A 144179-nucleotide genomic window follows, 5' to 3' on the forward strand; every position below is an offset into this window, starting at 1 on the left:
TATAGTTGATATGATTAGCATAGAGATGCTTACCACTGAAGCTATACTCAACTCACGTGATGATCGGACTTGAGTTAGTGGATTTGGATCATGTACCACTCAAATGACTAGAGAGATGTACTTTTGAGTGGGAGTTTATGAAGTAATTTGATTAGTTAAACTCTAATTATCATGAACATAGTCAAAAGGTCTTTGCGAATTATGATGTAGCTTCTGCTATAGCTCTACTGTTTTTTATATGTTCCTAGAGAAAATTTAGTTGAAACATGATAGTAGCAACTTTGCGGACCGAGTTTGTAAAACTGAGGATTGTCCTCATTGCTGCGCAGAAGGCTTATGTCCTTAATGCACCACTCGGTGTGCTGCACCTCGAGCGTCGTCTGTGGATGTTGCAAACATATGGCATACACGTTTTTGATGACTACGTGATAGTTCAGTGCGTGATACTTAATGTCTTAGAAGCAAGGCGCCAAAGATGTTTTGAAACGTCACAGAACATAAGAGATGTTCTAAGAGATGAAATTGAGATTTCATGCTAGTGCCCTTGTCAAGAGGTATGAGACCTCCGACAAAATTCTTTGTCTACAAAGTAAAAGAGAAAAGCTCAATCGTTGAGCATGTTCTCAGATTGTCTAAGTACAACAATCGCTTGAATCAAGTGGGAGTTGATCTTCCAGACGAGATAGTGATGGTTCTCCAAAGTCACTGCCACTAAGCTACTAGAGCTTCGTGATGAACTATAACATATCAAGGATAGATATGATGATCCTTGAGCGATTTGCAATGTTTGACACTGCAAAAGTAGAAATCAAGAAGGAGCATCAATTGTTGATGGTTAGTAAAACCACTAGTTTCATGAAGGGAAAGGGCTAGAAGGGATACTTCATGAAACGACAAACCTGTTGCTGCTCTAATGAAGACACCTAAGATTGAACCCAAACATGAGACTAAGTGCTTCTAGTATGAGGGGAACGGTCACTGAGGCGGAGCTACCCTAGATACTTGGTAGATGAGAAGGCTGGCTAAATCAACAGAAGTATATTTTATATACATGATATTGATTTGTACTTTTCTAGTACTCCTAGTAGCACGATGGTTTTAGATACCAGTTCGATTGCTAAATGATTAGTAACTCGAAATAAAAGCTACAAAATAAACGGAGACTAGCAAAAGGCGAGGTGACGATAAGTGTTGGAAGTGTTTCCAAGGTTGATGTGATCAAACATCGCACGCTCCCTCTACCATCGGGATTTGTGTTAAACCTAAATAATTGTTATTTGGTGTTTGCGTTGAGCATGAACATGATTGGATCGTGTTTATTGCAATACGATTATTCATTTAAAGAGAATAATGGTTATTCTATTTGCTTGAATAATTACCTTCAATGGTTTATTGAATCTCGATCGTAGTGTTACACATGTTCATAATATTGGTGCCAAAAGATACAAAGTAATAATGTAGTACCACTTACTTGTGGCACTTCCGCTTGAGTCATGTTGGTGTAAAATGCATGAAGAAGCTCCATGATGATGGATCTTTGTACTCACTCATTTTGGAAACATTTGAGACATGCAAACCATTCCTATTGGTATAAACGCATGAAGAAACTCCATGCAGATGGATCGTTTGGACTCACTTGATTTTGAACCACTTGAGACATGCAAAATCATATGACGTGGAACAAGAAAGTAACTTGTTGGATACAATACATTTTTCATGTGTGCATTCCAATGAGTGCTGAGGCACGCAGTGGATATCGTTATGTTCTTACTTCACTGACGACTTGAGTAGATACAGGTGTATTTACTTGATCAATCACAAGACTGAAATATTGAAATATTCAAAGCTATTTCAGAATGTAGATCGTCGTGACAAGAGGATAAACTGTCTACGATATGATCATAGAGAAGAATATATGAGTTGCGAGTTTTGGTACACAGTTGAGACAATGTGGAAATTGTTTCGCAATTCATGCCACGTGGAACACCATAGTGTGATGGTGTGTCCGAACGTCATAACCACACCCTATTTGATATGGTGCATACTATGATGTCTCTTATCGAATTACCACTATCGTTTATGGGTTATGCATTAGAGACAACCGCATTCACTTTAAATAGGGCACCGCATATTTCCGTTGAGATGACACCGTATAAACTATGGTTGGGAGAAACCTAAGCTGTCGTTTCTTGAAAGTTTGGGGCTGCGATGCTTATGTGAAAAAGTTTCAGTCTGATAAGAAAGAACCCAAAGTGGATAAATGCATCTTCATAGGATATCCAAAACAGTTGGGTACATCTCCTATCTCAGATCCAGAAGCAAAGTGTTTGTTTCTAGAAACGGGTCCTTTCTCGAGGAAAGGTTTCTCTCGAAAGAGTTGAGTTGGAGGGTGGTGGAACTTGATGAGGTTAATGAACCGTCACTTCAACCAATGTGTAGCAGGGCGCAGGAAGTTGTTCCTGTGGCGCCTACACCAATTGAAGTGGAAACTGATGATGGTGATCATTGAGCTTCGGATCAATCTACTACAAACCTCGTAGTTCGTCAAGGTCGCGTACTACTACACAGTGATACCGTAACCTTGTCTTGGAGGTCATGTTGTTGAACAACAATGAATCTACGAGCTATGGAGAAGCGATGGTGGGCCTAAGTTCCGACAAATTGCAGGAGGCCATGAAATCCGAGAGAGGATTCATGTATGAAAAAGTGTAGACTTTGAAAGAACTACTTGGTGGTCGTAGGACTATTAAGTAAAGATGGATCATTAAAGGGAAGACAGACGATGATAGTGAAAAGTCACCATTAAGAAAAGCTCGACTTATCGCAAAGATGTTTCCGACAAGTTCAAAGAGTTGACTATGATGAGACTTTCTTAGTCATAGCGATGCTAAAAGTCTGTTGGAATTATGTTGGCAGTTGCTGCATCTTGCAGATGGATGTCAAAACCTTGTTTCCTCGACGGTTTCCTTGAGGAAAGGTTGTATGTGATACAACCAGAAGGTTTTGTCAATCATAAGGATGCTAACAAGTATGCAAGCTCCAGCAATCCTTCTATGGACTGGTGCAAGCATCTCGGAGTTGGAATATATGCTTTGATGAGATGATCAAATCTTTTGGGTTTGTACAAGGTTTATGTGAAACTTGTATTTCCAAAGAAGTGAGTGGGAGCACTATAGAATTTCTGATAAGTATATGTGGTTGACATATTGTAGATCGGAAGTAATGTCGAATTTCTGTGAAGCATAAAGGGTTGTTTGAAAGGAGTTTTTCAAATGAAAACCTGGATAGAGCTACTTGAACATTGAGCATCAAGATCTATAGAGATAGATCAAAACGCTTAATAGAACTTTCAATGAAATGCATGCCTTGACAAGTTTTTGAAGGAGTTCAAAATAGATCAGCAAAGAAGGACTTCTTGGCTGTGTTGTAAGGTATGGATTTGAGTAAGACTCAAAAGCCCGACCACGACAGAAGAAGGAGAAAGGACGAAGGTCGTCCCCTATGCCTTAGCCATAGGCTCTAAAGTATGCCAAGCTGTGTACCGCACCTAATGTGTGCCTTGCCATGAGTCTGTCAAGGGGTACCAAAAGGTGATCCAGGATTGAATCACTAAAGCAGTGGTGAAAGTTATCCTTAGTAACTAGAGGACTAAGGAATTTTTGTCGATTATGGAGGTGATTAAAGAGTTCGTCGTAAAGGGTTTTGTCGATGCAAGCTTTGACACTAATCCGAATAACTCTGAGTAGTAAAACGGATTCGTAAAGTAGAGTAGATATTTGGAGTATTTCCAAATAGCATCTAGTAGTAGCATCTATAAGATGGCATAAAGATTTGTAAAGCACACACAGATCTGAAAGATTCAGAACCGTTGACTAAAACCTCTCTCACGAGCAAGACGTGATCAAACCCCAGAACTGTATGGGTGTTGCATTCGTTAAAATCACATGGTGATGTAAACTAGATTATTGACTCTAGGGCAAGTGGGAGACTGTTGGAAATATGCCCTAGAGGCAATAATAAATTAGTTATTATTATATTTCTTTGTTCATGGTAATAGTTTAGTATCCATGCTATAATTGTATTGATTGGAAACGTAGATACATGTGTGGATACATAGACAAAACACTGTCCCTAGTAAGCCTCTAGTTGACTAGCTCGTTGATCAAAGATGGTCAAGGTTTCCTGACCATAGACAAGTGTTGTCGCTCGATAACGGGATCACATCATTAGTAGAAGCATGTGATCGACTAGACCCAAATATGTACGTAGCATATTGATTGTGTAATTTTATTGCTATTGTTTTCTGCCTGTCAAGTATTTATTCCTATGACCATGACATCATATAACTCACTGGCACCGGAGCAATACCTTGTGTGTATCAAACGTCAGAACATAACTGGGTGACTATAAAGGTGCTCTACGGGTATCTCCAAGGTGTCTGTTGAGTTAGTATGGGTCAAGACTGGGATTTGTCACTCCGTGTGATGGAGAGGTATCTCGGGGCCCACTCGGTAATACAACATCACACACAAGCCTTGCAAGCAATGTGACTAAGTGTAAGTCACGGGTTCTTGTATTACCGAATGAGTAAAGATACTTGCCGGTAACGAGATTGAAATAGGTATGCGGATACCGACGATCGAATCTCGGGCAAGTAACATACTGAAGTACAAAGGGAATGACATACGGGATTATATGAATCATTGACACTGAGGTTCAACCGATAAGATCTTCGGAGAATATGTAGGATCCAATATGGGAATCCAGGTCCCTCTATTGTATATTGACCGAGGATTGCCTAGGGGCATGTCTACATAGTTCTCGAACCCGCAGGATGTGCACACTTAAGGTTCGATGATGTTTTAGTATAGTTGACTTATATGTGTGGTTACCGAATGTTGTTCGGAGTCCCGGATGAGATCACGGACGTAGTGAGAGTTTCTGGAATGGTCCGGAAGCGAAGATTGATATATAGGATGGTTTCATTTGGTCACCGGAAAGTTTCACGCAATTCCGGCAGTGTACCGGGAGTGACGAATGGGTTCCGGGAGTTCACCGGGAGGGGCCCACCCACCCGGGAGTGAGCTCAAGGCACTAGGGTGGCGCCACAAGTCCTTAGTGGGTTGGTGGAGTCAGCCCAAGGGGCCCATGGCACCACATAATAAAATACCAAAAGAAAATAAAAGAAAAGGGGAAAGAGGGAGGTTGGAAGGAAGAGGAGGACTCCTCCTTCCCAAACCAAATTGGAGGAGGAGTCCTCCTCCTCCCTTGGCCGGCGCACCCTTGAGGCCTTGTGACTCAAGGCTAGCCCTCCCCCTCCCTCCTATATATATTGGTGGTTTAGGGCTGATTTGAGACACAACTTTGCCACGTGCAACTCAAACCTACACCCCGTCATTCTTCCTCTAGATTAGATTTCTGCGGAGCTCGGGCGGAGCCGTGTAGGAGTAGATCATCACCAACACCGGAGCACCGTCACGTTCTTGGAGAGCTCATCTACTTCTCCGTATTGCTTGCTGGATCAAGAAGGCCGAGATCATCATCGAGCTGTACGTGTGCTGAACGCAGAGGTGTCGTCTGTTCGGTGCTAGATCGGAACGGTTCGTGGGACGGATCGCGAGACGGTTGGTGGGACAGATCGTGGGATGGTGCAAGGGATGTGAAGACGTTCCACTACATCAGCCGCGTTTCTTAACGCTTCCCGCTGAGCGATATACAAGGGTATTTAGATCTAATCTCCACTCTTAGATGGACATCACCATGATAGGTCTTCGTGTGCAACACTAACCCCAAAAACGAACGACCATTTTCATCATAAAGGTCGTAACTTCCTTACTGAAAATGGTCGTAAAGAGGATAGCCTTGGTTTGCTGCCTAATTTGTAGCTGATTACGACCAATATAGATGGTCATAGCTATGACTAGGTGCCACATCATCAGTTTTGCCTACGTGTCATGTCCATGTGTTATTTTTTGCCTAGTTTGTGAAGCAACCTACTATTCTGTCATTCCAAAAATTCTTGAAAAATTCACATAAATACTTTGTATCATATATTCCTCAAATATGTGAAAACCCTTCCTTCCATAGTTCGAAAAAATTCAGCAATATTCATTTTCCTATTCTGTTCAGACTAGCACTTTGTGAAGGAAGTGCTATTTCTATTTCTTTGATGACCCTCAAATTTTTTGGGCACTCTTTCCTATCCAAATCATTGCCTGATGAAAACTTTCGAAACCATTTGCCTAGTAAATCTTTATCAGCAAATTTCCAAAGTTTGTGTTCAGCTAACAGCTTTGTGAAGGAAGTACTAGATAGGAATATCCTGATGAGTTGAATTTTTTCCACATCTTCTATGTGCCCAAAACATAGCTCTCCACAAAATTTTAGACACATCTAACAATCCATGTGAGCTCATCATCCAATCTTTTTTTCTGGTAATATTTTCAGTTTGTGAAGCAACTACATTTTATATTGCTTTATAGTTGATGAAAAATTACCATGCAATAAAACTAACCATATAACCTCACTCAACCTAATTTTAGCTCATTTAATTCATTCAGTTTCCCTCAATATTTTTCCCAATATTCTGTTGAGTAGAGAGCATTGTGAAGAAAGTACAATTTTTGTTTACCCAAATTTTATGAAATTTTTATAGTGCCTTAATGTGCCCAAATTATCATCCTCCTCCCAATTTCAGCTCAATCCAATCATCTATGTGTGTCTAGTTTCAATTACCATTTTTTGTCCAGATTGACACATTGTGAAGGAAGTGTCACTTTGGCATGTACAAATGGTATAATTTTTTTACAGTGCCTTCATATGCCCAAATTAACATCATACACCAAATCTCAGCTCAATCCATTGATGCATTTGATCTCAGCTTCAACATCCATATTTATGCATAGTGTGGTACTCTGTAAAGCAAGTGTCACCTAGGTTCATCCATTTGAGATAAAAAATTGGCAAGATAATCTCCTTAGTAGATGATGATCCTCAGCCAAAATTTAGGCCCATTGTCTATGTGCATTACCCGCACCGCTAATCAAACACTTCGCTGCTAATTCATGTTTGAGCTTAGTTCGGTCTCATCGTGAGATTCTTCTATTGTATTCTTCTTCCTGACACCTACCGAGGGAGTGTCCAACCCACTAGACATGCCTAATCCACCCAGAATGCGTGGCAACACAACGGTAACCCGGTGACCACGCGGCTGGCATGAAAGTTCACGCGCTCTGGAGTTGGGGCCCTCGACCACCATCCAAACCTCGGCGTCAAGCCCCACACCATATAATTCTTATTAAATGATACTGATGTACCTATAAATGATTTTTGAGAAAAATAAAGAGCAAGGTATAATGCAGCTGCAGTCAAATTTGACCCGCTTCCTAGTGAATCGGCGACAATTTGTCTTTTTCAATAGAGGTGGATAAAAGCTTTTAACACCCAACCATTTTGTCAATTGTACATTAAATATGGCCTAGTATTTTAGAAAAATGATTTGGTACAATTTTGAAACAAATATATGGTAGTTCCTTCAGAAAAAAACTCATTTTGGGCACTTGAAAAATGGAAAATGAATTTTTCATACAAGGAAAATGAAAAACTTCCTTAATCAATATTGTTTGTCATTCCAATATGCACCCTTGTGCATAATATTAGATCGTTTCAACAAACTATGCCATGAATGTGGCCATAAGATTGATCATTTGTCTTGAAAGCCATTAATCTTCACACATGATAGCTCATTTCTAAGAACACTTTTTTTAAATAATCACCGTATTACAAGTTTATTATTTTTCCTGGTAACTTGGTCACATATTATGACACAACGCGAAGGTTTTGCATTTTTTGATGTTTTTAATTTGTTATGCCCCTTTCAAAATGCGGTCGAAACGGCGGGCATGACCGTTCATAGCTAGGGGTTGAATCTTGCAAAAAATTTGTTGGATCTCTGATCAAATAGATACTTATTTACCTAAAAATGATTTTTGTAAAAAATCATGAGAAAACTATGAGGCACCTCTAGTTCAAATTTGACCCGCTTCCTACTAAATTGGCGGCAATTTGTCTTTTTCACTAGAGGTGGATAAAAGCTTTTAACACCCAACCATTTTGTCAATTGTGCATTAAATATGGCCTAGTATTTTAGAAAAATGATTTGGTACAATTTTGAAAAAAATATATGGTAGGTCCTTCACCAAAAAACTCATTTTGGACACTTGAATAATGGAAAATGAGTTTTACATAAAAGGAAAATGAAAACTTGCTTAATCAACATTGTTTGACATTCCAATATGCACCCTTATGCACAATATTAGATCGTTTCAACAAACTATGTCATGAATCTGGCCATAAAATTGATCATTTGGCTTGAAAGCCATGAATCTTCACACATGATGGCCCATTTCTAAGACCACTTTTTAAAACTAATTGTCGTATTACAAGATTATTATTTTTCTTGGTAACTTTGTCACATATAATGACACAATGGAAATGTTTTCCTTTTTATTGATTTTTTAAAAAAAATTCATGGCCATTTCAAAATGCGGTCAAAACAGCGGGCATGACTGTTCCTACCTAGTGGTTGAATCTTGAAAAACTTTTGGTGTTTCTCTGATTAAATAGATACTTGTGTACCTAGAAATGATTTTTGGGAAAAATAAAGAGCAAACTATAATGTAGCTCTAGTTCCTTTGACCCGCTTACAACCGATTCAACGAAAATTTGTCTTTTTCACGAGAGGTCGATAAGAGCCTTTAACCCCCAACCATTTGATCAATTATACATTAATAAAATATGTCCTAGTATGTTAGAAAAATGATTTGGTACAATTTTGCAACAAATATATGGTAGGTCCTTCACAAAAAAAACTCATTTTGGGCACTCGAAAAATGGAAATTGAATTTTTCACAGAAGGAAAATGAAAATTTCCTTAATCAACATTGTTTGTCATTCCAACATGCACCCTTCTGCAAATTATGAGATCATTTGAACAAACTATGCCATGAATGTTGTCATAAGATTGATCACTTGGCTTGAAACCCATGAATCTTCACACGAGATAGCCCATTTCTGAGAATATTTTTTAAAAATAATTGCCGTATTACAAGGTTGTAATTTTTTCTGGTAAATTTTTCACATATAATGACACAATGCAAAGTTTTTCCATTTTTTTCCATTTTTTTATTTTTTCATGGCCATTTCAAAATGCGGTCAAAATGGCGGATATGACCGTTCCTAGCTAGTGGTTGAATCTTGGAAACCTTTTGGTGTTTGTATGATGAAATAGATACTTGTGTACCTATAAATGATTTTTGGGAAAAATAAAGAGCACACTATAATGCAGCTGCAGTTCAAATTTGACCCGCTTCGAGCTGATTCGATGAAAATTTGTCTTTTTCACGAGAGCTGGATCAAAGCTTTTGACACCCAACCATTTTGTGAATTGTACATTAAATGTGGCCTAGTATGTTAGAAAATATATGGTCCAATTTTGCAACAAATATATGGTAGATCCTTCACAAAAAAACTCATTTCGGGCACTCGAAAAATGGAAAATGATGTTTCCGTCCAAAGAAAATGAAAACTTGTGTTAGTACAATTCAAATCATGTAGTGGTGCACTGCTCAACTATGAGATAACACATTGATTGACCATGGCTCAATCTAGACATAGAATCTTTAGTACTTAGCGGTTGACCATGGATCAATCCAGACATCAAAATTCTAATTTTTTTAATCGATTACGACTAATTTTAACAGGTCATAACGTCGTACATGCATACTGCGTTTTGATTGGACCATAGCCATGTCACGCGGATCATGCATCGTATACTGTTGGATGTTGGCGGATCCAACGATTGCCCTCACCCCGTTCTGATCCATCCTGATCCCCCCTCCCCACCCCAAAAACCATAGCCTCCGCCCTCTCCCCTCGTCCTCCCATCACGCCGCCACCCACCCCGTCGCACCCATCTCCTCGACAGACTTGATTCTCTCCCCCCACGAACCCCTCTCCCTCGCCGCCGCCACCACCCACGCCGACCTATTTCGGCGAGCTCTGTCGACGGGAAGTTCTTCCCCGAGCTCCCAAGCTCCACGCCTTCTTCCCCTCTATCCAGAATCCACGCTCCCGCCGTCCATCGTCCCTCGTGGCTAGCTACGGTTTCGGTAGCCACTTCATCTCCAGCGACGACGAGTCGAGCGGCCAGATCGAGCCAACGAGGTCAGTCCACGACTAGATCTTACATGGCCACAGCGGGCCTTCCGGATCAGCGTCATCGTTGAGCTATATCGGCGCCTCGTCGTGCGGCCTCGTCTGCCTCAACTACGTCGCTAACCCACTTACCTTCCGCTGTGAGCTGCAGAATGACATCGACCTGCTGAACCCGCCGGTCGAGCTTGAGAAGCTCAAGCACAAGAAGAAGCGCCTCGGTTAGTCCCCCAACTCCTTCTTCATGGTAAATAATCCCACCTTACAATCTTCTCTCCGTCATGCTAAATAATCCCACCTTATCATTTTGTTCCTTCGCTTGTTCTGTTGTTCCGCGGTGCCGGAATACAGCAGCGAGATGTGTAGACATTTGCATTCTACGATAGGCACTGAAACTCACAAAAGGTGCAGAAAATTGCTCTCTGTGACCGGTCCTCTTTGTCACTGATGCAGCTTTGTCGCATGATTCCGGAGTCCGCGCGTCTTTTCTAATCCCAAAAAATGCATTACCTGCTTGTTTTGTCCAATGTCTCAATGTAAACTACTTATAAGTGTTATGGTTTTCATGCTGATGCAGACATTTTGTTGTGTGGAGTGTGTTTTAGTGGTCTTGTACTCATTTTGCATGTCATCTATGCATGTTGATATGTGTATCTCATCATGCTTTTAGTTCTAAGCTTGCTTTCTTGTTCAACTTTGTAGGCATCATATTTATATCTATTTGTTTATGGTTATTAATCAATAGCATCATTGGTCCCATGTTTGCTAGAGGTGGTGCCACTTGTTTCCTTCTTCATCAATTCTAACTTCTAAGGAGATAAATTAAAACATATGTTAAACTTTTACCTGAACTTTATGTCATTTCCGTGCAAATTACTTTGATCATAATCTTTACTCAGTTTGCCCTATTGTTTTTAAATGTGCCTGCAGAAGGATTTGGTACCTAGGCTTCCTCAGGAGACTAGATTGCTTACTATGGTTTTCTTCGGGTAGGAGGCTGTAGGTGTAGCTGGCTAATGGTGCACGTCACCATGGGTTTGTAGTAGAGTACGCGACCGATCCTGATTTTCTTCGATTAGTCTTGAATCATACCTTAGTTCTATCAAATTTATATCCCCTTGCATATATGTAAACCCGTGTTGCCACATGTTTTTGGTACCCAAAAATCTCTATGCCAGTGCACATATTTGAGTGCACACTGCATTGTTGTTCTCTTCTGAGTTGTTTATGTTATCTCTGGAAACATATCTCCTACTGAACATCCCGTGTAACTTAGCGCCACGTTCCTTTTATCAGCCAAGCTGGTGATTATCTTGTCAAATCATGTCACTAATGGTTAAAATGTGGCTGCAATTTGTTCGGTGCATTTGATGTGCTTAAGTTCAGCATTTTTGTTTTCTGTTTGCATTATTTGCTACTGATTAGCTGGAGATGTTGATTTGGTCACAAGGCATAGTCGTGCTTTGAAAACGTTCCTGCTATTCTTGCAAGTAAACTTGTAAACTGAGTGAGCTGCCAAGTGCAAGTACAGAGTTTATTCTACTGCTTCGTGTTTTTGTAATTTTGTACTGCTTTTTGTCACAACATATGCTCTCTAGGTTAATATAAAAAGGTTCATTGATGCATTTTTTCAAGCATAATTTTGTGAGTTTTGGTAGACCAGCCTTGTAACGGCTATTTCAAACACAATCCTTGTAAACCACTGTGATTAATTGTTCCACAACTGTATCTTGAATCAATAGTCTGCCATGTGATGCATGACCCCGATCTGGCATGACCACACCCGTGACGAGCCTGAGCTCGTGCTCGAGCAACCTCCGCAACAACGCCTTGCAGTTGTTCAGAGTAGGTTTCGCTCAAGTAGCGCAAGGCCTGGGAGAGGGTAGTAACCGTATGTGTAGCGCAGTCACTAGAGCTCTTGCCTGTTTCCCCCGCGGCAGGGATCAATTGCCGAGGGTGCATATTTTTTTTCTTTTCCTGCATATGTCGCTCCAGAGGCGGCTGTCATTTTGAGTCGATCTCCTGTGGTTCCTAAGTTTCTAGAGCCCCAACATAGTGTCAAGTAGACCGTAGTTCGATCCCCTCTAGGCCATATTTTTTTCTATTACTTTTGTTTTGTTGCATCATAGGAGCCAGCTCCACTACAATTCTGCTAAGTCCCCTCTAGTGTTTGTTTTACAACATCTAGCATATTTTAGATTGGCATCTCTTTTATTCAAAGCATCATATAGGTATGTTGTCTGTACTAATTTTGTGCTACATCGTGTGGGATATTTGTTGGTGTCATTTACAACCATGTGAAATTTTTCATCATGTTTGTATTGTTGTTTGAAAAGTGCATCATGATGTAGATGCTCATAACCTATTAAAACATTGCACTTTGCTTATGTATAGTTGCTGTTACAAGCCTCCTTTGCAAATGCTTCATTTATGAAACTTGGCTAAAATATGGTGTAGATTCATAATATGGCAGCATCTCACATCACGGTGAAAGACAATCTCCTAGCAGCGCTCTAATTTTTTTGCTTTCAAACCAGGTACTTGACGCGAGTCCCTCCAGGGTGCCAGAGGGTCGCTTGTGGGCGTGCCGTGCCGCGGGGCTTGGACGGGAGGGCGTCCTTGGTAGCTACGGCAATCGCCAGAACAAGACCCACACGTTGTGCATCCGCTACGTCTGCCGCGTCTTCCACATGCAGAAGAGCACCTGCTCCTTGTGTGGCCACCCCACTGCCCGCTTCCGCAAGTGTTAGTCCCACCGCTAGATCCCCTTCCCCTCTTGTCGCTTGCGATTCCGGTCCTTCAACCTAGCTGGCTTGGCTAGAGGTGGTGCTTTCTTCTGGTATGTGGTGCATGTGCAAGACTATGATTGCTTAGGTTTTCGATGCTGTTGTGGTAGCCCGATCGCTGTTGTATTGATTCACATGCTAGCGCTGCTGTGCCCGTGACTTGATGTACCATGATGTTTATTTGTGTAGGTTTTGTTTGATGGTATGTTTATATTATAATCATAATCCTGGTGGTTTGATGATACTATCTATGTACATTTCATTTGCTGTCAATTCTTGCTTATAAGTTATTGGATCCCTCATTGGCCACAGTTTGATGTTCTTTACACATTCTTATTCTTATATGTTCATTCATATTTTTTGCACAGGTGAAGTGTGAATCCATGTCCGAAGGTGTGAAGCATATCAGCAAAGAGTAGCATATTATGTGTTGTAATTGTAGGCAGTAGTAGGCTTTTCTGGGTTGTAGTATATTGTAACGATTGTAATAGACTAATGTAGTCTTGTTTTGGACGAATTTCATTTGCTCTCTCGATTGTTTGAAATAATGATTGTGTATGTGATTTGAATACCCGTGAAAGGGAAACTTGACAATGTTGTCTAAGTTATAATGGTTGTTTGACAAATTTCTAAATTTTTGATGTGTGGGACCAATTTGAGATAAGCATGACAAGTGGGACCAATTTGATTGGTGGGATGAGCTGCAAAAAATGGCTGAAAATAAAAAATCAGTAGACTTAAAAGGCCAAATCTTAGAAAATAAGAGGCTGAATTGCAGGGCCAGGCCCATGTATCTAACCAAAATCAATTGAAAAAATATATATTAAAAAGGCTGAATTAATGGGCTCGGCCCATCTAGAACGCCGAACTGGACTGGGCTGATTCGAATCTACGACCAATTCATTTGGTCAAAATTTTGCCACGTCAGCTTGCCACGTAGGATCCGATGTGGCTTGGGCAGACAAGTAACAACCAAAATAATTTCAATGCTTTCGTTTGGTCGTAAAATTCTACGACGATTCCAGCAGAAAGGTCGTTATAGTTCTTTAGAGACACTCAGCTTTTGACCTTCTGTTTTTGGTCATAAAAAGGTCGCAAATGGAAACCAACGACCATTCGGTGACAAATATTGAAGGTCGTAAGTTAGCATATTTCTTGTAATGGTAGCTCACGGTCAATCTGTAGGGACGGTAATAGCACTCGAGGATGGCTTGATGGCGGAAAATCGGCAATGGCGATCTTGGACACCCAATGTTGAAGACGAGGGTGTGAGGGCGTTGCGGTGGTCCCGGTGAAGCATGGCTCGGTGAGGTGGTCTGGGGCATCGTGGCAGAGCTCTCGGACAAACTCAGAGGTCGAGAGAGAGGCATTGGCCACGTGAATGGCAGCCACAAGCTTGCAGTGGCGTTGGCTGATGTCTACTATGCAACATTATTCTTGTTGACGTTGTTGGGCCCCAAGTGCAGAGTTTTGCAGGACAACAATAAATTTCCCTGAAGTGGATGACCTAAGGTTTATCAATCTGTGGGAGGTGTAGGATGAAGATGGTCTCTCTAAAAAACTATTCAACCAAATACAACAAATCTCTTGTGTCCCCAACACACCCAATACAATGGAAAATTGTGTGGATGCACTAATTCGACGAAGAGATGGTGATACAAGTGCACTATGGGTAGTAGATATATGTTTTTGTAATCTGAAAAATATAAAAATAGCAAGGTATCAAGTGGAAAGCAGCAGGAAAAATGGTATATTAATGCTTGGAAATAAGGCATGGGATTCATACTTTTACTAGTGCAATATCTCAACAGTGCTAACATAGTAGAATCATATGATCATCCCTCAATGTGCAACAAAGAATCACTCGAATGTTCATTTGTAGTGGAGAACATAAGATGAAATTGGCGTAGGTAGTAGAACCACCTCAAAGCTATTCTTTTCGACCAATCTTTTGAGCTATTCCTATAAGTGTCACAAACAGCTCTAGTGTTTGTACTAGAATAACACCAATGATGCATAGCAATCAACCCCAATGTCACCTAGATACTGCAATGTCACCTCATGTATCCGTGGGTAAATTATGCGACACGCATCAAACAATTTCAGATCTATCATATTCAATCCAACAGAAAGAACTTCAAGGAGTACCCCAAGATTTCTATCGGAGAATGTAATATGAAAATGTGCAATCAACCCCTATGCATAGGTCCCCAAGGTCATCGAAATCCGCAAGTTGATGCCATAACATATATGAAGTGAATCAATAGAACATCCCATTGCCACCACGGGTATTGATACTTGTGATCTGCGTTGGGTTTTATATGGAGAGGAACTTGTTATCGCAGCACACAGTGGGTAAGTATTTCCCTCAGTTATGAAACCAAGGTTTATCGAACCAATAGGTGTTGGGTAACGTAGTAATAATACAAAATATTCCTACATGTCACCAAGATCAATCTAGGAGATACTAGCAACGAGAGAGCGAGAGAGAGGGAGTGCATCTTCATACCCTTGAAGATCGCTAAGCGAAAGCCACTACTGGAATCCAGTTCTTTGCTGTCAGCCAGGTCTTTGCCGTCTGCTGGCTGATGGCAAAGAACCTCTTTGCCGTAAGTTGACACAAGGCAGATGGAAAAGGGCTGACTGATGGCAAAAATACTATTTGCCATGTGTCGGCCCTTTGCCGTGTGCCATCGGACGACAAAGAGATCCAGGTCAGACGAAAAAGATGACGGGTGGGTCCCATGTCTGCCGTGTTCGACCGAAGGCTAACTATGCCATCAGGGGGCCTTTGTCGTCCGCCATGGGGCCCTTTGTCGTCAGGGGGCGGACGACAAAGGGGCCGACCTTTGTAACGGCCGTCTACTCCCCCTCGTGCTCACTGTCTCTCTCCCCCCACACTGTCTCTCTCTCCCCCTCACCTCACTCGCCCCCGCCGCCGCCCCGCCTCCCTCCAGCACCACCGGCGACACCCTCCCCGCGGCCATCCCCTCCCCGGGGCCACCCCCTCCCCATGGCCACTCCCTCCCCACGGCGACCCCCTCCCCGCGGACACCCCCTCCCCGCGGCCACCCCGTCCCCGCGTCCCTCCTCCCCCTCCCCGCGGTGACCCCCTCCCCGCGGCCCTTCTCCCTCACCACCACACCTCCTCCCTCTGTCATTGTTGAGTTCATTTTCTTTCATTTTTTTCTTTTTTTCATTTCATTGCATCTGTTAGTTTAGGTTACTGTCAGTGTTAATTCGGTTAATGTTAGTTTAGGTTAATTAGGTTACTATTAGTCTAGTGTTAATTAGGTTATTGTTAGTTTAGGTTAATTAGGTTACTATTAAGCTATCTATGCCCGACCTAAAGACTACAAATTGTTCTGTCTTTGCGATCGGCGAAGGAGGCACCGAGTATTATGGAAGAGTTGAAGCAATTTATGAACTTCTATTCTATGGTGAAAACCCACCGACCGTCATAGTCTTCAAATGTTATTGGTTTGAGCCGAGGGAGACTAGAAGGACTCATGAACATATAGGACTAGTCGAAATCAACCAAAACACCCACTTAGATGTTCCTGATCTCTATATTACGGCTCAACAGGCGACACAAGTTTTCTATCTATCGTGGGCCTGCCAAACTGATCCAAATCTCAAAGGTTGGGATCTCGTTTATGAAGTGCCACCACATTTTAGACCACCTACCCTCTATGAAGAGGATTACGAACCTCACATTAACCCAGACACATATGAAGGAGAATTTTTCCAAGAAACACGTATGTCCAAGAAACGTTTCAAGAACCGCTCTACTTCACCCCAGAACATTGAAATAGACAGCGACAGTGAATCCATCTTAACCCCTGAGCCCGAACTGGAAGAGCTGGAAGAAGAAGATGTTACTGCTGCGGATGACCTGTCACTTCTTGACCGATTACATAATGGTGGCCTTCCACATGTTCTTCCTGATAGTGATGATGATGATGCATTTATTGATGATAGTGATGATCATGATGCATTTATTGACCCCGAAGCATATATAGACGAGCACGATTGTTATTAGTTAATGTCAGGTATTCAACTATTATACTATATATAAATTTTGAGTTCATGTTAGGTATTCATTTTTTATTAGTCATGTTGGTATTTGTGACGATGATACACTTAAATTATATACATTTTATTACCCATTTTTGTATTTCTGTTGTACTAATTTAATTTACTCTTTGTCATGACAGGTGTTGAAAGATGGTGGGAAAGGGTCGAAAGCACTCTGCGGCTCCTTCTTCGTCGACGGGTGGTGGGATGGGTACTTCCATTCATGCCTCGCCTCTTCGGAGAGCGCTGCTCTCTACTCCGCAAGGAGCGCCCCCCGTGAGAGGAGGTCGACCCCCCGCGAAGCCGAGAGGTACTAAAGGTACACGTTGTATTCATGTTGGTACTTATGTTGTACTCATGTTGTATGCATATTGGTTTTTATATACATTTTATTACTCATGTTGGTATTTATGTTGTACTAAAGGTACACGTGGCCGCGGGAGAGGTAGGGCGGTGGCTAGCACGCCTTCTGAGGTCGAGGCTACACGGTCTTCGCCACCACCCCAAGCTTATTCACCTCAGCACAAGACTTCTAGGGTGGATTTGTCTGAGGTGGAGGCTACATGGTCTCCGGTTCACGAGCCTCGGGTCGACGAGCCTTCGACCCACGAGACTCGTGTCCTAGAGGCTTCGTTCCAGGCGACTCCGGAGCAAAGCAGGGATGAGGGTACGTCCCCAGAGACCCAGTGGGGTACCTGGGCTGAGCCATGTGGCCATGCTGGTAGAGACGAGGAGCTGGGTGAGGGGGCTACCGTCTACCAGCGTGGTAGTTCGGGGCTCCCGTTCGTGTCGGCGCCCCCTGAGCAGAGGTGGTCGATTAGGCCAAATGAGCACAAGTAAGTTAATTTACTCTTATTTAACATTTTTCTTTCATGTTTTCTCATATATCTAATGTTTTGGCTTTAATTTGTCATACCGTAGGGGTTGGATTGTTGCCAAGGGTGTCCGCAATCCCAACAGCGTCCTTGGTGTGCTTTGCCGTAAAAACTTCCCAGGGTTTGTTACGTTGCCCGGTTGGGAGCGAGAGGTAGGAATGACCTGGGAACACTACTTGGGTGCCCCGCCCCGCCGGAGGTGGAGATCGACGGTGTTTTGTGCCACACGAGGGCCGACATGGTGATTCGACAGTTCTGGGTAATTTCTCCTTCACACAATTATAAATCAACCACAGCTAGTTATTGTACTAATCGGTGTTGTCTCGTTTGCAGACCTACTACCACTACTGAAATTCAGGAACCACGGACGGCAAAGGCTTTGCCGTCGGTGAGCAAACGGCAAAGTAGATGGCAAATTGAATGGGACGGCACATACACCAACGGTCCCGTTAAGTGTTAACGACAGGCCTCCTCTCTTTGCCATCTGCCCTCCCCCTTTGCCATGAGGGGGCTGACGGCAAAGGGGGGGAACTAAGCCCCTCTCTCTCCCCTCTTTGCCGTTTGCCATCCCCCCTTTGCCATGAGGGGGCAGACGACAAAGGGGGGAACCAAGCCCCTCTCTCTCCCCTCTTTGTCGTCTGCCATCCCCCCTTTGCCATGTGGGGGCAGACGACAAAGGGGGGAACCAAGCCCCTCTCTCTCCCCTCTTTGTCGTCTGCCATCCCCCCTTTGCCATGTGGGGGAAGACGGCAAAGGGGGGAACCAAGCCACTCTCTCTCCCCTCTTTGTCGTCTGCCATCCCGCCTTTGCCATGTGGGGGCAGACGGCAAAGGGGGGAACCAGCCCCTTTTTATTTTATTTCTTATTATATCCAGCATTTTTCACAATTATCAGGATATATATATATATATTACAAAAATAAATTTGTTTCCATACTCATAACCATATTAAAATAACTTTCATCCATAGTACATACATATTATGCAAGTTCCATCCGTACCAAACCATATATTACACAAGTTTCATCCACATGCATACAAAGTTTCATATATATCCATATACTACAATAGTTTCAATACAAGCTTCCGTGAAGCCATGGTACAAGAAATCATCTTCAAGCATTCCATCAATATAATCGAAGCTTCCCGTGAAGTGAATGTAATCTAAAAAATGACAAATAAGAAAGTTAGAAGAATAATACTAGATGAAGAAGTATATAGGTTATTTCGGAGAGAAATTAGCTAAGTATAGGCCATTTAATAGCTGTGTTAGGTGGAATAGGTCATCTTGTAGCAACATAGCCTTATTATGTCATTTAGGAGAGAACTTAGCTAAGTATAGGTCATTCTAGAGCTAACTTGGATAAAATATGTCATTTTGTAGCCAACTATGATTATTAATTCATTTTGACCTTATTATGTCGTTTTGGAGCTAAATTAGTCATTTTAATGAGCTAACCAAGGTTCTTATGATGTTTATACCTAACTATGCTAATTATGTCATTTTGGAGGATAATCAGCTAAGTATGTCTTTGTTGGGGAAAATAACCTATGTAGAAGAAGAAAGAGAAGAAGCAAGAAGAGAAGAAGCAAGAAGAGAAGAAGAAGGAGAAGAAAAAGAAGAAGAAGAAGAAGAAGAAGAAGGAAGAGGAGAAGGAGAAGGAAGAGGAGAAGAAGAAGAAAAGAAGAAGGAGAAGGAGAATGAGGAAGAAGGAGGAAGAAGAAGGAGAAGGCTCCTTCTCCTTCTTCTGATCCTTCTTCTTCTCTTCTTCTTCTTCTCTTCTTCTTCTTGTCTTCTTCTTCTTCTTCTTTCCTTTCATTTCTCCTCTTTCTTCTCCTCTTGTCCCCTTCTTCGGGCTAAATTAGCTAAGAATGCGTTTTTGGAACTAATTATGTCATTTCGAGGATAATTAGCTAAGTATAGGTTATGTTTTATTAAATAGACCATTTTGGAGAAACTAAGCTAATTATGTCATTTATGTGGAAGCCTAGCTAACTATAGGTCATTTCGGAGCTAACTTGGGTAAAATGTGTCATTCATGAGCAAACTATGATTATTAAGCCATTTTGGATCTAGCTAAGCTAAGTATAGGCCATTTAATACCTAAGTTAGGGGGAATAAGTCATCTTGCAGCTACGCAAGCCTTATTATGTCATTTAGGAGAGAACTTAGCTAACTATAGGTCATTTTTTATTAAATAGGTCATTTTGGAGCTAACTAAGCTAATTAGGTCATTTAGGTGGAAGCCTAGCTAACTATAGGTCATTTCAGAGCTCACTTGGGTTAAATATGTCATTTTGGAACTAACTATGCTTATTAAGCCATATTTGAGCTAAATTGGCTAATTATATCATTTAGGTGGAAGCCAAGCTAAGTATATAATATTCATGAGCTAACCAAGGTTCTTATGCCATTTTGCGCTTATTATTACATTTTTTAGCTAAATTGGTCATTTTAATGAGCTAACCAAGGTTCTTATGATGTTTTCACCTAACAAAGCTAATTATGTCATTTTGTAGGATAATTAGCCAATTTAGTCTTTCTTGGATGAGTCTAAGCTACGTAGAAGAAGAGAAAGACAAGAAGTAAGAAGAGAAGAAGAAGTAAAAGAAGAAGGAGGACGAGGAGTAGGAGGCGGAGGAGAAGGAGAAGGAAGAGGAGAAGAAGAAGAAAAGAAGAAGGAGAAGGAGAAGGAGGAAGAAGAAGGAGAAGGGGAGCTCCTTCTCCTTCTTCTCCTTCTTCCTATACTTCTTCTTCTCTTCTTCTTCTCTTCTTCTTCTTCTTCCTTCCTTTCATTTTTCTTCTTTCTTCTCCTCTTGTCCCCTTCTTCGTGCTAAATTAGCTAACAATGCCTTTTTGGAGCTAATTATGTCATTTCGAGGCTAATTAACTAAGTATATGGCATGTTTTATTAAATAGACCATTTTTGAGCTAAGTAAGCTAATTATGTCATTTAGGTGGAAGCCTAGCTAACTATAGGTCATTTCGGATCTAACTAGGGTAAAATGTGTCATTCATGAGCAAACTATGCTTATTAAGCCATTTTGGATCGAGCTAAGCTAATTATAGGCCATTTAATACCTAAGTTAGGGGGAATAGGTCATCTTGCAGCTACGTAAGCCTTATTATGTCATTTAGGAGAGGACTTAGCTAACTATAGGTCATTTATTATTAAATAGGTCATTTTGGAGCTAACTAAGCTAATTATGTCATTTAGGTGGAAGCCTAGCTAACTATAGGTCATCTCGGAGCTCACTTGGGTTAAATATGTCATTTTGGAACTAACTATGCTTATTAAGCCATATTGGAGCTAAATTGGCTAATTATATCATTTAGGTGGAAGCCAAGGTAAGTTTATAATATTCATGAGCTAACCAAGGTTCTTATGCCATTTTGAGCTTATTACTTCATTTTTAGCTAAATTGGTCATTTCAATGAGCTAACCAAGGTTCTTATGATGTTTTCACCTAACTAATCTAATTATGTCATTTTGTAGGATAATTAGCCAATTTAGTCTTTCTTGGATGAGTCTAAGCTACATAGAAGAAGAGAAAGAGAAGAAGAAAGAAGAGAAGAAGAAGTAAAAGAAGAAGGAGGAGGAGGAGGAGGAGAAGGAGAAGGAAGAGCTGAAGAAGAAGAAAAGAAGAAGGAGAAGGAGAAGGAGGAAGAAGGAGGAAGAAGAAGGAGAAGGAGGAGCTCCTTCTCCTTCTTCTCCTTCTTCTCCTCCTTCTCCTTCTTCTTATCCTTCTTCTTCTTCTCTTCTTCTTCTTCTCTTCTTCTTCTTCTTCCTTCCTTTCATTTTTCCTCTTTCTTCTCCTCTTGTCCCCTTCTTCGGGCTAAATTAGCTAAGAATGCCTTCTTGGAGCTAATTATGTTATTTCGAGGATAATTAGCTAAATATAGGTCATGTTTTATTAAATTGACGATTTTGGAGCTAACTAAGCTAATTATGTCATTTAGGTGGAAGCCTAGCTAACTATAGGTCATTTCGGAGCTAACTTGGGTAAAATGTGTCATTCATGAGCAAACTATGCTTATTAAGCCATTTTGGATCTAGCTAAGCTAATTATAGGCCATTTAATACCTAAGTTAGGGGGAATAGGTCATCTTGCAGCTACGTAAGCCTTATTATGTCATTTAGGAGAGAACTTAGCTAACTATAGGTCATTTTGTATTAAATAGGTCATTTTGGAGCTAACTAATCTAATTATGTCATTTAGGTGGAAGCCTAGTTAACTATAGATCGTTTCGGAGCCCACTTGGATTAAGTATGTCATTTTGGAGCTAACTATGCTTATTAAACCATATTGGAGCTAAATTGGCTAATTATATCATTTAGGTGGAAGCCAAGCTAAGTATATAATATTCATGAGCTAACAAAGGTTCTTATGCCATTTTGAGCTTATTATTTCATTTTTAGCTAAATTGGTTATTTTAATGAGCTAACCAAGGTTCTTATGATGTTTTCACCTCACTAAGCTAATTATGTCTTTTGTAGGATAATTAGCCAATTTAGTCTTTGTTGGATGATTCTAAGCTACGTAGAAGAAGAGAAAGAGAAGAAGAAGGAGGAGGTGAGGAGGAGGAGGAGAAGGAGAAGGACGAGGAGAAGAAGAAGAAAAGAAGAAGGAGAAGGAGAAGGAGGAAGAAGAAGGAGAAGGAGGAGCTCCTTCTCCTTCTTCTCCTTCTTCTTATCCTTCTTCTTCTCTTCTTCTTCTCCACCTCTTCTTCTTCTTCCTTCCTTTCATTTTTCCTCTTTCTTCTCCTCTTGTCCCCTTCTTCGGGCTAAATTACCTGAGAATGCGCTTTTGGAGATAATTATGTCATTTTGAGGATAATTAGCTAAGTATAGGTCATGTTATATTAAATAGACCATTTTGGAGCTAACTAAGCTAATTATGTCATTTAGGTGGAATCCTAACTAACTATAGGTCATTTCGGAGCTAACTTGGGTAAATTGTGTCATTCATGAGCAAACTATGCTTATTAAGCCATTTTGATCTAGCTAAGCTAATTATAGGCCATTTAATACCTATAGGGGGAATAGGTCATCTTGCACCTACATAAGCCTTATTATGTCATTTAGGAGAGAACTTAGCAAACTATAGGTCATTTTTTATTAAATGGGTCATTTTGGAGCTAACTAAGGTAATTATGTCATTTAGGTGGAAGCCTAGCTAACTATAGGTCGTTTCGGAGCTCACTTGGGTTAAATATGTCATTTTGGAGCTAACTATACTTATTAAGCCATACTGGAGCTAAATTGGCTAATTATATCATTTAGGTGGAAGCCAAGCTAAGTATATAATATTCATGAGCTAACCAAGGTTCTTATGTCATTTTGAGCTTGTTATTTCCATTTTTAGCTAAATTGGTCATTTTAGAGAGCTAACCAAGGTTCTTATGATGTTTTCACCTAAATAAGCTAATTATGTCATTTTGTAGGATAATTAGCCAATTTAGCCTTTCTTGGGTGAGTCTAAGCTACGCAGAAGAAGAGAAAGAGAAGAAGCAAGAAGAGAAGAAGAAGTAAAAGAAGGAGGAGGAGGAGGAGGACGAGGAGGAGGAGAAGGAGCAGGAAGAGGAGAAGAAGAAGGACAAGGAGAAGGAGGAAGAAGGAGGAAGAAGAAGGAGAAGGAGGAGCTCCTTCTCCTTCTTCTCCTTCTCCTTCTTCTTATCCCTCTTCTTCTCTTCTTCTTCTTCCATTCTTCTTCTTCTTCCTTCCTTTCTGTCGGGACCCCAATCCTAAGCCATAGGAATCCATCCTGTAACACATCGCATCTCTTTGCGATCTCACGCACGGTTATCCCCACGGCTGTAGCCTTACCTTAGCCGAGACAGTTTGCGCCTTTTGACTTGCGTATGCAATTGTGTCACTAGCAATCCAATGACAAAGAACCCGGATCGACATGTCTAGTCATAAACCAAAGCGGCAGTTCCGCACAGGGACAGGCATACATGACCCAGCAAGGCAGGTGTCAGTCACCAGCGAATGTAGACGAGTCGTAGCAAGCTACAAGGACTACATTACGTCGCATGACATTTCTCCAACGGGGACAATCACAGTAGCTAAGAAGGACACATGCTGGTCAACCAATGTGTCCGAAGCAGTAGCGAACTACCATGGCTCGTTGGATCACAAAGGGGCATTTCCCTGTAAGGAATGCTACTAAAGCCTATGGCTAGGTAATCGAACCCCATACATATCAAGTACAACACACGTACGCATGGCATACCGATATGTATAGATACATCGATGGCATCACAACATAACCATAAACATACAAACTTTATTTAAAAGGCTCGGAAGAGCCACACACATAATATTACAAAGTAGGGGTCTCACGACCCATCATCACAAGTCATACACATAATTCTTACAAACCAGCGGAAGGGTAGAGCTGTCTGAGTACAGACAGATGGAGAGATAAAGGCACATGGCCTGACTATCTACAGACCCACCCTAGGGCCAGACCGTAGCTGGGATACCAGCTACTCATCGTCGTCGATGTCTAGATACAACCCTCCATTAGGGTCATTAACAACCTCTGCAACAAATTATTAAGCAAACGTGAGTACAGAGGTACTCAGCAAGACTTTAGGATAACTATCTACTCATGCAATGTATCAATAAGGAGTTGTGGGGTTTCATGCGGACAACCAGCATTTGACTCGTGGCTAGACAACTTGCATTTTTAAATAATTTTGACGACATTGATTTCTCGCACACGAGTCCACTAACACCACAACAATACTTCATCGTGGGATCATTCCGTCTCCATACGGAAATGCCATCCACAACAATGTGCTTATCTTGACAATTTTATGTGTAGCCATTAAAGTTATTTATGAACAACATATGTCTCCAAGTAGTCCATATCCGCGGACGTAGCTATTCGAATAGATCATAACCCTGCAGGGGTGTACTTCTTCACACACGCTCTCGCCACTTATCGCATGTGCACGTCATGCACCTCGGCAACCTTCAAGCGGAAGCCCAGCGAGGGAGTCGGCCACGACCGTTAACCACGCTAATACTTAGTCCAGGTCTATCACCTATTTGAGGGTAACCCACACGGAAGTCCGGCCGAGGTTTCCGCCATGGCCCCAAACGATGTGCGCAGGGTTCCCAAGCCCACCATTCGGGTGCCACTTGGTACACCGTGCCACTGCCTACCGCATCACAACCCACCTCTCAGGTCAGCGCTATGCACGGCCTCCAGCATGACTATAAACACCAGAAACTACTTGCAACTCCTGGACTGAGTACTAAGCGGTTAATAAGTCGAGACGGTCAATTAAGTATCCCAACGTGTCGTAGCATCCAGTCTTGGATTACATACACGGAACTCAGTTCCTAAGGACGGTTCCAATGAAACAACCCGGCATGTACTCCTACATAGCCTTTCACCGGTACCTTTACCAAATTAGGTTCAACACACAACCTTTACTTACTGAACACATTCTCACAACTCTGTTCATCATGCAGATGACAGACCATACACAACTCTAAGCATAACATGCATAGCAGAATAAGGCACATCATGGCTCAAGCATCTACCAGGTATGCTAGGTTGCAAGGTTCAGCTATTTACTGTGACGAAGACAGGTCATGCAAAGGAAGTGGGTTCAACTAACGTGGCAAAAGCATTTGAAGCATTAGATCCTAATGCAATAAGTAAGTGCAGGAGCGAGAACATGGGATTTATCGGGATGATCAAAGTGGTTGCTTGCCTTGTTGCTCAGCAGAGGGACAATATCCGTCAGTCGGATATTCGGTGGAATCCGGAGGAGCGGAGCCTACCGATAGAAATGACATCAATAAATATCAATCATATGCAACAAGATGATGCATGAGCATGGCATGAAGATGAAGGGTGATTGGCTAATGTAGCTATCATTTATTAAGTTTGAAGCTGATTTGAATCAAGATTCAAATATCACTTCAAACAAGGTATTTTTAGGTTCCCTTTTAATTGATTCGACCTGATGCTCAGGTAATCTTGTAATAGCATGCATGATGATGGTATTTTGAGGTGCTGATTGTTCTTGATCATTGTTTGGTCATAGTATTTGAAATGGAATTCAAATGGATTTCAAATTCCAAATCTATATCACTTAATATGGTTATCTTACTCATTATATAATCTGTTTGGTGATGTTAACATTTTCAAACTTGTTTGAAAATATCAAAATCAGATTCCTTCGATTTTTTTTGATACTTTTTCATATATATATTATTTCCATTGGAGTTACAGATTATTTTCTATGATTTTTAGAAGTTTTGGGTATTTTCTGGAATTCTTCTATAACAAAAAAAGCTATTTATTGCGTCAGGCCCACGTCAGCATGGCGTCAGCCGTCGGCCAACCTGGTTAGGTTAAACCTGACAGGTGGGACCCACTGGTCAGCCTCACAGTGTTAATCCCGTGCTGACCATCCCCTGATTGTGTTTAAGTTGTGTCTGGGGCCACTGTCAGCGACTGCTTAATGTTTAAAACGATGGATTAGCGAGGCCAGGTCAGATCCTGCCGGAAACTGAACGACGGCGACCAGATCCGCGGCGGATCTTTGCCGCAGAGTCGCGGGAGATGGCTGTGGTGCTCGGGAACGAGGGCCGAGAGCACTAGGAGGATCCCCAGGCTCGGCCTCATCCAATACGGGCCTCAGGGAGGACTTGGGAGGACCGGAGGTCACCGGCGACGAGCTGAGGCGACGGCCGGAGCTCGGGCTCGTCGGTCTAGTGGCTAGGCTGCACGAAACTGAGGGGAAGAAGAGGGAAAACGAGCGCAAGCTCATGGTGAAGGCAGTGGAAAGCTCGAACGGCTCGAGGAGGCGCTGTGGGCGACGAATCCAACGAAGCTTGCCGGCGGCCGGAGGTTCAAGCCGATGGCAATATGGCGCAGCAGGGCTCGGGGAGGTCAGAAGCTTCGGCATACGCGGCTAGCTTCACAAGGCGGAGTGGTTGGAGCGCTCGGAAGAAAGAACCTGTGGCTAGACGGCTCGGGCAGCTCGAGCTTGCGCTCTGTCCATGCAGGCAGAGGAAGAAGAAGAAGAAACAGAGAGGAGGGATAGGAATGGAGCGTGCGGGGGTCTCATTCCCAGCGTGACGCTGGCTTGGGGGGCATGAGAGCATGCCACGGCAAAGCAGGAGGTGGAGGAGGCCGCCGTGGCGCTCAATCCTCTGCGAGAAGGCAGGAGGAAGAAGACGCCACTGCCCCTCATGGGCTGGGCTTCCTTAGGGCGACAGGTAAGCTTTTCTTCATTTTTTCCTGTTTTGTTTTCTGGTTTATCCACTGATTTGAACTCCTATTTGTTTTGGCTCAAATATTGATTCAAAAATCATTTTGAACACACTGAAATATTAGTTGGAATATTTCCAACTATTCCTGAGGTTTTCAACATTTTTGAAATCTTAAAAGTTTTGGAATTCAAATTTAAACTTGAATTCAGTGGCCTTTTGAATTTAAATAAAATTCCAAATCTGTTTTAAAAATAGTTTTCTTCCCTGATTATTTATTTTCATGAATTATCAGAAAAGTTGAACTTTTCTTGAGGCCATTTTGGGTTCACTGCTTTTAACAAGTTTTTGAATTTCCTTGAATTAGAAGTGGCTAGGGTTTTTGGGTTTTGCTTCACCACTTGCTTTGATCTTGTTGAAAATTTCTTGGATGCAATGCAAAGAAGATATGAGCACAATGCTAAACTTTGGTTAGGGTTCCAGGGATGTGACAACTCACCCCCACTCAAAAGAATCTCGTCCCGAGATTTAGAAGTCATCGGGAATAACGCGGTATACTCAAGTCGGAGACGATCCTCTGTTTCCCATGTTGCCTCCTTTTCAGAATGATTTGACCATTGAACTTTAAGAAACTTGAGGTTTTGACGTCGAGTGGTACGCTCAGCTTGATCAAGAATACGCATAGGGTATTCTCAGTATGAAAGGTTATCTTGGAGATCAAGCGTTTCGTGGTCCACTTCACGGATAGGATCCGAAAAGCAACGCCTGAGTTGCGAGACGTGGAAGACATCATGAACCTTGGAAAGATGCGAAGGAAGTTCCAACTGGTAGGCAACTTCTCCTCGTTTGGCAAGAATACGAAAAGGACCAATGTAACGAGGAGCCAACTTGCCCTTGATACCGAATCGATGGGTACCCTTCAAAGGTGTAACCCGAAGGTAAGCCTTCTCGTCAACTTCAAAGGTCACAGCATTATGATGACGATCATATTGGCTCTTTTGACGAGACTGGGCTGTTTTCAACTTTTCAGGAATAATGCGAACCTGCTCTTCTGCATCCTGGATCATATCCGGGCCAAAGGGTTGCCTCTCTCCAGTTTCTGACCAATTAAGAGGTGTTCGACATCTTCGTCCATAGAGAACTTGAAAAGGGGCTTTGCCCAAGCTTGATTGATAACTATTGTTATAAGCAAATTCAGCGAATGGAAGGCACTTCTCCCAATTCATACCGAACGATATAACACACGCTCGGAGCATATCTTCTAGGAATTGATTCACGCTTTCTACTTGACCACTTGATTGAGGATGGAAAGCAGTGCTAAAAGATAAGTGAGTCCCCATTGCATTCCGAAAACTTTCCCAGAAACGAGAAGTACAGATACTTCCATGTTCTGAGTTAATCTCCAGGGGAGCACCATGAAGAGACACTATTCGAGAGATATATAGCTCTTCTAGCTGGCTAGCTGTTATACTCTCACGAACTGGAAGAAAATGGGCTACTTTGGAGAGACGGTCAATGACCACAGAGATAGCATTATTTCCTTTCTTGGTCTTGGGAAATCCGGTAATGAAATCCATATTGACTTTATCCCATTTCCATTCAGGAATAGCTAAAGGTTGAAGGATGCCAGTAGGCCTTTGATGTTCTGCCTTAACTCGACGACAAACGTCGCAGTTAGCAACGAACTCAGCAATTTCTCTCTTCATCCTAGTCCACCAAAACCTCTAGCGTAGGTCCTGATACATCTTAGTACTACCAGGATGAATGGTGAGAGGAGAATCATGAGCATCCTTAAGGTTCAATTGCCGCAGACGTTGGCTCTTAGGAACCACTAAACGGTTCTGAAAGAACACAACACCTTTCTCATTGATGGAGAAATCCCTAGCGTTTCCGCTAGCAATATTCTCCTTGATCCTGGATATACCCTTATCATAAGCCTGCACGGCTATGATTTGATCCCTAAGAGTAGGCTTCGCCACCAGGGTAGAAAGGAATCCTTGAGGAACAATGTGGAGATTTAACTTCCGAAATTCCTTATAGAGATGTGGTTGACCTCGTTGTAGCATCAAATTGTTACAATAAGACTTACAACTTAGTGCATCAGCCATAACATTGGCCTTCCCCGGGGTGTAAGTTATCCCTAAGTCGTAATCCATGATCAACTCAACCCACCGTCTTTGCCTGAGATTTAAATCCGGCTGGGTGAAGATATATTTCAGACTTTGGTGATCAGTGAATATTTCACAACGATTACCAAGAAGGTAATGTCACCAGGTTTTAAGTGCATGGACTACAGCTGCAAGCTCAAGATCATGTGTGGGATAATTATCCTCATGTGGACGCAACTGTCGAGATGTGTATGCAATCACATGACGATCTTGCATGAGAATGCAACCTAATCCTTGTCGCGAGGAGTCGCAATAGATAACAAAGTCCTTAGAAAAATCTAGTGGTAGCAACACAGGTGCGGAAGTCAGGCGTCTTTTCAGTCCCTAAAAACTATGCTCACACTATGGTGTCCACTCGAACCTTTTATCTTTCTTTTGGAGTTCAGTTAGAGGCTTTGCAACCTTGGAGAAATTCTCGACAAAGCGGCAGCAATAGCTCGCTAGACCAAGAAAACTCCAAACTTGCTTAACAGATTCAGGTTGAGTCCAATCAAGGACAGCTTGAACTCTCTCGGGATTGACAGCAATACCCTTACCAGAGATTACGTGACCTAGATAGGTCACTTCTGGTAACCAAAATTCACATTTTGAAAACTTGGCAGAAAGGCGATGCTCTCGAAGTTTCATCAATACCAACCTTAGATGCTCGGCATGTTCTTGTTCGTTCTTTGAGTAGATAAGAATATCATCGAGGTATACCACGACGAATTTATCCAAATACTCCATGAAGATTGAATTCATCAAGCGAGAGAAGGTAGTTGGGGCATTGGTTAAATCGAAGGACATGACGGTGTACTCGTATTGGCCATAACGAGTGACAAAAGCCGTTTTTGGAATGTCCCCATTCTTGATCTTGATTTGATGGTATCCCAACTTCAAATCCATTTTTGAGAAGACTAAGGATCTAGCGAGCTGATCATACAGGTCGTTGATCCTGGGGAGTGGATACTTGTTCTCTATGGTGACCAGATTAACTGGTCGGTAATATACAACCATCCGATCCGTTCCATCTTTCTTTTTGACGAAGAGGATGGGACAAGCCCAAGGGGAAGAGCTAGGACGAATGAAACCTTTATTCAAGGCGTCATCTAGTTGCTTCTTAAGTTCGGCTAGCTATAGGGGTGCCATCTTATATGGTCTTCTCGCTATTGGAACAGTTCCCGGAACGAGATCTATCACAAACTCTACATCTCTGTCAGGTGGAATTCCTCGCAGTTCCTCTGGAAAAACATCCGAAAAGTCACGGACTACCAGAATGTCTTCATGTTCCGGAAGAGGGTTGGCATTGAGGGAATAGAGTTGGCATTTGGCAACTCGAGTGGAGACATTGACTATCTCACCCGAGGGATGGGTAAGCTGAACATTTCTGGTATGAGTATCAATCTTGGCATAGTGAGCTGACATCCAGTCCATACCCAAGATGATATTAATATCCAAAGATTTCAGGGCTATCAATGATGCTAGAAAAACTAGCCTGTCTACTAGAATTTCATTGTCATAGATTATCCTAGAGGTTTGCCACTTACTACCAGGGGTTTGGACAACCAATGGGATTGGCATATCACAGAAAGACATGTTATGCAACTGTGCATAACTTTCTGAAATGAAGGAATGAAAAGACCCAGTGTCAAAAAGAACAGACGTTGGGTGATGATTAACAAGAAGCGTACCCAGTATGACGTCGGGATTCTTTGCAGCTTCTTCTGCTGAAACATAGTTCACACGGCCACTTGCAGGAGTTGGCTTCACATAAAAAGCTTTGCCCGACTTGCCTTGCCCAACGGACTTTCCGGGTTGCTTGGCACCCACATTCTGAGGACACTCACAGGAATAGTGCCCTGGTTCTCCACACTTGTAACAGATCACTTGATTGGCACGTGGTGCAGCATTGCTAGCTGGACCACCATAGGTTTTTGCATGAGGGTTGGCTTGATTCGTCTGAGGCGCCACATAGGATAGCCTCGGAGTGTATCTTGGTGGCAGAGAACTGTTTGGAACCCACAGCCTGCGTTTTGGAAACGCGGAACCAGATGACGAGCCAAAGTCACGGGAGTGCTTCTTTGTGGCTTCATAGTCGGTATGACCAGTCTCGGCACTGATCGCCTTGTTGACCAGGGCTTGGAAGCTTGTACACTCGTGGAGGCGCAAGTCACGACGAAGCTCAGGGCTCAGACCCTTACGGAATCTTGCTTGCTTCTTGGCATCAGTAGACACCTCCTCTGTTGCATAGCGGGCGAGGTTACCGAACTCGAGGCTATAGGCATCCACGGTCAACTTTCCTTGGGTGAATGCACAGAACTCATCTCTCTTTCTATCCATCAGGCCCTCTGGAATATGGTGCAGACGAAAGGCTGCACTAAAGTGTGCCCATATGGCTGCTGGTTCAGCAGGACGCATAGCTTCAAAGTTCTCCCACCACAGATTGGCGGGTCCTTCTATAAAATACGCCGCAAAGGTCACCTTGTCAGCCTCAGAAACATTCGCAGAGCGAATATTGCATGAGATACTGCACAGCCAATCATCAGCGTCGAGGGGATCGACGGAGTGATGGAACTTTGGAAGATTCAGCTTCACAAATTCATTCAGGGACACCGCAGTATTCCTAGGCTGACGAGCCGTATTTTTCTCAGTATGCTCTAACATTCGGTTGGTCTCCCTTTTGTTTCTCTCTGCCTCAAGCATGACTTCCGCCAGAGAGGGCGGTGAGGCAGTTCTTCCTGCGATGCTTGACTACCCTCGCCTTGCTCATGAGAAGGGGCACGGTTCAACCTAGTGAACACCATCCTGATAAGCAAACTCACAGCTTAGACCAATATCATCATCAATTCTAGCTATGGATTAAGAATGCACTGAACACATGGAACGCGGAAATGAATATCCAAACAGCATGGTAACAAGCAACTGCTATATATACACCATGGTTCATACACACCCTTACATAGTTCAGTACAACCTTAACCGAAGAACAAACTACTGAAAATATGAAAATACTCATCAGAGGCTTCCAAGCTTCCTATACATTATTTATCTATGCCTCCGGAATTCATTTCACGACACAAGTATACTTCACAAGTCACACAAGACTGTGAAAGTACAGCTACTACCATACTATCCTTCCACTCACGGTTCAGGAATCCGCATAGAATATCTCATAAAGATTGCCTCCATGGCCTGGAAGCTCAACATGCGGATCAGGAAATACTCTAGCCTGAGATCCCTGGGATCCATAAGGACACGGATGTGGCCTTGGTCCCCTGACTGGTGGTAGTAGAGGTCCCCGAAGAGGGGTGACTCCTCCTATAGCAGGCCAGTCAACATGAGCCGGAAGATGGTTTTTAACAGGGTTCAGCATCTCCATATCTCCATACCCTGTCTGGACTACAGGTGCCAGCTGCGTCAAAGCCGTCCACAGACGGGCACGTGTAGCATAAAGCTCCATACAAAGAGCACGAGCATCCCTGTCTCTATTCTCTAGCATCTCAGCAGTGGACTGCAGCAGCGGATCCTCCATAGAGGAATCAAAGTAGACCCCACTGAGGTATCCTTCTTCACCTGGCTGAGAGGCAGGAACATAGCAGAACTCTGAATTCTGCAGCAGTGCATGTCTAGCCCTCATGATGGTCAGCATTTAATAGGCAGCATCTTGTACTGCCATGTCAACAATATCTCCCAATCCATAAGACCAATGGATTGGCTCCTCAGCTCCAGGGTAATCTAGGAATACCCTAACAGTGTAGAAGTATTGGCTCTGATTAAAATCCTGGTACTGCTCCTCCACTGTCTACTCTGGGTACCAGCGGTAACCGGACACTGACATCATCCTGACTAGCATGGCCGTATGACCCGGCACATCAATGCACCTAGTCAGACGAACCACCTGACGAGAAGGACGGCAGGCATCTGAAAATAGAGTGTAATGCAAAAGCATTAGAGCTCTGAATGAAAAATTGGGCAGCATAATGGCTGTAAATGCTCAAAAACAATTTTGAGACAACCCATAAAATAGAATAGCGTAACCACTCAACTATCAAGTTCAATTCTCTGATCATCAAACTTACTTCCTTTTCCTAGGGATAAAAGAAACCCAAGATAAATCTCGACCCCGTAGTCCTATAATCTACCGATCAAAAACACGAGCCTAGAAGAAGATGAGTAAACTAGTCCTTAATTCCCGCAGAAAAGACGAGGATGACCAGAATAGAATAACTTGAGAAGAGAACAAGAGTCTTACGTTCCCTTCCACAAACAATTCCCTTATATATAACTAAAGCAATTCTAGACTCAACTTCGACCAGTTTGGACTAGTAATCCTACAGTCAGCCAGGCTCTGATACCAACGCTGTCGGGACCCCGATCCTAAGCCATAGGAATCCAACATGTACCACATCACATCTCTTTGCGATCTCACGCACGGTTATCCCCACGGCTGCAGCCTTACCTTAGCCCGGACCGTTTGCGCCTTTTGACTCGCGTATGCAATTGTGTCGCAAACAATCCAATGACAAAGAACCCGGATCGACATGTCTAGTCATAAACCAAAGCGGCAGATCCGCACAGGGACAGGCATACATGACCCAGCAAGGCGGGTGTCGGTCACTAGCGAATGTAGACGAGTCGTAGCAAGCTACAAGGACTCCATTACATCGCGTGACATTTCCCCAACGGGGACAGACACAGCAGCTAAGAAGGAGACATGCCGGTCAACCAATGTGTCCGGAGCAATAGCGAACTACCATGGCTCGTTGGATCACAAAGGGGCATTTCCCTGTAAGGAATGCTACTAAAGCCTACGGCTAGGTAATCGAACCCCATTCATATCAAGTACAACACACGTACGCATGGCATACCGATATGTATAGATACATCGATGGCATCATAACATAACCATAAACATACAAACTTTATTTAGAAGGCTCGGAAGAGCCACACACATAATATTACAAAGTAGGGGTCTCACGACCCATCATCACAAGTCATACACATAATTCTTACAAACCAGCGGAAGGGTAAAGCTGTCTGAGTACAGACAGATGGAAAGATAAAGGCACATGGCCTGACTATCTACAGACCCACCCTAGGGCCAGACCGTAGCTGGGATACCAGCTACTCGTCGTCGTCGATGTCTAGATAGAACCCTCCATTAGGGTCATTAACAACCTCTGCAACAAATTATTAAGCAAACGTGACTACAGAGGTACTCAGCAAGACTTTAGGATAACTATCTACTCATGCAATGTATCAATAAGGAGTTGTGGGGTTTCATGCGGAAGCTAGCATTTGACTCGTGGCTAGACAACTTGCATTTTTAAATAATTTTGACAGCATTGATTTCTCGCACAAGAGTCCACTAACACCACAACAATTCTCCATCGTGGGATCATTCCGTCTCCATACGGAAATACCGTCCAAGACACCCACGCTTATCTTGACAATTTTATGAGTAGCCATTAAAGTTATCTATGAACAACATATGTCTCCAAGTAGTCCATATCCACGGACGCGGCTATTCGAATAGATCATAACCCCGCAGGGGTGTACTTCTTCACACATGCTCTCGCCACTTATCGCCATGTGCACGTCATGCACCTCGGCAACCTTCAAGCGGAAGCCCAGCGAGGGAGTCGGCCACGACCGTTAACCACGCTAATACTTAGTCCAGGTCTATCGCCTATCTGAGGATAACCCGCACGGAAGTCCGGCCGAGGTTTCCGCCAGGGCCCCAAACGATGTGCGCAGGGTTCCCAAGCCCACCATCCGGGTGCCACTTGGTACACCGTGCCACTGCCTACCGCATCACAACCCACCTCTCAGGTCAGCGTTATGCACGGCCTCCAGCATGACTATAAACACCAGAAACTACTTGCAACTCCTGGACCGAGTACTAAGCGGTTAATAAGTCGAGAGGGTCAATTAAGTATCCCAACGTGTGGTAGCATCTAGTCTTGGATTACATACACGAAATTCAGTTCCTAAGGACGGTTCCAATGAAACAACCCGCCATGTACTCCTACATAGCCTTTCACCGGTACCTTTACCAAATCAGGTTCAACACACAACCTTTACTTACTGAACCCATACTCACAACTCTGTTCATCACCCAGATGACAGACCATACACAACTCTAAGTAGAGCATGCATAGCAGAATAAGGCACATCATGGATCAAGCATCTTCCAGGTATGCTAGGTTGCAAGGTTCGGCTATTTACTGTGACAAAGACAGGTCATGCAATGGAAGTGGGTTCAACTAACGTGGCAAAATCATTTGAAGAATTAGATACTAATGCAATAAGTAAGTGCAGGAGCGAGAACATGGGATTTATCAGGATGATCAAAGTGGTTGCTTGCCTTGTTGCTCAGCAGAGGGACAATATCCGTTAGTCGGATATTCGGTGGAATCCGGAGGAGCGGAGCCTACCGATAGAAATGACATCAATCAATATCAATCATATGCAACAAGATGATGCATGAGCATGGCATGAAGATGAAGGGTGATTGGCTAATGTAGCTATCATTTATTAAGTTTGAAGCTGATTTGAATCAAGATTCAAATATCACTTCAAACAAGGTATTTTTAGGTTCCCTTTTAATTGATTCGACCTGATGCTCAGGTAATCTTGTAATAGCATGCATGATTATGGTATTTTGAGGTGCAGATTATTCTTGATCATTGTTTGGTCATAGTATTTGAAATGGATTTCAAATTCCAAATCTATATCACTTAATATGGTTATCTTACTCATTATTTAATCTGTTTGGTGACGTTAACATTTTCAAACATGTTTTAAAATATAAAAAGCAGATTCCTTGGATTTTTCTAATACTTTTTCATATATGAATTATTTCCATTGAAGTTACAGATTATTTTCTATAATTTTTAGAAGTTTTGGGCATTTTCTGGAATTCTTTTATAACAGAAAAAACTATTTATTGCGTGAGGCCCACGTCAGCATGGCGTGAGCCGTCGGCTGACCTGGTCATGTCAAACATGACAGGTGGGACCCACTGGTCAGCCTCACAGGGTTAATCCCGTGCTGACCAGCCCCTTATTGTGTTTGGCTTGCGTCCGGGGCCCATGGTCAGCGAATGCTTAATGTTTAAAATGGTGGATTAGCGAGGCCAGGTCAGATCCTGCCGGAAACTGACCGGCGGCGACCAGATCCGCAGTGGATCTTTGCTGGAGAGTCGCCGGAGATGGCTGTGGTGCTCAGCAATGAGGGCCGAGAGCACTGGGAGGATCCCCAGGCTCGGCCTCATCCAATACGGGCCTCAGGGAGGACTTGGGAGGACCGGAGGTCACCGGCGATGAGCTGAGGTGACGGCCGGAGCTCGGGCTCGTCGGTCTAGTGGCTAGGGTGCACGAAACTGAGGGGAAGAAGAGGGAAAATGAGCGCAAGCTCACGGTGAAGGCAGTGGAAAGCTCGGACGGCTCGGGGAGGCGCTGTGGGAGACGAATCCAACGAAGCTTGCCGTCGGCCGGATGTTGAAGACGACGGCAATATGGCGCAGCAGGGCTCGGTGAGGTCAGAAGCTTCGGCGTACGCGGCTAGCTTGATGAGGCGGAGAGGTTGGAGAGCTCGGAAGAAAGAACTGGTGGCTAGACGGCTCGGGCAGCTCGAGCTTGAGCTTTGTCCATGGCGGCAGAGGAAGAAGAAGAAGCAACAGAGAGGAGGGATAGGAATGGAGCTCGGGGGAGGATAGAGACGCGTGCGGGGGTCTCATTCCCGGCGTCGCGCTGGCCTGGGGGGCACGAGATCATGCCACGGCAAAGCAGGAGGTGGAGGAGGCCCTTGTGGCGCTCACTCCTCTACCAGAAGGAAGGAGGAAGAAAACGCCACTGCCCCTGGTGGGCTGGGCTTCCTTAGGGCGACAAGTAAGCTTTTCTTCATTTTTTTCGTGTTTTGTTTTCTGGTTTATCAACTGATTTGAATTCCTATTTGTTTTGGCTCAAATATTGGTTCAAAAATCATTTTGAACACACTGAAATATTAGTTGGAATATTTCCAACCATTCCTGAGGTTTTCAACATTTTTGAAAACTTAAAAGTTTTTGAATTCAAATTTAAACTTGAATTGAGTGACCTTTTGAATTGAAATAAAATTCCAATTCTGTTTTATAAATAGTTTTCTTCCCTGATTATTTGTTTTCATGAATTATCAGAAAAGTTGAACTTTTCTTGAGGCCATTTTGGGTTCTTTAATTTTAACAAGTTTTTCAATTTCCTTGAATTAGAAGTGGCTAGGGTTTTTGGGTTTTGCTTCACCACTTTGTTTGATCTTGTTGCAAATTTCTTGGATGCAATGCGAAGAAGATATGAGCACAATACTAAACTTTGGTTAGGGTTCCAGGGAGGTGACACTTTCATTTCTCCTCTTTCTTCTCCTCTTGACCCCTTCTTCGGGCTAAATTAGCTAAGAATGCCTTTTTGGAGCTAATTATGTCATTTCGAGGATAATTACCTAAGAATAGGTCATGTTTTATTAAATAGACCATTTTGGAGCTGACTAAGCTAATTATGTCATTTAGGTGGAAGCCTAGCTAACTATAGGTCATTTTGGAGCTAACTTCGGTAAAATCTTTCATTCATGAGCAAACTATGCTTATTAAGCCATTTTGGATCTAGCTAATATAATTATAGGCCATTTAATACCTAAGTTAGGGGGAATAGGTCATCTTGCAGCTACGTAAGCCTTATTATGTCATCTAGGAGAGAACTTAGCTAACTATAGGTCATTTTTTATTAAATAGGTCATTTTGGAGCTAACTAAGCTAATTATGTCATTTAGGTGGAAACTTAGCTAACTATAGGTCGTTTCGGAGCTCACTTTGGTTAAATATGTCATTTTGGAGCTGACTATGCTTATCAAGCCATATTGGAGCTAAATTGGCTAATTATATCATTTCTGTGGAAGCCAAGCAAACTATATATTATTCATGACCTAACCAAGGTTCTTATGCCATTTTGACCTTATTATTTCATTTGAAGGTAAATTGGTCATTTTAATGAGCTAACCAAGGTTCTTATGATGTTTTCACCTAACTAAGCTAATTATGTCATTTTGTAGGATAATTAGCCAATTTAGTCTTTCTATGATGAGTCTAAGCTACGTAGAAGAAGAGAAAGAGAAGAGGCAAGAATAGAAGAAGAAGTAAAAGAAGAAGGAGGAGTAGTAGGAGGAGGAGGAGGAGAAGGAGAAGGAAGAGGAGAAGAAGAAGAAAATAAGAAGGAGAAGGACAAGGAGGATGAAGGATTAAGAAGAAGGAGAAGGAGGAGCTCCTTCTCCTTCTTCTCCTCCTTCTCCTTCTTCTTATCCTTCTTCTTCTCTTCTTCTTCTTCTCTTCTTCTTCTTCCTTCCTTTCATTTTTCCTCTTTCTACTCCTCTTGTCCCCTTCTTCGGGCTAAATTAGCTAAGAATGCCTTTTTGGAGCTAATTATGTCATTTAGGTGGAAGCCTAGCTAACTATAGGTCATTTCGGAGCTAACTTCGGTAAAATAGGTCATTCTAGAGCAAACTATGCTTATTAAGCCATTTTGGATCTAGCTAAGCTAATTATAGGCCATTTAATACCTAAGTTAGGGGGAATAGGTCATCTTCGAGCTACCTAAGCCTCATTATGTCATTTAGGAGAGAGCGTAGCTAAGTATATGTAATTTTTATTAAAACACTAGAAATAACATACCATTATCGTCATCACGGCGGTGAAGCACGGTGGCTCTGGCTTGTTTCACCTGGAGAAGGCTCCACTGTAGAAGGGTCGTGCGATGCGTTTCGGGAGATATTATGCACCAAACATCGTTCGCAATGTGTCGTTAGCATGATGAGACTCTTAAGATCACTGCACTGAAATGAAACTCGCCATCCCCGCCATGTTAATGACTGGCATCGGCGGAGGGACTTGGCCGCTCTTCTCGCACATAGACTGTACATTTGGTTTCGACAAGTCAAACTTTTTATTTATTAATGAAACGCACATTAAAATGCAAGATTTCAAATAACATGAAGAAGAAACTTGCCACGAAGAGCTCATATATGGCCCTGTTAGACGCATCATTCCATGCCCTCTCTACCTCCACCAATGCAGTCGTCCTCTCCTCCAGCTCCCTCATCTCCTTATCCGTCTTCGCCATAGACGCCTGCATTGCCTCTCTCTCTTTCTAAATAGCAGCCTGCAACACAACTCATTGTTAGCATTGTAATCATATTGGTTCCAACGCACAAGATAATGCGGAAAGATAGTTGAGTCCATTAAACTAACCTCGATGGCGAGCTCGACTGGCCGTGGACGAGGTGTTATCTCCGGACAGGAGCTCGTTTGCCATGCCTTTATCTACCGGAGAGTGCTAGGACAACGTATAAGGCCGTCTCCAATGGCGATCGAGCCATGGAGCTTCCCGTTACCAGCTATCATCACCATCTCTGGATCAATAGGCCCCTCGCTCGGGTAAAAGTCCTCCCCTTTCCTCGCCTTCCCGTGATCTCTGTACTTCACGAGCTTGAGGTGGGAGGAGATGTTGGTGAAGTTTTCTGGATGCTCGAGGTCAGACTCAGAGAATGCCTTGACCTTCTTGTACGAGGCAATATGGGACATCGCATACAGGTCGTACATCTGTGGCACCTCCGTCTTATTGTGACGCGCCTAAAAGAGAGGGAGAGGAAAATTGTATTAGTAAAGCGCTCAAGATAGCATTAAGAATGAATTGCATGAGGCATGAAGCAAACCACATACTCAGTTCTCGCCAAATTGTACTAAGTTGACGCTCCCTTGATGGTGTGGCACACCAACCATTTTTCCACGCCTCTCCTTGGCGTTGTTGTGGCTGGCCTCCCATGTTTCGGAGCACCACTGATCCAGCAAGGCCTCCCAACAATCCATCTTATCCACACACCATCTCGGGGGCACCTAAGTTAATAAAGAGAAATTTGAGCGCGTAAGAAACAAATCAAGGAAACTAACTACAAAGCCTTAATAATATGTAATTACCTTCATGTAATGCTCCTTCTCCATCTTAGAATCACGACACTTCACCTTGTCCTTCCTAATATGCCGCGTGGCATAGTAGTCTCGAATAGCTTGCACCCGAGCCTCGTGCCGAAAGTTTTGAAGTAGGCGGCGACATTCGGTTTCGATAACCTTTGCCGTGTCCTCCTCGTATACCTCCTCAAACATGTAGTAGGTCTGCAAACGAGACAACACCGATTAGTACAATAACTAGCTATGGCTGATTTATAAATGTGTGAAGGAGAAATTACCCAGAACTCTCGGATCACCATGTCGGCCCTCGTGTGGCACAAAACACCTTCGATCTCCACCTCCGGTCGGGCCGGGGCACCCAAGTAGTGCTCCCAGGTCATTCCTACCTCTCGCTCCCGACCGGGCAACGTAACAAACCCTGGGAAGTTTTTACGGCAAAGCACACCAAGGACGCTGTTGGGCTTGCGGAAACCCTTGGCAACAATCCAACCCCTATAGTACGACAAATTAAAGCCAAAACATTAGATATTTGAGAAAAAGTGAAGGAAAAAGGTTAAATAAGAGTAAATTAACTTACTTGTCCCCATTTGGCTAATCGACCACCTCTGCTCGGGGGTCGCCGGCATGAGCAGGAGCCCCGAACTACCACGCTGGTAGTCGGTAGCCCCCTCACCCAGCTCCTCGTCGCTACTAGCATGGCCACTTGGATCAGCCCAGGTATCCCACTGGGTCTCTAGGGACGTATCCTCATTCCTGCTTTGCTCCGGAGTCGCTTGGAACGAAGCCTCTGGGACACGAGTCTCGTGGGTCGAAGGCTCGTCGACCCGAGGCTTGTCAACCTGAGGCTCGTGAATCAGAGACCGTGTGGCCTCCACCTTAGATGAATCCACCCTAGAAGTCTTGTGCTCAGGTAAAATTAGCTTGGGGTGGTGGCGGAGACCGTGTAGCCTCCACCTCAGAAGGTGTGGCAGCCACCGCCCTAGCTCTCCCGCGGCCACGTGTACCTTTAGTACAACATAAATACCAACATGAGTAATAAAATGTACATAAATACCAATATGCATACAACATGAGTACAACATAAATACCAACATGAATACAATGTGTAACTTTAGTACCTCTCGGCTTCGCGGGGGGTCGACCTCCTCTCACGGGGGGCGCTCCTTGCATAGTAGAGAGCAACACTCTCCGAAGAGGCGAGGCAGGAATGGAAGTACCCATCCCATCACCCGTCGACGAAGAAAGAGCCGCGGAGTGCTTTCGACCCTTTCCCACCATCTTTCAACACCTGTCATGACTAAGAGTAAATGAAATTAGTACAACATAAATACTAACATGAATAATAAAATGTATATAATTTAAGTGTATCATCGTCATAAATACCAACATGACTAATAAAAATTGCATACCTAACATGAAATCAAAATTTATATATAGTATAATAGTTGAGTACCTAACATGAACTAATAACAATCGTGCTCGTCTATATATGCTTCGGGGTCAATAAATGCATCATGATCATCACTATTATCAATAAATGCATCATCATCATCACTATCATGAAGAACATGTGGAAGGCCACTATTATGTAATAGGTCAAGAAGTCACAGGTCATCCGGAGCAGTAACCTCTTCTTCTTCCAGCTCTTCCTGTTCGGGCTCAGGGGTTAAGACGGATTCACTGTCGCTGTCTACTTCAATGTTCCGGGGTGAAGTAGAGCGTTTCTTGAAAAGTTTCTTGGACATACGTGTTTCTTGGAAGAATTCTCCTTCATATGTGTCTGGTTTAATGTGAGGTTTGTAATCCTCTTCATTGAGGGTAGGTGGTCTAAAATGTGGTGGCACTTCATAAACGACATCCCAACTTTTGAGATTTGGATCAGTTTGGTAGGCCCACGGTAGATAGAAAACTTGTGTCGCCTGTTGAGCCGTAATATAGACATCTGGAACATCTAAGTGGGTGTTTTGGCTGATTTTGACTAGTCCTATATGTTCATGAGTCCTTCTAGTCTCCCTCGGCTCAAACCAATAACATCTGAAGACTACGACGGTCGGTGGGTTTTCACCATAGAATAGAAGTTCATAAATTGCTTCAACTCTTCCATAATACTCGGTGCTTCCTTCGCCGATAGCAGAGACAGAACAATTTGTAGTCTTTAGGTCGGGCATAGATAGCTCTTTGCCAAAGGTATGAAAGTGATACCCGTTGATGTTGTATTTGTCAAATGAACGGACCTTATAGTCAAAACCATTAGTGACTTGTCCCAACTCGGCGTCCATAGACTCTGCATCAGCCTACAAGTTTAATACAAAAGAATGGATGCATTAGCCGCAATTAGACCAAGAAATCAAATGGGCCCTTAATGGTAATTAATTACACTTTGTTTGAACCAAGAGATGAAACCGGGATAGTCGCCTCCATGCTTTGTGACAAGCTCATACTCTTCGGCGGAATCCTTTTCGATGACCGCTCCATCCGAGAATTCAGCGACGTATCGACTATATCAAATATCTGGGTATAAGAGTAGTTCAAAGCAATTAGAAGTTGCGGAACAATAATTTACCGAGAACTTACTCGATGTACGGCCGCACTTCTATTAGGTTGGTGAAGATATACAATGAAATGGTCCGCCATTCTTCGACATCCAACGATTTCCCTTTCGAAGCACCGGATGGTGCAAGCTTACCTTTGAATAGTCTAAGGTTGGATCGAACTTTTTTTGGATCGCCATCATTGTACCGAGGCTTCGGGTTATGCAAATGATGATTTTTGGCTTCGTAGTGTGTTGTCACGAAGTTTTCCGCCTCCTCAGTAATGAATGCCTCGGCCATCGATGCTTCAATTCTATGTTAATTTTTACACTTAGCTCGAAGCGTCTTCTGCATCCTCTCAGTTGAGTAGCACCATCGATTTTGAACGGGCCCCCCATTCTTGCCTCGGTCGGGAGATGCAAAATCAAATTTTGCATTGGATTAAAGAAGCCGAGTGGAAAGATCTTTTCTAATTTGCAGATCAACTCCGGCGCCAACTCTTCCATTTCATCTAGCATGCCAAGCGATAGTTCTTTCGCACAAAGAGAATGGAAGAAATAGCTCAGCTCTGCCAGCACTAGCCATTCATCCTCGGGGATAAAGCCACGCAACATCACCGGCATTACCCGCTCAATCCATATGTGCCAATCATGACTCTTGAGACCAAATATTTTCAATTTCTCAAGACTCGCTCCCCTCTTTAGATTCTGTCACATCCCTAAACCTTAAGCTAGATAGCATTGTTCTCATGTCTTCTTTGCATTTGCATCCAAGAAGTTCCAACAAAAACAACAAAGTGGCAAAGGAAAAACTCTAAACCCTAGCCACCATTTCAATTAAAGGAAAATTCAACTAGTTCAAAATCAATGAACCCAAAATGGCCTCAAGAAATGTTCAAACTTTCCGATAAATTATGAAAGCAAATGAGCATTGGAGAAAACTATTTTCTTGACACTTTAAGCATTTTAAATAAATGCAAAAGCCACTGGTTTCAAATTTAAAAATTTGAAATCAGAAACTATAATTTTCCAAAAATGTTGAAAGTCTTGGAAATGAGTGGGGATATTATAACAAATATTTCAGGAGGTCAAAATTAGTTTTTACTTTTTGTTTTGGAGCTGAAATAAATAGCAAAGCAATAAATAGCAAAACAGAAAAACAGAAAAGGAGAAAATAGAGAAAACCTTACCTCACGCCCAAGCCAGGCCGAGCCCATCTCGCCGCTCGTCCCCTTCCCCGCGCCAGTAGGCAGCAGGAGGTGGCCGCCGCCTCCTCCGGCGCGGCCACGCACCTGCGTGCCTGCCTGGCCGCCGGTTCAAGCTGGCGACGACGGGGATAAGCTCCCCAGAGCCTCCCCTATCCATTCCCCACCTCGGTTCTCCTCCTCCGCCCGGATCCCCTCCTTCTCCCTGCTGCCGCCATTAGAGCCGAGCTCGAGCTCGAGCTGGCCGTGCCCCTGGCCATAGGATCTCCTCCGCGAGCACGCCATTAGCTCCGCCTCGTCGCCCTGGTCATCTCTGCAGAAGCCGAAGTCCCCTCGAGCCCTGCAACGCCCGCAACGCCGTCGTCTTCTTCCTCCGGCCGCCGGACCTCTCCCGTCGATTCGTCGCCCCCAGGCCTTCCCCGAGCCGTCTGAGCTCTTCTCTGCACTCCCTGTGAGCATGCGGTGGTTTCCCCTAAGCTTTCCCCGTCGATCCCCTCCTCTAGCCCTAGTTTCACCGGAGCCCGACGAGCACCGCCGCTGCCGCTCGTCGCCGGTAGCCCTCCGATGTCCAGCTTGTCCTCCCGTGAGCACCAGAAGCTCCAGGACGACGCGTAGATGCCGTAGCAGCTAAGAACTAAGCGTGGATCCCCCTGATTCGAAGCCCCCGACGACGCCCGAGCTTCGGCCGCCGCTCCGGCTCGTCGCCGACGCCTCTTCCGGCGACCCTAGCCTCCCTAGTTGGTCCTGCCAGATCGGCCACTTCGCGAGCTTGCTTTAGCTGCCAACCGCGTGCGTTTTCGTGCGGAGCAGCGCCGTGTAGGTCGCCTCCGGCGAGCCCTCCGCCGCGGGTTTGGTCGCCGGCGACCACCCTCCGGTGGCCGTCGACGTGGCCAGCCATTAGGGCCTAATCGCCTTCCTCTGAGTCGCTGACAGAGGGCCCCACGCCTGGTCAAACCCCAATTAGGGGCTGGTCAGCGCGGAATTAGTCCCAGAGAGGCTGACTAGTGGGGCCCCCCTGTCAGGTTTGACCTGCACAGGTCGGCTGACCTGCTGACGTCAGCCTGATGCAATAAATGGAATTTCCAGTATAAAAATAATTCAGGAAATTGCTAAAAATTGCAAAAATCATAGAAATTAATCTGTAACTCCAATGAAAATAATTTATATATGAAAAAGTATCAGAAAAATTCAAGGATTCTGATTATGCTATTTTCAACTATGTTTGAGAAAGTTACAGAACCCTGAATTGTGAAATAAGGAATAATTCAATTCTTTTAATCACTTTATAAATGGAATTTGCAAAAATATCCAAATTTCATTATAAATGCAATGATGACACACTGCCCTAGATGTAAATCAGTACCATAACATGACATTTCATGCATGGTAACATTAGATTGATCTGAGCATCAGGTCGAATCAATTAAACCGGTATCCGGGAATACCCGTTTGAATTGCTATTCGAATGTGATTCAAATCAACCCTAAACCTGTTACATGTTGAAAATAATAACTTATCACCTTGCATTCTCATGCCATGCTCATGCATCATTTTGAGTGCATATGATTGTTATTGAATGTTGCCATTCATTTCGGTAGGCTCCGCACCCCCCGATTCCACCGAATATCCGTCTGACGGATATCGTTCCTCCTCTGAGCAACAAGGAAAGCACCCCTTTTGATCATCCCGATAACACCTATGTTCTTGCTCCTGCACCTATTTAATGCATTAGGATCAAATGCTTCAACTGCTTTTGCCACGATAGTTGGACCCACTTCCTTTGCATGACTTAACCTTGTCACAGTAAATAGCTGAACCTTGCAACCTAGCATACCTGGTAGTTGCTTGAGCTATGGTGTTCCTTATCCTGCTATGCATGCTATGCTTAGAGTTGTGTATGGTCTGTCATCTAGGAGATGAACAGAAATGTGGAATGTGTTCGGTAAGCAAAGGTCGTGTGTTAAACTTGATATGGTAAAGGTACCGGTGAAAGGCTGTGTAGGAGTACATGACGGGTTGTTTCATTGGAACCGTCCTTAGGACCTGAGTTCCGTGTATGTAATCCAAGACTAGATACTACCACATGCTGGGCCCTGAAATATGACCCCGCTCGGCCTATTAATCGCGTAGTACTCGGTCCAGGAGTTGCAAGTAGTTTCTGGTGTTTATAGTAATGCTGGAGGCCGTGCATGGTGCTGACCTGAGAGGTGGACCGTGATGCGGTAGGCAGTGGCACGGTGTACCAAGTGGCACCCGGATGGTGGGCTTGGGAACCCTGCGCACATCGTTTGAGGCCGTGGCGGAAACCTCGGCCGGACTTCCGTACGGGTTACTCTCAGATAGGCGATAAACCTGGACTAGGTACTAGCGTGGTTAAGGGTCGTGGCCGACTCCCTCGCTGGGCTTCCGCTTGAAGGTTTCCGAGGTGCATGACGTGCACATGGCGAAAAGTGGCGGGAGCGTGTGTGACGAAGTACACCCCTGCAGGGTTATGATGTATTCAAATAGCCGTGTCCGCGGATATGGACTACTTACAGACATATGTTGTTCATAGATAACTTCAATGGCTACTCATAAAATTGTCAAGATAAGCGTGAGTGTCGTGGACGGCATTTCCGTATGGAGACGGAATGATTCCACGATGGTGTATTGTTGTGGTGTTAGTGGACTCGTGTGCGAGAAATCAAGTTGTCAAAACTAATTTCAAAAGCAAGTTGTCTAGCCACGAGTCAAATGCTGGCTTTCCGCTTGAAACCCCAAGATACCTTCTTGATACCTTGCATGAGTAGTTAGCCATCCTAAAGTCTTGCTGAGTACCTTCGTACTCATGTTTGCTTAATAATGTTGCAGAGGTTGCTAATGACCCTAATGGAGGGTTCTTCGTAGACATCGACGACGACGAGTAGCTGGTGTCCCAGCTACGATCTGGCCCTACGTCGGCTCTGTAGTATAGTCAGGCCATGTGCCTTCTAGTTGCTCTGTCTGTACCCAGACAGTTTATAACTCTTCCGCTGGCTTGTATTGTGTGACTGATATTATGGGTCGTGAGACCCTTAATGTGTAATAATATGTGTGTGGCTCTTCCGAGCCTCTTAAATAAAGCTTGTATGTTTATGGTTATGTTGTGATGCCATCGATGTATCTATACATATCGGTATGCCATGCGTACGTGTGTCTTACTTGATATGTATGGGGTTCGAATACCTAGACGTGAACTTTAGTAGCACTCCTTACAAGGAAATGCCCCTTTGTGATCCTACGAGCCTTGGTAGTTCGCTACTGCTCCGGACACATTGGTTGACCGGCATGTGTCCTTCTTAGCTGCTGTGTCTGTCCCCTTTGGGGAAATGTCACGCGACGTAATGGAGTCCTTGTAGCTTGCTACGACTCGTCTACGTTCGTTGATGACCGACACCTGCTTTGTTGGGTCATGTATGCCTGTCCTTGTGCGAAACTGCCACTTTGGTTTATGACTAGACATGTCGATCCGGGTTCTATGACATTGGAATGCTAGCGACACTATCGCATACGTGAGTCAAAAGACGCAAACGGTCCCGGCTAAGGTAAGGCTGCAGCCGTGGAGTTAACCGTGCGTGAGACCACAAAGGGATGCAATGTGTTACAGGCTGGATTCCTATGGCTTAGGATCGGGGTCCCGACAGATTCGTAGCATACCCATCGGGGAACATCAACCGCATTTTCACCCACAATAGCATTTCCCTCATAGCTGGCCTTTCAATATTGAACCATGCCTTTGGCTTTGCTATGCTTTGCTTTCCTTTCCGTTGTCGCAAGTTTTGCAACGGTCTATCACATAGAGCCTCCAGGTCGATTCTAGCCTTAGGATTATCTTTTGACTTCCCCTCTATGCCGAACAATGTACCAAAAATGGCTTCCGCAATATTCTTTTCAGTGTGCATCACGTCGATGTTGTGTGGGTAAAGGAGGTCTTTGAAGTAAGGCAGATCCCATAAGCATGACTTGAGAGTCCAGGCGTGTTCCGTATTATACCCTTTGAAGTATCCTGGACGCAAAGGATCAGGTTCGAGAGCGTTTAACTGATCAAGTGTCTGTTGGCCTGTCAACGCAGCTGGTGCAGTGTTTTTGACAACTCTACCTTTGATGAAATTCTTCTTGTATTTTCTGAACTTATGGTCAGGATCCAGGAATTGTCTATGCATGTCGAAGCAAGAATACTTGCGACCAGCCTGCAGCCAACGAAACTGAAGAGTTGCCTTGCATGTGGTGAACGGGAACCTTCCATGCACACACCAGCCAGCGAATAGCGCAAACGCCGGATAATCATGCATCGAGTGCATGTACCACACATGCATTTTGAAATTTGTTTTCGTAGTCGCGTCGTAGGTCTTGATCCCATTATCCCAGGCTTCTTGCAACTCATCCTTAAGCGGCGGCAAGTACACATTCATATTCTTCCCCGGATAGTTGGGCCCTGGAATTATCAACGTCAGGAAAATGTTCTTTCTATTCATAATATCTCCGGGTGGCAAATTTAGTGGAATGACAAATATAGGCCAACAACTGTATTGTGCTGCCGCCATACCATACACATTGAACCCATCCGTGCTGATGGCAACTCTAGGTTGCCTTGGATCTTCCGATTTATCCTTATGTAATGCATCGAAGTGCCTCCACGCAAAACCATCTGAAGTGTGTACCAGCATCTTGTTCCCATCCGCATCTAGTTCGGTTCTTTTTGCCCAATTTGTGCCATGTCATCTGTCTGGCCGTCTCTTCGACCATGAAAAGACGTTGAAGTCTTAGTATGATTGGCAGATGCCGAAGAACACTAATGGGGATTTTGCTCTGATTCTTCTCACCCATACCGTTGTCGACCACAATATACTTGGAATAATTGCAAATGGGGCAATAGTTCAAGGCCGCATACTCAAGCCTAAATAAGGCACATCCATTCTCACAGGCATGTATCTTCTCATAGGCCATCTTAAGTACACGAAGGATTTTCTCTGACTGGTACAGGTTTGCAGGCAGTACATGGCCTTTGGGTAGAAAGCGTCCAAATATCGTCATCATCGCGTCGTAGTATTCTGTGCCTAGGTTGAATTGAGCCTTCAGAGCCATTACTTGCGCGATGGCATCCAGCTGACAAAGCTCAGTTTGCTCGTGGAGAGGACGTTTTGAAGACTCCAACATTTCATAGAAGGCCTTTGCAGATTCCTCCATCTCATCATCCGAATCCTGAGCATCATCAAAGTCTTGCACCATTTCTTCAATCCCGGTACCATGCTCGTCGGTGCGACGACGAATCACCTCAGGTCTGGCACGTTGGCCAGACTCACTATGAAAAGTCCACACCGTATAATTAGGCGTAAAACCCCACTTCTGCAGGTGTTTACCCATTTCAAACTCCGTCTGCTTTCTCCAGTTGTCGCAGTTGGGACAGGGGCACCATGTTTTTTGCTGGCCATTTGCAAATGCGGCTCTCACAAACCCCCTGGTTTTTGTTAACCATTCATGGGTTATGTCTTTCTGACTAGGGTGACCAGTGTACATCCAAGCATGATCACTCATTTTTCCTAGCTACCTATGGGGGCACAAGAAATAAATATATAATTCATCATCTATATTCATACACTAATCAAGTTTGTCAGTTTTATTACGTCCATGCAACCTACACGCTAATATGTAAAGATAGGTCCTAATCCCACCCGAGTATGTGTAGATTGGGTTCGTTTTCCCATGCTCTGCTCCAGATGCGACGCAGAATTTCGGCAGCACCTCCGCGCTGTTCTACGGATACACGTCTCGGCAATAAGCAGAGAGGATGTGTACCCGGAGAACAACAGGGAGGCACTGAAGAAATTCTGCATCGGATCCAGAGCACATCATACGGGAAAACGAACCCAATCTACACATACTCGGGTTGTCCATCGATAATGTTGGACAATTCAAAAGGATGGAAGTTATAAATATGCAAACAAACGCATATTTATAGATGTCGCCCTTTCGAACGGGAGACGCATACTGGTCACGCATACACATGATTGAAGAAACCTACAGCTAGCAAGTTTCATCGGCACGAAGACCTGGACAGAGCAAATTAAGGGGGTAGGAGGAGAAGCCATTTGTTCTCACCAACAAACGCAAGGGCGGAGCTCGTCCAACGCACGGGGAGGTCGTCGAACAACTGCACATTGAAATTCACACGATCAACACAAATATGATGTTTTTATAATTAACATAACTATGTGACCTAACTCATAACTATGTGGGTCAGTGTCGTGGGGGGTCGAGGGTCACTGGCGTCAGGGGTTGGGGTCTTTTCGGTCAACAAAAGGCCGAAGAGGTATCGGGGCTCGGGAGTTGGGGGTCAGTGGCGTGGGGGGTCGGGGTAGGGGGTCGGGGGTCGAGGGTGATGTTGCAAATATGCCCTAGAGGCAATAATAAATTAGTTATTATTATATTTCTTTGTTCATGATAATCGTTTATTATCCATGCTATAATTGTCTTGATTGGAAACACAGTGCATGTGTGGATACATAGACAAAACACTGTCCCTAGTAAGCCTCTAGTTAACTAGCTCGTTGATAAAAGATGGTCAAGGTTTCCTGACCATAGGCAAGTGTTGTCAGTTGATAACGGGATCACATCATTAGGAGAATCATGTGATGGACTAGACCCAAACTAATAGACGTAGCATGTTGATCGTGTCATTTTGTTGCTACTGTTTTCCGCGTGTCCAGTATTTGTTCCTATGACCATGAGATCATATAACTCACTGACACCGGAGGAATGCTTTGTGTGTATCAAACGTCGCAACGTAACTGGGTGACTATAAAGATGCTCTACAGGTATCTCCGAAGGTGTTCGTTGAGTTAGTATGGATCGAGACTGGGATTTGTCACTCCGTGTGACGGAGAGGTATTTCAGGGCCCACTCGGTAATACAACATCACACACACGCCTTGCAAGCAATGTGACTTAATGTAAGTTGCGGGATCTTGTATTACGGAACGAGTAAAGAGACTTGACGGTAAACGAGATTGAAATAGGTATGCGGATACTGACGATCGAATCTCGGGCAAGTAACATACCGAAGGACAAAGGGAATGACATACGGGATAATATGAATCCTTGGCACTGAGGTTCAAACGATAAGATCTTCGTAGAATATGTGGGATCCAATATGGGCATCCAGGTCCCGCTATTGGATATTGACCGAGGAGTCACTCGGGTCATGTCTACATAGTTCTCGAACCCGCAGGGTCTGCACACTTAAGGTTCGACGTTGTTTTATGCGTATTTGAGTTATATGGTTGGTTACCGAATGTTGTTCGGAGTCCTGGATGAGATCACGGACATCACAAGGGTTTCTGGAATGGTCCGGAAACGAAGATTGATATATAGGATGACCTCATTTGATTACCGGAAGGTTTTTGGAGTTACCGGGAATGTACCGGGAATGACGAATGGGTTCCGGATGTTCACCAGGGGCGGCAACCCACCCCGGGGAAGCCCATAGGCCTTGGGGGTGGCGCACCAGCCCTTGGTGGGCTGGTGGGACAGCCCAAGAGGGCCCTATGCGCCAAGGATAGAAAATCAAAGAGAAAAGAAAAAAAAGGAGGTGGGAAAGGAGAGAAGGACTCCACTTTCCAATCCTAGTTGGACTAGGATTGGAGGAGGACTCCTCCTCCCTTGGTGGCGCATCCCTTGGGGATCCTTGAGCCTCAAGGCAAACCTCCCCTCCCTCCTCCTCCCTTGGTCACACTGTCGGAGAACTCTTCTACCTCTTCGTCTCTCTTGCTGGATCAAGAAGGCCGAGATCATCGTCGAGTTGTACGTGTGCTGAACGCGGAGGTGCCGTCCGTTCGGGACTAGATCGTGGGACGGATCGTGGGACGGTTCGTGGGACCGATCGCGGCACGGTTCGTGGGACGGTTTGTGGGGCGGATCGAGGGACGTGAGGACGTTCCACTACATCAACCGTGTTCACTAACGCTTCTGCTATGCGATCTACAAGGGTACGTAGATCGGAAATCCCCTCTCGTAGATGGACATCACCATGATAGGTCTTCGTGCACGTAGGAAAATTTTTGTTTCCCATGCGACGTTCCCCAACAGTGGCATCATGAGCTAGGTTCATCCGTAGATGTCTTCTCAAGTAGAACACAAAAAATTTTGTGGGCGGTGATGTGCGTTTTTCTGCCCTCCTTAGTCTTTTCTTGATTCCGCGGTATTGTTGGATCGAAGCGGATCGGACCGACATTACTCGTACGCTTACGAGAGACTGGTTTCATCGCTACGAGTAACTCCGTTGCTCAAAGATGACCGGTGAGTGTCGGTTTCTCCAACTTTAGTTGAATCGGATTTGACCGAGGAGGTCCTTGGATGAGGTTAAATAGAAATTCATATATCTTCGTTGTGGTGTTTGCGTAAGTAAGATGCGATCCTACTAGATACCCATGGTCACCACGTAAAACATGCAACAACAATTAGAGGACTTTTAACTTGTTTTTGCAGGGTATGCTTGTGATGTGATATGGCCAACGATGTGATGTGATATATTGGATGTATGAGATGATCATGTTGTAATAGTTAATATCGACTTGCACGTCGATGGTACGGCAACCGGCAGGAGCCATAGGGTTGTCTTTAAACTAACGTTTGTGCTTGCAGATGCGTTTACTATATTGCTAGGACGTAGCTTTAGTAGTAATAGCTTGAGTAGCACGACAACCCCGATGGCGACACGTTGATGGAGATCATGATGATGGAGATCATGTTGTGACGCCGGTGACAAGAAGATCGTGCTGGTGCTTTGGTGATGGACATCAAGAAGAACATGATGATGGCCATATCATGTCACTTATGAATTGCATGTGATGTTAATCCTTTATGCACCTTATCTTGCTTAGAACGATGGTAGCATTATGAGGTGATCTCTCACTAAAATTTCAAGACGAAATTGTGTTCTCCCCGACTGTGCACCGTTGCGACAGTTCTTCGTTTCGAGACACCACGTGATGATTGGGTGTGATAGACTCAACGTTCACATACAACGGGTGAAAAACAGTTGCACACGCGGAACACTCGGGTTAAGCTTCACGAGCCTAGCATGTGCAAACATGGCCTCGGAACACATGAGACCGAAAGGTCGAGCATGAATCGTATAGCTGATATGATTAGCATAGAGATGCTTACACTTGGAACTATTCTCGACTCACGTGATGATCGGACTTGAGATAGTGGATTTGGATCATGTACCACTCAAATGACTAGAGAGATGTACTTTTTGAGTGGGAGTTCTTAAGTAATATGATTAATTGAACTGATTGTCACGAACATAGTCTAATGGTCTTTGTGAATTACGATGTAGCTTGCGCCATAGCTCTACTGTTTTTATATGTTCCTAGAGAAAATTTAGTTGAAAGTTGATAGTAGCAAACTTAGCGGAGGATTGTCCTCGTTGCTGCGCAGAAGGCTTATGTCCTTAATGCACCACTCGGTGTGCTGCACCTCGAGCGTCGTCTGTGGATGCTGCGAACATCCGACATACACGTTTCTAATGACTACACGATAGTTCAGTGCAAAATACTTAATGGCTTAGAAGCAAGGCGCCGAAGACGTTTTGAAACATCACGGAACATAAGTGATGTTCTAAAGAGATGAAATTACGATTTCATGCTTGTGCCCTTGTTAAGAGGTACGAGACCTCTAACAAGATTCTTTGTCCACAAAGTAAAGGCGAAAAGCTCAATCGTTGAGCGTGTGCTCAGATTGTCTCAGTACGACAATCGCTTGAATCAAGTGGGAGTTAATCTTCCAGATGAGATAGTGATAGTTCTCCAAATCACTGCCACCAAGCTGTGAGAGCTTTGTGATGAACTATAACATATCAAGGATAGATACAATGATCCTTGAGCGATTCGCGATGTTCGACACTGCGAAAGTAGAAATCAAGAAGGAGCATCAATAGTTGATGGTTAGTAAAACCACTAAGTTTCAAGAAAGGCAAGGGCTAGAAGGGATACTTCGTGAAACGGCAAAACAGTTGCTGCACTAATGAAGAGACCCCAGATTAAACCCAAGCCCGGAACTAAGTGCTTCTGTTATGAGGGGAACGGTCACTGAGGCGGAGCAACTCTAGATACTTGGTAGATAAGAAGGCTGGCAAAAGTCGAAAGAAGTATATTTGATATACATGATGTTGATGTCTACTTTACTAGTACTCCTAGTAGCACGAGGGTATTGGATACCGGTTCGGTTGCTAAGTGATTAGTAACATGAAATGAAAGCTACGACATAAACGGAGACTAGCTAAAGGCGAGGTGACGATACGTGTTGGAAGTTTTTCCAAGGTTGATATGATCAAACGTCGCACGCTCCCTCTACCATCGGGATTGGTGTTAAACCTAAATAATTGTTATTTGGTGCTTGCGTTAAGCATGAACATGATTGGATCGTGTTTATTGCAAAACGATTATTCATTTAAACAGAATAATGGTTACTCTATTTGCTTGAATAATCACCTTCAATGGTTTATTGAATCTCGATCGTAGTGTTACACATGTTCATGATAATGGTGCCAAAAGATACTAGGTAATGATGATAGTACCACTTACTTGTGGCACTGCCGCTTGAGTCATGTTGGTATAAATTGCATGAAGAGGCTCAATGCTGATGGATCTTTATACTCACTTGATTTTGAATCACTAGTGACATGCAAATCATACCACATGAGCAAGGCCTTGTTTTCGTTGAGATGAAACAAGAGAGTAACTTCTTGGAAGTGATACATTTCGATGTATGCAGTCCAATGGGTGCTGAGGCACGCAGTGGATATCATTATGTTCTTACTTCAATGACGATTTCAGTAGATACAAGAGTATTTACTTAATGAATCACAAGTCTGAAACATTGAAAAGTTCAATTCTGTTTCGGAGTGAAGTTCGTCGTAACAAGAGGATAAACTGTCTATGATATGATCATAGAAATGAATATCTGAGTTACGAGTTTTGGTACGCAGTTAAGACAATGTGGAAATTGTTTCGCAGTTCATGCCACCTGGAAAATCATAGTGTGATGATGTGTCTGAACATCATAGCCACGCACTATTTGGTATGGTGCATGCTATGATGTCTCTTATTGAATTACCACTATCGTTTATGGGTTATGCATTAGAGACAACCGCATTCACTTTAAATAGGGCACCGCGTATTTCCGTTGAGATGACACAGTATAGACTGAGGTTTAGAGAAAACTAAACTGTCGTTTCTTGAAAGTTTGGGGCTTCGACACTTATGTGAAAAAGTTTCAGTCTGATAAGCTCGAACCCAAAGCGGATGAATGCATCTTCATAGGATATCCAAAACAGTTGGGTACATCTCCTATCTCAGATCCGAAAGCAAATTGTTTGTTTCTAGAAACGGATCCTTTCTCGAGGAAAGGTTTCTCTCGAAAGAATTGAATGGGAGGGTGGTAGAACTTAATGAGGTTATTGAACCATCACTTCAACCAGTGTGTAGCAGGGCGCAGGAAGTTGTTCCTGTGGTGCCTACACCAATTGAAGTGAAAGCTGATGATGGTGATCATCGAGCATCAGATCAAGTTACTACAAACCTCGTAGGCTGACAAGGTCGCGTACTACTTCAGAGTGGTACGGTAACCCTGTCTTGGAGGTCATGTTGTTGAGCAACAGTGAACCTACGAGTTATGGAGAAAGCAATGGTGGGCCCGGATTCCGACAAATGGCTGGAAGCCATGAAATCCGAGAGAGGATCCATGTATGAAAACAAAGTGTAGACTTTGGAAGAACTACTTGATGGTCATAGGACTATTGAGTAAAGATGGATCTTTAAAAGGAAGAGAGACGATGATGGTGATAAGTCACTATTAAGAAAAGCTCGACTTGTCGCAAAGATGTTTCCGACAAGATCAAACAGTTGACTATGATGAGACTTTCTCACTCGTAGCGATGCTAAAAGTCTGTTAGAATTATGTTAGTAGTTGCTGCATTATTTATGAAATATTGCACATAGGATGTCAAAACATTGTTTCCTCGACGGTTTCCTCGAGCAAACATTGTATGTGATACAACCAGAAGGTTTTGTCGATCCTAAAGATACTAACAAGTATGCAAGCTCCAGCGATCCTTCAATGGACTGGTGCAAGCATCTCGGAGTTGGAATATACACTTTGATGAGGTGATCAAAGATTTTGGGTTTGTACGAGGTTTATGAGAAACTTGTATTTCCAAAGAAGTGAGTGGGAGCACTATAGAATTTTTGATAAGTATATGTGGTAGACATATTGTGGATCAGAAGTAATGTAGAATTTCTGTAAAGTATACAAGGTTGTTTGAAAGGAGTTTTCAAAGGAATACCTGGATTGCGGTACTTGAACGTTGAGCATCGAAGATCTATGGAGATAGATCGAAAGCGCTTGATAGAAGTTTCAACAAGATGCATGCATTGACAAGTTTTTGAAGGAGTTCAAAATAGATCAGCAAAGAAGGAGTTCTTGGTTGCGTTGTGAGGTGTGAATTTGAGTAAGACTCAAAACCCGACCCCGGCAGAATAAAGAGCATAGACGAAGGTCGTCTTCTATGCCTTGGCCGTAGAATCTGAAGTATGCCATGCTGGATACCGCACCTGATGTGTGCCTTGACTCAAAGTCTGTTGAGAGGTACAGAGAGTGATCCATGATTGAATCACTAGCAGCGGTCAAAATTTATCCTTAGTAACTGATGGACTAAGGAATTTTCTCGATTATGGAGGTGGTTAAAAAGTTCGTCGTTGTAGCGACCCAACTCAAAACGAGTCAAGCCTCTGTGTTTCTCTGCCATCCCTGGATCAGTATGCTAGCACACACAGTACATCAATGTATATATCAAAGTGCAATCACATGTAAATAACGTAAAACTGATATATACCTTAAATATTTTAGCGGAAGCGGTCAAGTGAGTGGAGTCCCAATAAACACCAACGGCAAGTTGAGTGTAGACCGTAACCCCGAATCGTACTCTTACTCGTCGAAGAACAATATCTGCAACATAAGACATTGCAGCCGTGTAGGTCAGCATATTGAATATGCCGGCAAGTCACATAAGAGAGGGGTGAAAAGTAATCATCCATACTATATGCATATATGGCAGGTGGGGCTATAAGTTTTTAGCGAAAAGCAAGTTTTCTCCTACATCAAGAGAGGGCTAAAAGCAAAATGTTACTACATTGTTAGTTGTTAACGAGATGGTTCCACCAACCAATTCTCGTACCCATGTTGTCAATAATACCCACATCAATATTATTATTTGTGTTGAGAATTTCAGATAACTTCAGTTCCTTTGGCTCAAGATGTCCATGACCGTGGAAACGGCTAATCGATTAGGTTTGATTACTCTGCAGAGTTTTGCACACGTTCTCCACAAGATTTGATCGCCTCCGTGTATGTCCTCGCACTTCAGGGTGTTTGAAGACCGGATTATCAAAACATGGTCTTTCAACGGGTCCCTCTGAGTCCCTGTCGATGCCCATCCATTCCTACCGTTCTTATACATCTGCTAGCACCGCCTGTCCAGAGTCGCCGCGTTGTCCAACCAAGCCAGAGCCCATAATGACTTGTGGCTGTGCAGGTAAGCCTTGGGTCTTGAAAATATCCGTCCGTCTCTTTGAGCCTGGGTGCAGCTTTCCGCAGGATGTCATGGTCGTCCCCAGCATCCCGGGTCATCCACTGGTTTCTCCAGGGAGCCGATCAACCGTCCTTCACCCAGAGTTGCATTGCGTCCGAGGTCTTGAAAAGTCTTGTCTTAACCGGTCTTGATTATTTAATCAACCTCGCATCACTCGTGTTATGCACTCAACCGAAATCCCGTCTACTCAAGCATAGCAATATGAAATTTGTCGTCCCGGGGCCAAGTATCGGGGTTGTTGTGTGCCTACCACATGATAATACAATCTATACTAAAATTTCCAAGTACCTACTCAGCATGCAATTGGGCATAGGATGGTAGAACTACGATGCATAAAACATAGGTGATAGTATGATCAAAGTGACTTGCCTGGCGATGTTGACGAAGAAGAATTTCTCGAGAAATAACTTGATAGACTACTCGTCACTCTCCCATGAAATCTATATAACAAACATATCATTCACATAAGCACTCATACTAGCAATCATTCTAGCAATCAAAACAAAAGAGAGAGCGAATAAGAATCCGACAGAAACTTCAAATAAGACTAGGGAGTCTTCTACTACGTCAAACACTAAATAGTTTTTGTCTAACAGAAAATAAAATACTTAAATAATAGGGAACTAAGATATAAATTTAACTAAGATAAAATAAAGTATTTTTCACAAAACTATTTGAAAGTATTTCCAAACGGATTTGAAACAGTAGAGAAATCAATTGCAAGTTATTAGGGAACTAGAATTGATTTCATGATAACAAATAAAATAAAAATAAAAACTTCTTGAGAACCTACTGTTATCTAACAGAAAACCAAATATAAACTTTCTCAAATATAAAAGAAACTAATTTAAAAACAAATATAGAAAAAGAAATAGCTATAATCCTAAAAGAACTAAAACAGAATCTGTTTTGGTAAAAACCCCAATTAAAAATATTTAAAAAAATTGAACCTTAAAGTACTGAAACATATGATCAATAGGAAGCAGCAGCAAAAAGAATCAAATTAAAAGCTATTTTTAAACTCCCGGAATAAGCAAAACAAGCTTTAATTCAAATCTGATCTAACTCATTTTTTCTAAATCAAACATAGACAAACTATATATCTATAGAAAGTGCATAAAATTTGTGATCCAACGCAAAAATAATCATCTAATTTGAAGTTACACACTAATAGATATGAATTTTCTAAGATTGCAATTTTCTGAAAAACTGCAATACGGGATTTCGTGGATCTCACCGGAGTTAGTCGCCGGAGTTGGAGGGCTCGGGCGGATGGTTGGTGGCATCGGCGGGGCGTGGGGGCGACGGGAGGGAGCAGCAGGAGCTCCGGCGAGTTCCTGTTGGAGGCGAACTCCGGCGAGGTGGGGGCTGCGTTCCGACGAGGGGAGGGGCTGGGCTATGGGGAAAATGGGGAGAGGAGGTTGAGGGAAGTATTTATAGGGGCTCGGGGTGCTCGGAGAAGGTAGGAGCAAGGAGATCGGGAAGGTGGAAATTCCTCTCACCATGGCTATGGAAGTTTCCTGTGAGGAAGGAGAACGTGAGGAAGGAGAAGAAGTTGTCGGGCCAACTTTTGGAAAGGCTTTAATGGGCCAGAGCAAAGTTTCCAAATAAATGAGATTTCTTTCCCTATTTTCAAAAACCGGAAAGTAAACAATAAAATGGAAACCAAATAAATTCGGAATATAGAGTTTCTATATACTAAAATTATCAGAAAAATAAAATCTAAATGATGGACATTTTGCCACGGCCAAAATAAAAACTTAAAAAAAATATTTTTCAGAAAATCCCCTAAATGCTTTATTTCTTTTTGCAAATAATTACTCAAATAAATCTTGGGTGTCATGGCTCAAATATTTCAAGGAATATCCCTGGGTTTGGAGGGTCATGTTTCTCCTCTCTTTTTCTTGCTTGACAAGATATGGTTGCCGACATTCCGTGAGTGAGGAAGAAACAAAATGCAAAACAAAATCGAAAGGAATTCCAATGCCACCTTGATTCAAATTCTTTATAGTTGAAAAAGTCATGCTATCTCCTCTCGCTGATTTTAAAAAAGATGAATTTGAATTCACAGGGAAAAGGGGAAAGTCATTTTATTCCCTCTCATTCAAAAGTTTTTAAAAAGTTTCAAATTTCACTCAAGTTTCAATCACTCAAAAAAACAATCAATCTAATAATTATATTAACATTCCAAAATTTATAATTTTGGGATGTTACAGTCGTAAAGGGTTACGCCGATGCAAGCTTTGACACTAATCCGAATAACTATGAGTAGTGAAACGGATTCGTATAGTAGAGTAGAGATTTGGAGTATTTCCGAATAGCACATAGTAGCAACATCTATAAGATGACATAAAGGTTTGTAAAGAGCACACGGATCTAAAAGTTTCAGAACCGTTGACTAAAACCTCTCTCACGAGCAAGACGTGATCAGACCCCATAACTATATGGGTGTTGGATTCGTTGGAATCACATGGTGATGTGAACTAGATTATTGACTCTAGTGCAAGTGGGAGACTGTTGGAAATATGCCCTAGAAGCAATAATAAATTAGTTATTATTATATTTCTTTGTTCATGATAATCGTTTATTATCCATGCTATAATTGTATTGATCGGAAACATAGTGTATGTGTGGATACATAGACAAAACATTGTCCCTAGTAAGCCTCTAGTTGACTAGCTCGTTGATCAAAGATGGTCAAGGTTTCCTGACCATAGGCAAGTGTTGTCACTTGATAACAGGATCACATCATTAGGAGAATCATGTGATGGACTAAAGCAAACCTAATAGACGTACCATGTTGATCGTGTCATTTTATTGCTACTGTTCTCTACGTGTCAAGTATTTGTTCCTATGACCATGAGATCATATAACTCACTGACACCGGAGGAATGCTTTGTGTGTATCAAATGTCGCTCTACAGGTATCTCCGAAGGTGTTCGTTGAGTTAGTATGGATCGAGACTGGGATTTGTCACTCCGTGTGACGGAGAGGTATCTCGGGGCCCAGTCGGTAATACAACATCACACACAAGCCTTGCAAGCAATGTGACTTAATGTAAGTTGCGGGATCTTGTATTACGGAACGAGTAAAGAGACTTGCCGGTAAACAAGATTGAAATAGGTATGCGGATACTGACGATCGAATCTCGGGCAAGTAACATACCAAAGGACAAAGGGAATGACAAACGGGATTATATGAATCCTTGGCACTGAGGTTCAAACGATAAGATCTTCGTAGAATATGTGGGATCCAATATGGGAATCCAGGTCCCACTATTGGATATTGACCGAGGAGTCACTTGGGTCATGTCTACATAGTTCTCGAACCCGCAGGGTCTGCACACTTAAGGTTCGACGTTGTTTTATGCGTATTTGAGTTATCTGGTTGGTTACCGAATGTTGTTCGGAGTCCCATATGAGATCACGGACGTCACGAGGGTTTCCGGAATGGTCCGGAAACGAAGATTGATATATAGGATGACCTCATTTGATTACCGGAAGGTTTTCGGAGTTACCGGGAATGTACCGGGAATGACGAATGGGTTCCGGATGTTCACCGGGGGGGCAACTCAACCCGGGGAAGCCCATAGGCCTTGGGGGTGGCGCTCCAGCCCTTGGTGGGCTGGTGGGACAACCCAAGAGGGCCCTATGCGCCAAGGATAGAAAATCAAAGAGAAAAGAAAAAAAAAGGAGGTGGGAAAGGACAGAAGGACTCCACTTTCCAATCCTAGTTGGACTAGGATTGGAGGAGGACTCCTCCTCCCTTGGTGGCGCAGCCCTTGGGGCTCCTTGAGCCTCAAGGCAAGCCTCCCCGCCCTCCTCCTATATATATGGAGCAATTAGGGCTGATTTGAGACAACTTTTCCAAGGCAGCCTGACCACATAACTCCACGGTTTTACCTCTAGATCGCGTTTATGCGGAGCTCGGGCGGAGCCCTGCCGAGATTAGATCACCACCAACCTCTGGAGCGTCGTCACGCTGCCGAAGAACTCTTCTACCTCTCCGTCTCTCTTGCTGGATCAAGAAGGCCGAGATCATCGTCGAGCTGTACGTGTGCTGAACGCGGAGGTGCCGTCCGTTCGGCACTAGATCGTGGGACGGATCGCGGGACGGTTCGTGGGACGGATCGTGGGACGGTTCGTGGGACGGTTTGCGGGGCGGATCGAGGGACGTGAGGACGTTCCACTAAATCAACCGCGTTCACTAATGCTTCTGTGGTGCGATCTACAAGGGTACATAGATCGGAAATCCCCTCTCGTAGATGGACATCACCATGATAGGTCTTCGTGCGCGTAGGAAAATTTTTGTTTCCCATGCGACGTTCCCCAACAGGTGAGTGGAGTCGGGGGTTGTTGAGTATATTATGGTTGACAGGGATGTTTCAAAATTTCATTGTTTTGTCCGGTGGAAGCACACACACCACAACATAGTGCATCGGTTAATTTGACCTCCCACTAATTAACTAACCTATAGAATCTACCACTAAGTAACTAAAAAAGAATCTAGCTACCACTAATTAACAAAACAAAATCTACCACTAAACTACCTACTAAATCTACTACTTAACAAAATCTACCACTAGTCAACAATCAGTCACATTCTGGCAACTGATGAAAGAGGAGCTGGGCGTGATGGTGGCTAGTCCACCGGTTAACAAAATCTACCCAGAAGGCTCTCTCATCTTGGTTGCTTGAATGGTCGCTGCCGCTGCTGAACATGACAAGGAGCTCATGATACAGGCTACTTACGGGCTATGGCTCGCTAGAAACAACACAAGGGAGGGGCGGAAGCTACAGCAGCCACATGAAATAATAGATTCTGTGAAGGTGCAACTGTCAAATTGGAAAGCAGCGAACGAGACAAGGGTGTCACAGCCGGAGCCAAAAACCATCCAGAAATGGGAGCCTCCTGTCAATGGATGGGTAAAAATAAACTCCAATGATGCGGTCTCGAAGCAAGGAACAAACGATGGTGGTGGGGCAGTATTCCGGGATCATAATGCGATGTTCTTGTCCGTAGTTAGCCATTTCTTCCCACGCATTGCTGATCCCGAAGCGGTAGAAGCGTTCGCGTGCAGAAGGGCACTATACGTGGCTGTTAGTCCTAACATCCAACGAGAACATTTGGAACTGGATAGCAGGGCACTGGTGGTGAAGATTAATCATCCAGATAGGAACTTGTCTGCTGTCGGGCCTTGGGTACAAGATATCAAGACAATGCTTAATTCTTTCGATGAGTTCAAGGTCAATTGGATTTGTCGTTCGGGTAATATGGCCGCGCATAAGCTAGCTAGGGTAAGTGTAGGGGAGCGTCATAGTGAAACTTGTCTACTGTCGGGCCTTGGGTACAAAAAATCTACTAATTAACTAACTAAATATAACAACTAACTAAACAGAATGTGCCAACTAACTAAACTACCACTAAATCTACTAATTAACTAACCTATAAACTAACAACTAACACGAACAAGATCCAAAAATTGAATGGGCATTACCACTAACAACTAACCTAATTAACAGTAGGTAATTAACAACTAACCTAACTAACCTAATTAACAAATTATATGAAAAAGGAAAAAATAGGGACTCACAGGAGGGGGGCGGCCGGGCGATGAGGACAGCGCGGGGAGGACAACCGTAGAGGAGGAGGGGCACGGGGAGGAGGCGGTGCGCTGGTTGGAAAGGGTAGTGGTGGAGGAGGGGCGACACAGTGGGGAAGGAGGGGGTCGTGGGGAGGAGGAGGGCGCGGTGGTGGAGGAGGCCGCAGTGGTGGATGAGGGGGCGGCTGATACGTCTCCATCATATCTACTTTTCCAAACTCTATTGCCCTTGTTTTGGACTCTAATTTGCATGATTTGAATGGAACTAACCTGGACTGACGTTGTTTTGAGCAGAATTGCCTTGGTGTTGTTTTTGTGCAGAAATGGAAGTTCTCGGAATGTCCTGAAAATTTACGGAGAATATTTCGGGAAAATATGAAAAATACCTGCGCAAAGATCCACCGGAGGGGATGGGCCAGTGGGCCACAAGCCCTGTAGCCGCCACCCACCCACCCCCCCTGGTGGCGGCTAGCAAGCTTGTGGGGCCCACGTGGCTCTGCCGCCCCCAAACTCACCTCTATAAATTCACTTTCGTCCCAGAAAAAATCAAGACAGAAGATTTCATCGCATTTGCGATACGGAGGTGCCGCCACATCCTGTTCTTCATCTGGAGGGCAGATCTGGAGTCCGTTTTGGGCTTTGAAGAGGGGAAATCGTCGCCATCATCATCATCAACCTTCTTCCCTCTCCAATTACATGAAGCTCTTCATCGTTCGTGAGTAATCTATTCGTAGGCTCGCTGGGCGGTGATGAGTAGGATGATATCTATCATGTAATCGAGTTAGTTTTGACGGGGATTGATCCCTAGTATCCACTATGATCTGAGATTGATGTTGCAACTACTTTGCCATGCTTAATGCTTGTCACTAGGGCCCGAGTGCCATGATTCCAGATCTGATATTATTATGTTGTCACCAATATATGTGAGTTTTAGATCCGATCTTGCAAGTTGTAGTTACCTACTATGTGTTATGACCCGGCAACCCCGGAGTGACAATAACCGGAACCACTCCCGGTGATGACCATAGTTTGAAGAGTTCATGTGTTCACCAAGTGCTAATGCGTTGGTCCGGTTCTTGATTAAAAGGATAACCTTAATATCCCGTAGTTTCCTTTTGGACCCCACTGCCACGGGAGGGATGGACAATCGATGTCATGCAAGTTCTTTTCCCTAACCACGTATGACGACATACGGAATGCATGCCTACATCACATTGACGAACGGGAGCTAGCCACATATCTCTCCGTGTTATAACTGTTGCATGATGAATATCATCCAAACAAATCACCGACCCATTGCCTACGAGTTTGTCCCACTGCTGCTGTTACTTGTTTTGCTCTGCTGCTGTTACTACTGTTGCTGCTGCTGTTGCTTGCTTTGCTCTGTTGTTACTACTGTTGCTACTTGCTACTAGTGTCACTACTGTTGTTCCTTGCCTCTGCAGCTACTCGTTACACTGTTGCTCCCTGCTACAATACTGGTTCGCACGACATTGACGGGAAAGACTATTTCCCGTCCACGGGCAACTTCTGGCGCCATTGATACGATAGTTAGGAATAGTCTGCCTTGTCACCAGATCGTTTCTGACACTGTTGTTATCATACTACTTTGCTGCTGATACTTTGCTTGCAGATACAAATCTTTCAGGTGTGGTTGAATCTGACACATTAAGCTGCTAATACTTGAGAGTATCCTCTCACTTCCTATCCGGCGAACCAAGAAATTTGGGTCGAATACTTTACTCTCAAAAACTGCCGCGAACCCACGCGCTGGTGGGCCATTGCAAGACAATTGCTAATTGTTGAGCAACTGGGAGCAGTTCTGACTCCGTTGCCGGGGAGGCATCAAGTCACGAACAAGTCAATAGCATTCTTCTAGTGTCGTTGCCGGGGACTGCTAGCAGCATTTTTTCTGGCGCTGTTGTCGGGGAGGCGATTGCTATATTTTCTAAGTCACTTGGGATTTATATCTGCTGATCACTATGAAGAATCTGAAAGATCCAAAAACCAGAGTTTTGCCCTCAACTACGAGGGGAGGTAAGGAACTGCCATCTAGCTCTGCACTTGATTGACCTTCAGTTATGAGTAAGTTTGCAACATCACCTCCTGCTAGAAATCTTGATATGTCGTCTGTGCTTGATGATGCTTATGATGATACTGCTAGAGATGTTATGCTTGATGCTACTATGCCTAATACTGCTTTGCCTGATGATGCTAGAGATGTTATTTTGCCTGATGATGCTATGCTTCATACTGCTAGAGATACTACTTTGCCTGATGTGCCACTAGGGGTATTCTTTGATGCTCATACTGCTAGAGTTACTGCCAATGCTCATGATGCTTCTGAAACTGCCGATACTATTGAGATAGAACCTGCTTTTGCTCCTGCTAGATCTAGCTCTCCTAGATATGAATTGCCTGATATACCTGAGGGATACGTTATGGAGGGAGAGATAGCTGAGGATTTTCTTGCGTGTAAGGATGCCTATGATACTGAGAAATTACTTCACAAGTGGAAGGAAAAATCTCTGAAAGCTAGGATGAAATACGACCCGAAGTTTGCCACTTCACCTATCTTTATCACCGATAAGGATTATGAATTCTCTGTCGACCCTGAGATAATCTCTCTAGTCGAATCTGATCCTTTCCACGGTTATGAGTTTGAGACGGTCGTAGCCCATCTTACCAAACTACACGATATAGCCACCCTTTTCACGAGTGAGGAGAAGATCCGCTACTACTATATCCTTAAACTGTTTCCTTTCTCTCTAAAGGATGAAGCTAAAGCCTGGTTCACTTCTCTTGCTCCTGGATGTGTGAGTAGTCCCCAGGATATGGTCTATTACTTCTGTGAGAAGCAAGTTGCCTTGTAGGAAATATACAACTTTGCTCAACTCAAAGAAGAGAGTCTCCCACAAGCTTGGGGGAGGCTCATCTGGCTATAGAATGCTTTGCCTGATCACCCTCTTAAGAAGAACGAGATACTTGATATCTTCTATAATGGACTTACTGATGCCTCAAGAGACCACCTAGATAGTTGTGCCGGTTGTGTTTTTAGGGAACGAACTATCGAACAAGCTAAGATCCTCCTGAATAACATCTTGATCAACGATAATGCTTGGACTATTCCCGAACCACCTCCAAATCCAACTCCTAAGAAAAGAGGTATTCTATTCCTCAGTCCCAAAGATATGCAAGAAGCCAAGAAATCTATGCAAGAGAAAGGCATTAGATCTGAAGATGTCAAAAATCTACCACCTATCGAAGAGACCCATGGTCTCGATTACCCGATACAAGTAGTAGAAGTGAATTCTCTGCGTAGGTTTGATGAGAGTGATATTCATTTTGATAAACCTGCTAGCCTATGCTTTGATGAATTTGACAACTTTGTTGCCAAACAACAGAGTTTCAATGATTATGTTAGCAGACATTTTGAACAAAGTACGTGTATGCTTAGCCATTTAAGTGCTTCTGTAGACAGAAATGTCAATGATATGAAGCTTCTGAGTACACATGCCTCTATGATTACTACTCAGGTAGAACAAGTACTTAAAGCTGAGAATGACTTGCTCAATGAATTAAATGACAACTCTCTCAGAGACATTACTAGAGGAGGCAAAATGACTCAGGAACCTTTGTATCCTGAAGGCCATCCTAAGAGAATTTATCAAGATTCTCAAGGAATTAATGCTGACACACCCAGTCATCCTAAGGAGAAGAAGAAGGATGATATAAACCTACATGTTAGTTCACCAAATACTGTCACACCTGAAGAACCAAATGATATTTCTGCGGCTGATGCAGAAACACAATCTGGTGATGAACATGAACCTGGTGAAAATATGGACAACGATGTTCATAATAATGCTCAACCCAGAAATGATGAGGATGTGGAGATTGAACCTACGGTTAATCCTGATAACCCACAACCTAAGAGATACGACAAGAATGACTTCACTGCTAGGAAGCATGGTAGAGAAAGGGAGCCATGGGTTCAGAGACCTATGCCCTTTCCTCCTAAGCCATCCAAGAAAAAGGATGATGAGGATTTCGAGCGCTTCGTTGAGATGATAAGACCCATCTTTCTGCAGATGTGGTTCACTGATATGCTCAAAATGTCTCCATATGAAAAGTACATGAAAGATATCGTGACCAATAAACGGAAGATACCAGATCTTGAGATCTCCACCATGCTTGCCAATTACACTTTCAAAGGTGGTGATCCCGGAGTGCCCACTATACCTTGCTCCATTAAAGGAAACTACGTAAGAACTACCTTATGTGACCCTGGAGCCGGTGTTAATGTTATGCCGCTCTCTCTTTATCGTAGACTTGAATTGGATAAGTTTACACCCACTGAAATTTCTCTGAAAATGGCCGACAAATCAACTGCTTTCCCTATCGGCATTTGCGAGGATGTGCCTATTGTGGTTGCTAACACCACTATCTTAACAGACTTTGTTATCTTGGATATTCCCGAGGACGATGCCATGGCTGTCATCCTCGGAAGACCCTTTTTAAACACTGCAGGGGCTGTTATAGATTGCAACAAAGGCAATGTCACTTTCCATGTCAACGGTAATGAGCATACGGTGCACTTTCCGAAGAAACGATATCAAGTACATTGCATCAATGCTATCGAAAAGACTTCATCGATTCTTATTGGGAGCTTTGAATGCCCTATTCCTCGTGTCAAGATGAAGTATGATTTTCTTGTTGGGGAGATACATATCCCCATTGACGTGAATTATTGGCTATTCGAACATTCTCCGTTCTCTTCTGTGATTCGAGAAGGTTTTGTCATGAGGGTTTGATCAACCCCATTGACGAATTTCTTTCGATGACCATGAAATGGATGAATCAAAGAGTCACATACCTCTATTTTAAGCTTTCACTTTCTGTTTCTTAGAAGAAAAATGCTTGATTTAGTTTAGATTTTCCTGTTTTCTGTTTTAGCGTTCCGGAGAAAAATACCCCGAAAATAAAAGTTCTCCGATGGCCCTGAAAATCTAGTATGGTTTTTTCTGGAATATTTGAAAAATACTCGGACTAAGAGCTGACCTCGGGGCCACACCAGTGGGCCACAAGCCCTGCGGCCGCCCCCCTGGTGGCGTCTAGCAAGCTTGTGGGGCCCATAGGGACCCCCTCCACTCATTCCAGCTCCCATCCTCTTCTTCCACCTCCAGAAAAAATTGTTTCGCAGCTCAAACCCGTGTTCTTGCTCATTTGGTTGTGATTTTTGATCTCCTTGCTCAAAGCACCATTCTCCAAACCGTTTTGGGGAAATTACTCCTTGGTAAGTGACTCCTCCATTGGTCCAATTAGTTTTTGCTCTAGTGCTTTATCCTTCGCGTATTCCTGCTACCTTGGTGACCCTATTCTTGAGTTAGAAATGTTGATTTTAGTTGGTCCCAAGTAGTTTTAGCACATGATACGGTCTCTAGGCACTAGTAGGATTAATTGCTACAAGGTGTGGTTGGTCTTCATTCACTTTTCTCTTGAACTTCAAAAATTTCAGCATAATGAAATTATGTTCAGACGGAAGTTTCATGGTGGTTCCTCAAGTAAGAAGGGTCCCCGTCTTTCTTTTCGGGAGCCCGAACCTTATCAACTAAGGGACGCACCGGTACAACCATGTGAATGGCCTTCCGATGAGTTCATGATCGAAGCGGGCTTCAAGGATGAGTTTGATACACTTGTCTGCAATGCCGGGTTAGCAGAATTCCTCTCAGATAAATGTGAACAGTATGCTATGCTCACTACCTCTTTCGTGCGTAGATTTAAATTTTCAGTTGGCCGTGACTCATCCATACTGTTTGATCTGTATGATAAATCCTAGACCATGGATTTGGAGGATTTCAATAGGATTTGCAAGATACCCGATGGGGGTAGTCTTAATGATCCTGCTAAGTCTTTGGTTAGAGACTTTGTCTCCAGTATAACTGTTGGAGAAACTAGAGATATCACGCAAGCTACCATAGGAAGCATTCATTTCCCTGCCTTGCACTACTTTGCCCTCTTCATAGGTAGGTGCATTAACAGCAAGGGTGCACATTGTCACCTATGCGCATCCGACCTTAGTATCCTTAAGAGCGCAGTAACAGGTGACAGGAGCTTCAACATGGGAGCTATTATAGCAAGGAGGCTGAATAATAAAGCCATTGAGGGGGATTTATTTGGTGGAATGTATGCTACACGCTTAGCAAATTTTCTTGGAGTATCCATCCGTTCAGGAGACCCCCCTCTCCGTACAGCCTACCTTGATCGTGTCGCTCTAACACGCTACCAGTTCCTTGAGAGGGATGATGAATGTCACATCGCTGACACCTTAAGCAAGTTAGTCTTGTGCTCATGTCTTCTTTGCATTTGCATCTAAGTATTTTCAACAGGATCAAATAAAGAGGTGAAGGAAAACTCAAAACCCTAGCCACTACTTTAAATAAAGGAGATCTCAAACTAGTTAAAATCAATGAACCCAAAATGGCCTCAAGAAATGTTCAAACTTTCTGATAAATCATGAAAGTAAATGAGCATTGGAGAAAACTATTTTCTTGACACTTTAAGCATTTTAAATAAATGCAAAAAGCTACTGGTTTCAAGTTTTAAATTTGAAAACAGAAACTTTAAACTTTAAAAAATGTTGAAAACTTTGGAAATGGTTGGGAATATTACAACAAATATTCAGCTATGTTTAAAATAGTTTTTACAACCATTTTGGAGCTGAAATAAATAGCAAAACAATAGTTAGCAAAACGGAAACAAAATATAAAAGAAATAAGAGAAAGAAAACCCTTACCTCTATTTGTCGCCGGCCCAGCCCACCAGGGGCTTCCCGGTCATCTTCCTCCTCCTGCCAGAAGGCAGGGGAGAAGATGAGCACGGCGGCCGCGCCGGACACCTCCTGCCTGCCTGCTCGCTGCTGGAGGCCTCCAGGAGCGCCAGCGCGACGCCCGCGTCTTCTTATCCTTCTCCCCGCGTCTCTATCCTCTCCCCTAGGCCTCTCGATCCCCTTTCCCTCTCGGATCTCTCTCTCTCCCCGAAGCTCCGGCCGCCGTCGATCTGTCGTCTCCTGGTCCTCCCCGACCCTGCCGGCACTCTCACGAGATCAGCAGTGAGCTCCTCTTCCTGTTCCCCCTCTTCCCGAGGCCTTCCCCCTCCTCTAACCACGTTAGCCACCGGAGCCCGAATGACCTCGTCGCCGGCCATGTTGTTGTCGTCGATGTGGTACTCGCCTCGCGAGGCCGAGCTCACGAATGATCTCCTCGAGCTCTATAGATGGCGTAGGCCCTCTCTCCCAGCTCGCTAGCCCCCTGCATCGGCACTCTCGTCGATGCCCGAGCCGTAGCCGCCGCTGGCCTCGTCGCCGGCAAGGATTCCGGTGACCACCGGGTCCAGCTCCACCCCAGATAGATGCGGCGTTGCACCAGCTACCCGTAGCTCCTTTCTGCGCCCAAAACCGACGGCTGATGCGCTGTCTAGCTCTCTCCGGCGAAGCCTCCGCCGCGCCCGAGGTCGCCGCCGGCCATACTCCGGTGGGGGCCGACGTGGCCAAGTTAACCCAGTAGTTTAGGGGCTTAAACTCTCGCTGACAGTGGGTCCAAGGCCAAGTCAACGTAGTTAAGGGGTTGGTCTGCGCGGGATTAATCCCAGAGAGGCTGACCAATGGGTTCCCCCTGTCAGGTTTGACCTGAACAGGTCGGCTGACCTGCTGACGTCAGGCTGATGCAATAAAGAGAATTTCCAGTATAGAAATCATTCCAGAAATGTTTAAAACTTCAAAAATTCATAGAAATTAATCTGTAACTCCAATGAAAATAATTTATATATGAAAAAGTATTAGAAAAATTCAAGGAATCTGAATATGCTATTTTCAATCTTGTTTGAAAAAGTTACAGAACCCTAACATGTAGAATAATGAATAATTCAATTCTTATAATTACTTTATAAATGGAATTTGGAAAAATATTCAAAACTCATTATGAATGACATGATCACACACTGTCCTAATTACAAATCAGTACCCTAACATGACATCTCATGCATGTTAACTTCAAGTTGATCTGAGCATCAGGTCGAATCAATTAAATCGGTATCCGAGAATACCCCGTTTGAATTGATATTTGAATGTGATTCAAATCAATTCAAACCCAACACATGATGATTATAATAGTTTATCACCTTGCATTCTGATGCCATGTTCATATATCATCTTGTTTGCATATGATTGTTATTGATTGTTGCCATCCATTTCGGTAGGCTCCGCACCCCCGGATTCCACCGAATATCCGTCTGACGGATATTGTCCCTCCTCTGAGCAACAAGGCAAGCAACCCTTTTGATCATCCCGATAATTCCCATGTTCTTGCTCCTGCACTTATTTATTGCATTAGGATCAAATGCTTCAACTGCTTTTGCCACGTTAGTTGAACCCACTTCCTTTGCATGACCTAACCTAGTCACAGTAAATAGCCGAACCTTGCAACCTAGCATACCTGGTAGTTGCTTGAGCTATGATGTGCCTTATCCTGCTATGCATGCTATGCTTAGAGTTGTGTATGGTCTGTCATCTGGGAGATGAACAAAATTGTGAGAATGTGTTCGTTAAGCAAAGGTTGTGTGTTGAACCTGACTTGGTAAAGGTACCGGTGGAAGGCTGTGTAGGAGTACATGGCGGGTTGTTTCATTGGAACCGTCCATAGGAACTGAGTTCCGTGTATGTAATCCAAGACTAGATACTACCACATGCTGGGCCCTGAAATATGACCCCGCTCGGCCTATTAATCACTTAGTACTCGGTCCAGGAGTTGCAAGTAGTTTCTGGTGTTTATAGTAATGCTGGAGGCCGTGCATGGTGCTGACCTGAGAGGTGGGCCGTGATGCGGTAGGTAGTGGCACGGTGTACCAAGTGGCACCCGGATGGTGAGCTTGGGAACCCTGCACACATCGTTTGAGGCCGTGGCGGAAACCTCGGCCGGACTTCCGTATGGGTTACTCTCAGATAGGCGATAAACCTGGACTAGGTACTAGTGTGGTTAACGGTCGTGGCCGACTCCCTCGCTGGGCTTCCGCTTGAAGGTTGCCGAGGAGCATGACGTGCACATGGCGATAAGTGGTGAGAGCGTGTGTAACAAAGTACACCCCTGCAGGGTTATGATCTATTCGAATAGCCGCGGCCGCGGATATGGACTACTTGGAGACATATGTTGTTCATAGATAACTTCAATGGCTACTCATAAAATTGACAAGATAAGCGTGAGTGTCGTGGACGACATCTCTGTATGAAGACGGAATGATTCCACGATAGTGTATTGTTGTGGTGTTAGTGGACTCGTGTGCGAGAAATCAAGTTGTCAAAATTATTTAAGAATGCAAGTTGTCTAGCCACGAGTCAAATGATGGCTTTCCGCATGAAACCCCACAATACCTTCTTGATACCTTGCATGAGTAGTTAGATATCCTAAAGTCTTGCTGAGTACCTTCGTACTCATGTTTGCTTAATAAATGTTGCACAGGTTGCTAATGACCCTAATGGAGGGTTCTTCGTAGACATCGACGACGACGAGTAGTTGGTGTCCCAGCTACGATCTGGCCCTACGTTGGATCTGTAGTATAGTCAGGCCATGTGCCTTCTAGTTGCCCTGTCTGTACTCAGATATTTTAAACTCTTCCGCTGGCTTGTAACTGAATGACTGCTATTATGGCTCGTGAGACCCTTAATGTGTAATATTATGTGTGTGGCTGTTCCAAGCCTCTTAAATAAAGGTTGTATGTTTATGGTTATGTTGTGATGCCATCAATGTATCTATACATATCGGTATGCCATCCGTACGTGTGTCGTACTTGATATGTATGGGGTTCGATTACTTAGTCGTGAACTTTAGTAGCACTCCTTACAAGGAAATGCCCCTTTGTGATCAAATGAGCCTTGGTAGTTCGCTACTGCTCCGGACACATTGGTTGACTGGCATGTGTCCTTCTTAGCTGTTGTGTCTGTCCTCTCTGGGGAAATGTCACGCGATGTAATGGAGTCCTTGTAGCTTGCTACGACTCGTCTACACTCGCTGGTGACCGACACCTGCTTTGTTGGGTCATGTATGCCTGTCCTTGTGCGATACTGCCACTTTGGTTTATGACTAGACATGTCGATCCGGGTTCTTTGACATTGGAATGCTAGCGACACTATTGCATACGTGAGTCAAAAGAGGCAAACGGTCCCGGCTAAGGTAAGGTTGCAGCCGAGGAGTTAACCGTGCGTGAGACCGCAAAGGGATGCGATGTGTTACAGGCTAGATTCCTATGGCTTAGGATCGGGGTCCCGACAATGAATCCCTCCTATACCATTTGATATTTAACCGGCAGCGTGTTTTCCATATTACCCTTCCTGCTCCTGCTTTATTTGACTTTCAGGTAAAACGAAGATACTACATAACCATAGGAGAGGCACAGGAGTATGAGAGGGAGGCGACGGCTGCTCGACTTCGTGAGGCAGCTATTCAGGCAGTGGCTGCAGCACTCCCGTATAACACCCATTATGATTTTGGGTTTGCCAGGACCAGCCTTGGGAGTAGACCAAGCTAGGCCAAAATCCTAAGCTTGGGGGAGTACGTGTTCTCACCGACCTTACATTCATGCTTATGCTTTCACTTTGTCAGTCGGTGTTTACACTTTGCCACTGTATTATCCATGCTAGTTTATTTTCGTTTTCTTCTTCTCTTGCTTTGTGTCCTTTTGAGAAAACCCAAAAAGATTTTCCTTTCTTCTTTTGCTTGTTGGGAGTTTTCCCGTGTAAATAGTTTCCTTTTTCTTTGGGTCAAGGTATAAGATATTGGTTGCAATGTTTAGTGGCTCTTGCATGCATACCTCTTTAGCTTTCAGAGAGCCATATTACTTTGTCTTCTCCTTTCTGTTTGCCTGTAGATTCAACTTAGTCCATTGCACGAGCACTCTTATTATTGTTCACATCGTTTGATCGTGCAAGTGAAAGGCAATAATGATGATATATGATGAAGTGACTGAGACTGGAAAAGCTAGTATGAACTCTATCTATTTTGTTTTTGTAAATATGACTAGCTTGTTGTCCCAGATTCAGCTTTGTTGTGAGAGAACCATGTTTGCATTGACAACTTAGAGATCATAGTTTCTGATGCCATGCTTAATTTAGCTGAGAGCTTATAATGGTTTGTGTTGAATGCCAACATAGATTTTGAGATGACTATGATGTAGTATGATAGGATGGTATTCTCCTTTGAATGATTCAAGTGGCTTGACTTGGCGCATGTTCATGCATGTAGTTGAAACAAAATCAACATAGCCTCTATGATGTTCGTGTTTATGGTGATTTATATCATGTTCATGCTTGCATTCAATGTTAGTCAAACTCATTGCATCTTGATGACTGTTGTCGCTCTCTAGTTGGTCGCTTCCCAGTCTTTTGTTAGCCTTCACTTGTACTAAGCGGAATACTGCTTGTGCATCCACTTCCATAAACCCAAAAGTTTTTCCATGAGAGTCCAGCATACCTACCTATTTGTGGTATCTACCTGCCGTTCCAAGTAAATTTTCATGTGCCATTCTCTAAACCTTCAAGAAATAATCTATTTTGCATGCCCAAACCGCTCATGTGGTGACAGGGGGCTATTGGTATCTTCCATGTTAGGCGTGTTATCCTCGACATGTGTTTATTCACTGTCATTCACGAGAAAGGGGCCGGTAATTGGAATGCCCAGTTCCACGCTTAAATTGAAAACATAACTATAAAACAAGACTCCCCCCGGATTGATGTTAGTATGGACGGTACCCGAGGATTCGGCTAGCCGTGGAGTGTGATTGATTGGTGGTGGGGGAGTTAAAACTTTACTTTTCTGTTTGGGAACCACCTATAGCATGAGTAGCATGGAAGATATTGAGAACTCTTGGTCATTGCGTTGACAATGAAAGCATGACAGCCAAAATTAGTATCTCTATTTTCAAAGCTTGAGCTCTAGCACCTCTGCAAATCAATGCTTCCCTCTACGAAGGGCCTGTCTATTTATTTTCCTGTTGAGTCATCCTCTTCTTATATAAGCACCAATTAGAGAGCACCTCTATCATTTTTATGCTTTGCTTTTGATTGATATTGAGTATGACTATGACTGGATCTTCGTTGCTATGAATTACAATGTTTAGCCAGCCCTTGATCTTTGAAAGTGCTCTTCATTTATGTTTTGCGGCCTCAGAAAGAGCTAGCGAGATACCACCTATTCATATTGCTTCATGCTTGTTTTGATTGAATTGTTGGTATTTGAAACTCATTATTATGTGCTCGTTAGCTGATTATGCCATTGATATTAGTTTACTATGAGACCTTCGTGTCACTTGCTTATGTGGTTAACTTGTGATCTTGCTGAAATTCTGGTTATGAGTTAGACATAGTTGCAACAACAAGATCAAACAGAGTTTGTCAAAGTTTTTCTTTCTTTTTCAGTTTGTCAACTGAGTTGCTTGAGGACAAGCAAGGTTTTAAGCTTGGGGGAGTTCATACGTCTCCATCGTATCTACTTTTCCAAACTCTTTTGCCCTTGTTTTGGACTCTAATTTGCATGATTTGAATGGAACTAACCTGGACTCGCGCGTTTTCAGCAGAATTGCCTCGCTGTTGTTTTTGTGCAGAAATGAAAGTTCTCGGAACGTCCTGAAAATTTACGAAGAATATTTCTGGAAAATATGAAAAATACCTGCGCAAAGATCCACCGGAGGGGATGGGCCAGTGGGCCACAAGCCCTGTAGCCGCCACCCCCCTGGTGGCGGCTAGCAAGCTTGTGGGGCCCACGTGGCTCTGCCGCCCCCAAACTCACCTCTATAAATTCACTTTCGTCCCAGAAAAAATCAAGAGAGAATATTTCATCGCGTTTGCGATACGGAGGCGCCGCCACATCCTGTTCTTCATCGCGAGGGCAGATCTGGAGTCCATTTTGGGCTCCGGAGAGGGGAAAGCTTCGCCATCGTCATCATCAACCTTCTTCCCTCTCCAATTCCATGAAGCTCTTCATCGTTCGTGACTAATCTATTCGTAGGCTCGCTGGGCGGTGATGAGTAGGATGAGATCTATCATGTAATCGAGTTAGTTTTGACGGGGAATGATCCCTAGTATCCACTATGTTCTGAGATTGATGTTGCTACTACTTTGCCATGCTTAATGCTTGTCACTAGGGGCCGAGTGCCATGATTTCAGATCTGAAATTATTATGTTGTCACCAATATATGTGTGTTTTAGATCCGATCTTGCGAGTTGTAGTTACCTACTATGTGTTATGACCCGGCAACCCGAAGTGACAATAACCGGAACCACTCCCGGTGATGACCATAGTTTGAGGAGTTCATGTGTTCACCAAGTGCTAATGCGTTGGTCTGGTTCTTTATTAAAAGGAGAACCTTAATATCCTTTAGTTTCCTTTGGGACCCCACTGCCACGGGAGGGATAGAAAATAGATGTCATGCAAGTTCTTTTCCCTAAGCACGTATGACGACATACGGAATGCATGCCTACATCACATTGACGAACGGGAGCTGGCCACATATCTCTCCGTGTTATAACTATTGCATGATGAATATCATCCAAATAAATCACCGACCCATTGCCTACGAGTTTGTCCCACTGCTGCTGTTACTTGTTTTTCTCTGTTGTTGTTACTACTGTTGCTGCTGTTGTTACTTGCTTTGATCTGCTGTTACTACTGTTGCTACTTGCTACTGCTGTCACTACTGTTGTTCCTTGCCACTGCTACTACTCGTTACACTACTGCTCCCTGCTACAATACTGGTTCGCACGACGTTGACGGGAAAGACTATTTCCCGTCCACGCGCAACTTCTCACGCCATTGATACGACAGTTAGGAATAGTCTGCCTTATCACCAGATCGTTTCTGACACCGTTGTTATCATACTACTTTGCTGCTGATACTTTGCACGCAGATACTAATCTTTCAGGCGTGGTTGAATCTGACACATTCAGCTGCTAATACTTGAGAGTATCCTCTCACTTCCTATCCGGCGAACCAACAAATTTGGGTCGAATACTCTACCCTCGAAAACTGCCGAGAACCCACGCACTGGTGGGCCATTGCAAGACAATTGCTAATTGTTGAGCAACTGGGAGCAGTTCTAACTCCGTTGCCGGGGAGGCATCAAGTCAGGAACACGTCAACAACATTCTTCTAGTGCTGTTGCCGGGGACTGCTAGCAGCGGCGCAGCGCGGCCTCCTTGGGCCGGAGCAGCGGGACGACGTGGCGGTATGGCCTCCTTGTGCCGGAGCAGCGGGACGTCGGCGCGGAGCACCTGGTGCCGGACGGCGAGATTCAAGCAGCGAGAAGTCGGCAGGCAGCGCGTGGCAGGGTGGGGGATTCGAGCAGATGCACTGGTGGGCTACGTGGGAAGCGGCGATTGGAGGGGGCGGGCGTGAGTTTTGTTGTTGGGCCGCCCCTTTGCCGTCCGTCGTGCTCCCAGGAAGACGGCAAAGGACTCCCAAGCAGACGGCAAAGGGGCGGGGTGGGGGAGGCATCGGGTTGGGGAAGCCGTTAGTGTGGTTGGTGGGCCGCCATCCCCTTTGCTGTCCGCCGTGCTCCTAGGCGGAGGGAAAAGGGGTCCCAGGCAGACGGCAAAGGGGAGGGGTGAGTGGGGGTGGGGTTTCGGCCGTTTGGGGAGGGGGTCTTTGCCGTCTGCCCACCCTTTGCCGTCCGTATAGGGCTTCTTTATCGTCCGCCAGCGAACGGCAAAGAGGTGGCCGACGAAAAAATAAACCTTTGCCATCAGCCACCTCTTTGCCGTCAGCACTTTGACAGCTGACGGCAAAGAGTACCTTTGCCATGCGTCAGCAGACGGAAAAGGCCAGGCAGACGGCAAAATTCTGAATTCCAGTAGTGTACAGGTGTGAGGAGGGCTACGAGGAGGACGCGGCAAAGGTTATCGAAACCAAATGTCGCCGCCTACTTCAAAACTTTCGGCATGAGGCTCAAGTGCAGGCTGTTCGAGACTACTATGACAGGCGGCGTATTAGGAAGGACAAGGCGAAGTGCCGTGATTCTAAGATGGAGAAGGAGCATTACATGAAGGTAATCACATATTATTAAGGCTTTGTAGTTAGTTTCCTCGATTTGGTTCTTACACGCTCAAATTTCTCTTTATTAACTTAGGTGCCCCCGAGATGGTGTGTGGATAAGATGGATTGTTGGGAGGCCTTGGTGGATCAGTGGTGCTCCGAAACGTGGGAGGCCAGCCACAACAATGCCAAGGAGAGGCGTGGCAAAATGGTTGGTGTGACACACCATCAAGGGAGCGTGAACTTAATCTAATTTGGCGAGAACTGGGTATGTGGTTTGCTTCATGCCTCATGCAATTCATTCTTAATGCTATCTTGAGCCCTTTACTAATACAATTTTCCTCTCTCTCTCTCTCTTTTAGGCGCGTCACAATAAGACGGAGGTGCCACAAATGTACGACTTGTATGCGATGGCCCATACTGCCTCGTACAAGAAGGTCAAAGCATTCTATGAGTCTGATTTCGAGCATCCAGAAAACTTCACCAACATCTCCGACAGATAAAGGCACGCCAAATGAGCTCCTGTCCGGAGATAACACCTCGTCCACGGCCAGTAGAGCTCGCCATCGAGGTTAGTTTAATGGACTCAACTATCTTTCCGCATTATTTGTGCATTGGACCCAATATGATTACAATGCTAACAAGGAGTTGTGTTGCAGGCTGCTATTCTGAAAGAGAGAGAGGCAATGCAGGAGGTTATGGCGGAGAAGGATAAGGAGATGAGGGAGCTCGAGGAGAGGACGACTGCATTGGTGGAGGCGGAGAGGGCACGGAATGATGCGTCTAACAGGGCCATATACGAGCTCTTCGTGGTAAGTTTCTTCTTCATATTATTTCAAATCTTGCATTTTAATGTCCATTTCATTAATAACTAAAAAATTTGACTTGTCGAAACCAAATGTACAGTCTACGTGCGAGAAGACCGGACAAGTCCCTCCGACGATGCCAGTCATTAACATGGCGGGGACAATGAGTTTCATTTCAGTGCAGTGATCTTAAGAGTGTCCTCATGCTAATGACACATTGCAAACGATGTTTGGTGCAGAATATCTCCCGAAACGCATCGCACCACCCTTCTACAGTGGAACCTTCTCAAGGGCAGCATTCTCCAGGTGAAACAAGCCAGAGGCACCGTGCTTCACCGCCGTGATGACGATAATGGTATGTTATTTCTAGTGTTTTAATAAAAATTACATATACTTAGCTAAGTTCTTTCCTAAATGACATAATAAGGCTTAGGTAGCTCCAAGATGACCTATTCCCCCTAACTTAGGTATTAAATGGCCTATAATTAGCTTAGCTAGATCCAAAATGGCTTAATAAGCATAGTTTGCTCCGGAATGACCTATTTTACCCAAGTTAGCTCCGAAATGACCTATAGTTAGCTAGGCTTCCACCTAAATGACATAATTAGCTTACTTACCTCCAAAATGGTCTATTTAATAAAACATGACCTATACTTACCTAATTATCCTCGAAATGACATAATTAGCTCCAAAAAGGCATTCTTAGCTAATTATCCTCCAAAATGACATATTTAACCCAAGTGAGCTCCGAAACGACATATAGTTAGCTAGGCTTCCACCTAAATGACATAATTAGCTTAGTTAGCTCCAAAATGACCTATTTAATAAAAAATGAGCTATAGTTAGCTAAGTTCTCTCCTAAATGACATAATAAGACTTACGTAGCTCCAAGATGACCTATTCCGCCTAACTTAGGTATTAAATGGCCTATAATTAGCTTAGCTAGATCCAAAATGGCTTAATAAGCATAGTTTGCTCCAGAATGACCTATTTTACCCAAGTTAGCTCCGAAATGACCTATAGTTAGCTAGGCTTCCACCTAAATGAGATAATTAGCTTAGTTAGCTCCCAAATGGTCTATTTAATAAAACATGACCTATACTTTGCTAATTATCCTCGAAATGACATAATTAGCTCCAAAAAGGCATTCTTAGCTAATTTAGCCCGAAGAAGGGGACAAGAGGAGAAGAAACAGGAAAAATGAAAAGAAGGAAGAAGAAGAAGAAGAGAAGAAGAAGAAGAGAAGAAGAAGGACAAGAAGAAGGAGAAGAAGGAGGAGAAGAAGGAGAAGGAGCTCCTCCTTCTCCTTCTTCTCCTTCTTCTTCCTTCTTCTCCTTCTCCTTCTTCTTTTCTTCTTCTTCTCCTCTTCCTTCTCCTTCTCCTCCTCCTCCTCCTCCTTCATCTTCTTCTTTTATTTCTTCTTATCTTCTTGCTTCTTCTCTTTCTCTTCTTCTATGTAGCTTACACTCATCCAACAAAGACTAAATTGGCTAATTATCCTACAAAATGACATAATTAGCTTAGTTAGGTGAAAACATCATAAGGACCTTGGTTAGCTCAATGAAATGACCAATTTAGCTAAAAAATTAAATTATAAGCTCAAAATGGCATAAGAACCTTGGTTAGCTCATGAATATTGTATACTTAGCTTGGCTTCCACCTAAATGATATAATTAGCCAATTTAGCTACAATATGGCTTAATAAGCATAGTTAGCTCCAAAATGACATATTTAACCCAAGTGAGCTCTGAAACGACCTATAGTTAGCTAGGCTTCCACCTAAATGACATAATTAGCTTAGTTAGCTCCAAAATAACTTATTTAATAAAAAATGACCTATAGTTAGCTAAGTTCTCTCCTAAATGACATAATAAGGCTTACGTAGCTCCAAGATGACCTATTCCCCCTAACACTAGTAGAAAACAGGGCATTTGTCCCGGTTCGTAAGGGCCATTAGTCCCGGTTCTTGAATCGGGACTAATAGGTCGTTACTAATGCCTCCCCCTTTTAATCCTGGTTCTTACATGAACCGGGACAGATGGGCATCCACGTGGCCGCTGCGGGCAGCCCAGGTAGGGGGGCCTTTGGTCCCGGTTGGTGACATAAACCGGGACCAAAAGGCATCCACGCGTCAGAAATTGGCTGCAGCAGAGGTTTTTTTTTGAAAGTGGCTGGTTTAGGGGTTTTGGGGGTTAATTTAGGTTGTTATTAGCTAGCTAATAGAGAGAAGTGTCCTCTCTTATCTTCGTGCTTGGTTTACCAATGCTACTGCTATGTTCATTTCACCCGCTGATATATAATAACTCTTCATGCTCGCATCATACATCATCATATATAATAACAAGTCCTACTAATCATGCATTATCATACATCATAATAACAAGGAGCATCCATGAGCATGCACAAAATTTCATCAGGCACACCACCATCATACTTAAAAGTGCAGTAGCAGTTCAACACTATCGTACTTAAAAGGTTTATACTATAAAGATTAAAGCCATCAGGTTCTTAAGATATTCACTCCTGCTTCTTCACCTTCTCCTTCATCATCTTGATGCGCTTAGAGCGGCGAAGCCCTAGGCCAGGCTGTGGCATGTACTCCTCTACCACAATTGGCATGGCCCTGTCGCCCAGCTGTGGGACATCCATCGCGAGGCCATCGTCGCTGCTACTTTTGATGTCGCCAGAGTCGCTGCTACTTTTGCTGCCACAGTCACTGCTGCCGTAGACATAGCAACTGTCGCAGTACTCGCTGCTCCTGCTCCCATTACCTTGCCAAATGCAAAAAACAATTAAATGGGTGTGAGAGATAGCCTAATGGAGAGCAAGAAGAGACAGAGCGTACCGGCATCGTCGTCGTCCTGGTAGCGCCTCCGACACATAGTCGTGTCGAACACCTTCACGGCGAACGTGGCGTTGTCGTCGTACCTCAAGACAAGGAAGTACCCGATCCCTAGGTCGTAGGCACGGACGAACTGCTTCCAGCCACGATCTAGGTACATGCGGCCATCGGCGTCGAACACCACCTCCACATCCCACAGCTTGCGAAGCCCATTGTCGGCCTGCCTCAGCTTCATGTTTTGTAGCCGATGGCCGTCCAGCATCTTCACAAAATTCTACGGCAGCACCAGCCTGGAGGATTTCTCAAGTATAACCGTGAAGAACTCCATCTCTGAAAAGCAGCAGAAGAGACCAATTACTACCCTTTACAACATTGTCATACAACATTTACAGCAACATGATCATTAGTATTAGGGAGGACCTAATTAAATACCCTATTTAAGGTGAAATAGCATAAAACAATATAGACCCTGACTCGAGGTCGGAGGGGGGTCGGTGACGGGGACGACGACGCGGATGATGGAGGGGGGCTCCTAGATTTCTACATAGTGCTCTCTAATTTTAGCATTCAAAGTAGGAGTACTTTCCTAATTTGAACATTCAATAAGCAAAAACAAATCGTAAAATAAAGTAGTATTCAAATTAGCATGCATTCAATTATAAGCAAGACTACATCATCGATCTCTTGTGTCCATACATCGTTGAATATTATCACTAATTAATACTCCTCGAATACTATCATACATATAGCATCACTAATACAGCTAGAACCGTAGCGCCTGACGGGTATCGTCGCGGGCGGTGGACACCCAAAGAGAAGGAACCATCACAGGATCATAGCTCCAGTGAGATCCCTGAACAACCTGTCGGGTATTGGAGAACCTGCCCTCCAATGCAACCATGTAGCGACGGACGTGCTCGTCCTCCTCGCTGACACGGTGACGTACCACCTCCGTGGTGTCCGGAAGCCTCGGCACCGTCACTGACCCACGGGACCGACACCAAACAAGGATCGGGTCAACAACGGGCTGCCTCCTCACCAACCTACGCTCCCCGGAAGGTAGCACCTCCCAATACCAACCGGGCGGAGCCCAGTCCCGGACAGGGCCCCTCTGATCAAGCAGGTGTCCTCCGCCGAGTCGACGACGAGGATGCGGGATAGGCATCATAAAATGAACTAAAAAATAAACTAGTTCTATTAATTTTCTTGCTAAAAATAAACTACTTCTATATATAGTAAACTGAAGTAGTTTTATTAAATCAACTAGTTCAACTACTAAGCACTTACTATAAATAAATAAAACCAAAGCTATATTCACTATGGTGGTAATACTAGTTGTTAATTATCTGTCTCATATTGCACTACAACTAACAATCTAATGAACAAGAATTAATATATGCCATCTTTTGGTTGGTAACAACATTAGATTAATTCAACTACCATAAGTTTTGCCAAAGTGGCAGAAATGTTTATTCCAGTGAGAAAAAATTGCATATCTAATCCCATTGCTCATGCAGGACAACATAGGATAAGCATATCAAAGGAAATGATGTTCCTAGAGTATCCGAAATTCACAAGTATCCGAAATGCACAAGTATCCGATATGCAGGACTACCAAAATAGGTCGAGATGCACAAGTATCAGATTCATAGGACTACCAAAATAATGCTATATGTTTCTTCTACGTTCGTGCCTACAATAATTAGTTTTATCCTATAATTGTCACTTCTTTTTCAACAGTAGGCATTATTCCATGGAATTTCTAACATAAGTACTTGTACCTATTATGGAAAAATGTCAATATCTCCTTCCTTGATCTTAATCAACTAATACGCGAATTTATTTTCTTTAGTTATTACCAGATGCATACTATCTAGATAACATCTTGCAAACTAGAACACAAACATATGGTACAAGAAATTAAAAACATTGTTAATTTAATTTAAAAAAAAGAAATGTTTTGAACAAAGATCTGGATGACTACAAATTTAGAAATTACAAGATATTGTTGTTGTGTATTAGTTATGAATAAAAATGCGAGCTCGTCTATCCTAATCCTAACCAAAAGAAGAAATCGGAGTGAAAAAGAGATATGTAGGACCGGCCCTGCCGGCGAGGGGAGAGGATGGGGGCGCTGAGCGCGGCGTGGGGAGAGGAGGGGCGCCTGCCGACGGGAGAAAGCCGGCCGGAGCTAGAGGAGGAGTGGCGGCGGATCTCAATGTGGGAAGCAGAGGAGGGATGGGCTGCTCGTCGACGGGCAGATGGAGGAGGCGCAAGCGGACGACGTAGGTGGAGGCGACGACAAGGACAACTTCGCGGGCGGCAGCGTTTCCAGCAGCCTGGCAGCGTCGGCGTCGGCAGGGGGCAGGGGCGGCGTCAACGTCGGGATCGAATGGAGAGAGGGGGAGAGATCAAAATTTCTAAACTGCCGCTTATATAGCCCCACCTTTAGTCCCGGTTGGTGGCACCAACCGGGACCAAAGGTCTCTTTTCAGTAGCCCGACGAGCGAGAACGGGGGCATTGGTACCGGTTGGTGTCACCAACCGGGACCAAAGGTCTCTTTTCAGCAGCCCAACGGGCAAGAAGCAGAGGCATTGGTACCGGTTGGTGGCACAAACCGGGACTAAAGGTCTCTTTTCAGCAGCCCGAAGGGCGGGAAGCAAAGGCCTTTGGTCCCGGTTGGTTGCACCAACCGGTACCAATGCCCCCCTTTAGTGGCCTTGCGCGGTACGGTGCTATGTTTAGTCCCACCTCGCTAGCCGAGAGGGGCTCGGAGTGGTTTATAAGCCCTACCGAACCAACCACTTCGAGCTCCTCTCTACTGCACGCTTACGAGCCTAAAATCACTCTCTGTGCTTGTGAGCCTATTGGGCCTACTGCGGGCCTGCATCCTGGCCCTAGTAATGAGTTTCTAGTCGTATGCAGGCCGTGGTGGCCTTGTAGGTGGCACTTTTTCAAAAAAATCCCTGTTTTTTGCTTTCTTTTTTGTTTCTAATTACTTATTTATTTTCTTTTACGATAATTCTTTTTGCTATTAAAGTTTGTAACAAAATTCTAATTACTTATTTATTTTCTTTTATGATAATTCTTTTTGATTTTAATGTTTTGAACAAAATTCTAATTACTTATTTATTTTCTTTTATGATAATTCTTTTTGCTATTAAAGTTTGTAATAAAATTCTATATAATTTTAGTTTCCATAATACTAGAGGTTTATAAAAGCTTTTTAGTTGATTCCTTTATTTTAATTTTTTCCCAGTTTTTTTGCTTTCTTTTTTGTTTCTAATTACTTATTTATTTTCTTTTACGATAATTCTTTTTGCTATTTAAATTTGTAACAAAATTCTAATTACTTATTTATTTTCTTTTATGATAATTATTTTTGCTATTAAAGTTTGTAACAAAATTCTATATAATTTTAGTTTCAATAATACTAGAAGTTTATAATAGCTTTTTAGTTGATTCCTTTAGTACCAGTTCTGAGGCTGTTACAAAGGCATTTTATTTGGTACGGGTTTTAGTTGAGAAGCGCAGTGCTCACCTGCACGTTGGCCTGAAGCTAAGCAACGTGGAGGTGAGCATTGCGCCTCTCTTTTATTTTGGCATGGTATCATCATTTCATCCACATAGCATATGCAAGAAAGTTGAGAGGGTTACGGAAAAAACTGGATGCACTTCATGTACAAAATGGACAATCTTTTTCGAAGTATCAGGATTTCATACGGAAACTTGTCTGTTACAACATGCATTTCAAATGAACTACAAAAAGGCTGAAAGTTGGCATGGTATCATCATAATAGTTGTGGAGAAAGTCTTCACTTTTTCTTTGCTTGTGTCCTTTCCTTATTGCGCCGTAACCATGGATAATCTTCATCATTTATCAGGATGCTTGGGTCAGCCTTGACTTTGAAGGGAGGAATTTCATGAAACTTTTCATAATCTTCGGACATGTCTGTCTTGTCCTCCACTCCCACGATGTCCCTTTTTCCTGAAAGAACTATGTGGCGCTTTGGCTCATCGTATGATGTATTCGCTTCCTTATTTTTTTCTTTTTCTCGGTTTGGTAGACATGTCCTTCACATAGATAACCTGTGCCACATCATTGGCTAGGATGAACGGTTCGTCAGTGTACCCAAGATTGTTCAGATCCACTTTTGTCATTCCGTACTATGGGTCTACCTGTACCCCGCCTCCTGACAGATTGACCCATTTGCACTTAAACAAAGGGACCTTAAAATCTACTCCATAGTCAAGTTCCCATATGTCCACTATGTAACCATAATATGTGTCCTTTCCCCTCTCGGTAGCTGCATCAAAGTGGACACCGCTGTTTTGGTTGGTGCTCTTTTGATCTTGGGTGATCGTGTAAAATGTATTCCCATTTATCTCGTATCCTTTCCAAATCGTAACAGTCGAAGATGGTCCCCTGGACAACGAGTACAGCTCATCACAAACAGTGTTTTCGTCTCTGAGACGTGTTTCCAACCAACTGCTGAAAGTCCTAATGTGTTCACATGTAATCCAGTCGTCGCACTACTCCGGGTGTTTCGAGCGCAGACTGTTCTTGTGTTCATCGACATAAGGGGTCACCAAGGTAGAGTTCTGTAGAACTGTGCAGTGTGCTTGAGACCAAGAATATCCGTCCCTGCATATTATTGTCTCCCCTCCAAGCATGCCTTTTCCAGTCAGTCTCCCCTCATACCGCAATTTAGGGAGACCTATCTTCTTAAGGTCAGGAATGAAGTCAACACAAAACCCAATGACATCCTCTGTTTGATGGCCCATGGAGATGCTTCCTTCTGGCCTAGCGCGGTTACGGACATATTTCTTTAGGACTCCCATGAACCTCTCAAAGGGGTACATATTGTGTAGAAATACGGGGCCCAGAATGACAATCTCGTCAACTAGATGAACTAGGACGTGCGTCATGATATTGAAGAAGTATGGTGGGAACACCAGCTCGAAACTGACAAGACATTGCACCACATCACTCCTTAGCCTTGGTATGATTTCTGGATCGATCACCTTCTGAGAGATTGCATTGAGGAATGCACATAGCTTCACAATGGCTAATCGGACGTTTTCCGGTAGAAGCCCCCTCAATGCAACCGAAAGAAGTTGCGTCATAATCATGTGGCAGTCCTGAGACTTTAGGTTCTGAAACTTTTTCTCTGCCGTATTTATTATTCCCTTTATATTCAACGAGAAGCCAGTCGGGACCTTCATACTAAGCAGGCATTCAAAGAAGATTTCCTTCTCTTCTTTGGTAAGAGCGTAGCTGGCAGGACCTTCATACTGCTTTGGAGGCATGCCGTCTTTTTCGTGCAAACGTTGCAGGTCCTCCCGTGCCTCAGCTGTATCTTTTGTCTTCCCATACACGCCCAAGAAGCCTAGCAGGTTGACGCAAAGGTTCTTCGTCACGTGCATCACGTCTATCGAGGAGCGTACCTCTAGGTCTTTCCAGTAGGGTAGGTCCCAAAATATAGATTTCTTCTTCCACATGGGTGCGTGTCCCCCAGCATCACTCGGAACAGCTAGTCTGCCGGGACCCTTTCCAGAGATTACGTGTAAATCATTGACCATAGCAAGTACGTGATCACCGGTACGCATGGCGAGCTTCTTCCGGTGATCTGCCTCGCCTTTGAAATGCTTGCCTTTCTTTCGACATTGATGGTTGGTCGGAAGAAATCGACGATGGCCCAGGTACACATTCTTCCTGTAGCTTCCCAGGTATATACTTTCGGTGTCAGCTAAACAGAGCGTGCATGCATGGTATCCCTTGTTTTTTTGTTCTGAAAGGTTACTGAGAGCGGGCCAATCGTTGATGGTTACAAACAGCAACGCGTGCAGGTTAAATTCCTCCTGTTTGAGCTCATCCCACGCACGTACACCGTTTCCATTCCACAGCTGTAAAAGTTCTTCCACTAATGGCCTTAGGTACACATCAATGTCGTTGCCGGGTTGCTTAGGGCCTTGGATGAGAACTGGCATCATAATGAACTTCCGCTTCATGCACATCCAAGGAGGAAGGTTATACATACATAGAGACACGGGCCAGGTGATGTGACTGCTGCTCTGCTCCCCGAAAGGATTAATGCCATCCGCGCTTAAACCAAACCATACGTTCCTTGGGTCACGTGCAAACCCAGCCTAGTACTCTCTCTCGATTTTTCTCCACTGCGACCCGTCAGCGGGTGCTCTCAACTTCCCGTCTTTCTTTCGGTCCTCACTGTGCCATCGCATTAACTTGGCATGCTCTTTGTTCCTAAACAGTCATTTCAACCGTGGTATTATAGGAGCATACCACATCACTTTCACAGGAACTCTCTTCCTGCGGGGCTCGCCGTCAACATCACCAGGGTCATCTCGTCTGATCTTATACCGCAATGCACCGCATACCGGGCATGCATTCAAATCCTCGTACGCACCGCGGTAGATGATGCAGTCATTAGGGCATGCATGTATCTTCTGCACCTCCAATACTAGAGGGCATACGACCTTCTTTGCTGCGTACGTACTGTCGGGCAATTCATTATCCTTTGGAAGCTTCTTCTTCAATATTTTCAGTAGCTTCTCAAATCCTTTGTCAGGCACAGCATTCTCTGCCTTCCACTACAACAATTCCAGTATGGTACCCAGCTTTGTGTTGCCATCTTCACAATTGGGGTACAACTTTTTTTTGTGATCCTCTAACATGCGATCGAACTTCAGTTTCTCCTTTTGACTTTCGCATTGCGTCCTTGCATCGACAATGACCCGGCGGAGATCATCATCGGGCACATCGTCTAGTTTCTCTTGATCTTCAGCAGCTTCCCCCGTTGCAGCATCATCGGGCACATCGTCTCGTTCCTCTTGATCTTCAGCAGCTCCCCCCGTTGCAGCATCATCGTATTCAGGGGGCACATAGTTGTCATCGTCCTCTTCTTCTTCGCCGTCTTCAATCATAACCCCTATTTCTTCGTGCCTCGTCCAAACATTATAGTGTGGCATGAAACCCTTGTAAAGCAGGTGGGTGTGAAGGATTTTCCGGTCAGAGTAAGACTTCGTATTCCCACATTTACTGCATGGACAACACATAAAACCATTCTGCTTGTTTGCCTCAGCCACTTGGAGAAAAATATGCACGCCCTTAATGTACTCGGAGGTGTGTCTGTCACCATACATCCATTGCCGATTCATCTGCGTGCATTACATATAATTATATGTGTCAAAATTAAGAAAATCAGACAAATATCTATCTAAAGTAAGAAAATCAGACAAGTATCATAAAGAAGATAAGAACAAGAGGCTCACCACGGTGGTGCCGGCGACGAGATCGGTGCGGGCGATCAACGGCAGTGAAAACGGGGACGGGGCGTGACGGACCCCTAAATCTAGACAAATCTCGGAAAAATGAAGCTCCTAGGTCGAGCTTCGAGAGGAGAAAGCTTAACTAGTGTGGCTCGGGCATTTCATCGAACACCTCATGTGCATAGGAGGTGAGCTAGAGCACCAAAATGCCCTCCCCTCACCGGCCAAAAAAAACAGAGTGCTCTGCCACGGCGATGGGTATATATAGGCAACTTATTTGTACCGGTTCGTGACATGAACCGGGACTAAAGCCACCCCTTCTGTCCCGGTTCATGCCACGAACCGGGACCAATGGTTGTGGGCCAGCAGCGAGGACCATTGGTCCCAGTTCGTGGCTCGAACCGGGACCAATGCCCACGAGGCCCCGGCCGGCCCCCTGGGCTCACGAACCGGGTCTAATACCCCCATTGGTCCCGGTTCTTGAAGAATCGGGACTAATGGGCAGGCCAGGGCCGAACGATAGCCTTGTTTTCTACTAGTGTAACTTAGGTATTAATTGGCCTATAATTAGCTTAGCTAGATCCAAAATGGCTTAATAAGCATAGTTTGCTCCGGAATGAGCTATTATACCCAAGTTAGCTACGAAATGACCTATATTTAGCTAGGCTTCCACCTAAATGACATAATTAGCTTAGTTAGCTCCAAGATGGTCTATTTAATAAAACATGACCTATACTTAGCTAATTATCCTCGAAATGACATAATTAGCTCCAAAAAGGCATTCTTAGGTAATGTAGCCCGAAGAAGGGGACAAGAGGAGAAGAAAGAGGAAAAATGAAAAGAAGGAAGAAGAAGAAGAAAAAGAAGAAGAAGAAGAGAAGAAGAAGAAGAGAAGAAGAAGGATAAGAAGAAAGAGAAGAAGGATGAGAACAAGGAGAAGGAGCTCCTCCTTCTCCTTCTGCTCCTTCTCCTTCTTCTTTTCTTCTTCTTCTCCTCTTCCTTCTCCTTCTCCTCCTCCTCCTCCTCCTTCTTCTTTTACTTCTTCTTCTCTTCTTGCTTCTTCTCTTTCTCTTCTTCTACGTACCTTAGACTCATCCAAGAAAGACTAAATTGGCTAATTATCCTACAAAATGACATAATTAGCTTAGTTAGGTGAAAACATCATAAGAACCTTGGTTAGCTCATTAAAATGATCAATTTAGCTAAAAATGAAATAATAAGCTCAAAATGTAATAAGGACCTTGGTTAGCTCGTGAATATTATATACTTAGCTTGGCTTCCACCTAAATGATATAATTAGCCAATTTAGCTCCAATATGGCTTAATAAGCATAGTTAGCTCCAAAATGACATATTTAACCCAAGTGAGCTCCGAAACAACCTATAGTTAGCTAGGCTTCCACCTAAATGACATAATTAGCTTAGTTAGCTCCAAAATGACCTATAGTTAGCTAAGTTCTCTACTAAATGACATAATAAGGCTTACCTAGCTCCAAGATGACCTATTCCCCCTAACTTAGGTGTTAAATGGCCTATAATTAGCTTAGCTAGATCCAAAATGGCTTAATAAGCATAGTTTGTTCCGGAATGACATATTTTACCCAAGTAGCTCCGAAATGACCTATAGTTAGCTAGGCTTCCACCTAAATGACATAATTAGCTTACTTAGCTCCAAAATGGTCTATTTAATAAAACATGACCTATACTTACCTAATTATCCTCAAAATGACATAATTAGCTCCAAAAAGGCATAATTAGCTAATTTAGCCCGAAGAAGGGGACAAGAGGAGAAGAAAGAGGACAAATGAAAAGAAGGAGGAAAAAAAAGAAGAGAAGAAGAGAAGAAGAGAAGAACAAGGAGAAGGAGGAAGAAGGAGAAGGAGAAGGAGGAGAGAAGCTCCTTCTCCTTCTTCTCCTCGTTCTTCTCCTTCTTCTTGTCCTTCTTCTTTTCTTCTTCTTCTCCTCTTCCTTCTCCGTCTCCTCCTCCTTCTCTTCCTCCTCCTTCTTCTTCTTCTTTTTATTCTCCTTCTTCTTCTCTTCTTGCTTCTTCTCTTCTTGCTTCTTCTCTTTCTTCTTCTACGTAGGTTATTTTCCCCCAACAAAGACATACTTAGCTAATTATCCTCCAAAATGACATAATTAGCATAGTTAGGTAAAAACATCATAAGAACCTTGGTTAGCTCATTAAAATGAATAATTTAGCTCCAAAATGACATAATAAGGTCAAAATAGATTAATAATCATAGTTGGCTACGAAATGACATATTTTATCCAAGTTAGCTCTAGAATGGCCTATAGTTAGCTAAGTTCTCTCCTAAATGACATAATAATGCTATGTAGCTCCAAGATGACCTCTTCCACCTAACTTAGCTATTAAATGGCTTATACTTAGCTAACTTCTCTCCGAAATAACCTATATATACTTCTTCATCTAGTATTATTCCTCTAACTTTCTTATTTGTCATTTTGCAGATTACATTCACTTCACGGGAAGCTTGGATTATATTGATGGAATGCTTGAAGATGATTTCTTGTACCATGGCTTCACGGAAGCTTGTATTGAAACTATTATAGTATACGGATATATATGAAACTTTGTATGCATGTGGATGAAACTGGTGTAATATATGGTTTGGTACGGATGCAACTTGCATAATATGTATGTACTATGGATGAAAGTTATTTTAATATGGTTATGAGTACGGAAACAAATTTATTTTTGTCAAATATATATATATATCCTGATTATTGTGAAAATTGCTGGATATAATAAGAAATAAAATAAAAAGGGGCTGGTTCCCCCCTTTGTCGTCTGCCCCCACATGGCAAAAGGGGGGGAGGGGAAATGGCAAAGAGGGGGGCAGAGGGGCTGGTTCCCCCCTTTGTCGTCTGCCCCCACATGGCAAAGGGGGGAGGGCAGACGGCAAAGAGGGGAGAGAGGGGCTTAGTTCCCCCCTTTGCCATCAGCCCCCTCATGGCAAAGGGGGGAGGGCAGATGACAAAGAGGGGAGAGAGAGGGGCTTAGTTCCCCCCTTTGCCGTCAGCCCCCACATGGCAAAGGGGGGAGGGCAGACGACAAAGAGAGGAGGCCTCCCGTTAACACTTAACGGGACCGTTGGTGTATCTGCCGTCCCATTTAATTTGCCATCTGCGCCCTCATGGCAAAGATTCTTTGCCGTCCTCTTTAAAAAAAGCAGACCGCAAAGAACCTCTTCACCGGATTTTTTTTTTGCCGTCTGTTGACCGACGGCAAATCATTTGCCGTCCGTGGTTCCCCCCTTTGCCGTCTGCCATGGCAGACGGCAAAATTATAAATTCCATTAGTGAGCGTTGCAAAGAACACGGTTGATGGAGTCGTACTCGTGTTGGTTTAAATTGCGGAAGATCCGATCCAAGCGGCGAACATACGGTGCCTCCGTGTTCAACACATGTACAGCTCGGGGACGTCTCCTCCTTATTGATCCAGCAAGGGGGGGAGGAAAAGTTGAGGGACTGCTCCGGCAGCACGACGATGTGGTGGCGGTGGAGCTATGGATGGCAATGGATCAGGTTCGGCCCCAGTTGAATGATATCAAATCCATATACAAATCCACAAGGATATTATTTGCCCATCCATGGAAAACTAACGGGCAAAAAAATGTTCCCATGTCCAAACTCGATGGATATCCATAACCAATGGATATCCATCGGGTCTGATCACAACACATATACATCATACCTTAAATAATCACATGAAATACCACAACAACCACATAAAGATCACGAATGACATTGCACAGCTATACAACATGAAATAAGTTGTTAAATGCTCAAATGACATAGGAGAAGTGCACGAAATAAGATCGCAGATTCTCACGGAATGGTAGAACAATACATCAAACAAGCAAAATTAGGAAATTGTCAACCCAATTACTCAGAAAATGACATAGCAATATACCAACATAATTTTTCAGCATGAATTCCTCACAGAATGGCATAACACAACAGTAAATAACCACAAGTATAACCGAGAGATAAATATGTCATAGTTCTCATTATAAGTGAAGGAGGTATTCTTCTAGGCGCCGTCTTCTTTCATCACTGCATGGAATACTAGGCTTGAGTTATCATAGACTCGTACCCATCCTTCACGCGAGTAGATCAAAAGAACAATAATAAAAACCATGGAAATAAACAACGAAATATTGTGAATGTAAAAATCAAGCATAACGAGTGGAATGTGTTACCATGGATTCTTCATCATCAAGAACACTTTGAAATGCCGCAAAGAGAATGGAGTAGGTATCCCGTGATACATAATTTAAGTGATGAAGGAATAATCAGTAGTAGCTTCAGAGATAGCCAAAACATCGCATTGTGCTCCATCATGGGAAATAATTGCACTATACAGTGGAAAAAATGTTTAATTTCAGTTAAAGTGAAACAAGGCACATAATGTATGAATAAATTCGATACCTAAACTGAAAATTTACAACCAAAGTAAATAATAACTAAAGTAGCAGACAATCATATCTATTCTTCAGCATGAATGCACATGACATGGAATAAGTGCACATGCATTAATTAGGTGAACTTAGTTAAAATGAGTACTAATGAGTCAGATTCTAACTTTACACTAATCATTCAGAGTCCACTTCACTGAAATTCCAAAAAGAACTATCTAATTTGCTAAAATAGAATTACTAATTAACAGTCATATTCAGAAAAGTGATATCTGACTGATTTCGTGAATCGGAAGAAAAGACTTCTTTTTACTGCCACCAACTAACAAAAAAAACTGACAACTATAAATCTCGTGTTCTCTACTATAATTAATACTCCCTCCGTCCTAAAATTCTTGTCTTAGATTTGTCTATATATGAAAGTATCTAGTCACATTTTAGTTTTTAGATACATCTACTATTAGACAAACCTAAGACAAGAATTTTGGGACGAAGGGAGTAATATACAAAGTCAAGAGCAAGCACGTGATGTACATCCATGCACAAGAACACACGACCTACCCGGTTACGAACTAAAATATTACCCAGGTAGGTTGTTTGGCATGGCCATCACCTCCATGATGTGATCATGCTCCTTGTGATGGTATGTGGCAGCCTTGCTACACCTCTGTACCGCCTTGCTCCTGGTCATGCGCGCTGCCGCATGCTGCATCGCCGTGCTCCCCACACAAGTTAGAGTCTTGGGTTGCATGTGTGAACTGGTGGCAGGTGAAAGTGCGTTATATCGACTAGAGGGGGTGAATAGGAGATTTTTAGAATTTCATCACTGAGGAAATTCCTTTCGAGGAAATTCCTCACTGATGACCAACATGCAGGGGAAACAGCAAAGGATCAGGAGTGCAAAGTATCACTACAACAGTTTTCAAGGTGAAGAATATGAAAAACAGTTTGCACAGTATGCAAGCACGGAGAAAACAGATGAGGACTAACTTCAGGAATTTCAGAGAAAGTCTTCAGCAAATTCTTCAAACAGTGACAGTGAAAATCATGAACATACAATATGAGGAATTTAAAGAGTTGAAGAAATAGAACCTGTTTCACAGTGAAGACAGTGGTTGATGACCCAGTTCCAACTGTTGTGACAGTTGTACATCTGGTTTAGAGCGGCTTGGTATTGAAACCAAAAGACACACAGTCTCAGGACACACAGTCCCTACCGTGTTCTCCTTGGGCTAATAACACACAGTCCTCGCCTAACACTCGTGGTAAGTCTTCAGGGCAGACTTCCAAACCCTCACAAACTTGGTCACCTGGCGATCCACAATTGACTGCTGGATTACTCTACACCATTACGCCTAACCGTCTGGAGGATGCACATTCCTCAAAGGTAAAAGGCTGCAGTCCCACACAGGAACAACTTCTTCAGTGATACTCAATCACTTGGTTTTCGGTTTGTGGTTTGGTGTTTTGGGGAATTTCCTCACTGATGAATTACTCTCGAAGACTCTAAGGAATTTGGGTTGCTCTTATGACAAGTGTCAGTTTCCAACGGAGCAGCCAACCAGCAAATAGTTGCAGGGGCGGCTATTTATAGCCTGGGAGCATCCCGACATGATTTGACATTAATGCCCTTAAATAATATGACCGTTGGTGTGGATAAGATCAGTGATGTGGCGCGACTTGCGGTAACGGTCGTGACCCTGAACTGTGAGAGTCCTCGGGTCTCTCATATTCCTCACTTGACGCGTTTTGGTAGGAGTAGGCTTGGGTTCAGCATCATGAGGAAATTCATTCTGACGTGTTACTTTGACCCCCTTTAACAGTACGGTGTTCCTATGACTCAAAAGTGAAGAAAATAAAATAGACAGAAATAAATCTTCATGCTTCAAAATCTTCAGGTTGTTTTTCTTCAGGACAAACCGAATTCCTCATCTTCAATACCTTCATGAGGAATATCAGTTTCATCGCAATTTCATCACGATTCAATTCTTCAGCTTCAGACCAATTTCTTCAGCCGAAGATATACATTTTTAGGGGTCGATATTCATCGAATATTTCAAACTCCTCAGTGACTTATAGATCATGTGTACACTCATGAACACATTAGATACTTAACCTATAAGTCTTGAAACCACCAAAATCACTAAGGGGCACTAGATGCACTTACAATCTCCCCCTTTTTGGTGGTTGATGACAATTAGGTTAAGTCTTCAACGGGGATAAATATATGAAGTGTAAATACTCATTTGAGGAATTTGAAATCAAGATTCAGAGAGACTCCCCCTGAAGATGTGCATATCTTGAGGATTTTGCTTTTCACAGCAAATGCACATTGATGATTTATATCATGGAGATCTCCCCCTGATTCTTGTAAATCATGCATACATTTGACATATAGTATGAAGAAATTGAGAATGCATGATGAGAGATGGTATCTGACGAATTCTAGCATGCGTGCATTAATATTTTGAGGAATAAGCATGCGAAGAAAAACGTTCAAAAGCGTCCGAGTACCATCGGGCTTAAGTTACAACTCATTACGTAAAATAGTTCAGAAGAGCCAAGAGTATGTAACTTAAATAAAGTTCATAAGCCCCCAAAATATATCCCACGTGAAGACTAACTCTCAGATTTCTTCCCCTTTGTAATCAAGTGACGCAAAGGGACAAACTAAGGACTAACACCCTGTGAAGACTTTCACTTCTTGGCAGTTGAGGAAGACGCGAGGATTCTTGGGAGCAGACTTCCTCCTTGGACCTGTGGCAATGTCTTGTTGGTCTTCATCTGATTCTGCAGTGTGGAATGAAGAAAACAAACTGTCCTCAAGGTCTGGAACTAGAATTGGCTTGAATTTCTTCTTTGGTGGCCATGACGAGTCGAAGTCCTGTGCAAACTCCAATTCTTCAGGTTGTGCTGGAGTCTTCAAATGAGCCAGTGTGGCCCAGGTGCGATCAAAAACATCATGATGATAATGATGATTAATTTTCACGGCGTTTTGACTCTCATTGAGGGTTTTCACAATGGCGTCGAACTGGCGTTTGACCCACTTGTGATTTCGATCTACCTTTTGATGAAGACTGGGGAGAAGCTCACTGGTATTCATCACCCTAGGAGCAACAGGACTTGGTGGATGGGTTTCACTGTCATCCCATGAAGAATATGCATCTGTCTCTCGGAACTAGCCATCAAGGGGCCGACTACCTTCTTCAATCACAGACTTGCCTTTTCCTTTAACACACTTGAAAGTCTTCTTGTTGACCCTTAGTGGAGGCATATCTCCAAGGTGATTATTGAAATCAGCGTGATAGTTGATGCCTGGCCTGCGTCTGATGAATCTCATGATCCATGGAGCGTAAGTCTTCAGGTGAAAAGGGGACATAGCATTTTCTGCCACAGTCCTCAAGAAGAAATCGTGAGTGTTGATGGGAATGCCATGGATCATGTCGAAGAGGATATTCTTCATGATGCCTACGACATCTTCTTCATCATCATGGCCCTTGATTGTCGCAAGAACACTGCAAAGGATTTTGTAAACCGTCCTGGGTTCATACTTCAGCTCATGGACCAGGAAGGTTGTTCTTGGTGGTTTCCCCTTGGCCAAAGGCTTCATGAGGACTTCCATCAGCTTATTCGGCAGCTCTCGTTCATCATGCATCTTCACTTCCTGCTTTGAAGGAATTGACACAGGAAGTTACTGCAACAGCTCATTTGCACGGTCCTTGAAGTGTGTGTGCTGCGTCATCCAATCAAGCACCCAAGTGTTGATATCTGTTGGATCTCCAGAGATATGCAGAGTTGCATAGAATTGAAGAACAATGTCGGTCTTCCAGTCGCAGATATCAGAGCACAGGGGGAGCAGTCCTGCTTCATGAAGAACATTGAGGACTGGGGCAAAGCAAGGAATTTATTCAAGCTCAACATGAGGAATATGCCTGTGCTGAAAAATTTTGTTTCTTCCACAAAGCACAGATGCATAGTAGTTGAGCTGGGTCCTGGTCCAAAACTTCATATGCGTGATGCGAGGTTTTTCATAAGGATTTTCTCCGATGAAATACATGCCTTCCTCAAAGAATGATTCGTTTTGAAACTTTGGCCGCTTGGAGAACGGCTAACGCTGCATTGGCTGAAGGTTTTGCTTCTTCCACTAAGGGGAGACAAACATCGCAGTTTCTGGAATGATGACAACTAGAGCAATCTCTGGATTTGGTGCAGGGGCCTTTTCTTCAGCATGTTCCTCAGGATGAGGAATTTCATCTGCCTATGCTTCAGGCTGAGGTTCTTGCTTTGGGTGAGGAATTTCATCAGCCTGAGCCTCTAGTTGAGGATTTTGCTGAGGAGGAGGAATCTCTTCATCCTAAGCCTCAGGTTGAGGGTTTTGCTTAGGATTTGGATTTTCCTCAGGCTGAGGATTTTCTCCTTGGTTTTTCTCAGCTTGAGGGGTTTGCCTGGTGGGAGAGCCAAATTCTTCAGCCAGTGCAGCTGATCCTTGAGCAGGTTCTTTAGGAGGAATAAAGGTCTGAGGACTGTCATTGAAAGTGCGTTATATCGACTAGAGGGGAGTGAATAGGAAATTTTTAGAATTTCTTCACTTACGATATACCTTTTGAGGAAATTCCTCACTGATGACTAACTTGCAGCGGAAACAGCAAAGGATCAGGAGTGCAAAGTATCACTACACCAGTTTTCAAGATGAAGAATATGAAAAATAGTTTGCACGGTATGCAGGCATGGAGAAAACAGATGAGGATTAACTCGCCTGAAGAATTTGGGATTCAAGAATTTCAGGAAAAGTCTTCAGCCAATTCTTCAAATAGTGACAATGAAAATCATCAACATACAATATGAGGAATTTAAAGAGTTGAAGAAATAGAACCTGTTTCACAGTGAAGACAGTGGTTGATGACCCAGTTCCAACTGTTGTGACAGTTGTACATCTGGTTTGGAGCAGCTTGGTATTGAAACCAAAAGACACACAGTCCCGGGACACACGGTCCCTACCGTATTCTCCTTGGGATAAGAACACACAGTCCTTGCCCAACACTCGTGATAAGTCTTCAGGGCAGACTTCTAAACCCTCACAAACTTGGTCACGTGGCAATCCACAATTGATTGTTGGATTGCTCTAGACCATGAAGCCTAACTGTCTGCAGGATGCACAGTCCTGAAAGTTAAAAGGCTTCAGTCCCACATAGGAACAACTTCTTCAGTGATGCTCAATCACTTGGTTTTCGGTTTGTGGTTTGGTGCTTGGGGTATTTCCTCACTGATAAATTACTCTCGAAGACTCTGAAGAATTTGGGTTGCTCTTATGACAAGTGTCAATTTCCAACGGAGCAGCCAACCAGCTAATGGTTATGGGGGCGCCTATTTATAGCCTCGGAGCATCCCGGCATGAAATGACATTAATGCCCTTAAATAATATGACCGTTGGTGTGGATAAGATCAGTGATGTGGCATGAATTGCGGTAACGGTTGGGACCCTCAACTGTGAGAGTCCTCATGTCTCTCATATTCCTCACTTGAGGCTTTTGGTAGAATTAGGCTTGGGTTGAGCATCATGAGGAAATTCATTCCAACGTGTTACTTTGACCCCCTTTAACAGTACGGTGTTCCTATGACTCAAAAGTGAAGAAAATAAAATAAATAGAAATAAATCTTCATGCTTCAAAATCTTCAAATTTTTTTTCTTCAGGACACACCGAATTCCTCATTTTCAATTTCTTCATGAGGAATATCAATTTCATCGCAATTCCTTCGCGATTCAATTCTTCAGCTTTAGACCAATTTCTTCAGCCGAAGATATACTTTTTTAGGGGTTGATATTCATCGAATATTTGAAACTCCTCAGCGACATATAAATCATGTGTACACTCATGAACACATTAGATACTTAACCTATAAGTCTTCAAACCACCAAAATCACTAAGGGGCACTAGATGCACTTACAATCTCCCCCTTTTTGGTGGTTGATGAAACTTAGGTTAAGTCTTCAACGGGGATAAAAAATATGAAGTGTAAACACTCATTTGAGGGATTTGAAATCAAGATTCAGAGAGACTCCCCCTGAAGATGTGCATATCTTGAGGATATTGCTTTTCACAGCAAATGCACATTGATGATTTATATCATGGAGATCTCCCCCTGAGTCTTGTAAATCATGCATACATACCACATATAGTATGAAGAAATTGAGGATGCATGATGACAAATGGTATCTGATGAATTCCAGCATGCGTGCATTAATATTTTGAGGAATAAGCATGCGAAGAAAAATGTTCAAAAGCGTCAGAGTACCATCGGGTTTAAGTTACAACTCATTACATAAAATAGTTCAGAAGATCCAAGAGTTTGTAACTTAAATAAAGTTTATAAGCCCCCAAAATATATCTCGCGTGAAGACTAACTCTCAGATTTCTCCCCCTTTGTCATCAAGTGACAAAAAAGGGACAAACTGAGGACTAACGCCCCGTGAAGACTTTAACTTCTTGGCAGTTGAGGAAGACGCGTGAGGATTCTTGGGAGCAGACTTCCTCCTTGGACTACTGGTTGTATCTTGTTGTTTTCATCTGATTCAGAAGTGCGCAATGAAGAAAACAAACTGTCCTCAAGGTCTGGAACTAGAATTGGCCTGAATTTCTTCTTTGGTGGCCATGACCAGTCGAAGTCATGTGCAAACTCCAATTCTTCAAGTTCTGCTGGAGTCTTCAAATGATCTTGTGTGGCCCAGGTGCGATCAAAAACCTCATGAAGATAATGATGGTTAAGCTTCACGGCATTCGGAGTTTCATTGAGGGTTTTCACCATGGCGCCGAACTGGCGTTTGACCCACTTGTGATTTCGATCAACCTTCTGGTGAAGACTGAGAAGAAGCTCTCTAGTATTCATCACCCTTGGAGCAACAGGACTTGGTGGATGGGTTTCAGTGTCATCCCATGAGGAATATACATCTCGCTCTCGGAACTGGCCATCAAGGGGCCGACTTCCTTCATCAATAACAGACTTGCCTTTTCCTTTAACAGGCTCGAGAGTCTTCTTGTTGACCATTAGAGGAGGCATATATCATTGGTGATTATTGAAATCAGTGTGATAGTTGATGCCTGACCTTCGTCTGATGAATCTCATGATCCATGGAGCATAAATATTCAGGTCAAAACGGGACATAACATTTTCGGCCAGAGTCCTCAAGATGAAATCATGAATGTTGATGGGAATGTCGTGGATGATGTTGAAGAGGATATTCTTCATGATGCCTACAACGTCTTCTTCATCATCATGACCCTTGATAGGCGCAAGAACATTGCAGAGGATTCTGTAAACCGTCCTGGGTTCATACTTCAGCTCATGGACGAGGAAGGTTGTTCTTGGTGGTTGCCCCTTGGCCAAAGGCTTCAGCAGGACTTCCATAAGCTTATTTGAGAGCTCCCGTTCATCATACAACTTCACTGCCTCCTCTGAGGCAATTGACACAGGAAGTTCTCGCAGCAGCTCATTGGCAGGAGCCGTGAAGTGTGTGTGCTGTGTCATCCAATCCAGCACCCAAGTATTGATATCTGTTGGATCTCCATAGATGTGCAGGGTTGCATAAAATTGAAGAGCAATGTCGTTGTTCCAATCGCAGATATCAGAGCACATAGGGAGCAGTCCTGCTTCATGAATAACGTTGAGGACTCGGGCAAAGCACGGAATTTTTTCAAGCTCAACATGAGGAATATGCCTGTGCTGGAAAATCTTGTTTCTTCCACACGGCATAGATGCATAGTAGTTGAGCTGAGTCCTGGTCCAAAACTTCAGGTGCCTGATGCGAGGCTTGTCATAGGGATTTTCTCCGATGAAGTACATGCATTCAACAAAGAAGGATTCCTTTTGAAACTTTGGCCGCTTGGAGAACGGCTCACGCTGCATCGGGTGAAGGTTTTGCTTCATCCCTTGAGGGGAGACAATCATCGCAGTTTCTGGATTGATGACGACTAGAGCATTCTCTGGATTTGGTGCAGGGGCATTTTATTCAGCATGTTCCTCGGGATGAGGAATTTCATCTGCTTGAGCTTTAGGCTGAGGATCTTGCTCTGGTTGAGGAATGTCATCAACTTGAGCCTCTGGTTGAGGATTTTGCTCAGGAGGAATTTCTTCATCCTGAGCCTCAGGTTGAGGATTTTGCTTAGGATTTGGATTTTCTTCAGGCTGAGAGTTTTCTCCTTGATTTTCCTCAGCTTGAGGGGTTTGCTTGGTGAGGAGCGAAATTAATCAGCCGGTTCAGCTGAACCTTGAGCAGGTTCTTCAGGAGGAATGACAGTCTGAGGAGTGTCATCAAACCGAATTTCCTCATCATTGTGTTCCTCAGACGCAGCATTCTTCATTTCCTCATCAGTCAAGTGCTCCTTGTCTTCGCTTTCGAAGGGAGTCATCTCATAAGATGGAGCAATGTTGAGAGGCACAGGATCCAGAGGTGCATTTTCATCAAGAGATCTGAGGCGCTTGGCCTCAGTTGATTCTTCTGTTGAGGAAGCTTTTCTCTTCTTGGCTTCCTTTTCAACAGCTCTCGTCTTCTCCACGTCTGATGCAGACGGAGTCATTTTCTTCACCTTTGAAGATTTTGGTGAAGATGTTTTCTCTTCAGAAGGCGGAGACACATCCGTCCTGCGAGTTCCCTCAGCTGAAGCAGTTTCTTCAGCTGGAACAGAGTCATCAGCTGGCTTAGATAAATCAGCTGGAGAAGTTTCATCAGTTGGAGAAAAGTCATCAGCTGGAGTTTCCTTGGTTATTTCCTCAATAGCCGGTTCATCAGCACGGCTTTCTTGAGGGATTTCCTCAGCAGGGGTAGTTTGAGGTTCCTCAATCTCAGGCTGCAGTGTTGTTGCTGGAGGGGCAGCCTTCTTGTTGTAACAGTCAACTGCATGAGTAGCAAATTTGATGAAATTGTTCTTGAGACTTTGACGATCAGAGAGCTTAGTGTACTTGTCAGTCAAAGTCTTCAATTCTGCCTGAGTGGACACAAGTGCATCAGGCGTCAGGTTGAGGAGATTCTGTCTGAGGAATTTCTCCTTTTTGAGCTTCACAACCTTAGCATGTTTGGCTTGCGTCTCCTTCCACTTGGCCTCATTGATGAAAGTGGCCACCATGTAGCTGATGCCTGGGGGAAGCTTCAAATAATCAATAGGAGTGTTGGGGTCCTCATACCATATGTTGATGTAATCCAAGAGGACTTTTGGGTCCATGGCCAGAGGAATGGCGCTGCCTGAAGCTTGTGCTATCCTCTCCTGCTTGTTTCTCATGATGGCTTGCAGAGTCTCATCATCATATTCATCACTGCCTTCTGATACACAAGGTACTTTGATGATTTTGCCATTGCTTGGTCTGGTTCCTCTCCCAGCAGTCACCTTAGTCTTCATTGGAGTTGGTGAAGACTTTGTCTCGGAGCTTGTTGCAGAAGGAACAGAGGAGCTGGAGACAGTAAGCAGTTGCTTCATGCTGCGGCAACAAAAGTCCTTCCCTCGCACTTAGGAATTCTTCTTATTACTTCTCTGGTTTGCGTCGGTTTTTCCCTTGAAGAGGAAAGGGTTATGCAGCACAGGAGCAGTAAGTATTTCCCTCGGTTTGAGAACCAAGGTATCGAACCAGAAGGAGGGCCTCGTCAAGTCCAAAGTACCTGCGCAAACACAAACAAGCTTGCACCCAACGCTTCAAAGGGGTTGTCAATCCCTTCAAGATTGTTTGTAAAGTGAGATCTGACGGCGGAAAGTGCAACGAAGTAAAAAGTGTAAGGCTGAAAGTATGGTGTGGAGTAGACCCTGGGGGCCATAGTGTTCACTAGAGGCTTCTCTCATAATAGCAAATATCAGGGTGGGTGAACAAATTACTATCGAGCAATTGATAGAACCGCGCAAAGTCATGATGATATCTGAGGCAATGATCGTACATATAGGCATCACGTCCGAGACAAGTAGACCGATACTTTCTGCATCTACTACTATTACTCCACACATCGACCGCTATCCAACATGCATCTAGTGTATTGAGTTCATGACGAACAGAGTAACGCCTTAAGAAAGATGACATGAGGTAGAGGGATAATCTCAAACCAATGATGAAAACCCCATCTTTTTACCCTTTATGGAAACAACACGATGCGTGCCTCGCTACCCCTTCTGTCACTGGGTGAGGTCACCGCATGGTATGAACCCAAAACCAAGCACTTCTCCCATTGCAAGAATCATAAATCTAGTTGGCCAGACAAAACCCACAACTCGAAGAGAATTACAAGGATATGAAATCATGCATAAGAGAGATCAGAAGAAACTCAAATAAGATTCATAGATAATCTGATCATAAGTCCACAATTCATCGGATCTCGACAAACACACCGCAAAAGAAGATTACATCGGATAGATCTCCATGAAGATCATGGAGAACTTTGTATTAAAGATCCAAGAGAGAGAAGAAGCCATCTAGTTACTAGCTATGGACCCGTAGGTCTATGGTGAACTACTCACACATCATCGGAGAGGTCATGGTGTTGATGGAGAAGCCCTCCATGTGAGAATCTCCCCTCCGGCAGGGCACCAGAACGTGCCCCAGATAGGATCTTGCGGAGACAGAAGCTTGCGGTGGCGGAAAAGTACTTTCGATGATCTCCTGATTTTTTGGGATTTTTAGGGAATTTATAGGCGCAACCCCTAGGTCAGGGGACGCTCAGGGGGCCCACAAGCTTGGATGGCACGGCCTCCCCCCTGGCCACGGGGTGGGGGCTTGTGGGGCCCCTCGGGCTCCCCTGCCTTGGCTCCCAAGCTCCCCGATCTTCTTCCGTTCCATAAAAAATCTTTTCGGGGATTTTCTTCCGTTTGGACTCCGTTTCAAAATCTCCTCTGAAAGGGGTCAAAAACATGGAAAAAACAGGAACTGACACTTGGCACTGAGTTAATAAGTTAGTTCCAAAAAATATACAAAAGGCATGCAAAACATCAAAAGTTTGACAAGATAATAGCATGAAACCATCAAAAATTATAGATACGTTGGAGACGTATCAAGCATCCCCAAGCTTAACTCCTGCTCGTCCTCGGGTAGGGAAGTGATAAAGAATGAATTTTTGATGTGGAATGTGTCGGGACCCTAATCCTCAGCCATAGGAATCTAGCCTGTAACACATCGCATCCCTTTGCGGTCTCACGCACGGTTAACCCCACGGCTGCAGCCTTACCTTACCCGGGACCGTTTGCGCCTTTTGACTCACGTATGCAATTATGTCGCTAGCATTCCAATGACAAAGAACCCGGATCGACATGTCTAGTCATAAACCAAAGTGGTAGTTCCGCACAGGGACAGGCATATATGACCCAGCAAAGCAGGTGTCGGTCACCAGCGAATGTAGACGAGTCGTAGCAAGCTACAAGGACTCCATTACATCGCGTGACATTTCCCCAAAGAGGACAGACACAGCAGCTAAGAAGGACACATGCCGGTCAACCAATGTGGGCGGAGCAGTAGCGAGCTACCATGGCTCGTTGGATCACAAAGGGGCCTTTCCCTGTAAGGAGTGCTACTAAAGTTTACGGCTAGGTAATCGAACCCCATACATATCAAGTACGACACACATACGCATGGCATACCGATATGTATAGATACATCGATGGCATCACAACATAACCATAAACATACAAGCTTTATTTAAGAGGCTCGAAAGAGCCACACACATAATATTACACAGTAAGGGTCTCACGACCCATCATAGCAGACATTCAGTTACAAGCCAGCGGAAGTGTTTAAAACTGTCTGATTACAGACAGGTGAAACTAGAAGGCACATGGCCTGACTATACTACAAACCCAACCTAGGGCCAGATCGTAGCTGGGACACCAGCTACTCGTCGTCGTCGATGTCTAGGAAGAACCCTCCGTTAAGGTCATTAACAACATGTGCAACAATTATTAAACAAACATGAGTACGGAGGTACTCAGCAAGACTTTAGGATAACTATCTACTCATGCAATGTATCAATAAGGAATTGTGGGGTTTCATGCGGAAAGCCAGCATTTGACTCGTGGCTAGACAACTTACATTTTAAAAACAACTTTTGACAACTTGATCTCTTGCACACGAGTCCATTAGCACCACAACAATACTCATTCCGTCTCCATAGGGAAATGCCGTCCACAACACTCACGCTTATCTTGAGAATTTTATTAGTAGCCATTTAAGTTATCTATGAACAACATATTTCTCCAAGTAGTCCATATCCGCGAACGCGACTATTCGAATAGATCATACCCTGCAGGGGTGTACTTCGTCACACACGCTCTCGCCACTTATCGACATGTGCACGTTATGCACCTCGGCAACCTTCAAGCGGAAGCCCAGCGCGGGAGTCGGCCACGACCGTTAATCACACTAGTACCTAGTCCAGGTCTATCGCCTATGTGAGGGTAACCCGCACGGATGTCCGGCCGAGGTTTCTGTCACGGCCCCAAACGATGTGCGCAGGGTTCCCAAGCCCACCATCCGGGTGCCACTTGGTACACCGTGCCACTGCCTACCGCATCACAGCCCAGCTCTCAGGTCAGCACTATGCATGGCCTCCAGCATGACTATAGACACCAGAAACTACTTGCAACTCCTGGACCGAGTACTAAGCGATTAATAAGTCGAGCGGGGTCATATTTCGCGGCCCAGCATGTGGTAGTATATCGTCTTGGATTACATACACGGAACTCAGTTCCTAAGGACGGTTCTAATGAAACAACCCGCCATGTACTCCTACACAGCCTTTCACTGGTACCTTTATCAAATCAGGTTCAACACACAACCTTTGCTTACCGAACACATTCTCACAATTCTGTTCATCTCCCAGATGACAGAGCATACACAACTCTAAGCATAGCATGCATAGCAGGATAAGGCACATCATGGCTCAAGCAACTACCAGGTATGCTAGGTTGCAAGGTTCAGCTATTTACTGTGACAAGGATAGGTCATGCAAAGGAAGTGGGTTCAACTAACGTGGCAAAAGCATTTGAAGCATTTGATCCTAATGCAATAAGTAAGTGCAGGAGCGAGAACATGGGATTTATCGGGATGATCAAAATGGTTGCTTGCCTTGTTGCTCAGAGGAGGGACAATATCCGTCAGTCGGATATTCGATGGAATCCAGAGGAGCGGAGCCTACCGAAAAGAGTGACAACAATCAATCACAAGCATATGCAACAAGATGATGCATGGGCATGGCATGAGGATGCAAAGTGGTATACTATTATAGCTAACATTTATTAGGTTTGAAGTTGATTTGAATCAAATTCAAATATCACTTCAAACGAGGTATTCTAGAATACCATTTTAATTGATTCAACCTGATGCTCAGATCAACTTGCTTTTAACATGCATGGAGATGGCATGTTAGGTTGCTGGTTTGTGATTTGGACAATGTTTGATCATGACATTTGAAGTGGAATTTAAATAATTTCCAAATTCCATCTCCAAAGTATTTATGAAAGTTAACTTATTCATTAATCTATATGTTTGGGTTCAGTAACATTTTCAAACATGTTTGAAAATGACATATTCAGATTCCTTGAATTTTTCTGATAGTTTTTCAAATATAAATTATTTTCATTGGACTTACAGATTAATTTCTATGATTTTTAGAAGTTTTGGCATTTTTGTGGAATTCTTTTAAATCAGAAATTCCCTTATTGCGTCATAACTACATCATCATGGCGTCAGCAGGTCAACTGACCTGATCAGGTCAAACCTGACAGGGGGGACCCACTGGTCAGCGTCTCAGGAGCTAATCCCGCGCTGACCAGCCCCTAACTGGGTTTGACTTGGCCTGGGGCCCACTGTCAGCGAGTGATTAGTGCTAAACTACTGGGGTTAGGCCGGCCACGTCGTCCCCCGCCGGAGTCTGGCCGGCGGCGACCAGATCCGCGGCGGAACTTCGCTAGAGACGCGCTATCTCGTGTTGTGGTGCTCGGAAACGGTTGCCGAGTGCACTGGGATGATCCCCAGGCTCGACCTCATCCAGCACTAGCCTCGAGGAGGGCTACGGGTGGCCGGAGCAAGCCGGCGACGAGCCGAGGCGGCTGCCGGAGTTCGGGTTCGATGGTCCAGTGGGTAGAGGGCACGAATCCGAGGGGAAGAAGAGGGGAAATGATCGCAGGCTCACGGTGGAGGTGAAGCTAGGCTCAAACTGCTCGGGGAAGTGCTGTAGCCGGCGTTTTCACCGTCGATTTGCCGGCGGCCGAAGGTTGAAGACGATGACGTTGGGGGAGTTGCAGGGCTCGGTGAGGCTTCGGCCTTTGCAAGGAGAACCAGCTCGTCGAGGCGGAGCTACTGGACTACTCGGGAGGAAGGTCCTGTGGCTAGGGGCACGGCGGCTCGAGCTCGAGCTCTTGGCAATGGCGGTAGGAGGAGGGAGGAGAGATCCCGAGAGGAGGGGGAACTGGAGCACGCAAACGGATAGAGACGGGCTCGGGGAGGATAACCCTGGTGTCGCGCTGTCCTGGGGGGCACCGGAGGTCGCCACGGCGAAGCAGGAGGTGGAGGGGGCCGCCGTGGTCGATCTCCCCTCTGCTAGAAGGTAGAGGAAGAAGACGACCCTGCCCCTGGTGGGCTGGGCCTTCTCAGGCGACAGGTAGGGTTTTCCCCTTTTCTTTCTATTTTGTTTCTGTTTTATTTATTGACATAGCTTTCCATTTATTTTGGCTTTACCAGCAAACTATAAATAGTTTGAAAAATGCTAGGGTGTTAGTTGGAATATTTCCAATCACCCATAAAGTTTTCAGCATTTTTGGAAACTATATATTTTTTAATTCAAATTTAAAACTTGAAACCAGTAGTGTTTTGCATTTATTTAAAATGCCAAAAGTATTAAGAAAATGGTTTTCTTAATTGCTTATTTGTTTTCAAGAATTATCAGAAAAGTTGAAATTTTCTTGAGGCCATTTTGGGTTCATTGATTTGAATAAGTTTATAATTCCTTTGAATTTGAGAAGTGGCTAGGGTTTTGAGTTTCCCTTCACCACTTACTTTGATCTTGTTGCCATTTTCTTGGATGCAATGCAAAGAAAATATGAGCACAATGCTAAACCTTGGCTAGGGTTTCACGGATGTGACAACTCACCCCCACTCAAAAGAATCTCGTCCCGAGATTTAGAAGTCGTCGGGAATAGCACGGGATACTCTTGTCGAAGACGATCCTGTCTTTCCCATGTTGCCTCTTTCTCAGAATGATTTGACCATTGAAATTTAAGAAACTTAATGTTCCGACGTCTAGTAGTACACTCAGCTTGGTCGAGAATACGAACAGGGTATTCTCGATAAGAAAGGTTATCTTGGAGATCAAGCGTTTCGTGGTCCAGTTCACGGATGGGATCCGAAAAGCAAGGCCTGAGTTGCGAGACGTGGAAGACATCATGAACCTTGGAAAGATGCGGAGGAAGTTCCAACTGGTAGGCAACTTCTCCTTGTTTGGCAAGAATGCGAAAAGGACCAATGTAACGAGGAGCCAACTTGCCCTTGATACCGAATCGATGGGTACCCTTCAAAGGTGTAACCCGAAGGTAAGCCTTCTCGTCAACTTCGAAGGTCACAGCCTTATGATGACGATCATAATGGCTCTTTTGACGAGACTGGGCTGTTTTCAACTTTTCACGAATAATGCGAACCTGCTCTTCTGCATCCTGGATCATATCCGGGCCAAAGAGTTGCCTCTGTCTGGTTTCTGACCAATTAAGAGGTGTTCGACATCTTCGTCCATAGAGAACTTCAAAAGGGGCTTTGCCCAAGCTTGATTGATAACTATTGTTATAAGCAAATTCGGCCAATGGAAGGCACTTCTCCCAATTCATACCGAACGATATAACACAAGCTCGGAGCATATCTTCTAGAATTTGATTCACTCTTTCTACTTGACCACTTGATTGAGGATGGAAAGCAGTGCTAAAAGATAAGTGAGTCCCCATAGCATTCTGAAAACTTTCCCAGAAGCGAGAAGTAAAGATACTCCCATGGTCTGAGTTAATCTCCAGGGGAACACCATGAAGAGACACTATTCGAGAGATATATAACTCTGCTATCTGGCTAGCTGTTATACTCTCACGAACTGGAAGAAAATGAGCTACTTTGGAGAGACGGTCAATGACCACAAAGATAGCATTATTTCCTTTCTTGGTCTTGGGAAATCGGTAATGAAATCCATAGTAACTTTATCCCATTTCCATTCAGGAGTAGCTAAAGGTTGAAGGGTGCCAGCAGGCCTTTGATGTTCTGCCTTAACTCGACAACAAACGTCGCAGTTAGCAATGAACTCAACAATTTCTCTCTTCATCCTAGTCCACCAGAACCTCTTGCGTAGGTCCTGATACATCTTAGTACTACCGGGATGAATGGTGAGAGGAGAATCATGAGCCTCCTTAAGAATTAACTACCTTAGATGTAGGTTCTTAGGAACCACTAGACGATTCTGGAAGAACACAACACCTTGATCATTCATGGAAAATTCTTTAGCGTTTCCGCTAATAATATTCTCCTTGATCCGTGATATACCCTTGTCACGCTTCTGGCTAGCTATAATTTGATCCTTAAGGATAGGCTTCGCCACCAGGGTAGAAAGGAATCCTTGAGGAACAATATGAAGATTCAACTTCCGAAAGTCCTCATAGAGATGTGGTTGACCTTGTTGTAGCATCAACTTGTTACAATAAGGTTTACGACTTAGTGCATCAGCCATAACATTGGCCTTCCCCGGGGTGTAAGTTATCCCTAAGCCGTAATCCGAGCTCAACTCAACCCACCATCTTTGCCTGAGATTCAGATCCGGCTGGGTGAAGATATATTTCAGACTTTGTTGATCAGTGAATATTTCGCAACGATTACCCAGAAGGTAATGTCGCCAGGTTTTTAGTGCATGGACCACAGCTGCAAGCTCAAGGTCATGTGTGGGATAATTATACTCATGTGGATGCATCTGTCGTGATGCGTAAGCGACCACATGACGATCTTGCATGAGAATGCAACTTAATCCTTGTCGCGAGGCATCGCAATAGATAACAAAGTCCTTAGAAAAATCTGGTGGTAGCAACACAGGTGCGGAAGTCAGGCGTCTTTTCAGTTCCTGAAAACTATGCTCACACGGTGGTGTCCACTCGAACTTTTTATCCTTCTTGAGGAGTTCAGTTGGAGGCTTTGCAACCTTGGAGAAGTTCTCGACAAAGTGGCGACAATAGCTCGCTAGACCAAGAAAACTCCTAACTTGCTTAACCGGTTCAGGATGAGTCCAATCAAGGACGGCTTGAACTCGCTCGGAATTGACAGCAATACCCTTACCAGAGATTACGTGACCTAGATAGGTCACTTCTGGTAACCAAAATTCACATTTTGAAAACTTGGCATAAAGGCAATGCTCTCGAAGTTTCATCAATACCAGCTTAGATGCTCGGCATGTTCTTGTTCGATCTTCGAGTAGATGAGAATATCATCGAGGTATACCACGAGGAATTTATCCAAATACTCCATGAAGATTGAATTCATCAGACGAGAGAAAGTGGCTGGGGCATTAGTTAACCCGAAGGACATGACGGTGTACTCGTATTGGCCATAACAAGTAACAAAAGCCGTTCTTGGAATGTCCCTGTTCTTGATCTTGATTTGATGGTATCCCAACCTCAAATCCATTTTGGAGAAGACTGAGGATCCAGCGAGCTGATCGTATAGGTCGTTGATCCTGGGGAGCGGATACTTGTTCTTTATGGTGACCAGATTAACTGGTCGATAATCTACAACCATCCGACCTATTCCGTCTTTCTTCTTGACAAAGAGGACGGGGCAAGCCCAAGGAGAAGAGATAGAACGAATGAAACCTTTATTCAAAGCCACATCTAGTTGCTTCTTAAGTTCGGCTAGCTCCAGGGGTGCCATCTTATATGGTCTTCTGGCTATTGGGACAGTTCTCGGAACAAGATCTATCACAAACTCTACATCTCTGTCAGGTGGAATTCCTGGCAGTTCCTCTGGAAAAACATCCGGGAAGTCACGGACAATCGGGATGTCTTCAAGTTCTGGAAGAGGGTTGGCATTTAGGGAATAGAGTTGGCATTTGGCAACTCGAGTAGAGACATTGACTATCTCACCCGAGGGATGGGTAAGCTGAACATTTCTAGAATGAGTATCAATCTTGGCATAGTGAGCTGACATCCAGTCCATACCCAAGATGATATTAATATCCGAAGATTTCAGGGCTATCAATGAGGCTAGAAAAACTAGCTTGTCTACTAGAATTTCATTGTCATAGGCTATCCTAGAGGTTTGCCATTTCCTACCAGGAGTTTGGACAACCAATGGAATTGGCATATCATAAAAAGACATGTTATGCAACTGTGCATAACTTTCTGAAATGAAGGAATGAGAAGACCCAGTGTCAAAGAGAACAGACGCTGGGTGATGATTAACAAGAAGCGTACCCAGTATGACGTCGGGATCCTCTGCAGCTTCTTCTGCTGAGACATAGTTCACACGGCCACGTGCAGGAGTTGGCTTCACATAATAAGCTTTGCCCGACTTGCCTTGCCCGACGGACTTTCCGGGTTGCTTGGCACCCACATTCTGAGGACACTCACGGGAATAGTGCCCTGGTTCTCCACACTTGTAGCATATCACTTGGTTGGCACGTGGTGCTCCATTGCTAGCTAGACCACCATAAGTTTTTGTTGGATGGTTGGTCTGATTCGTCTGAGGCGCCACGTAGGATGGCCTCGGAGTGTATCTTGGCGGCAGAGAACTATTCGGAACCCACAGCCTGCATTTTGGAAACGCGGAACCAGATCACGAGCCAAAGTCACGGGAGTGCTTCCTTGTGGCTTCAAAGTCGGTATGACCAGTCTCGGCACTGATCGCCTTGTTGACCAGGGCTTGAAAGCTTGCACACTCATGGAGGTGCAGATCACGACGAAGCTCAGGACTTAGACCCTTATGGAATCTTGCTTGCTTCTTGGCGTCAGTAGACACCTCCTCTGTTGCATAGCGGGCGAGGTTACCGAACTCGCGGCTATAGGCATCCACGGTCATCTTGCCCTGGGTGAAAGCACAGAACTCCTCTCTCTTTCTGTCCATCAGGCCCTCTGGAATATGGTCCAGACGGAAGGCTGCACTGAAGTCTGCCCATGTGGCTGCTGGCTCAGCAGGACGCATAGCTTCAAAGTTCTCCCACCACAGATTGGCGGGTCCTTCCAGAAAATACGCCGCAAAGGTCACCTTGTCGGCCTCAGAAACATTCGCAGAGCGAATCTTGCGTGAGATGTTGCATAGCCATTCATCGGCGTTGAGGGGATCGACGGAGTGATGGAACTTTGGAGGATTCAGCTTCACGAAGTCATTGAGGGACACTGCAGCATTCCTACGCTGACGAGCCGTATTCTGCTCAATATGCTCTAACAGTCGGTTGGTCTCCCTTTTGTTTCTCTCTACCTCAAGCATCACTTCCGCCAGAGAGGGCGGGTGAGGCAGGTCTTCCTGCGACGCATGACTACCCTCGCCTTGCTCATCAGCAGGGGCACGGTTCAACCTGGTGAACACCATCCTGGCAAACAAACTCACAGCTTAGACCAATATCACATCAATACTAGCGATGGATTAAGAATGTACTGAACACACGGAATGCGGAAATGAATATCCGAACAACATGGTAACAAGCATCTACTATATATACACCATGGTTCATACACACACTTACATAGTTCAGTACAACCTCAATCGAAGAGCAAACTACTGAAATTATGAAACTACTCATCAGAGGCTTACAAGCTTTCTATACATTATTTATCTAGGCCTCCGGAATTCATTTCACATCACAGGCATACTTCACAAGTCACGCAGGACTGCGAACATACGGCTACTACCATACTATCCCTCCACACACAGCTCAGGCATCCGCATAGAACATCTCATAGAGATTGCCTCCATGGCCTGGAAGCTCAACCTGCGGATCAGGAAACACTCTGGCCTGAGATCCCTGGGATCCATAAGGACACGGATGTGGCCTCGGTTCCCTAACTGGTGGTAATAGGGGTCCCCGAAGAGAGGTGACTCCTCCTATAGCTGGCCAGTCAACGTGGGTCAGAAGATGGGTCCTAACAGGGTTCAACATATCCATATCTTCGTACCCTGTCTGGACTACCGGTCCCAGCTGCGTCAAAGCCGTCCACAGACGGGCACGGGTAGCATAAAGCTCCATGCGGAGAGCACGAGCATCCATGTCTCTGTTCTCTAGCATCTCAGCAGTGGACTGCAGTAGCAGATCCTCCATAGAAGAATCAAAATAGACTCCGCTGAGGTATCCCTCTTCACCAGGCTGAGAGGCAGGAACATAGCAGAACTCTGAATTCTGTAGCAGTGCATGTCTCGCCCTCACAATGGTCAGCATTGAATAGGCAGCATCTTGTACTGCCATGTAAATAGTCACTCCCAACCCATAGGACCAATGGATTGGCTCCTCAGCTCCAGGGTAGTCTGGAAATACCCTAACAGTGCAGATATACTCGCTCTGGTTGAAGTCTCGGTACTGTTCCTCCACTATGTACTCGGGGTACCAGCGGTAACCGCACACCGACATCACCCTGACCAGCATGGCCGTATGACCCGGCACATCAATGCACCTGGTCAGACGTACCACCTGTCGAGAAGGACGGCCAGGCATCTGAAAATAGAGAGTAATGCAAAAGCATTAGAGCTCTGAATGCAAAATTGGGTAGCATAACGGTTGTAAATGCTCAAAAAAAAATTTGAGACAACCCAAAATGGAATAGCGTAACCACTCAACTATCAAGTTCAAGTCTCTGATCATCAAACTTACTTCCTTTTTCCTAGGAATAAAAGGAACCCAATATAACTCTCGACCCGTAGTCTTATAATCTATCGATCAGAAACACGAGCCTAGAAGAAGATGAGTAACCTAGTCCATAATTCCCGCAGAAAAGATGAGGATGACCAGAATAGAATAACTTGAGAAGAGAACAAGAGTCTTACGTTCCCTTCCACAAACAATTCCCTTATATATAACTAAAGCAATTTTGGACTCAACTTCGACCAGTTTGGCTTAGTAGTCCTACAGTCAGTCACGCTCTGATACCAATGCTGTCGGGAACCCGATCCTAAGCCATAGGTATCCAGCCTGTAACACATCGCATCCCTTTGCGGTCTCACGCACGGTTAACCACACGGCTGCAGCCTTACCTTAGCCGGGACCGTTTGCGCCTTTTGACTCACGTATGCAATTATGTCGCTAGCATTCCAATGACAAAGAACCCGGATCGACATGTCTAGTCATAAACCGAAGTGGCAGTTCCGCACAAGGACAGGCATACATGACCCAGCAAAGCAGGTGTCGGTCACCAGCGAATGTAGATGAGTCGTAGCAAGCTACAAGGACTCCATTACATCGCGTGACATTTCCCCAAAGAGGACAGACACAACAACTAAGAAGGACACATGCCGGTCAACCAATGTGTCCGGAGCAGTAGCGAGCTACCATGGCTCGTTGGATCACAAAGGGGCCTTTCCCTGTAAGGAGTGCTACTAAAGTTTACGGCTAGGTAATCGAACCCCATACATATCAAGTACGACACACGTACGCATGGCATACCGATATGTATAGATACATCGATGGCATCACAACATAACCATAAACATACAAGCTTTATTTAAGAGGCTCGGAAGAGCCACACACATAATATTACACAGTAAGGGTCTCACGACCCATCATAGCAGACATTCAGTTACAAGCCAGCGGAAGTGTTTAAAACTTTCTGAGTACAGACAGGTGAAACTAGAAGGCACATGGCCTGACTATACTACAGACCCAACCTAGGGCCAGATCGCAGCTGGGACACCAGCTACTCGTCGTTGTCGATGTCTAGGAAGAACCCTCCGTTAGGGTCATTAACAACCTCTGCAACAATTATTAAACAAACATGAGTACGGAGGTACTCAGCAAAACTTTAGGATAACTATCTACTCATGCAATGTATCAATAAGGAATTGTGGGGTTTCATGCGGAAAGCCGGCATTTGATTCATGGCTAGACAACTTACATTTTAAAAACAACTTTTGACAACTTGATCTCTCGCACATGAGTCCAGGTTTATCGCCTATCTGAGGGTAACCCGCACGGAAGTCCGGCCGAGGTTTCCGCCACGGCCCCAAACGATGTGCGCAGGGTTCCCAAGCCCACCATCCGGGTGCCACTTGGTACACCGTGCCACTGCCTACCGCATCACAGCCCACCTCTCAGGTCAGCACTATGCACGGCCTCCAGCATGACTATAAACACCAGAAACTACTTGCAACTCCTGGACCGAGTACTAAGCGATTTATAAGTCGAGCGGGGTCATATTTCAGGGCCCAGCATGTGGTAGTATCTCGTCTTGGATTACATACATGGAACTCAGTTCCTAAGGACGGTTCCAATGAAACCACCCGCCATGTACTCCTACATATCCTTTCACCGGTACCTTTACCAAATCAGGTTCAACACACAACCTTTGCTTACCGAACACATTCTCACAATTTTGTTCATCTCCCAGATGACAGACCATACACAACTCTAAGCATAGCATGCATAGCAGGACAAGGCACATCATGGCTCAAGCAACTACCAGGTATGCTAGGTTGCAAGATTCAGCTCTTTACTGTGACAAGGATAGGTCATGCAAAGGAAGTGGGTTCAACTAACGTGGCAAAAGCATTTGAAGCATTTGATCCTAATGCAATAAGTAAGTGCAGGAGCGAGAACATGGGATTTATCGGGATGATCAAAATGGTTGCTTGCCTTGTTGCTCAGAGGAGGGACAATATCCGTCAGTCGGATATTCGATGGAATCCGGAGGAGCGGAGCCTACCGAAAAGAGTGACAACAATCAATCACAAGCATATGCAACAAGATGATGCATGGGCATGGCATGAGGATGCAAAGTGGTATACTATTATAGCTAACATTTATTAGGTTTGAAGTTGATTTGAATCAAATTCAAGTATCACTTCAAACGAGGTATTCTCAAATACCATTTTAATTGATTCGACCTGATGCTCAGATCAACTTGCTTTTAACATGCATGGAGATGGCATGTTAGGTTGCTAGTTTGTGATTTGGACAATGTTTGATCATAACATTTGAAGTGGAATTTAAATAATTTCCAAATTCCATCTCCAAAGTATTTATGAAAGTTAACTTATTCATTAATCTATATGTTTGGGTTCACTAACATTTTCAAACATGTTTGAAAATGACATATTCAGATTCCTTGAATTTTTCTGATACTTTTTCATATATAAATTATTTTCATTGGAGTTACAGATTAATTTCTATGGTTTTTTAGAAGTTCTTTTACATTTTTGTGGAATTCTTTTAAATCAGAAATTCCCTTATTGCGTCATAACTACATCATCATGGCGTCAGCAGGTCAACTGACCTGATCAGGTCAAACCTGACAGGGGGGACCCACTGGTTAGCGTCTCAGGGGCTAATCTCGCGCTGACCAGCCCCTAAGTGGGTTTGACTTGGCCTGGGGCCCACTGTCAGCGAGTGATTAGTGCTAAACTACTAGGGTTATGCCGGCCACGTCGTCCCCCTCCGGAGTCTGACCGGCGGCGACCAGATCCGCGGCAGAACTTTGCCGGAGACGCGCTATCTCGTGTTGTGGTGCTCGGAAACGGTTGCCGAGAGCACTGGGATGATCCCCAGGCTCGACCTCATCCAGCACTGGCCTCAGGGAGGGCTACGGGTGGCCGGAGCAAGCCAGCGACGAGCCGAGGTGGATGCCGGAGTTCGGGTTCGATGGTCCAGTGGGTAGGGGGCACGAATCCGAGGGGAAGAAGAGGGGAAATGATCGCAGGCTCACGGTGGAGGTGAAGCTAGGCTCAGACTGCTCGGGGAAGGGTTGTAGCCAGCGTTTTCACCGTCGATTTGCCGGAGGCCGAAGGTTGAAGACGATGGCGTTGGGGGTGTTGCAGGGCTCGGGGAGGCTTCGGCCTTTGCAAGGAGAACCAACTCGTCAAGGCGGAGCTACTGGACTACTCGGGAGGAAGGTCCTGTGGCTAGGGGCACGGCGGCTCGAGCTCGAGCTCTTGGCAATGGCGGCAGGAGGAGGGAGGAGAGATCCCGAGAGGGGGGGGAACTGGAGCACGGAAACGGATAGAGACGGGCTCGGGGAGGATAGCTCTGTTGTCGAGGTGGAGGGGGCAGCCGTGGTCGATCTCCCCTCTGCTAGAAGGCAGAGGAAGAAGACGACCCTGCCCCTGGTGGGCTGGGCCTCCTCAGGCGACAGGTAGGGTTTTCCCCTTTTCTTTCTATTTTGTTTCTGTTTTATTTATTGACATAGCTTTCCATTTATTTTGGCTTTACCAGCAAACTATAAATAGTTTGAAAAATGCTGGGGTGTTAGTTGGAATATTTCCAATCACCCATAAAGTTTTCAGCATTTTTGGAAACTATATATTTTTGAATTCAAATTTAAAACTTGAAACGAGTAGTCTTTTGCATTTATTTAAAATGCCAAAAGTATTAAGAAAATGGTTTTCTTCATTGCTTATTTGTTTTCAAGAATTATCAGAAAAGTTGAACTTTTCTTGAGGCCATTTTGGGTTCATTGATTTGAATAAGTTTGTAATTCCTTTGAATTTGAGAAGTGGCTAGGGTTTTGAGTTTCCCTTCACCACTTACTTTGATCTTGTTGCCATTTTCTTGGATGCAATGCAAAGAAAATATGAGCACAATGCTAAACCTTGGCTAGGCTTCCAGGGATGTGACAGAATGCTACCTAGCATAGTTGTCCTTTGGAACTTCTTTCACGTGGCATGAATGTTCAGATCCGTAAGACTCAAAACAATAGTTTGCTATTGACATGAAAACAGTAATACTTCAAGCAAACTAGCAAAGTAATCATGAACTTTCAAAATAACAAGACCAAAGAAAGTTATCCCTACAAAAATCATATAGTCTGGCTATGCTCCATCATCCTCACACAACTAATGTAAATCATGCACAACCCCGGTATTGGCCAATAATTGTTTTCGCACACTTACTTTCTCAAACTTTTTATAACTACCACGCAATACATGAGCGCGAGCCATGGATATAGCACTATGGGTGCAATAGAGTGTGGTGGTGGTTGTGAGACAAAAAAGAGGAGATGTGGTCACATTGACTCGGCATATCAAAGGGCTATGGAGATGCCCATTAATAGATATCAATGTGAATGAGTAGGGATTGCCATACAAAAGATGCACTAGAGCTATAAGTATGTGAAAGCTCAAAAGGAGGACTAGTGGGTGTGCATCCAACTTGCTTGCTCACGAAGACCTAGGGCAATTTTCAGGAAGCCCATCATTGTAATATACAAGCCAAGTTATATAATGAAGATTCCCACTAGCATATGGTAGTGACAAAGCAAGAAGCTCTCAATCATGAAGAACATGGTGCTATCATGAAGCACAAGTCCGGAAAAAGATAGTAGCATTGTCCCTTCTCTCTTTTTCTCTTTTTTTCATTTGGGCTCTTAGGCCTCTCTTTTTTCTTTTTTCTTTTTTTGTTTTTGGGCTCTTTGGCCTCTTTTTTTTATTTCCTCACATGGGACAATGCTCTAATAATGATGATCATCACACTTTTATTTACTCACAGCTCAAAGATCACAATGATGATGACTCCATAGAAAATGCCTCCGGCAGTGTATCGGGATGTGCAATGATCTAGCATGGCGTATGACGTTGAAAACATCTCGCTAGCTATCTTATGATCATGTAATGGCAATATGAGAGTGACGGCACAAGTCATGAGACGGAACTATGGGAGTTGCATGGCAATATATCTCGGAATGGCTATGAAAATGCCATAGTAGGTAGATATGGTGGCTGTTTTGAGGAAGGAATTTGGTGGGTTTGTGCACCGCGAGAATTGCGCGACACTAGAGAGGCTAACAATGGTGGAAGATGAAGGTGCATCTATACCATGGGCTCACATTAGTCATGAAGAACTCACATACTTGTTGCGGAAGTTTTTATTTAGTAATCGAAACAAAGTGCTAAAAGCATACTCCGAGGGGAAGGGTTGGTAGGTGTAAACCATCGCGTGATCCCGACCTCAACACAAAGGATGACAACCAATAGATCAATTATGCTCTGACTTCCTAACATAGCGGTTCAGCATACGTGCATGCTATGGGAATCACTAACTTCAACACAAGTATTTCTAGATTCACAACACCCTACTAACATAACTCTTAATATTACCAAATCCATGTCTCAAAACTATTTGAGAGGAATCAAAACTTCTCTTTCTACTCAATGCACATGAAGATGGAGGTTTTTGCATCCTCTTTGGGTATCTATCACTTTTGGGACTACTTTCATAGCATAAGCCAACTACCAAATCACGTACCGCTGTGCTCTAAAAGATATAAGTGAAGCACAATGAGCATTCTAGCAAAAATCACGATGAGTGCATGTCTCTCTCTCTCAAAAAGGTTTGCAACAAGGATGATTGTGACACAACAAAAAGAAAAGACTCCTACGATACAAGACGCTCCAAGAAAAACACATATCATGTGGTGAATAAAAATATAGCTCAAAGTAATGTTACCGATGGATTGAAGACGAAAGAGGGGATGCCTTCCCGAGGCAACCCGAAGCTTAGGCTTTTTGGTGTCTGATGGGGTTATAGTCCCAGGGTAGGGTCATAGGCCTGCCCTATAGGTCCTACCCAAGGACTACCCTTCATAGAGGACAAGGCCCTTAGACAGTTCCGACTGAACTAAGGACTCCCCCATCATCCAGTCGGTGACGAGCATTCGGAGTGTATTTAACGTACCGACTAAATTCCACTCTGTACATCATAACCTCCCAGGAGGGCAACGGTCATACGTTTTCATACACCATTATTAGCATTTAAGGCATACGTTACCTGTAATGTAGGCATTTATTGGCCACTATTCCACCCCTGTCCACCGGGCCGTTGTGGAGGGCAGCGCACTCTATATAAGCCGCCCTTCCCCACTGGTGTAGGGGTTGGCATTTACTGTAATCTGATATTCCACTCGACACTAAGCTCCCAAGAGCACTGAGACGTAGGGCTTTTACCTCCACCTTAGAGGGGCCTGAACTCAGACAACCTCGCCGTAGCTAAGGCTCTGCCCATCCTTTCGTACCCTACACATCTACTGTCAGACTTATACCCACGATAGTGTCCTTGAATTTGGCTTGGGTTGCCTTGGGCATCCCCAAGCTTGAGCTCTTTCCACTCCTTATCTCATCGTCCATGAGAACATCACCCAAACCTTGAAAACTTCACAACACAAAACTTAAACAGAAACTCGTGATAACATTAGCACAAGAAAACAAACTACCACCTCTTTTGGTACTGTAGCAAACTTGAATTCGATATATATTGGTGTTGGACTACTGTATTCTCACTTTTCCATGGCTAGTACCCCCCCCCCCGATAGTAACCATAGTTTCATCAAAACAAGCAACCAACTCACCAAAAACAGAATCTGTCAAAAATAGACCAGCCTGTAGCAATCTGTATACTTCGTATACTTCTGGTACCTCAAAAATTCTGAAAACTTACGACTGCGTGGGAAAAAGGCATATCAACGAGTAGAAAAAAGAGTCAACTCAAAATCTCTTTCTGAATAAAAATTAAAAATCATCTCGTGAGGGAAAAGTTTCTGTCTTTTTCCAGCAGGATCAAACAACCCTCACCAAGACTAGTCATAAAAGTTTTGCTTGGCTCAAACACAAAAAGAAACACAAAAAACACAATCACAACAGAATTGTGATGGTGTGAACGCAATAAAACAAAAATAAAAAGATAAATTCATTGGGTTGCCTCCCAACAAGCGCTATTGTTTAACGCCCTCAGCTAGGCATAAGGATTTCAATGATGCTCGCACAAAAGACAAGAATTGAAGCACAACGAGAGCATCATAGAGCATGTGAAAATTACATCTAAGTCTAACATACTTCCTATGCATAGGAATTTTATAGGAAAACAAGTTATCAAGAGTGATAACTACCATATGCAAGGAAGAAGAAAGAGACAAGAGCAATCTCAACTTCACGAGAGGTGATTTAGTGATACAAAAGTTTCTACCACAATATTTTCCTCTCTCATTACATGTGGGATCATATTCAAATTCAACAATATAGCTATCACATAGGATAGTCTTTTCATTATCCACATGCGTGCAAAGTTGACGCTCTTCAAAAATACTGGGATTATCATATAAAGTCATGACTTCTCCAAACCCACTTTCAATAATATTGCAAATATCATATTCATCATGAGGCTTGAACAAATTTTCAAGATCATAAGAAAGATCATCACCCCAATCATGATCATTGCAACCAGTAGTGGACATAACAAAACTAGCATTCCCAAGCTTAGGGTTTTGCATATTTTTGGCAGGATTGTCACTAATAGAATTTATAGTGAAACCATTACAATCATGCTTTTCATCCAAGGAGCCCTCGTGAATCACTTCATAAATTTCTTCCTCACAATTTTCAGATTCACGCATCTTAAGCAAAACTCCATAAAGATAACCTAGTGCACGGAACTCACTATCAATTGGTTCAACATAGTTGGACCTCTTGAAAAGATTAGCAAGTGGATGAGGATACATGTCACTAGATTCTTAGAAAGCGACGATGCAAGCATTTTGAAGGCACATGGCACACAAGCAAAGGAAAGGCAAACGAGAGAAAAGGGCAAACGAAAAAGGCAAATTGGTGAAGTGGGGGAGAGGAAACGAGAGGCAACTGTCAAACAAAGTAAATGCAAGAGATGAGTTTGCGACACCTACTTGGATGAGTTCTTGACTTGATCTTCCTCCCCGACAACGGCATCAGAAATTCTTCTGTTGTGGCAACAAAAGTCCTTCCCTGGCGCTTAGGAACTCTTCTTGTAACTTCTCTGGTTTGCGTCGGTTTTTCCCTTGAATAGGAAAGGGTGATGCAGCACAGGAGGAGTAAGTATTTCCCTCAGTTTGAGAACCAAGGTATCGCTCCAGAAGGAGGGCCTCGTCAAGTCCAAAGTACCTGTGCAAACACAAACAAGCTTGCACCCAACGCTTGAAAGGGGTTGTCAATCCCTTCAAGATTGTTTGCAAAGTGAGATCTAACGGCGGAAAGTGCAACAAAGTAAAAAGTCGAAGGCTGAAAGTATGGTGTGGAGTAGACCCTGGGGGCCATAGTGTTCACTAGAGGCTTCTCTCATAATAGCAAATATCACGGTGGGTGAACAAATTACTGTCGAGCAATTGATAGAACCGCACAAAGTCATGACGATATCTAAGGCAATGATCATACATATAGGCATCACGTCCAAGACAAGTAGACCGAGACTTTCTGCATCTACTACTATTACTCCACACATCGACCGCTATCCAGCATGCATCTAGTGTATTGAGTTCATGACGAATAGAGTAACGCCTTAAGCAAGATGACATGATGTAGAGGGATAATCTCAAACCAATCATGAAAACCCCATCTTTTTACCCTTGATGGCAACAACACGATGCGTGCCTCGCTACCCCTTCTGTCACTGGGTGAGGTCACCGCACGGTATGAACCCAAAACCAAGCACTTCTCCCATTGCAAGAATCATAGATCTAGTTGGCCAGACAAAACCCACAACTCGAAGAGAATTACAAGGATATGAAATCATGCATAAGAGAGATCAGAAGAAACTCAAATAAGATTCATAGATAATCTGATCATAAATCCACAATTCATCGGATCTCGACAAACACACCGCTAAAGAAGATTACATCGGATAGATCTCCATGAAGATCATGGAGAACTTTGTATTGAAGATCCAAGAGAGAGAAGAAGCCATCTAGTTACTAGCTATGGACCCGTAGGTCTATGGTGAACTACTCACGCATCATCGGACAGGTCATGGTGTTGATGGAGAAGCCCTCCGTGTCCGAATCTCCCCTCCGGCAGGGCACCAGAACGTGCCCCATATGGGATCTTGCGGAGACAGAAGCTTGCGGCGGCGAAAAAGTACTTTCGATGATCTCCTAATTCTTTTGGGGTTTTTTGGGAATTTATAAGCGCAACCCGTAGGCCAGGGAATGCTCAGGTGGCCCACAAGCCTGGATGGCGCAGCCTCCCCCCTGGCCACGGGGTGGGGGCTTGTGGGGCCCCTGGGGCTCCCCTGCCTTGGCTCCCAAGCTCCCCGATCTTCTTCCGTTCTAGAAAAAAAATCTTTTCGGGGATTCTCTTCCGTTTGGACTCCTTTTCAAATCTCCTCTGAAAGGGGTCAAAAACATGAAAAAACAAGAACTGGCACTTGGCACTGAGTTAATAAGTTAGTTCCAAAAAAAATATAAAAGGCATGCAAAACATCCAAAGATTGACAAGATAATAGCATGAAACCATCAAAAATTATAGATATGTTGGAGACGTATCACTTCACAATCTGCTTGTGTTTAGGCTTTGAAGCCTTTGGTGGTGCTGAGGGTTTTGGTGCGGATGCTGGGGCAGCTTTCTGAGGCATTTTCTCCTGAGGCTTTGAAGCCTTTGGTTTCGGTGGCACAGACTTGATTTGAGGAATGGTCGTGCCAGAAGTTTTAGCTGTAGAGGAGGTGGCGGCAGTCGCAGCAGCAGCAGATTCTTCATTGAATTTCCTTACGGCGGCTTCTGCTTGCTTCTGAAGCTTTGACAAATGTTTTGACTTTTCCTGAGGGTAGTCATCAATTGTCTTGAGGCTTGAGGGGTGTGCATCCTGATAATCCTCAAGAGGAGGCCGCTTGCCAGGAGGCTTAAGAGCGAATTTCTTCGCGTACTTGGGAGTGACGAATATGTATTCTTTACACTCCTTAGCCCACCGGTGTTCTATCTTTTGAAGCCTTATCTTCCTCTTGGACATTGTCTCTTGCTCATCAGGTGTGCAGTATTCCAAGTATATATCCTCAGGGATATCAATGGCAGTGTTCTGTTCGATCTTCTTGCCACCCTTTTGCTTCCTTTCATCTTCCATTTTTTTCAGCTCAGACTTTTGCTGAGGAAATTGAACTCTTGAGGATTCTGATGAAATTTGCAGATTTTCTTCAAGAAACACTGCAAATGAGTTAAGTTGATGAGAACCTAGATTTTCATCAGCTGACATTTTTGTACCTGTGAACATAGTATAGTTGCGAGGAATTTGGAGAGGTCATATGCGTTCTCAGATTTGAAAATTTTAAAGTTGAGGAATTTGACCAGTGGGTTGAGGAATTTGTCTAAGCACTCTGATCTTGGGTTCCAGAGTTGTACAGATTCGAAAATTTGCACAATTGAGGAATCTCGTGAAGACTTTTAGATGTTTAGTGAAATTCATCAACAGTTGAGGAATAAGCAGTGTTTGAGGAATAGAGACTGATAGACACTTGAGGAAAAACAGATTTCACAAATCTACGGTAAAATAGTAGATTGAAAGAGCTATAAAAATAGGTTTTTTATTTACCTAAATAGCTCGCACGAAGAACAAAGAAGGAAGCAGCAGTAGATGCTCTTCGGCGCGAGGCCAATGCGCCCTAACTTGGCAATAGAGGACAGCTACGGTGGCGGCGGACGAAGATGATCCAGCTCCGGCGTGATTTCGGCAACGGAGATGTCGAGGCAGTCAAGCTTTTCCTCGCCGGTGACGAGACTTCTAGCGGTGGCGCTAGGGCTTTGCCGTAGCAGAGAGGAGGTCGAGAGAGAGAACGAAGACTTTTGATCGGAGGGGGGTAAGGACATATTTATAGCCCAGGTGAAAACTGTCTAGCCAATTCTTTCGGACCGAACTACCCCTGTCCTTTCGTCTTCGCATGACACGTGTAGCAACCGTTTAAAGCAGTGGAGATCGTGCTTATCTGATTGTGGGAAGTGGGGTCCAGTTACTGTGTAACAATATAAAAATCATTTTTGAAGATTTGAGGATTTTCTTACAAAATCATCAGCTGACAAGGACGCAGTGAGGATTTTGAACAAAGTTTCAAGTAGAACGCATATGAAGAATTGAATAGACTGGGTGAGAATAGTATAGAGGGAAAGTAGGGTCCGATCACATTCACTTAGATGAAATATCCAATTGAAGAAATAGCTATAAGTGAATGTTGTTGAGGACTTTGAAATCACAGTCTATATATTTATCTAGGCAAATGGAAATCATCAAGTGTTTTTGAAGATTTTGATTAACTTGAGGATTTTGTGCCAAAGTGTCATGATGATGAATTTCAGTTTTGAAGAAAAACAAGTTTGAAGAACAACTGCTTTGAAGAAAATCAACTTTAAAGAAATTCAGCTTTGAAGAGATTCAACTTGAGGAATTTCAAGTTGGGTGGTGGCGTGACCCACCACATAAGAATGTTGATTTCAGGCGCCGCGTACAATTGTCGTAGGGCCCTGAGAATCAATTTCTTCGTTGATTTCCTCACACTAAGAGTGATATTCTTCATTGGTTGAAGAAAATCGATTCATCGTGTGTTGCACATCTAAGTCATCAATTTTGCAGAAGTGTTAGGATGTGTGCATGTTTTTACAAAATATTTGAAGATTCTAAGATATTTAGCTCACACCGCAACTTGCAAAACCTTTTCTCATCCAAGGGCTAAGTGAATATATCTGCCAGTTGATCGTCAGTCTTCACTTGGTCGATGAGGATATTGCCCTTGAGGACATGGTCCCGAAGAAAATTATGACGAATCTGGATGTGCTTGGTATTCGAGTGATGTACTGGGTTGTATGCAATCTTGATCGCACTCTCATTGTCGCAGTAGAGAGGCACATTCTTCATGTTGATGATGTAGTCCTTGAGGGTTTGCTTCATCCATAGCAATTGAGCACAGCATGAACCAGCAGCAATGTACTCAGCTTCGACAGTGGAGAGTGAAATGCAGTTCTGCTTCTTTGAGGACCAGCAGACTAATGATCTTCCGAGGAAATGACATGTGCCAGAGGTTGACTTGCGATCCACACGGTCACCAGCATAGTCAGAATCAGAATATCCCACAAGATAAATATTTGAGCCCTTGGGGTACCATAATCTTAGTGTTGATGTGTGAGCTAAGTATCGAAGAATATGCTTCACAGCCTTATGGTGTGATTCCTTCGGTATTGCTTGAAAACGTGCACACATGCAAACACTAAGCATTATATCTGGCCTAGATGCACACAAATAAAGTAAAGAGCCAATCATGGAGCGATATACCTGCTGATCGAATTCTTTACCATTTTCGTCAGTGCAGAGGTGGCCGTTGGTAGGCATTAGAGTCTTGGCATCTTTGCATTCATGCATGTCAAATTTCCTCAAAACATTCTTGAGGTTTTTCTCCTGTGATATAAAGATTCCATTACGTTTTTGACGAATTTGAAGACCTAAGAAGAATTTCAGCTCCCCCATCATAGACATCTGATATTCATCACTCATGATGTAAGCAAATTCATCACTGTAACGTTTGACAGTACAGCCAAATATGATATCATCGACATATATCTAGAACACAAATAGTTCATTGCCATAGGATTTAGTGAAAAGAGTTGGATCGAGTGAACCCGGTTTGAAGCCTTTCTTCATGAGGAATTCCTTTAATGTACCATACCACGCCCGAGGGGCTTGCTTGAGACCATAGAGCGCCTTTTTGAGTTTGAATACTTTGTCTGTATTCTTTGGATCCTCAAAACCTGGGGGCTGAGCAACATATACTTCTTCCTCAAGCTTACCATTGAGGAATGCACTTTTCACATCCATTTGATATAAGATAATGTTATGATGATTTGCATAAGCAAGTAGTATTCGAATAGCTTCAAGTATAGCAACAGGTGCAAAAGTTTCATCGAAATCTATTCCTTCAACCTGTGTGTAGCCTTGGGCTACAAGTTGTGCCTTATTCCTCACCACTAGACCGTCCTCATCTTGCTTGTTTCGGAAAATCTACTTGGTGCCGATGATATTGTGCTTGCGAGGATCTGGTCATTTGACGAGCTCCCATACGTCATTCAGCTTGAATTGAAGAAGTTTGTCCTGCATGGCTTGGATCCACTCCGGTTCCATGAAATCCTCAGCAACTTTTGAAGGTTCTGTGATAGACACAAAGGAGAAATGCCCACAAAAGTTAACTAAGTGTGAAGCTTTTGAGCGAGTGAGAGGACCTGGCGCATTGATGTCAGTGAGGATTTTGTCAAGTTCCACTTCATCTGCAATCCTCGGATGAGCTGGTTGAGGATTTCGTCTGGGCTGAGGAATTGGTTCTGGAGCAATTTCCTCAGGAGCATCTTCTTGGTTTTCATCAGTGTTGGGAATGATCTCTTCATCAATTTCCTAGGTGGGGACAATGTCTTCAGTTGCTTTGAGCTTTATTGCTTTCTCAGGAGACAACTTATCTGGATCAGGAGGCAATTTCTCTCTTTGCGAGCCATTAGTTTCATCAAACCGCACATCTACAGTCTCAACAACCTTGTTGTGATAGGTGTTGAGGACTCTGTAGGTGTGCAAGTCCTTTCCATAACCGAGCATAAAACCCTCATGTGCCTTAGCTGCAAACTTTGAGCTATGGTGAGGATCCCTAATCCAACATTTTGCACCGAAGACTTTCAAATAACTTACATTGGGTTTCTTGTCTGTGAGCAGTTCATATGAGGTTTTCTTGAGGAATTTGTGAAGATATACCCTGTTGATGATATGGCATGCAGTGTTAACTGCTTCAGGCCAAAAGCGACGAGGAGTCTGATATTCTTCAAGCATGGTTCTTGCCATTTCAACCAGAGCCATGTTCTTCCTTTCGACGACACCATTCTGTTGAGGAGTATAAGGAGCAGACAATTCGTGAGTAATACCATGTTCATCAAGATAATTATCAAGACCGGTGTTTTTGAACTCTGTTCCATTATCACTCCTGATGTGTTTGATCTTGACGCCGAAGTTCATCGAGGCCCTTGAAGAAAATCGTTTGAAGACATCCAACACTTCAGTTTTATATAAAATGATATTCACCCATGTGTATCTAGAATAATAATCAACTATGACAAAGCCATATAAAGATGCTGCATTTCTTAGTGTGGCATAATGAGTAGGTCCAAATAGATTCATGTGAAGCAATTCAAATGGACGAGTAGTGGTCATGATGGTCTTCGAGGGTGCTTGGATCTGGTCATTTTCCCAGACTCACACGCACCGCAGAGGTGGTCCTTGAGGAATTTGACTGATTCGATGTCGATGACATGCTTCTTCTTCGCGAGCGTGTGCAAATTCCTCATGCCTGCATGACCAAGTCTTCGATGCCACAGCCACCCTTCTGAGGTTTTTGCTAGTAAGGAAGTGGCTGGTTGAGGACCTATAGAGAAATCAACAATGTACAAATCCCCTCTTCTAACACCTTCGAAGACTTTGGATCTATCAGATTCCATGATGACAACACATATATATCTTCCAAAGATAACAATCATATCAAGATCACAAAGCATTGATACTGACATGAGGTTAAATCCAAGGGATTCAACAAGCATCACTTTGTCCATGTGCATGTCCTTGGAAACAGCCACTTTGCCAAGTCCCAATACCTTGCTTTTACCTTTGTCAGCATATGTGATTTGCTTCACGGGTGATGGAGTTAGTGGCATATTCATCAGCAAGCTTTTGTCACCAGTCATGTGGTGTGTGCATCCACTATCAAGAACCCACTCAGTACTCTTGGGTTTGTCATCCTGCAGATGAATTAGTACAGCTTACCATCTCATATGCTTCAGACTTGAAGAATATGATATCAATTTCATCAGATAGGAATTTCATCATAAACAGAACTATAAGGACGTGTGAAATATTTCTATTTCATCAATATTAGCATGCGTCCCATCAAGCGTTTTCCTCAGGTCTCCAGCAAATGCTTCAGATGATGATTTTCATCTCGATACCTGACATGCATAAGTGATTAGTTCAATTTCTTCAACACCCACATCTGAAGGGGTGGTAAAGCAATCATCATCCTGCGAGCACCATATGAGAAAGGGGGCATTGAAGCTAATGCACTTCTCTTAACAGTAGGGGGGTTAAAGTACTCAAATGAATACGCAGAGAACTTATTTGAGGATTTATGAACATAATTATTTGAAGAATAACGCTCACATTCATATTCGTTGAAATTTCCCTGCATGTTAGAAGCATTAACACAGGTACGAGCATAGTTTTGACCAGTTGAGGATTTTGATCCTCTTGAAGACTTTAGTCCTCCTGTGGAATTTGATTTGGGGTTCAAATTCTTCATAGGTGGTGTCATGAGGACATTCACCTGAAGATTTTCAAGGCAACTTTTGGGAACCCAGATTTTCCTCAGGGGAGGCCCATTCCTGCAGTTAGTTCCAACATATCGAGCAAATACTTCACCAGATTGATTTTTGAACAGTTTATAGTTGGAGTCAAATGACTCATCTGAGGAATAGGATAATTCACATGAAAATCCTATTAGATTGGATGGATCAAAAGGAGGCCCTTTAGCAGCAACCCATGAGGTTTTGGGATACTGCTCAGGTTTCCAATATGATCCATCAGCATTCAATTTCCTCTCGAAGGCAATTCCTTCTTTCCTCGGGTTCCTGTTCAAGATCTCCTTTTGAGCACATCACAAAGGGTTTGGTGTCCTTTGATACTTTTGTATATGCCTGTCACATACAATTCCTTCAGCCTTGCATTTTCATCAGTGACATTTGTGGTTTCCTCAAGTGAGGAATTTGACACTACACGGGCAGTTGAAGAATTTGTAGCAATAGAAGCATATGATGATTCTGGTGAAGAATTAGCAGTTTCACGTTCGATGCATTTAAGACATGGAGGAATGAATTCAGCTTGAGAAGTACTGATTTGTTGAGCTAGTAATGAATCATTATCCATACGAAGATCATCATGAGAAATCCTCAGCTTCTCAAGATCAAGCTTCCTTTGAAGAAATTCATAGGAAAGTTTCTCATGATCAGCGAGGAGTGTATGATGACGATCTTGAAGATTATCAAATCTGGACTGAAGACTTTTCATATCTTCAGTGAGGATTTGGGTAAGATTCATTTCATCATTCAACAGATCATCGCTTCTGTCTAGCAGTTTCTGAAGCTTTTCCAGCGCAGTTTGTTGTTTAGTGGCAATGATAGCAAGTTTACTCTAACTGGGTTTTTTATAATCATCTGGTTCACAGTCACTTGAATCAGAGGAGGAAGCATCATTCAGTACCTTTGAACCTGTTGCCATGAAGCAATAGGTTGGAGAGAAGTCATGAGCATAGTCATCAGTGTGGATGGTGTTATCATTTTCTTCAAGGTTGAAGATTGACTTGCTGACGAATGTGGTTGCAAGTGCAAGGCTTGCCTGTCCAGATTCTAAGTCTTCATCAGAATCCTCCTCTTCATCACATTCCTCGAATTCTGCCTCGGAATCCATTTCCTTGCCAATAAGTGCCTGAGCCTTTCTGAAACTAGTCTTCTTGTGCGATGAGGACTTTGATGATCAGGATTTTGAAGATTTCTTCTTTTTCTTCAAGTCATGAGAACTTTCATCCTTGTATTTCTTGTTCTTCGATTCCTTTCCCCAACGAGGACAATCAGCAATGTAGTGACCTGATTTCTTGCATTTGTGGCAGGTTCTTTTCTTGTAGTCCTGAGATGAAGATTCTGATTTCCTCATATCTCTTCTTGAAGATTTACCAAACTGGCCACGTCATGTAAACTTCTGGAATTTCCTCACGAGCATTGCAAGCTCCTGTCCAAATTCTTCGGGATCACCAATGCTACCATCCGAGTCTTCTTCTTCAGATGAGGAAATTGCTTTGGCCTTCAGTGCACGTGGTCTAGAATAGCTTGGTCCATATAGATCTCTCTTTTCTTCTTGTTGGAATTCATGAGTATTGAGTCTTTCGACTATATCAGCTGGATCAAGCATTTTGTAGTCTAGTCTCTCTTGAATCATCAGAACTAAAGTATCAAATGAAGAATCCAAAGATCTTAGCAGTTTCTTCACAACTTCATGATCAGTAATGTCTCGAGCTCCCAGTGCTTGCAGTTCATTTGATATGTCAATGAGCCGATCAAAGGTATCTTGGCAGCTTTCATTGTCAAGCCTCTCGAAGTGATTGAAGAGATTGCGAAGAACATCAACACGAGAATCACGCTGGGTTGATACTCCTTCATTAACTTTGGACAGCCTTTCCCAGTAAGTTTTGCTGAGCCCAAAGCACTCACTCTGCCATACTGGCCCTTGCTCACATGGCCACAGATGATATTCTTCGTTTGAGAATCAAGTTGCTTGAATTTCTTCACATCAGCGACAGAGACAGTAGTAGTGACGATAGGGACACCATGTTCCACAATATACCACAGATCATTGTCAATAGCTTGTAGATGCATCTGCAATTGGTCTTCTAGAAGGGAAAGTCCTTTCCTTCGAAAGTAGGACATCATGCAGTAACCTTGATCATGCCTGGAGTCGACATAACTAAAACTCTAGGTGGTTAAACCAAAATCACACCGAACAAGGGAGTACCTTGCTCTGGTACCAATTGAAAGTGTGTTATATCGACTAGAGGGGGTAAATAGGAGATTTTTAGAATTTCTTCACTGAGGAAATTCCTTTTTAGGAAATTCCTCACTGATGACTAACTTGCAGCGGAAACAACAAACGATCAAGAGTGCAAAGTATCACTACAGCAGTTTTCAAGGTGAAGAATATGAAAAACAGTTTGCACAGTATGCAGGCACGGAGAAAACAGATGAGGATTAACTCGTGTGAAGAATTTGGGGTTGAGGAATTTCAGAGAAAGTCTTCAGCAAATTATTCAAATAGTGAAAGTGAAAATCATCAACATACAATATGAGGAATTTAAAGAGTTGAAGAAATAGAACCCGTTTCACAGTGAAGACAGTGGTTGATGACCCAGTTCCAACTGTTGTGACAGTTGTACATCTGGTTTGGAGCGGCTTGGTATTGAAACCAAATGACACACAGTCCCGGGACACACAGTCCCTACTGTTGGGGATGTAACCTGTGGATGACCCGCCCTAGTTGGGTCGGGTTATCCATTGGACGACTCATCTAAGTGTTTAGTTGGGCCTCGTTTTGGCCGAATCAAGGTCGCACGACGAGTATGGCTCTTGGCGGGTCTCTCAGCTTTGGAAGATGGCGATTTAGAGATTGCAATGGTCACGAGTTGTAGAAAGGAGGGAATCCATGTAAACCCTAGGGAATCGACCTGTATATAAAGGCGGGGTCCTGGGGGACAGAGGATAGGTTAGAAATCATCGAGTGCTAGGTTTAGGCGAGTTACGCCTTCCTTGTAATCGAATCCATATCAATACACACAAAAGCAGGACGTAGGCTATTACCTCCTCTCGAGGGGCCGAACCTGGGTAAATCGCCGTGTCTCTCCCGCTTAACCCCTTTGAGTCGCCACCAAGGTGCGATGGCTCCAGTATTAAGTCCTTTCACGAGGACATCTGCCGTGAAAAAACCACGACAGTTGGCGCCCACCGTGGGGCCTACGCACGGTGGAGTTGAGTTTTCAAAGGGAGCCCTACCAGGGTTTGGGAGTTACGCGACGGCGCTCATGACTCGGAGCCGCCGCGGGATAACCTACATCGACAACCAGCGCTGGGGACCTGAAGCGCATTCGATTGAATCTGGCTGCAGGGTCCCCTTCGGCAAGATCAACATCTTCATCGGCATGATCGTATCATCCGTTCCTCAGCCGGACATCTCCACCGACATCGTCGAGCCGGCCAGGTACGTCCGCCCAGTCATAACGCAAAATTTAACTCGCCCGGTCTTTGTGGGGTTCACGCAGGGATCGGAGGAGCCAGAGCACTTGGCGACTCAGGAAACTACCCCAGTCAACTCGGATGATGAATCGTCCATGGGCGACTCAGATTCCATCCGGTCTCTTCATGGGGATGGTCTCGGAGGCTTGTCGCTGGCCATGGATCCGGAAGTCCTTGACCGAACCCGCCGCCAGATCGCCATCTACATGGCTGGGGCGACTCAACCCACACAAAACCCTGCTGGAGGCGATGGGACTGGCGGGACGTCCAGGAGTCCATCCCCAGTCCTGGTAGATCTAGCGGCGGAAATCACGAGACTAATGGCGACTCCCCTCACGCCAGAGAACCAAGAGGAGATAAACGCAGAGTTAGCGAAGCTTAGAGAGGCGGTGGCAAAGGCCCACCAGGATGCTGAGATGGAATCCGCCAGGATCGAGACTCGACAAGCCCAAATTGCGGCCGAAAGGATGCGCATAAACACTGACAACTGGCGTCTCGAGAGACAGCAGCGTGCGTCCGACGTCGTCCATCAGCGGAGACACCAGGGTCGCCTGCCCCACGACCTCAATCCGACCCGTCTGTTCGACACTCCACGAACCCCCGGGATGGGAGCCGCCCCGGCAGGAGGACCGGGCCGCTCACCTAACCCGCCGGCTTAGCCGATTGAGGGACAAATTCCTCGTTTCCGGACGCCTCAAGGCCACTTCTCCAACCCGGTGGATAACGTGCTTGTCGCAACTCGCCACCTGGAGTCTTTTCTGATTCACGGCAACACCCCAGCCGAGATAGAAGCAAGGAATGCCATCGAGATGTTGAAGACGGCGGTGGTTCAAAACGCCCAGTTCTCGCATAGCCTCGAGAGGTTGCACTCCATCCCTCAGGCGAGTTATACCAGGAGCAGGCCAGAGGACCAGCCTGCCGTAAATAGTGGGCCGCGACACTTCCCGCAGGACAACCCGCCCGAGCGGAACCCGCCGGGCCGAGATTTCCCGAACATCCAAAACGAGGCCCCGGCCCCCCTCGTAGGGAGCGGAGGGCGAGTTGGGTTACCATGCTTGTCCCCGGCCCTTCGGAACGGAAGGATGCCCAAGGATTTTAAGGGACCAAGGAAAGTGCCTAATTATACGTCAGACCTCGAACCAACGTCATGGATCGAGGGTTATGAGATTGCCATGGACATGCTCGACGTAAACGAAGCGGTTTGCGCCAGATACTTCACAATGATGCTCGAGGGCTCGGCACGCACTTGGTTGAAAAACTTGCCTCCCAATTCCATCCAGTCCTGGGCCGAGTTAAGAGAGCGTTTCATCAAAAACTTCCGGGGAAGCTGCAAACGTCCGATGACGATTGTCGATCTACAACATTGCGTTCAGCGCCCGGATGAATCGGCCCACCATTGGTCACGGCGGGTTGCAGAGATCATTCATTCGTCAGATGGTATTATGGCGGCTCAAGCTGTGCTTATCCTCGAGCACAATTGTCATTACGAGCCCTTAGTGCAGAAGTTGGGGCGACTCAAACGGAAGGTCCAAGACATGGGCGAACTGATGGACACCCTCACTAGATATGCCGAGGCCGATGAGACTAAGGATCCCGGCGAGGATGGTAAGGTTAACTCGCCCAAAAAGGGCGAGTCATCCAAAAATCATACCCGTTTCCAAGGGCGCAACCGTCACAATCAGGGGACCAATGGCAAGCGTAGACCGCAGGAGGAGCCCTCGGACTTGGTTGCCAACACCAATGCTAATGACGGCAAAAAGAAGAATCGAGGTTTCAGTGGGAAAAGGCCGCGTAACTATGAAGAGTTACTCAAGGGCCCTTGCCCGCACCACGCCACGGCTGACGGCCCGGCGAGTCATTCTTGGGAAAACTGTTTCGTGATGCGAGAGTTTTGGGCGGAGGCGATCAAGAAGAGTCAAAACGAAGATCCAGACCGACGCCAGGACCAACTCGCCGCGTCCAACCAAAGACAGAACCCCTTCGGTGGCTTTCCCGAACAGGGGGCTCAGGGAGGCCCGCAGCCAGGCGGTGGCCAGTACCCGGTGCACCACCAGCGGCGGTACAACCCGCCGGGAGTTTTCCAGCAGCCGCCCCCACAGGGGGCTCCACAGCACCAGGATGATAATGGGGGCTTCTGCAGCAATCCCAAAGAGCTAAGTAATGGGCAGTACCACGTTTTCACTACTAATGCTTGCAGGCATGATAAAAAGGTAAGTCACCGGGCGTACAGCATATCTGAGCCGGCGATTCCCAGATATCTCCATTGGTCTGAGCAGACCATAACATGGAGCAGGGAGGATCACCCGCCAAGAGTAGATAACCCGGGCGATCTAGCATTGGTCGTGGCTCCCCAAGTGGGAGGTTACACCCTTTCAAAGGTATTAATGGATGGTGGCAGCAGCATCAATATCCTATACTTCGACACCTTCCAGAGGATGAACCTATTAGAGAAAGACTTGATGCCTTCAACCACAGTTTTCCACGGAATTGTCCCGGGCAAGTCGGCTTATCCCATAGGCCGGGTCAGGCTCACAATGGCGTTTGGAACTGCGCAGAATTACAGGTCGGAGTCTCTAATCTTTGAGGTGGTCAAACTGAAAAGCCCCTACCCTCCACTATTCGGGCGACCGGCTTACGCCCGCTTCATGGCACGCCCGTGCTATGTCTACCTCAAGCTCAAAATGCCTGGTCCCAAAGGACCCATCACAGTTGATGGAGATAGAAGGATTGCAAAAGAATGTGAAGAAGGGGACGCGGCTTATGCGGAAGTCACCTGTGTGGCAGAAGAGCTCAAACACCATCGGGCCAATGTTGACCCGACGGACATGTCACCGCTCAAGAAGCCAACTACAGATTCTGAGTCGCCCCTCAAGTTCAAACCGACGGATGACACTAAGACAATCGATTTTGTGCCTGGCGATTCATCCAAGCAGTTCACCATTGGGACGGGTCTGGACCCCAAATAGGAAAGCGCGCTCATCGAATTCATCCATGAGAATCGGGACATCTTCGCATGGAAACCTTCTAACATGCCTGGTGTACCGAGAGAATTCGCTGAGCACCATCTTAACGTTGACCCAAATTGCAAACTTGTCCAGCAGTACCTTCGCAGATTCAATGAGGAACGACGCAAGGCGATTGGAGAAGAAGTCGCTCGCCTTTTAGCCGCCGGGTTCATCGTGGAAGTTTTTCACCCCAAATGGCTGGCTAACCCGGTGTTGGTACTCAAGAAGAATGGAACTTTCCGTATGTGTATTGACTATACAGACCTCAACAGAGCTTGTCCCCAAGATCCCTTCGCTCTTCCCCGCATCGATCAAATCATTGACTCGGTGGCGGGATGCGAACGATTGTGTTTTCTGGACGCCTATTTAGGATATCACCAGATCAAGATGGCCGTAGAGGATCAGGAGAAGACGGCCTTTATAACCCCCTTCGGGGCCTTTTGCTATGTGTCCATGCCTTTCGGACTCAAAAGCGCGGGGGCGACTTATCAACGCTGCATCCAGAATTGTCTTCGTAACCAAATTGGTCGCAACGTCCATGCCTATGTCGACGATATTGTGATCAAGACCCGCCAGGGGGAGACACTATTGGAAGACCTTAAGGAGACTTTTGATAATTTACGGGTATATCAGATGAAGTTAAATCCTACTAGGTGCGTTTTTGGTGTACGTGCAGGAAAATTGCTGGGTTTCTTGGTATCGGAGGGCGGCATCGAGGCTAACCCGGACAAGATCGAAGCGGTTACCTCTCTCGGAAAGCCGGCGAATGTTAATCAAGTTCAACGGCTGGCGGGTCACATTGCGGCTTTAAGTCGTTTTGTGAGTCGCCTAGGGGAAAAGGTGATTCCGCTTTATCAATTATTGAGGAAATCCGATCGATTCGTGTGGACAAATGAGGCAGACGAGGCGCTCGAGGCCCTGAAACGCCAATTGGTTAACCCGCCGATCCTGGCAGCCCCGACTGAAAAGAAGCCTATGCTTCTGTATATCGCGGCGAATTCCAAGGCAATAAGTGTGGCCGTGGTCGTTGAAAGAAAGGAAGAAGGGAAGGAATACCCAGTGCAACGCCCAGTATATTTTATCAGCAAGGTGTTAACTCTTTCCAAACAGCGATACCCGCATTGGCAAAAACTGGTCTATGGGGTGTTTATGGCGAGTCGAAAACTTAAGCATTACTTCCAGGAGCACCCGATCACAGTGGTTAGTTCTGCTCCCCTTGGTGACGTCATCCAGAATCGGGAGGCAACAGGGCGAATCGCCAAATGGGCGATAGAGCTTGGGTCTCATCACATACAATATACTCCCCGCACAGCTATCAAGTCCCAGGCACTAGTTGATTTCGTTAACGACTGGACCGAGCTACAGGCTCCGGAAGACCGTCCTGACCTTACCTACTGGACTATTTACTTTGATGGATCCAGGCAGCTGGAAGGCTCGGGGGCTGGTGTGGTGTTAGTATCCCCTCAAGGAGACAAGTTCTGTTATGTTCTCCGACTCATGTTTCCCTACACTAATAATGCGGCGGAATATGAAGCTTTCCTTCACGGCTTGCGGCTCGCAAAAGAGATGAACCTAACACGGGTCAGGTGTTTTGGTGACTCCGATTTGGTGGCGCAACAAGTTTCGGGTACCTGGGACTCTCGGGATCCCATGATGGCGGCTTACAGACGAGCTGTGTCTGACGTGGAGGGTCATTTTCATGGCCATCAGGTGGACCATATTGACCGGCGCCTCAACGAGGCAGCTGATTCCCTCTCGCGACTCGGCTCACAGAGAAAACTGGTTCCCCCTAATGTTTTTCTGGATATCTTGCATAAACCATCCGTGGTTTTACCCTCAGAGGAGGAATTGGCGATACCAAATCCCGAGTCTCGGCTCGTGGCGGCTCTCCGTGTCACTCCGGATTGGGTTCTCCCTTATCTGGCTTATCTCACTCGCGGCGAGTTACCTACCGACGAAGTTTTGGCTCGCCAGATCGTTCGACGCAGCAAATCCATGGTCATCATTAATGGCGAGTTATATAAATGGAGCGCGTGGGGTTTTTCAGCGATCTGTTTCCCCCGAAGAAGGATGCGCGATCCTAAATGACATTCATTCCGGAGACTGTGGACATCACGTCGGGTCACGTTCTTTGGTATCAAAGGCTTTTCGTCATGGTTTCTTTTGGCTGACGGCTCATGCAGATGCAGAAGACATAGTTCGTCGGTGCGAAGGGTGCCAACGTTATGGGAGGCAGGCTCATGTGCCGGCTCAAGAATTGAGAATGATTCCCATTACTTGGCCTTTTGCAGTCTGGGGGCTGGACATGGTTGGTCCCTTTAAAATGTCCTCCAGCAAGAAGACCCACCTATTGGTGGCAGTTGATAAATTCACCAAGTGGGTTGAGGCGGAACCTGTCGGAGCTTGCGATGCGGAGACAGCGGTCAAATTTTTGAAGAAGCTGATTTTCCGATTTGGATATCCGCGCAGTATTATCACTGATAATGGTACTAACTTGTCCCAAGGGGAGATGCAGGATTTTTGTCGTCAAGAACATATCTGACTTGATATTTCTGCAGTCGCTCACCCGCAATCTAACGGGCAAGCAGAACGGGCGAATCAGGAGGTCTTGCGAGGGATCAAGCCCCGACTCATGGTTCCCCTGGAAAGGACTCCAGGGTGTTGGGTTGAAGAGTTACCTTCAGTGCTGTGGAGTATTCGGACCACCCCGAACCGATCCACGGGATTCACCCCTTTCTTTTTGGTCTATGGACCAGAGGCTGTTCTTCCTACGGACATAAGGCATGACTCTCTTAGAGTCACCGCATATGTGGAGCAAGATAATGAGCTGGCGCGTCAAGATTCTTTGGATGCCTTGGAGGAGGCGCGTGACCTGGCTGCGGCCCGTTCGGCTATCTACCAGCAAGATCTGCGGCGTTATCATAGTTGTCGGGTTAAAAGTCGGACCTTTCAGGAAGGCGACTTAGTGCTTCGTCTAAAACAAGATCGAGCAGGCATGCACAAGTTGTCACCTCCTTGGGAATGGCTGTTCGTCGTCAGCAAGAACCTCCGCAATGGCTCTTATTATTTGGTGGATCTTCGGCCTAATCGACCGACCATGGAGGCTGAGTCAACTCGCCCCTGGAATATTCCCCATTTGCGGCCTTACTACACTTGAGCTCTTAAGCTCTACACTTTGTAAGTTTTTCAGTTTCATTATGAAGTAATAAAATACTCCCCGACTTGGGGGCTTCTTCATTAAAAAACAAATTCTGTCATCCTGTTGCGACCGTATGAGCCGACAGAATCTGCATTTAGGGTGGGTGCATGAGCTTTCTGACTCGCCCCCCCCCCCTGTCGCGACCTTATGAGCCGACGAAACCTGCATTTAGGGTGGGTGCACGAGCTTTCTGACTCGCCTCCCCCTGTCGCGACCTTATGAGCCGACGAAACCTGCATTTAGGGTGGGTGCACGAGCTTTCTGACTCGCCTCCCCCTGTCGCGACCTTATGAGCCGACGAAACCTGCATTTAGGGTGGGTGCACGAGCTTTCTGACTCGCCTCCCCCTGTCGCGACCTTATGAGCCGACGAAACCTGCATTTAGGGTGGGTGCATGAGCTTTCTGACTCGCCTCCCCCTGTCGCGACCTTATGAGCCGACGAAACCTGCATTTAGGGTGGGTGCACGAGCTTTCTGACTCGGCTCCACTTGTCGCGACCTTATGAGCCGACGAAACCTGCATTTAGGGTGGGTGCACGAGCTTTCTGACTCGCCTCCCCCTGTCGCGACCTTATGAGCCGACGAAACCTGCATTTAGGGTGGGTGCACGAGCTTTCTGACTCGCCTCCCCTGTCGCGACCTTATGAGCCGACGAAAACTGCATTTAGGGTGGGTGCACGAGCTTTCTGACTCGCCTCCCCCTGTCGTGACCTTATGAGCCGACGAAACCTGCATTTAGGGTGGGTGCACGAGCTTTCTGACTCGCCTCCCCCTGTCGTGACCTTATGAGCCGACGAAACCTGCATTTAGGGTGGGCGCACGAGCTTTCTGACTCGCCTCCCCCTGTCGCGACCTTATGAGCCGACGAAACCTGCATTTAGGGTGGGTGCACGAGCTTTCTGACTCGCCTCCCCTGTCGCGACCTTATGAGCCGACGAAACCTGCATTTAGGGTGGGTGCATGAGCTTTCTGACTCGCCTCCCCCTGTCGTGACCTTATGAGCCGACGAAACCTGCATTTAGGGTGGGTGCACGAGCTTTTTGACTCGCCTCCCCCTGTCGCGACCTTATGAGCCGACGAAACCTACATTTAGGGTGGGTGCACGAGCTTTCTGACTTGCCTCCCCCTGTCGCGACCTTATGAGCCGACGAAACCTGCATTTAGGGTGGGTGCACGAGCTTTCTGACTCCCCTCCCCCTGTCGCGACCTTATGAGCCGACGAAACCTGCATTTAGGGTGGGTGCACGAGCTTTGTGACTCGCCTCCCCCTGTCGCGACCTTATGAGCCGACGAAAACCTGCATTTAGGATGGGTGCACGAGCTTTTTGACTCGCCTCCCCCTGTCGCGACCTTATGAGCCGACGAAATTACTGTTGCTATTTTTCGTTGTGACATAGCCATGAAGGTTTTAAGCCATTTCTTTCTGATTCTTGTTGAAAATATCTATAGTTTGTTTGTTTTCACATATGCTATTCTCAAATCTTAAGACAGGAGGGTGATAAGAATTGTTTTATCCATGGCGAATTGAGCGCTATAAAAGACTCTTAGAAAAGGCGGATCAAATATTTCAAATCGCCTTAAGGGCGATATAAAGGTTCTTGCAAGAGGTATCATCAAAAACAGTACTGACTTACGGAGAAAGGACCTATTACATGGCTCTCAGGCCAAATTCAATAAAATTTACTTTGCTGGCGCCTCGGGATCATCCTGATGTGAGCTCTGGCCGACTTCGATTTGCAAGTCGCCCAATACCCAATTGCACTTGGCCAAAGCAGCAAAGTCATCTTCATGAGTCAGAATTGATGCCAGGTCTGCTTCCAAGTCGAAAGGATTCTTGGGTCGCCGAGGAGTTAGACTGGTCGTCACGAAGGTTGGCGGGCTGACCTTCTTGTTTATGCTATCATAAGCCGCCTCGTATTTTGTTAAATCAAGGCTTGCGGCAAGTTGAGTTGCAGCCAGCCGAGAGACCTTGACGACTCGCTGATAGTCCTCTTCAACAAATTCGGACCCATCGTCCTTGAGCTGAGGAAAGCCTGCGGCTACTTCTTCTAAGTTGATTTCTGGAGCATACGCCAAACAGCGACTCAGGGCAGTCAGAATACCTCTCCGGGCGGCTGACCGAGTTAACTCGCCAATCTGAGGAGGAAGTGTGGACAAGCAGCCAAGCACCTTCTTGATGGAAGTAATAGGTTCTTTGGCACCCATCACAGCTTTGACAGTCAAGACACTGCGTGTGTACAATTGCTCTGTCAGCGTTAAACCGCTTTCAGCATTAACACACAGTCTTCTTGAAGGTTGGCGGCTCTTGGATCTGAATCATGATGATTAGCGACTTATCATAAGTGTTATTTTAAAAACAAAAAGGGAGGAGGAGATCAAAGGTTTAAGTAAAGCTTACCAAAGACGGCTTGCATCATGTTGGAGATGTGACGCTTTAAGCCGGACAATTCCTGTTGTACGGTGGCCAGCCTAGCTTCAGCTTTCTCTGCCCTCTTCAAGGCGGCATTTTGGTCAGCCTGAGCTTTTTTCAACTCGGCCTTGAGTTTTACTAGTTCGGCTAAGGCCAATTGACATTTTTCCTCCGACTTAGCTCGGGCATCTTGTTGTCTAGCTAAGTTTTTCCTTAAATCGCTCAGCGCCGATTCGGTCTGAGCAAGGTTTTCCTATTGAAAGTTTAAAATAAGGGCAAGTCTCAGAATTACTGCAAAGCAATATCCCTGACACTTGGGGGCTAATGTAGAATTTTTTCAGGTGAAATTATACAAAAATCAAGAACCGGCTCATCTTTTTACTGATGACCCGGCCCTTGGGGGTTACTAGTCGCGAAGTTTTTTCAAAAATTTCAAGACCCGGCTCATCTTTTTACTAATGACCCGGCCCTTGGGGGTTACTGGTCGCGAAGTTTTTTCTAAATTTTCAAGACCCGGCTCATCTTTTTACTGATGACCCGGCCCTTGGGGGTTACTGGTCGCGAAGTTTTTTCTAAAAATTTCAAAGACCCGGCTCATCTTTTTACTGATGACCCGGCCCTTGGGGGTTAATGGGAATAATATAAATATAAAAAAATTTACCTCATGTTTGTTGTTTAACATCTTCAGCGGGTTTTTCTCCATCTCATAGGTCGCCTCCAGGCGACTTGCAAAGCCAGAGCAGAGTTCCTTAAACTCCAAATTTGCATAATCGGAAAGTTTCGCCTTGGAGAGCCCAGACTCGGGAACGACTTGGGAGGAGGGTGCTACATGTTTGGACAAAACTGTCGCCGCCGGCTTAGAAAAGCCAGAGCCAGTAATAACTACAGCATCTGGGTCTTCTGTTGTCATCAATGGGCTCGGTGGCTTAGGGGCATCCATTGTTTCCTTCGGCGACTCAGGAAGATCCACTTGAGTCGCAGGCTCAGTCTGATCTGGATTGTCTTGAGTTGGAGTTGATTCTTTTGTGGGTTCTGAAGTTGCATCAGGAGTTGATCCACTGGTTTTCCTCTTCTTGGCTTGTGCCCTGGAAAAAGGGAATAAGCACGTTAAGGGATTGAAAAGCTCGTTATTCTCAAAAGTCAAGGCAAGGTTATCAAAACACTTACCCCGGAACTCGAATCATTGGTGGAAGTGTCAACATCACTGAGTCGCCGGAAGTGGGAGGAGAGTTCTGCAAGAATTATACGTCAATAATACAGGCGGGTTACAAATGTGATCCAAGGAAACATGAATAATGGTTACTCATAAGAGTACCTCGCTTGGCTTTCTTTTGTTCGTTGCTGGTAAGCCAGATACCAGATCGCCGGAGTGACTTCGTGTTTTCTGGTTTGAGGCATGTTGTGCTTTCTTCAGTAGGAAATTTGGGTCCAAATAAGCATTTGGATGTGAGAAGGGAACTTTCCCACAAATTCGCCTGGCCGGCTTAGGTGGAGAAGGAGATGAATCGGAGGAAACAGAAATTACCTCAACAGAGTCCTCTTGGCTTTCGTTATCTTCATTCTATTTCAAGGGAAGGGAGAGACAAAGATACAAAGGCTAACAGTAATAGGTGGCGACTGAAAAGAGAACGAATTTTTACCTCCGAAAGTGCATCGCCGACTTGAGATTCGTCAACTTCGGATGGTTCAGCTGCAGCAGATTTGCCCTTACCCTTCGTTTTCTTTAAGGGCGGCTTGACATTTTTCATGGCTTGCTTTTTGGGCCTCCTGGACCAGAACTTATCGCCTTTCTGAAATGGCATACATTACGAAACCACAATACAAATGAAGTATAAAGAATAAAGACCAAAGGCGGGTTAGGTTTGTTTACCTTGGGTGCCGGGTTAATTTTGCAGAAAGGCTTAAGGCCGAGGCCGCATTTTCCCATAGGCTCGCCAGTCAGCGTTTTGATAATGTTAACAATATCCTTTTCCATTAAAGCTG

This window comes from Hordeum vulgare, chromosome 3H (assembly GCF_904849725.1).
Source record: "Hordeum vulgare subsp. vulgare chromosome 3H, MorexV3_pseudomolecules_assembly, whole genome shotgun sequence".
NCBI lineage: Eukaryota > Viridiplantae > Streptophyta > Magnoliopsida > Poales > Poaceae > Hordeum > Hordeum vulgare.